Source organism: Passer montanus, unplaced genomic scaffold (assembly GCF_014805655.1).
Source record: "Passer montanus isolate IOZ18808 unplaced genomic scaffold, ASM1480565v1 scaffold106, whole genome shotgun sequence".
Taxonomy (NCBI): domain Eukaryota; kingdom Metazoa; phylum Chordata; class Aves; order Passeriformes; family Passeridae; genus Passer; species Passer montanus.
Window position 1 is genome coordinate 1,860,546 of NW_024357170.1, and position 144,179 is coordinate 2,004,724.

General features: G+C 40.5%; 1 protein-coding gene across 5 annotated transcripts; it reads left to right on the plus strand.

The window, feature by feature from the left end:
* The first annotated feature begins 24,167 nt into the window (after positions 1-24,167).
* SHISAL1 (shisa like 1) lies at positions 24,168-96,380 on the plus strand. 5 transcript variants are annotated; one of them, XR_005628898.1, is made up of 6 exons: positions 24,546-24,810; positions 58,042-58,140; positions 64,030-64,243; positions 70,865-71,164; positions 92,800-93,021; positions 95,105-96,380. XR_005628898.1 is itself a non-coding variant. In XM_039721271.1 (5 exons), exons 2-5 carry the CDS (start codon positions 58,074-58,076, stop codon positions 74,429-74,431), a joined length of 597 nt encoding a protein of 198 aa, XP_039577205.1. In that variant the 5' UTR covers positions 24,168-24,299; positions 58,042-58,073; the 3' UTR covers positions 74,432-74,683. The 5 variants fall into 5 exon arrangements, 4 of the variants coding, with proteins under 4 accessions (XP_039577205.1, XP_039577222.1, XP_039577195.1 ...); XM_039721271.1 differs by lacking the exons at positions 24,546-24,810; positions 92,800-93,021; positions 95,105-96,380 and adding exons at positions 24,168-24,299; positions 74,416-74,683; XM_039721288.1 differs by having other exon boundaries at positions 92,800-96,380.
* Positions 96,381-144,179: the final 47,799 nt, after the last annotated feature.

Here is a 144,179-nt window from a genome sequence, read left to right on the forward strand (position 1 = left end):
CAAACCCATCTATTTTTACATGGGGGCTTCATGTGTCACTCTCTGCATGGTCCTGGCTGCCACACTCCCAGCCTTCATCCAGTCCCACATTTTCCAGAGCATTGTCTTCCCAAAAACTCCTGTCTCCCATTTTCAAGCTAGCAGCTTCTCAGTTCCTACTATTGTTTTTAGTCTCCACCTGGCACTTTTCCCACTGCTTCCAGGCACATACATCTTTTCCTTGTCTTTTCCTTTTGCTATTCAGAGTATTCCTCCTCTTGTTCCTGCAAATCCATCTCCCTCCTGGTACAGGTTCTCCTCCTGAATCCGAGCTGAGCTCCCCTCTCTGCTCCAGTTTCAGCCCTTGCTTTTTTATGCTGTTGTTGCCATCACTTTCAGCAGAAGCAAAGAATTCCTGTGTGATGGCAGTGTAAAATTATACATAGGGTTTTTTTTAAACTGATAAACAAGGTTTATCCCATTCTCTTTGAAGAACTTCTGTTCTATCATATTTGGGAAAGCCTTTTAAATTGTTTCAGAGAGACAAATAAGTACCAATTTTTTTCCCTCCCACATTCCCAAATGCTGCATGATTCCCAGGATCTCAGCTAGAACTTTGCAATTAGGCAATTTTAAACCTTGTCAAAGCTGCAGACAATACGAGGCCAGACAATGCAGCATAGACATAACACAATTAGAGTGAGTGTTCCAGTTATAAAGTAAGACGAGATGTGCATAACAGGGGAAGGAGTGAGTGAGGGCAGAGGGGGAAGTGAAGGGCTCAAATTCCTTCCTCAGCTTCAGCGGTGCTTAAACAATTGTATGGAGCTGCACGCTCCAAGTGGGTTTGAATTTGTCTCATTACTCTCTAGTGTGGAAAACTGTTCCTTCTGTCCTGTTCCTTCCCCAGACAAACACCCCATTTTTCTATTCTGGGCTCAAGCTTATTTCTCTGTTTCCTGTAAAATCATCCTCTTTGTGCAGGCGTGATCCCCGCAGCTCTTAAAATCCAGAGTCATGATGACCTGATGTAATACAGTTCAGCAAACAAACAAAGCAAATGGGATTTGTTCACAGATATTTTTCTCCTAAAGACCATTTTAATTCTTGTGCCTTTTTCTGCTCCTTCAGCTGCCTGACTGCTGGACAGTCCCAGGCAACACTTAACCACTGCCCTATTTCCTTTATTATGTCTCAGGCACTGGAGAAAAAGGACTCTGCCAGCTCAAACTCCATAGTATGTCTGATAAAATTGATATTTATATTTTTGTGCAAAGCTGTCAGGGAGCCACAAAAACATCTCTTATTACAGCATGCTCTGCTACCAGGAACCTTTCATGGGGTGACCTCCTTCCACAAAGAGCCTCAGGGTTTTTCTTCATTAGCAAAGTGTTGTAGGGTCTTCTGGGCCCTGTGCCTGTCCAGGGCTATCTTATCTAATTTTTTAATTTTAATTATTGCTACAAGAGTAAAGGCAGCAATTCAGAGCAGTGTTCAGCACTGGGGAAAGCAGAACACATTCCACTATGCCTGTAATAATTTGGATTTCTTTGGACAATAGACAGGGTGCTAGCCAGAACTGCACCTCTACAAATGTTATTAATGTATTTTTAATATGGTAGGATAGTATATATTGAGAGGCAACAGAAAATACAGAGGTATTTATGCAGAATATTAATTTTTGTACTTAAAATTCCTTCTGCAGCAGCTCAGAGGCAGATGACATTCCCTGTTCACCTCACTGGGAGAACTCAGGGTTTAAATAAGCTTCTCTAACTAGTTAAAATTTCTTGGCACTTTATTACCTTGGTCCTTAATTACATTCATTTCCCTGTGGAAATTCCTTTGACAGAGATTCTCCATTGCATGACTGCTGGAAGATTTCCAACAATTCACATTTTTCGCCATTAATTTCAGACTCAAATATTGACTTGTTTTGGGACTGAAGCAACAATAAGACTGAATTTCTGATTTGTAGAGCTGGATATACTTGTCCTGGGGTATAGTTTATATATTAATTCATGCCCCATTGGGTGACTGAAATGTCTGCTGTCTAGGGGAACTCTCAAAGTTTGTGCTTCAGCAGCAAATTAAAAAGAATAATGTGATGATGGCTTAATGCCTCTGAAGATAATGGAAGTGTCAGAGACTCTTTAGCTCATGATGAGAGAAAACTGGTGAGAGTACAAGACCTGAATGCTGGAATTAAGCACAGGCTGAAACACTGGAGTTTGTAGATGGTGGAAGATAAACCCCCTTTTGTCCATGGAAGCCACATTAATCACTGATTGCATGCAGTGGTGCAAATAAGTTCCAATGGTTGTGGACGTTTTGAACAAATCTAATTGGACTTGGAGGCAAAATGAAGCTCAAAAGCATTTTCAGACTCATGGTGTCTATACTCATGAGTTTCTAACCAGATGCCTGCGAGCACTGCTGAGGAGAGATCCCAGTCTGAAGTCACAGCACAGCACCCCTCCTCCACCCAGGGTTTTCCTCAGCCTCACTCTTCAAAAATAAATCCAAGCACCTCTTCTAAAAACAAGTTTAAGAGTTGCTATGTGGATTCCTGTGACAGGAAATGTCCTCCAGGCTTCCCCTGTTTCAAATTCTTAACTGCCTTCTCATCTGATGATGAAAGTGCTTGTGCTGTGCTACCACAGCTCCTGGCAATTTCTCAATAAGTAGCCCCCCCATGGCAGTGTGCAACTATCCAGCAGGTCCTCCAGTGTTCTCAGAATTGAAAAAAATTCTTCAATTTCCTCAGAAAGCTTTGGATGATGTTAATAATTTACCATGTCTTATTATAGAGGGCTACTGTTCTACCCAAAAGGGCTGTTTAATCAGGCCTTTCAACTATAATCAGATGAGAAATGCCTGCTTTTCCAGCTAATTCCCAGAAATAATGCCTGTCCATAAAGGAGGAATTGAGCCTGACATGAATGTACCCTTTGAAATGATATTGCTATTAGCCAGAGCTTGCTACATATCTGGAAATAGAGGCTGCAATGCCAGATAGAAGAGTGTTTTGCTTTTATTTCTGAAGGACTCCTAAAATTTCTCTATGATAATTTAACTTTTTACTGGGATATATGTGGTAGTTTCTGTGTTATACGTTGAAAGGATGGGGGGGAATAATGTTTGTTGTTTGTTTAGTTTTCATCGGCAAGTTCTTTTCCTCGGTGAAATTTTTGAAGTGCGTCTCTAGCAGAAATATTAAATCCCCAGTGTCTGTTCCTTGCGTGTGTTTCCATTCAGAGGGTCACAGATGCTCAATCACAGGAAACAGTCATGGCAACACAGGAGACAGAGAAAGTTAACAAGGCACAGAAAAGCAGAAGGAAATCTGCACAAGTACAGAACCCGAAAAATGGCAAAAGGACAGATAATCTACATGGACAGGATATATGGACTTCCAGGTATTACTTACCTGTACATCTTGCAACATAATTCTAGCACAGTTGTAGTTTTAGCTGGTTTATGGCTCTGGGATCAGACGGAGCCAGAAAGGAATTTAAACAAGCCCATTGCCATGAATTGTGAACTTTCATACTAAGACTCCTGTCTTGTGCTGTGTTGTTATACTCAGGGTCTGAGGGTTTTTGAGGAGCTCTGACTACAAAATAGGGGACAGGGAATCTCAGATTGTAGGTGAGAGGAAGTGGGAAAATGGGGGAAGGGACTGAGCCTGTGAAAAAGAGGGGATGGACAGGAGCAAAATGGGAGCATCTGAGACTGAAATAAAAGCTAAAGGTAATAAAAAAAACCAAAACTGTAGAGGGGTAGAAATCACAGTACCCCATAGCTCAGTAGCCTTTTTTGTCCTTATTTCCTTTCAGCTCCCCATCAGTGCTTCACTCAGCATCACCTGGTGCCATTTTACAAGAGCAACCTGCTTTGATGAGCCCAGAACATGGATTCAGCAGCCCCTGTGGACTCTGAGAAAGCAGACAGGGTGGGACAGCAGGGTTTTCTTCAGGCATTCCTCTTCTAAAGCAAAATGAGCGCTTCCCTGCAGGGAAACCATCTCTTTGGTGCACTTTAGTGTGGAGATAAGAGTGCACTATCTGCAAACAAATTATCTCTATTGATCTGCCCGGTTAGGTGTGCCTGCCAACATATCATCAACTCCCTGCCACAGCTGGAGAAACCTGAAACCTAATAACACGATTTCAATGCATCCTTCTGGCCACAATCTCATTCGCTCAAGAAGAACCCTGAGGAATTCACTTTTTCTCTCCTGCTGGACCATTTCACATCCCAACTTGCTATACCTATTCCAGGAGATAATAAAGTGTGTGCTTGGAAGGGAGAAGGTTTTTATAGATGTGTTAGTCATGGTCACTGGTTAAGCTTTTATATACAAATGGAGTAGGCAACTGTAAAAACTAAACGGAGTTTGGTGGAAAACAAATAAACAAACAAACAAACCAGTACAAATATTAAAGCTTTTTTTCTGGTTTCTGCAAAGGATGCATTTTGTAACTGAGTTGGAATTGCAGCTGGGCTCAAAAGTTCATTGAGAAACATAGTCTTTCCTGCTTAGCATATCTCCTGGAAAATCTGAGCTGTTTTCTTGCTTGTCTTGGGCCTAAATTTTTAAAAATAATTGTCTTAATACACTGTGTTCCCTAACATAATTTCTTTTTTTAACACAGACTAACTGTGTTCTCTTTTTTTTAAGGAGAATTTGAAAAATGTTCCAATCAGTTCTGGAGGTTTACAGTTCACTGTTGGTTTAGAAGACAGTAACGCACCAAAATTATTTCTATTTTTATCAAATGGGGTAAAAACTTCCTCAGGCAGTGGGGAGAGGTATAGTTTGAGAGGCTGCCTTTATCTGCCCTCTCAGGAACTCTAGCAGTTGCAGAATGACATCTTTTGAAGTCATTCTCCAGTATGTTGTATTTAATAAATTGAAAACAAATTTTAATTTTCAGCTGCCTACAAAGATCTCACCCTTAATCCATCATCAGTGTTCTCCCTTCCATGTCATTCTTCCCTGGTACTGGTGTTTATGAACCTTTTATGTTTTAGCAGCTCCTCTGAGCTGGGCAATTGTGTCCTCTTGAGCCTGGAAAGAGAAAAAGGTGGCACCATTCCCAAAGCCTTTCAGTCACTCTGGAGTTTGCACCAAAGAGTTACCTCTGCACCCTTCAGAGGTTTTGAAGAAGGAAAGGACCATCAAGGCTTCCTGGTGCTGATGGCAGAAGGATCAGGGACAGAACACCACAAAATCAGAAGAAGCAAAGGGAAGGCTAAATGTGCAGCTCAGTAGTGCAGTTCCTCAGCCCAGGAAAGCATGGGTGGCAAGAGTCGACAGAGTTTAAAGAGGGAATTTGGACAATGAGTGTAAGAGAAATACAGTTGCAGGCTGTTAACTACAAAGGATGCTCATGAGCCACAGACTGTCAGACATTGGGAGAATATTGCAGAACTTTCCAAACTTTGCTCCCCAACAGGGAAGTAATTCTGGCTGTTGTTGAAGACCTTTGGTCCGATCCAGGACAGGTGCTCTTACATTCCTGAGCAAGTAACCACCCTAAAACAGACCTGGAGGGTGGGAGGTTTATTTTTGGCTTGGATTCTTTTCTAGAATAGAAGGTCAGAGACCAAAATGGGACAAAGAATGAGGGACTGAAGCTCTTCTTTGAGGTGTTTGGTTTTTCTTCTTATCAAAACTTCAAACACCAAGTGTGCTTGAGTTCTTTAAAGACAGCATGACTTCCTATTTCATCTTGCCTTTTTTTCCTCTCTAATCTAAACTTATCTCTCTACCTAGAGAGTCCCAGGTCCCTTTAAACTAACTTCTAATACTTGGCTGAAGAATTTATATCTGGATCGAGGTCACTTGGAGGGTGCCCTTGCAGTCAGTGAACCTCCAGTGGGTGATTCATTTCTGAGGTGGGCTGCACCTCCCTCAGGAAACATGAATTAACTATGTGGGAAACCTAACCTGACCTTGTTTCTAATTTAAGCACATCAGCTAAATGTCTAAATTGTCAGGGCCTCAAGCTAGTTTGGAACAGAATTTACTACCGTTGTATCTTCTGTCCTTTCAGAGATTTATTATTCTCATTTGTCCTGAAAGTTATCAGCTCTTTCCAATTTCTAATCCATAGAAACCATGGCATAGCTGTTTACATGGGTATAAAATCAAAATATATGATAAATAAAAATAAAAGACAGATGCTTGGGATCCTCCATTTCCAGATACTTTTCATATACAGGAAACATTATCAGGGTTAAAACAGAACAAGTTTAATAGCAGAACAGAGATATTTAATTCCCCTTAAAATCCACAATTTTGCACTTTTCAGCCAACAATGCAGGACCTGCCACAACATGTGGCCAATCCTCATTTTCTAAGTAGGGGAAGAAGGAGCATCAGGATTTTATTTGCCAAACTATTGTTATATCTGTTTCTATTGGAATTCTTGTCTGATTTAGTAATTGAGCTAATTTTGCACACAATTACATGTTGTCATGATGACTTAATTTTGCATTTTCCTAGCAAAAAAAAAGCAGATGCATAAATGAGGTTTTCTGTAAGAAATCTAATGGAATGGGATTCTTAAAAATGAGCACTTAACAATTCTCATTTGTAATACAGAGTATGTCTATGGTTACCTCAGCTTTCCTTCTGGAAGCATGCAAGAACTTACAAAATTATTCTACCGCAGGCAGCAAAACTCTACAAAACATTGCTGTGATTTTTAGTTTTCTCCTCAAGAATTTCATTAGATGAGCAAGAGCAGTTTTCAGTCTTCAGTTTTGGCAGTGTCTACACAAACAATGTGAGAGTTAAATGTCATCTCTCAAGATTTTACAGTTCAGCTTTCATTTGATGAAGGGATGATTCATATATACTTCATGTTTTCAGAGGGGGTTTATCCAAAAGGGATTTCTCTGAGCAAGGCTTTCATGCTTCCTTTGCCTGGAAGGTTCAAGTATCATCATTTTACAGATGAGAAGATTCCTGTCTGAGTATCCTCAAATGTCCACACTGAGGCTCATCCATGTTTCTTCAGTAGTTATTGTCCCTTTCTCTTGAGATGGTCACAAAGCACCAACCAGCACAGGTCTTCCTATAAATACTGGTGGCCACATATCTGTGTTTTAGAATGACCAAAATCAGGGGTTTTACCAGAAGCTGGGAGGATCTTGAAAAATCTCTTTCAGACCTTGGCTGTTCTGAAGGTCCTCTCTCACCAAACTTTGTTCTCTTCTTTACAAACCGTTGTGCTCTGTTGTAAACATGTGGAGAAAATTCTATGGGAAAGAAACCAGTCTTTGGGGAAGGGAAGGGAAGGGAAGGGAAGGGAAGGGAAGGGAAGGGAAGGGAAGGGAAGGGAAGGGGGTTTCCCATTTCCTAAGGTTCTACTGCCATTGTAATACTCAATGATTACGAAACTTTGCACAAGGCATTAAAAATACTGTAAGAAAAATTAATCAGTAGTGTCAAATATTGATTAATCAGACCAGAGTTCTGCTTCTTCCTGGAAAAAGGCTCTTGGTGACTGAAATAGGTCTCATACTGCAGGTCTGGTTTTGTTAGTGAGGTGCATGAGCAAGTTGCTGCATAAGGCATGAGATGCTGCTGAAAAGAGCAGTATCTGCCTCCTTGAAACAGCTTTTCACACACTTTCTGTGTCACTCTATATGTGATATGGCTCAGCTCATTATCATCAACCAAAGACCATAAATAGAGAGCAAAAGTTAGCGTAGAGAGTAAAAGCTTGCTTAAGAAGTAGAGAAACATGTTGTAGTTAAAACTTATTTATACACAGTCTTTGCAGACAGCAGAAATTTCAGATACATTTTGGAGGGAGGGGAGCACACTTCTTGGATGTGCAATCCAAGGACCATTATCTTACCAGATTATTTTCTTGTTAATTAAAATGAAATGTAAGAGTTCAGCTAAATCTCCTTCTTTTTCTTTTTTCCTCATGATCTCTCACTTCTTCTTTCCTCATAAACAGCTGGATTACTTTTATCAAATAAGTATTCTTAAAAACAATGATATCCATTCTATTTGCATGACAGCTAGAAGAAAGATAAATTATCTTTTTCTCATATTTCCATGTAATTTCTCTTTTTGAAAATATTTTTTCTCCCTTTGTGACTTTTTTCCTGGAAATTTAATTGTGCATCAATACTTGAAATCTCTCAAAGAACATAACATTCCAAATAGAAAAGAAAAGAAAAAAGAACTTATTATGATAATTGCCTTCCAAAGATATTTCTTTTTTCTATGAGAATATAAATACAGACCCTTTCATCAGAATATTATAACTCAGATCCTCATATGCCTCTGAGCCTGTCATTATTTATAAAAATAAAGGTGTGTCATTGCTATACACTCCTGATTTCAGCTGCAATTTAAGCACTCCAGGGAGGTACCAGCAGTGCCTAAATCATTAACTCTTTTCTCAATGTGCTGTTTCATTTGGGCTGTTCTTTCCTGTCCTGCAACAGCCTCCAAAATCAGCACCCATGGGGACAGGGGTGATCCTTGGCTCAGCAGCTTCCTCACCCTGGGATCTGGGAAAGGATGGAATAACAAGAGTGGGTTGCCTTTCCTTGCCAGGAAGGATCATCCTGTTAGAAAGGCACAGCAGAGGCCTTTGTGAGGTTCAGTTTCTGATCTTTACATATTTCCTGCAAAATGTGAGAAAATAATTCGCTCTGCCTTGGTTTCAGCACTTCTGACAAAGCAGGTTTTGGTGTTTCCTTCTTTTACTGTCATCTTTTAAAGCACTACTATTATGAGGGATCCTAAACAGGGAGATTAGCTTTATGAGCCCAAAATTTATTCCAGTGGGAGCCTCGTATCAGTGGTGATGTACTGTAGCAGCAATTATGGAAATATTAGTGACTATTCATCAATTGCTTATGTAATTCAAGGTTAGATATGCACCAGGGCTTTACAAACAGATGAAAGTCAGCCATATTTCTAAACAAAGAATGATCTTAGAAAACTGTGACAAAGAATATCTAGAGTGGAATGAATCAGACTCATAAAATTTATTAATTATTTATTTACCAAAACCACATTGTTGGACAGTCAGAATTCTTCACTGATTTGGCTGATGGTTTAAAAATGGGAATGATATTATAAATATAAATATGCTGAATTCAAACAAGATTTTTCAACTTTTGCATTCAAAATCAGTGTGAAGTTGCCAACTTTTTTTTTGTTAATAGAGGGAATTAAAGATAGCACTTATCTTCTGGTCATTCAGTAATAAAAGCATTCAGTAATTCAGAATTATTCCATTTACAACCTGTGCTACTAAAAAAAAAAAAGCTAAGTTAAGCCCAGTGAAAATGTGAGGTAGCAGATATTGAGCTCATCTGGCTTAGAACAGGCAATTAGCAATAAATTTGGCATCTTTTCTTGGTTGGACTGCACAGCTGGCTGGATGTCCATGTAATTTTTTCATAAGCCAAACTACTAAGAAGCTGTCTCTCCAGATTTCCAGAGCTTTAATGCCATGAGTATAAGAGCAAATGTCAAGAACAGAGTCAATTTTCTCAAATAAACAACAGTGTCTCAAGATGTATAAGGAGCTGTGTTACTGTCTACATTTCTGACTCAGTGGAGGCTTTCAACTTTCTTTTTTTCTTTTGTAGCAAAAATGGATTGGATTATCATTTATCATGGCGTCATGTTCCTTATAAATGACAATGTGGTAATATCAGGATATTTTCATGTTCCTATTTTATTTAGTACTTCTCTTTCTGAGTCATTAATTATTTTTGACAGTGCCTGGTGTTTCAGGTCATGGAAGCAAAATTAGCAGACTTGGTTCACTTTTGCCCAAAAGTGAACCATTTCTACTGCCAAACATATCCCACACATTTCAATGGCTCGTACTGATCCTCAGGTAGGACACAGGACTGAAAGCTGGTCAGCAGAAACTGAAGGAAGATTGTAGAGAAGGGAGGAAGGCCAGAGGGATGATTCTCCCAGGACACCTTTCTGGTGTCTGATTTCCAGGCAGGCACAAAGGCGTCATTCTGTGTGCCTTAATGTGCCCCCAGTGCTGTGACAATGACACACCAAAGATGCTCTCTTGGCATAAACCATCCTGTTGCTGACATAGTCTGAGCAACTGTGCACCTGCATATTACGTAAATGAAAGGGAATGAGGTTATTTTGCCTCTGTAAGAGGAAGGGAAGTCACTCCATGCACACTGGAGCATCACCAACCCAACCTACCTTTGTCCCTCTCTCTCCTCACTGAGCGGTGCAACATGGGACAATGAAAATGGAGTTATTTGAAACACTGCCTACCCCTCTTGTGGACTCAAAATCCCCCACATCTCTGTTCCCTCTCCTTTGACTGCCACTGAGGTTTCTGTTTGCCTGCCAAAACTTTTCTCCCAATCTGAACTAGGTTTGACATTTTGGAAAAGCAACTATCTTTTTCCTGATGAAGGAAGGAATTGGAAACTGTAGCAGCTTTTTGTCATGGGTAGTCCAAGGGAACTACAAACTTGAATTTAGCATGAACAACATGGATGTTCTTCAGAGAATGAAAGGTCCAGCACTAGCGATGTCTTTTTGTTGAATTCCCATCTGAGTTTTCATTGTAATGCCAATTTAAGCTACTGCCAAAAGCAAAAGGAATGAGATCAGTAACAAGATTTGCCTCTAGATGAAGCACATGGTGTAAGTCTCTCCTAGAGATAAACACCAGACTCACTGAACTATGAGTATGACTTGTAAAAATAATGATTTTGTATAGCCTCTAGGTCTTCCTGCTGTTTCTACATTAGTAATTGGATCTTTCCAAACTCAAATAGTATTTCAACTGGTGCTGCTCCGAAACAGCTTTGTATGTGTATCTTCTATAAAAAGGAAATAAATGAACCTTAAAAATACATTCTATAATAAGGGAGAGAAAGGTCCTTCTTTCTGGTGTTATTGGAAATGTAGTTAGGAGAACTTATCATGAAGGGAAAACAGGAACATAATTTAGAGGAGACAAAGAACAGAAAAAATCCTACTAATGACTAAATTCAATACAGAATGAAAACATCTATCATAATTTAGTCTGAAATCAAAATACTGATTTCAGATTATGAATGCAGTGAGGGAGTGGGAGAATGGGGGAATCCTACTGCTCCATTTCCACTTGTCAGGAAATGGAGGAACCTGAAATTTGGTTTGGCTTCATGATCTAGGCACTGTCATGCCACATCCCCTAAATACAGCCAGATGCAATCAAAAGTGGCAATGTGGCATGTGCTGCATGCATTGACTTTATGACAGCAGCATAATCTGCTCACTTTACTCTGCAGCTGTGGTCGTGTTATGTCACTCAGACACACAGGTCTAGACATACTAAGACAAAATCTGGTTTCTTGATGCCTTCCGTTTTAAATTTAGAGATCACCAAGCATAAGGTACCAATATTCTATCAACTAAAGGAAAAAAAGTAGCTGGAACCTCCTTTTTTGTCAAAGGAGTAGAGGGAAAATGCAGAAATGGAAAGCAATTCAAGGACATCATTCCAGTTATTTATGCTGGTATCAGGTTGTTTTGAAATGCTAGTCATAAAGCTGAGCAGAAAGCTAAGACTGTTAGGTCTTATTCCCATAATATGAGGTTTCAAAATGATTCAAGAGTACCTTTTCCATCTTTAGCATCTGTACACCATCCAGGGTTCTACAACTTCAGTTCAAGGGACTGAAATCCCAGTGTGGCCTTTGCTCCTTTTCCAGAAAGGTTAACAGTGCTTGCACCAATGGAAAATGCTTCACATTCTCCCTGGAAGAAGCTTGGAAAAACTGTTTTTCCCATGTGGGACTTACCCATTTTTCACCCTTATCAGTGGCCTGTGTGAATTTGTCCTCTGCATATCGGGGAGGTTGTTATTGTTGTTGTTGTTCCTTTTGTACCGTTCCTATGAGCAGCTGGATGCTGGAGAAAAGATATTGCATTCTGGGGTTCAGGGACTTGGATGGGGTTTGTGGACTTATGTTGACATGGTTTATACTTTTCATTCAGACACTCTGTCTTGTTCTTTTTGGAGTGTAATGGACCATAGCAGGATTTTAAGTTAGAGATGCTGAGAGGAGGCCAGGCAGCTGGAAAAATAGGAGAGAGTGCAATTTCATTATAGGATCTTCCTCATGAATTCATTTAATAATTTAAATTGCATGGGTGTCAGATAAGGTTGCTCTCAGTGCCCAGTCAAGGGGAACTTTCTTTGAGAACACACTGGAGTTCTTGCACAATATTCAGATGTTTCTTTCGAAAATTGTGATTGAATAGTTTTCCAGGGAAGTACTTTAAATGTACTGCTCCCTCCTTTCTTTCTCATTCATGGACACAGATCTAGTTAAAAGGCACCTGAAAAACAGAATAAACCCTCACAGCAACTGAAAACATTAGAAAGATATAGACACATATAAACATAAAATCCAGAGGAAGTGACTATCTTTAATAAATTCTTCTAGTATTTGCAATTCAAATGTTATATTGGTGTGTGAGTGCCAGAGAGAGACCTAAAATGAAAATTACTGGGAAGTCACTGTTTTTATTACAAACAGAAATAGCGGTACAAGGTAATCAAACGGCATACACAATGAAAAGCAAATTAGATTTCTGAAACTCTTCCTGTTTCTACTGACTCCCATGTGGCACTTGCAACACGAGCAAGCAAACTTGTTTATTTTATAAGTAGCAGGCCAAAACCTTACACCCTTCCTCTTCCCCTCATGCCAATCTAACATCACAGGTGATGATAAATTTATTTAAGAGCTGCTTTCTCAGCCAGCCTGCAAAGGGATGTTACCTCCCTTCAGCTGCTTCCAGTGAAGAGGGTAAGCTAGAGAAAGGAGGAGGGGTGGTCACAGACAGAATATAATTTTCTGGTTTGATCTGGGTAAGGCGCAAAATCAGGCACAGCCAGCTGCATTTGAAATGTCTGGGCTGCTCTGAAAAGTCAAGAGTGAGCTGCAATTTGGGTAGTTGAAGAAAATAGAGATGAAGTCCACCAGGGATGTTAAAACATAATTATTTTCCTTTATAAAAGATAAGATACTATCACATTTTGACCATAATACCCAATTAGATGGGAGAGAGGTGAGAAATATTGCAGGGTTTATATCTTGGTAGGGATAAATATGTAAATTGATCACCCCAGACAGATTGCCTGGAAGCCACTTCAACTAATGGTTCTCATTTCTTACTATTCTTCAGCAATTCTGTCCTCTAAGTATTTTTGACTTTTTAACATCAGGGAACTTGGCAGTGACTCATATAATCTGTGTTCTACCCTTGCCTCTCCCATCATTTCCCTGGGTGATCCTTGAACAAGTTACTTCATTAATTTTAATTGGATGCTGTCATGAGAAAAGACTTGTCGGGCTGGGCTGCGAGTCCACACTTATTCAATCCTTGTTCACACAAATTCCTGTTAATTCTAGAGGGAATTTTCTCTCTGTGAAGACTGCAAGATTTGCCCTGATTGCATATGCTGAAAAGGTGGCAACAACTGGATATGTGGAGTCTGGTCATGTGCAGGTTTCACAGAATCTGCTATTAAGACTTCTCTTCTTACTTGCCACTTGAACAAATTCAGGCCCTTCCCTGGCTGATTCCAACCACAGCAGGCATTCCTAAGTGAGTCTGTATTTCTACTAGCAGCTGTGCCCTCTCCATTCAAACTTTGAGCAAATCTTGGCTGTGAAAGAAAAAGCACAAAATTATGTGCGGTTATTTTTTAACCTACCATTGTGAAGCAAAAATGAACAGGTAGATAGAGTTCCCATCTCTAAATGAAGACAAGAGCCCAAGAGAAGGTGGCCAGGCTGGCTTCCACTGCAGCAGAAATCCAGCCAAATGAGGTTCTTCTGCAGGGGAGACCAGAGACAGTTTAAACAGCTCTTACAAGATTCTTAAGAATACTGCAAATAAATGGGATGTGGAAACACTAGATTAGAACGTGAGTGTGCTTATTTACATAGCTTTGTAGAGCAAATATTGCTATTATAATGAAAGCGGTGACAGCTTCTGATTAAACAATATCCTTTTAAACACAGGAGTACTAGAAAAATACAGGAGTCAGAGAAATTATTGGAACTGTGTAAAATAAAGACAATAATAATAATAATGACAATGTTAATAATAGCAATAAGTAGTAATAGTAGTCAATAATAATATTAATATTATGTTCTACCTGGACTGTCTGCAATTTCTCCCACTTTAAATTCTGATCCTCAGGAGGCTGGGACAAGGCCCTGACATGTAAGAAAGGAGGAGAGGAAATACTCTTGAGTATTACCTTCAAGAATGTGAAAGTACTAGTGACTCCTTTTTATTTGCTCCTTTTCTTTGCAAATGTTTTTGTCCCAAGAGAATGTCCAGAATTCCTGTGGGAGTGACCAGTAAGGCAGGTAGCATTCCCTGGCTGCCCTGAAAGGGCTTCAGTGTGAGAGTCTGTGCAACAGGATTTGGAAGCCCTGACATGTACATGCCACCAAGCATTTGGGTAAGAGGCAACCATGGTCACTGTCACCACAATAGGCATAAAAGACTTCCAGCCCTCTAATTATGCACATACGTTACACAGGAGCCCTAAGATCCTTCTAACTAGGACAAGACAAGAAGATATGGCCTTGAGTTGTACCAGGGGAGGTTCAGGTTGGACATCAGGAGAAATTTCTTCACTGAAAAGAGAGAAGATTGTCAAGCACTGACAGGAGCTGCCCAGGGAGGTGTTTGGGTCCCCATCCCTGGAGGTGTTCAAGGAATGACTGGACATGGCACTCAGTGCTCTGGGGTGGTTGATGACGTTTGAAAAGACGGCAGGAGGTAAAATCAGAGGAAGCTGAGAAACTCTATTCACATCCTCAGACAACCTGTAACAGTACAGAAATTGTAGGGTAAAAAGTACAGCTGCTGCTTCCTGGATGGAATGTGGCTGGAATGCTCAAAAGCTCTTCCACAATGATTCGCACAGCCACAAACTGCATCCACAGCACCTGCTGAAGGGGCTGCTGTTGGTGTGTGTCCCTGAATAAGTCAGTTCAAGGACCCTCTAATCCAGCAGGAGGGAAAAAGTCCCCAAAATGGGATGGGACTGGTCAGGCACAAAGGGTCTCACCTTTCCTGGGCACTTTTCCTGGGAAGACAAATTAAACACCAAAGATCCAGGAAATATACCCTTTTCAAATGACACAAGGGGGTGATGGTTCAAAGTTGGACCCAATGATCTTTGAGGTCTTTTCTGACTTAAATGATTCTATGATTCCATGAACCACTGGTTTCTCTTTCATCCCTTACAATTCCATGTGTTATTTGTTGAGAAGGAAAAAGAAATACTTTATTCAAGAGAAAGCAAAATTTCCCTAAGAAGCAGCATGCAGAACAGTCTTCTATTTTTATGAAGATTATGGAATTGCAAGCTTGATATTATGACATCAAAAGACTGGGGCCTACTACTTGCAGACATATTGTTTAATGTATTTCATCCTGAAAAGGAATTTCACCAGCCATGGTTCAAAGAACACGATAGGTTTGTCACCATCCTTTAGCAAGGCACAGCAGAACCAGAATACCCTATTAGGTTTGTGTTGAACACCTTCATTTTAGAAGTCTCACGAACAATCCCTTAATTTTCTGTCAATGATTTGTGGTGTCTTAACAAAGTTATGCCACCCCTAAAAAGATATTGTTTTTCCCAGGATAAAGAGTGTCCCAAAAATTTGTGGTTAAGGGACTGAGATACCAAGTAACCTATTTCTGTTTCACTAACAAAAAGGTTTCTGGTATAAATAAATAGGAAGAGAAAGAGAAGCAAGAAGCAAGAAGATTTGTATTGAAGCAGTGTAGCAGGCCCAGGGCCTACAAGGCTTCCTTGGAGGCCAGAAGCCTAAGATAGGAAATGCCAAGTCATGATGACTGGACCTTATGTTATTAATGAGAAGCTTGATGAGGCCAATATTCAAGCAGCAATCAATTTATTAATTAATACGGTAAAGTATGAGCAATACAGCGCTGTGTACAGTGGGGGAAATTTTCCCTCCAACTACACACCAATAGTTGAGGCTTACAGGTATTTATAGGTGTACTCATAAGCTTTCTCAGCAATTTCTATTCCCAATTTTTACGTCACAATTCTATACACTATTGTGATTTAGTTTTTCTCAGGATGTATCCCAGAAAGGAGTATCCCCAGATGGTGGGGTCCAGCTTCTAAAAGAAGAAAGAAGTCTCCCAGCTGGTAAGGTCCAGATTCCAGATTTGGGTCCACCTTTTCATTGCAAGGACTATAAATCTTATAACAGTGATATCTAGCTTCCCTTGGTCGAAACTATCAATCCTTGAGTTGATGTTCATCTTCCTTTCTCAAGCTGCTTTTCAATGTTTTGTTAAGGCGTCGAGATAAGCATGCTTCCTTTTTATATATTCTAAAGCTATAGCTTCAAATATGCTTACTACAAGCAATATTCTAAAATTATACTTCAGAAGGTTATTATTGCAAAACTCTAAGGCTTAGCTAGAAGCAGAAAGTTCTTGTCAAACAGCACCATCCTTAAAGCTTTAATTCAAATACTCCTAAATCAACTTAAGACTTATAAAGGTTAATTGCGAACAAAGGATAGGTTCAAAGGCCTTCTTCCATGCTTTATTTCCTCAGTTATTTATTAGAATTGTCTTTATAACTGTCCCATGTTCAGTTTCCACACATATCACAATCACAAATATACACATTGTCTGTATGTACCTGACACGAAACACAACTTTGTATTTCACACTTAGAAGCCCCTCTCCTGCATCTTCGGACCCTTGCTTATCTCTCTGCAAGCCTATAGGTCACTTTCCCTTGACCCTTACTATTGGACAATTTCCAAAACCCCTGAAAGGTATATAAACCCCTACTTCTGCCCAGTTCACCAGAAGAGCTGTCACTGAGAACCTTTGTGGAAGACCCCAATAAAGAATTCTTCGGAACCTCACACGACCTTCTCCTCTCTCCCCCTGTGTCTGCCTGACACCTAGCAACCTAAAGAGCTGAAATCGCAAATGAGCTGATAATCACTAAGAGCTGATATCACTTGAACTTGGACAGGCTGCCAGCGGCTAGCAGCTGCTTGGGAGCTTGGACAGGCTGTGTTGAGCAGTACTGAGATATCCGGACCAAGGCAGCCCACCAGGCATACCCCGGCTGGAAAGCCACCAATAAAGCAGGACTTCAAAGTGAAGATAACATTTTCTAATACATCTCTGACCCAGACCCTCAAGGATATGGAACAGTGTTACTCTGATGCTTAAATAATTTAATGGGTATGGACAGAGATGGTTTAGCAGGACATGTAAATTTGTGGCCTCCAATCTGCCTATGGTTGGTGTGCCAGTTTTTGCAAAGGAGAAAATACACAAGTGAAGTGTAGGAGGGAGGATACAGTGGTACAGTGAGGGAGGAACGTGCCATCATGGGGGAAGTGGCTGTCCCAGCTCCCATTTCAGGCAGGAGAAAAATCTTCCAGTGGAGTTAAAAATTTCCTTGTCCAGTCCATCAGGAAGAAATCCTAAGCAGGAAGATGGAAGACTGCTCTGGATGTAATCACTTACTAATATAAAGGGGATTTTGATTATAAGCGTTGCCCATACAACAATAAAGGCACATTTACTCTCTGCAAATCCTAGCCCAAGGATAGCAATCTAAAACCTGTGACCACAGAATATTGTGCAAGAGAAACCTATTTCCATTTTGGCTTTATAAGTTATTTTCTCTTGTGTGTCTGTTCTGCACTGACAGAACTCATGGAGCTGAATATAAAGGAAATCATAAGCAACTCTGCAAACTATGCTTCAATCTCTGGATTCCACTGACATTAAAACCCCTTTCACTGAACTTCTGCTGTTCATTCCCACACAGGAGAAAACTCCCTTTGCTTGTATGGCTCAGTGTTACACGGCATGCTTCTCAATTCAAATACTTTCTCTCATTTTTATTCTTTTTTTTTTCCCCTGTGCACACTTCAAGGACTATTTCCAGTAAACTGCTAAGGCATAAACAATGTAAATCTTAATTACAGTATAAAGAGTAGAGAGTTCCAACATCTTGGCCTTTTCCATACAGTGGCATGTTTTGAAACTTTCCATGTTTGAGGTCCTCTCTCTAATAACAAGGATTTATACGATGTGCCTACAAAGAGATTACGCCAATGAATTACACAGAGGATTAGAGAGAAATCTCATTTCATGCGTCCATCAAAATAAAACCTTTTCAGACTCATTGAAAAGCAGCTTTCCTTTCCTTCCCTTCCTCATTGCATCAGATCCTTAAATAGCCTGTAAGAGGACTCAAAGAGACCAGGGAACCCAAAGCTAACGTATATTCCCAGCAAACTTCCAACCAGTCTGTCCTGGAAAGGTCATTTATGCTGACAAACATGAATGTGAGTCAGCCCCATGTGTGTCTCATGTACCACCCTGCAAAAACTCCCCAGTGTGAGCCAGTGGTGACACAGTCGTGGAAAAGTTCCTGATGGTTTCTAGCAAGCAAAACACAACAATACAAATTCCTGCTCATTTGTAGAACCTTAAAATACTTGACAAACAATATGTTCTGCAGCACATCTGGGAGATCAGATATTTTTGTGTTTATGTTGTGGATAGCTAAACCAAAACATGCTCCACTTGTCAAAGACCCAGAAAGGGGGAAAAACAAGATTCCCAAGAACCTTGTGCTGTAAGTACATGAAAGCCCACCCTGCTGGTTTCCTCCCTGCTTTGGTTAATATCTTCCAGTAAAATATAATCATTGCACATCTGCATAGACTTTTTTCTATGTCAAGGATCGCAGACTCCTTCAAAAATTGACACAATTCAGCAATACCAGTCCCTCCCCTGAAGTGCAGCCATATTTGGAATGAAATGTAGTCACTGTTCAACAATCCAACCCTGTGTAATAATCCCTGACAGAAAGTGAACAGTGACAAAATAGAACTTGTGGAAAAACTATTAGCTGATATGTATTTTTACAAAAATGTATACTGTAAATTGTGGAGAACATAAAACTTGCCCCAAAATTTGGTCTTTTTTCTCTTCACACTTCCCATTTGGTTTGCATAAATCTACTTACATTGCAATTGTTCTTCCACCACTTTTTTCTCTTATTGAGGATTCCACATCCAAGTCCAAACACTGCATAGAGCTGCATCTCTTTATTTCATAACTGGAGGCTTTAGCTGGACACCGTGGCCGCAAAGATCTACTTCATTTTGAAGACAGATTTTCTTTCTTTCTTTCTTTCTTTCTTTCTTTCTTTCTTTCTTTCTTTCTTTCTTTCTTTCTTTCTTTCTTTCTTTCTTTCTTTCTTTCTTTCTTTCTTTCTTTCTTTCTTTCTTTCTTTCTTTCTTTCTTTCTTTCTTTCTTTCTTTCTTTCTTGTTATCCAGTCCCATCCAGCTCAGACTCTTGGAACTGATAACTCCTCTTCTGGGTGTAAAATGACTCAGAAGGATGGTTTGTCTTTTTTGCAGAGAACTGTGGAGGCACCTTTGCTTTTAATGTCAGACTGGAAGGCCACTCCAGCTCTCCCCTCTCTCTTTACAAGTGCATGGTAACACAGCCTAACAGCAAAGGTCTGGGAACCTTTTGGGAGCAGTCGCCCATTTTCTCCTTGGCAATCATACAAAGGGAAAGAGCAAAAAGCATCTAAAGGAGAGTGGGGAGAGTGATGGCCTTGCTGTGCTAGGGAGAGACCATCCACACACTGTATACTATTTCTGTGGCAAGTGTGAATGTGTTTTAAATACCGGCTGCTGTAGCAGAACCCACTGTCTACACACAGAAGAAAGCAGTAATTTTGATTTGCTGACACAAAAAGAGCTCCCTTCCCCTCTTGCTCTTCTGAGCAGCAGCTGCTTGGAGTGCATGTGAGGGGGAGAGAGGTGCTGCAGTCTGGCTTGCTTAGGAATCAAGTGGAGGAAAGAGCTTTGTGAATTCATAGTGGGCTGCTCTGCAGGACGAGGAATGAACGTCCTTGCCTCTAGAATAACAGGATTCGTCCCAAACCCACACACTTGTGTGTGTGTTCTGAGGTGGATCTACCAGTACAAGCCCTTACCACCAGCTAGCATGAGGTGGCATCTGCACTGTGTAATGTTGTGACCCACTCTACTTCCCTGAATGCACTCTTGAAAATCTATATGTGTACACCAATTACATAGATAAATGTCCTTACACTATTATAATTAACTATTGTTGTGTCTCTGTTATTTTCCTTCTTTTTTTCCTTTTGGAAATGCCAGCTAATTGAAACAACATCCAAGTATTTATGTTATAGGTAGCCTTTTTCAAATTCACACCTTCAAGAATGTTTATATAGTATATGCCAGGGTTCTTGCTTTTGATCTACTTTTCAATTTTTTTTTTTCTGAATATGAAGCATATATACATTTATATACACATATACAGCCCGGACAGCAGCAGTGAGGCCTGTCCCTGTGTAATATCTTTGACATTTAGCTTTGAAAAACCATCTTTGGCAATCTTCAATGACTATGTGGTAGCCAGGGCCATGTCCAAACCACCTGAGTTTGGACTGCCCTTTTTGCAGTCAGAACTTTGTTAATTCATTCCAGATGCCAACACATCTCATCTGGAAGGATCTAACGCACCTTGTCAGCATGCAAGTCCTTCACAAAAGAAAACCCACTCAGGTTTCCCCTAGGTGATCTTTAAAGATGAGTTATGAAAGATGACTGAAACAATATTTGAAACACTGTCTTACTCATAGTGTTTTCCAAACACTGTGTGGAAACTGTGCATTTCATGTCATAATAGTCCTATAAAAAATATTAAGAATGCCAGAAGATGAATTATCCTTTTCAAAAATAAATCTGATTCTGACACGCTGCACTTCTGTGCATATTATGTATTATCAAGATTTCCTGATGTTGCCAAGGGAAAACTTTATGCTAAACATGAAGTTTTTCATCCTCATACAGAGGATGAAATTGCATGGAATTCCCAGGATGAAACAATAGGGATTTTCATCTTCAGTGACGAATACCTAAGAAATTTGGGGTCAGACCCACAAAGGCTTAGACACATGCTTATCTTCATGTATAACTCATGCTTGCAGGTCATTGCAACATTTGGCCCAACACAGTTGTTTCAGCACAGAATCTGTACTGTAAAGCCTGGGATGTGAACTTGTCTTTGCTTCAGTCAGTGGGATGTTCCCTGGGAGTGAAGTTAGCTTACGTGAGCCAGCAGATCTAGCCTGTAAGGGCTAAAATAGAACACGAGCTGCTCAGATGTTGTGAACTTTAAAATAGTGCCTTTCTGTAACTTCAGAAGAGAGAAAAAAAATCTTTGAATAACAGCTTTATCCCATTTTTCATTATTTTACTATTTACTGTGATATCATCCCAAATAAGGCCCAAATGAGATTTCCATTTAATGCTTCTTTATACCATATTAAGCAAATTATCACTTCTTGGATTCTAACCATCTTTTGTATTTTTATGTAGAGCTTTAACTTTGAAACTTTGAGCAGTACAGGCTTGATTGGGCACACTGCCACACTCAGTGGCATTGAATCCTAACACCAATTCCAGCACTGGTTTGGGCAAGAGGGATCTTCTGTTTGGTGTCACCCTCCACACCGAGACAGGTACTTGAAGTTTACACCATGGCAGAAGTCATGATTTTAAACAGTTTTCATTTGATGAGATAGGAGTGTTAGAGCGGGAAGACTTGTAGATATTTTAGAAAATAGAAAGTGTCTACCAACTAGCTAAAATATAAATTGGTTTCATTTTATATTTACTGCAAAAAAGAATCACACAACATCAAGCAGATGATGATGAGGCTGTTGGGACAAAAGCATTTGGTTGCTGCATCTGGCACTAGCATGGGATGACAGAATCATTGATCGGGATTTAATTTTAATTTCTTGTACTAATTTTCATTTCCCTATTACTGTTTGCTGCGTTTCAGCCCTATGGGTTTAGGATTTGAAGAAAAGCCAATTGAATGCTCAAACCATTAAAAGGCCAGCATTTCTCTCTTTCCTCCAAAATATCGAGCAAAAATAAACACCCTCCATCCTGATCTTTCCCCTCACACGTTTACCCACTGGAAAATGTCTGCTCCTCACAGAATAGGCATGAGTACCACAGAATTGTTTATGTCATATTTAGAGGAGACTCTGGCCATAGCTTTTCCTTTGGTCACTCACAACAAGGAAATGGGTGAGGGTGAGAGTGTGTCACTCTTACAGAAAGGGAACAGAACAAAAGGAGTAGCTGAAGCCTGAATTCCTCACAGGAATGGCTTTGAATCTTTGTGTATGTGTGGGAAGTGCTTCCTTGATACAATCTGCTTGAAAAGAAGGAGGAAAAACAAATGAAGAACAGGGAACAGAAGAGCATTTTGCCCTTGCAGTCTTAAGGTTTAGTAAAACAGAGTAATCGGCAATTGTACAGGACTGTAAGAAGGAAACAAACAGATGAACTGGTGGTCCACCATTTATTTGCTCTGTAATTATTTTATGAAAAAATAACAGCAACCCACCTAGCCATAAGGAGATTTTTTTGGTGTCTGGAAGAGAATTAGTCCCAATGGGATGGTGAAGCCTAGTTTAATACAGCTGTGTGATGAGACATCCCAGTATGAGAAACTGGCACAAGCTGGCAGAGTATTTTCATTTCTGTTTGAAATTGTTGAACTTAACAGTTTTTATCTGCTAATGTGCAGAAAGCCATACTTAGCATTCCTGACTGATCTGAGAAGTACATCTGTGATTGTTCCTTTCCATGTGCAGTACCTGTGCAGAAAGAGCACTCCACCTGCTAGGAAATTTGAAACATGTAGTTCCATACAAGTCTCTGAATTGTGTCAGGGAGAGAGACTAGGGTTAAGAAATTATGCTTTACTATCTCCAGAACATAATTATAGGGAAGCAGTTCAGAACATCCAGATTAGGTTATCAAGCAGCCTAATTTTAACATGGTGCCATTCTCAGACAATAAATAATGTACATGTGGTGGGCATGAGTCATCACTCTTGCAACAGTGTCTGGAGCTCCCTACTTTGCATGATTTATGCATTAAAATGTAAATGAAAAATCTTTTTTTCTTATAATGTGAATTCATGAGAGAGATCACTTATAGACATTACTTAGATTAGCTTAGAACCTCTCTGAGGTCACAACCACCTGTTGGGCTCTGGAGGTGTGATGCAAAAGGAAGGAGAGGGAGAAAGGGAAGCTTTAGCCATCTTCTGAGGGCTGAGCCCTCAAATCAGTGTCTAGCCTCCTCTTCCCATCTCGGAGATGCTTTAGTCTTTGTCTCGGAGCCGCGGGGCTGCTGTTGCAGCAGCGAGGGGCCGCCGGGTGCGCAGGTGAGCTCGAGAATCGCTCCGAGGAGCCAGGAGGGCTCACACCGCGCTGCACGGCCAACCCCTGCCTAGCCTGAGCTGGTTTAGTCTCTAGTGAGACGTGGGACAAACTCTGGGGCTGTTCCCAGGCGGAGGCCGAGGTTCTCCCGGTGCTCCCTCCATCCCTCCCGCCTGCAGCACCGCCCTCCCGGGCCGGGCAGGCCTCTCCCGTAAGGAATTTTCCTAAGGAACCCCACAGCAGGTGGGTGTTCGGCCGCGGTTCCCCGGGCAAGCCCCGCTGGAGGCACCGGAGGACGCGGCGCCCGCGCTCTGATCCCTCCGGTTAAACCGTGCCGGGAGGGGATTGCTTCTTAACAGGCTGCCGGATGGATGCTCGCAGAGTAATTTAAAATCACCGAATCGCTATTTATTAATATAATGCTCTTAAATTGAACGTACACTTAATCCCCAGTGCCCTCGTAAAGACTGGGAGGGGAGGGCGGCGTGCGGGAAGGGGGAAGAGGAGGAAGTGGGGAGCGAGCCCGGGTCTGAGCCGGGCAGAGACCAGCGGCTGGCTGGGAGCCTTGGGGAAGCCCCCGCACTGTCGCCTCCTGGCCCAGCCGCCCGGTCGCTGGTGACAGAGCCCAGTCTTCCCCGGGAAAGCCGATCCTTGCGCACCGCAGAGCGGCACCGCACGGCTCCGCTCCGGCCGCACCCGCGCTGCCAGCGCCCCCTCCCTCATCCATCCTCCCCCCAGCTCAGGAGGACGGGCGGCGGCACCGCAGAGGCGGCCCGGCAGTGCCGCCAGCTCCCGGGCGGCGCATCCCGTCCCTCCTCGGGGAGCCCCGCAGGAGGAGCAGGGCAGGGGGAGCGCCCCGCGTCCCCGCCAGGTTCCACCTCCATCGGCGATGCCGCCAGCGCCGCGTCCACCCCCACGCCGGGAGGGTGCCGCCGGGCTTTGCTGAGGTGAGTGGTCACCTCCGGCCGGCTCTGCCTGTCCCCGAGCCGGGACAGGGCTCCGCGCTGCGATGTCCCCGGCCGAGGCGTGCAGCCCGCTTCGTACAGGACAGGAGCGCTGGGGGCCGGGGAAGTTTCCCTGCGGAACCAGCGCGGCGAGAGGCGGAGCAGCCGCCCCGGAGCTCCAGCTGCCGTAGGGTACGCGTGTGGAAGCAGGGAGGCACCTGGAGAGGCGGCCCAGGTGGAGCGAGAGCAGCTGGTTGGAGCAGGGGTGGGGGGAGGAAGAGAGAAGGTGGAGAAGCGGGCGGGGACAGGAGCCGGGGAAGGAGGTGGCAGCAGTTTCTGTGCATCGGTGCCTCGTCCCCCCGCTCGCCGGCTGAAGCACCCTGCTCTGCTCCCCGAGGTCGGAGGTGCCGGCGCTGCCGTCCCCGGCCACACGTCGGAGCCGCGCTCTCCTTGGTGGATTCGCCGTGCAACTATCGGGAAAAGTGGCTGTGCGCGGGCAGCGGCTTAGCGCAACGTGAGGGCTGGCGTGTCTGTGTGTCTGTCTGTGCGGGGCCGGGCGGGTGGCGGTGGCGGGCTGCGCTGCTCCGTGCGCTGCCGGGGACCGGCGGGCACCGTGCCTGGCTGCAGGAGCGGGGCAGAGCGCTCGGCCCGGCCCGCGTTGTGCTGCGCGGGGGCCGCCGTCGCTCCCCCGCGCAGCGCGGTGGCAGCAGCGCTCGGGAAACTTTGTGTGGTCCCCTTTGTGCGCAGGGAGCTGCGGCGTGTGCACGCTGCGCTGCTGCTCGCCCCGATCTAGCGGCTGCGTGCCTGTCTGGCTGCGTTCGGCATCAATATTTATTTACAGGGCACGGGTATTAATCACTCATGCCGTGGAAAGCTCATTAGCGGCGACTTGTTTCCATGACAACGGGACCCCTCGGAGCCTTGAGGGTTATCTATTTGCCCGATTTTTTTGTCTTTTCATATTCGTACTAGTACCTTGTTTTGTCATCGGGGGAGAAAAATAAGCAAATAAACCCTGCGTGATCCTGTGGACCCTCTTCACTTTTCCTCCAAAACTCCACGATTTCCCCAGACTTAATTAACCATATGTGGATGTGATTGAGCAAGTGTGAGAGTTATACAAGGTTTCTGAGTATTTTTTCTGCTGCATTACTTCGTTTAGCTGTAAAACTCAAACCAAGCCATGGTCTGACTTGTCTCATGTTCAAAGTACTCCTGAGACATATTAGTGCTAAAAACTGTTGATGTTACTTCTCTTTCTGCTTGTGTGTCATTTGGCAGCACAGAATCCTTTGAGGAGCTTCGTGTTGCAGTCTCTGCTACAGCTGAGCTGGGAATCAGTGGTGACTTCCTCTATAACTTTGTCATCCTGCTGTGGTGTGACCTTGACAGGTCTCTAACCTGCCCCACTCTGCTTAACAAAAGGAAATTTCGCTCACTTGCACCTGTGCTCTGACCTAATCAAGCAAAATACTTTCTTTAAGATGGAGTGTTAAAACTGAGTATATGAGTGTATTGTCCTCGGTTACAAGGAGTGAACATATGTTATACATTCATTTTCCCTAATGGTAGAGGTAAAAATCCTCCTTTTAAACTCCAGTCTTTATAAAACATATCATAGTCCTGCCGGTCTTCAAAAGATGTCAATTGTTACCACCCAGCTGAAAACAGTGCTCCTAATGCCATTTTAAAATGCTTTCCTGGGTTAACATCTTCAGAATCGGGTAAAAACTAGGGTCTTCAGCATTCGGAAATTTGTAGGAATATCCACTGTTACAAAGTGTATACCTCCAGTGAGAAGATGCAAGAGTAAGGAAAGAAAATGCTGTGAAACCGAATGACAGTCTTGATCACTTGCCTTAGCATTGCAACCTGAGAGGGACTTAAAAGTTTTTTTTAGAGAAAATGAGCAAACACATGCTTTTAACTTAACTATATGTTGGGTTAAACATCTGAAACTATCCTGCAAATTTTCATCATTTTGCAAGAGATAGTTTAATACACAGTGTTATGTTGAGAAGCATTGGGAGTGTGTAAGGAATGTTTTAGAATACTGAGTTCTGAAACACTGCCTGAGAGACGTTCAGTTGTGACTGTTTCAGATTATAGGAGTAGGAAGTTATAATAGTAGAGGAACTTCTGTATGAAGCACACTTTCTTTCTGCTGTCTTGAAACACTCCTTCTCAGTGAATAAACTGTTATAAAATAACTCTCTTTCGTGTTGTGAGAAAGTCTATCCTCAGCTCAGTCCAGCAAAGTGCTAAAACATCTGCCTCATTCCAAATGCATTAGAGTAGGCAAACCACTTCTTGAAAAAAGTTTCATGCTTTTACTGAAATACCCTAAAAGTATTTTTACTGAAATACCCCTAAGGCCTGTGACCTTGACTTTTGTATTCTGTTTTTTAGCAACTCGGTAGTGAGATGCCTATCTGAAAATATTTCTTGTGATTGGAGGACCATGACCAGCCCCTAGTTACCAGTGAAATAACTTAATGATAATCCCATTAATAGAAAGGAAGAAAAGAACAAAAAATCAAGTTGTCATCTTGTCTCCTTTGGATGTCATTGACTTAAATTTCCTTGCTGAATAATTACATTTTTACTGCTTCGTGCTGTACAGTCGATACAAGTACAGGGAAAGTGGTCTAGGTTTTACTCTGTGCTTTACATCTCTAAAGCTCAGCCTTTTATTATTGGTGGTAGTAAGAGTAACAGATATTCCAGTTCATTTTTCAGACCCTACATGCCACGAGGAGGGGAAAAAAAGTCTTAATTTTATTTTTTAAAACTGATAACAGGCAGCAAGAAAGATAATTTGTAACAAGCCCTTATTACTTTTATAGATAGTTTCAGAACAATAATCACTTAAGGTTGTGAGAAGGCATCTTAGTATGTAAAGCTGTCACTGATAAAGGGATTTTGTTTCAGGGAGTGGGAAAAAATTACATAGATGTGCCGGCTAAGTCTATACATATAATGATATTGGTTTTCATTGTGTTTTACTCAACATTATACCAAAGTAACTTGGATATAATGTACACTGTTTTTTATATACAAAAATGCTTCTTCTGGTGCTCATATTCAAGATCCTGCAAATTGCTCAACCAGCCTATCGCTCAAACTTTGTTGTCATGTGGAAACAGACTTAATGTTCTTTGTTTCTCTGGTGTTGGAAGTTCCACACCTGGACCATTAGTTAGAGGAGGTGGTTGATCTCCTTTCTCGGTAACTGATCTACTACCATTAATCATCATCATTCAGGGTTGCTTATTTGTAGTGTAAAGTTGTCCTATGTGCATATATTGTGCCCAGAGAGATCTCTGGGGAATCAGCAAAATGTTAGTGCAGCACAAAAACAAATGGTAGTCAACATCTTTTGTGTCTCGGGCCTTAGTCACTGGCATCTGTACACCAGTGGGATTGTTGGAGATCAGTGTGAAGATGTTGTGAGGAATTACTTCCAGTGCTAATTCCTTAACATTCATTTTGCTGAATATATTTGAAGGAAACAGATTTCAGAGAAAAAGTTCACAGATCTGTACTCCAAAGACTTGAAAACAAATAATGGCTCATCACTGCTTTTCCTGTTTGCTGTCAGGTTGAATGTACTGGTTTTCTGGATGGAAAAATAGGGCCATTATGAATTTAAAACAGGCATATTGGCAGCAAGGGGCTTGTGAAGGGCAGAGACCAGCACTAAATATCCAAAGTGAATTTTGCGTGTGTGTGTGTTTTGGGTTTTTTCCCCCTGTTTTTAGGAGAAGGTTGGGCAGGTGAGTTTCCAGGTATACTTTTTGAGCTTATAAAATGCATGACCTTATTTGACAGAAGTGAGTAATGGTGTTAGGGAAGTATGAGAGATGTTTCTGTAATTCCAGTAGGGAGCTCAGTTATATTCTTCATAAGCGACTGTGAAGTGTTTATACTTCAAATGGTGGTGTACTTGATTTAGCTATAGGGCTTTTAGTTTGGTCTTCATTTCAGAATCACCCTAATAATCAATACTTCTGATATTCCAGTCTTTTAGATTGAGGCAGGATTGTTTCATATTAAACGTTTGCAGATAACCTGACTTTTAAAGTATATATGGTAGACTAACTTCTGCTTTTCATCAGAATTTAGTGGCTAAACTTAAGGTAAAACAAAGACTGTATTTTTACATACCAGTGGTAATGTAAAACTCTCATGTTTCTGTCATTTTATTATTTTAAAAAATGAACCTTCTTAAACATGAAGATGTAAAAAAGCTCCTTTCTGGCCTTTCATTTGCTCACCATATTTTTAATGAACCATGTATAATAATTTCAAAACGACTTAGGCTTTTGAGGCCCAAGTTTGGAACAACCCAAAGAAATCTGTGTTTCAAAAAATGCATTCTGGAGGGATGCCTCTCCCTCGTCTCTGAGATGCCTGATTATTCACATGCTCAAACTCCCAAGTCATTTTGGAAGTTTTGGACCTGGGTGTATTTTCCACTTGTAAAATAGAGATGTCAGCTCAAATTACTTTGAAATTCAAGTTCCTCCCATACCTGTATTGCTCAGAGTGATGGGTTCAGCAGCACCTCAGCTGTGAGATGCTGCTGCTGCTCTGCCTTTTCTCTTCAGCAGCTGGGACAGGCTGGCAGGGGGAAGGAGGCAGGGAGTGAAATTGGGATTTTCTCTGGGGGTAAGGCAGGGAGAAGCGTCCCCTCTGCATGTACTGCAGCCCTCTTGTTTCTCTTGTGGGAGTCCCTTGATTTGTAGGCTGACCTTTCCACACCATTGAAGCTTAGCAGGCCCTCCCAATTTTCTCACTTTATGCCAAGATGTCTGATGTTGCAGACAGGGAGTCTGTTCCTGCTCTATTTGGAGGCAAGGGCAGAATTCTCACTGATTTCCATAGGAACAAGATGTATTCCTAAACATACTTCAGTAGCTAGAAAGAAACTTCCTAATAAAGAACCAGGCTCGCATAACACAGAACATGAAGCATTGTTCTGAGCTTCACTTCAGAGCTCGTAGCAGGTTTGCAGACCGAGCACTCCAAGCAGCAAATCTCGGGGCATTCCTGGCAGCACTGTCAAGTATTATCCACTCTCATTCTGCCCAGAGAAACAACTGAGGCTTCAGCAGGTTACTGATAAAATCTTATTTATTCTAATGGATGCCATTTGAGCTCCTTAGGTGATATCAAGAGTGAGCAGTGAGTTGTGATATAGTAGCTGTTGCACAAAGGATTTGCTATGTCAAGCAGAAAAGGCAGTGGGATTTCAATTTACCTGAAGAAGCAAAATGCCCTCTCTCTCCAACGCTGATGTGGGAGACTCTTGGAAGTTACTAAGGAAAACTTTGGAATGCAATTCTGCTGCTCTGAGTTGTTGTACTCTAGCCAGACTGGTTCCTAACTAAAACTTTATTTTCTTTTTCTTTATTTGGATGGGTTTTTTGTTTTTTTTTTTAAGGTGGGGATGTTCCAGCCCTCATTTTACTGACATTCCTGTGTTGCTGTTTCACAACAATGAATCCTTTCCAGTTACAGGCTTTTTCTTTAAGAGGGGTTCAAATGAATCACCTAAAGGCTGTTGGAGGCAAGGGTTTCCAAATATATCTCATAGATATCTGTGATTCCTTTCTTTCCCAAATCCATGTATTCCATTAATTTTGCCACTAGAAAGGCATTGTTCTGTCCAAATAGAGCTGTCAGGGTGCAAGGAAGTGGTGGGAAGATAGAGATTAGTACTTTTGCCATTTGTGTTGCATTCCCATATATGAGTCTGCTTTTCCATACAATTTTCAGCTTGTGGTAGTCAGAGTATAATTTTCTCTGGTTATCTCCCATCTTGGACTGGTTTGTTTTTGTGGCGAACATTTGGGGAAATGCATTTTTTTCCTCCTGAGGTGTTTTAACAGCATCAGCATTTGTTAAATTCTTCTTTACTTACTGCCCAATAGTTAGTACACCTATTCAAATTCAAAAAAGCTTTGTCCTGTAAAGCGTGTAGCATGGGTGCTTTCTCCTTATGTCACTTTTCAGATAATTACTATTTTAACATTTGAAAATATAGACAGAAGTGTAGAGAGATGAACTTTTCCAAGGAAATTATATCCACTTCGAACACTTTAACTTGAATGGCAAATGTAAGTGTTCAATATGCATTAAACTCCAGACTTAAATTAGAGTTCTTTGTTCGTGTCTTGTTTCAGTATGACCATCGCATATCATCGGACAGAAAGCTGTCAAGATAATAGACCAACCTTCCTGTCCTCAAGATACAAAACATTTCTATTTCTAAAGGTACAAATATCGCAAAATGCAGAGCTTGAACACAAGGCTGCTTGAATGATTTACTTGAAAGCTGCAGCCCAAAATGTCATAGTCCTGAAGAACTTTTGACCCCAAAGCAGGGAGTTGTCAAGCATGTGTGAATGGAAATGAATGGGAACTGAACAACATCTTCACAGGATGGGTTTCATTTCTATTTTTGTCGTGAAAACAAGACATTACTTCTTTTAACATTCATGTTGTCAGTTAAATTGCCATTAGTGGTAAAGGAGCCCTGACCTGAATGAAACACTCAGGTTCAGTATCTGGCTTCTTGGGCTGGAATGCAGAAGTCATGGCAGAAATCAAGTGAGTGGCTGCTCTCATTACTGAAACTACTTCTCAAAGGCAAGTTCAGTTTAATGCTCATTACCCTTTTTAATTGTGTCAAGTTTTAAGAGTAATTCATTGTGATTCTGCTGTGAAGTGTTGTGATGTGGCAACATTTTGTTGATTAAGATATTGCTGGAAGTTCATTTTTAGAAATACTGTTGGCAAGGATTTAGAAACCTGGGTTCCAGTCAGGAAGAGAACAATCACTGGAGCCAGCTCTGCGAGGGGATTCTAGAGACACGTTGGAGATTTGTTAATTATTATTTTGTGCTGCAGCCCCTCTCATCCCTGTTTGGGCAAGTCCGTGAATTCTTGTGGGAAATTGTGTAAGAGGCTGGCAGAGGGATTGCTGTAGTGCAGGGACATTGGCCAGGGCAGTGGCACTGAACCACGTCCTGTCCCACAGCCCTCCCCGGGCAGGTGGCGAATGGAAAGGATCCCATAGCCTTGGTGCTGTTCTGCTTCTACCCCGTGGTTTTTGACAAGTAGTTCTGCTGGAAGTTCAGCAGGGTGCACAAATCACTGTGCTCACCTCTGCTGCAGAGATCAGGTCCTGTCACTCTTCTTCCCATTTCCCTTCCTCCTTTTCACTGTTCATCTCCCAGCTAGGGTGGGTCAAAGGCAGCTCCCTGAAACTCCAGACGGTTTGTTTACTTCAGAAACACATTTTACATAAGAAACCAGCTCATACTGTATAATGCTGGTGATAATTGCTTTTAGGAGCCTCATACACAGAACTATATTGATAAATTACGAGCTTGTCTTGCAACAATTCACCTTTATTATAGAGTAGAAGGGCACTAGTGAAGAGTTACTGAAGAGTTACTCTAACATTCCTTTAATAGGAAATAACTGTTTTCAAGACAGGTATCCTACTTTTGCAAGTCCATGGCCAAATTCCTGTTTATTTGAATGGGGGCAGGGTCAAGCCCCATGTGCCTAATGGCTGCTATTGTGAAAGTAGACCCTTGCTGAGTCCCCTCTGCTGGAATTGGGATGCACTCCTGGGCAGTAAGCTAAATATAACAATGAGAAATTAATGAGGAAGGGAATTGGCAGCAGTGGTACTACTTTTGCCTTTCTGCTCTTTATCACTGGGGCCATGATCTCATTGCAGCCACAGAGACATGGTGGGAATAGAGTCATGGATGGCTACATTCCTTTTAGGAAAGCCAGGGCAGCAAGGCAAGGTGGTGGAGCTGCTGTTTATAGGAGAGAGCAACTGGAATGTGCTGAGCTCTGCCAAGGAGTGGGTGAAGAAGGAGTCAAGAGCTTATGCGTGTGTGAGGGTGACAGAGCAATTGAACTGGCTTCACAGAGAGGCTGTGCAGTCTCCCCTTCTGGAGACATTCCAAACCCACCTGGATGTAGTCCTGTGGAACTTGCTCCAGGTGATCCTTGAGCAGGGGGGTTAGGCTGGATGATCTCCAGAGGTCCCTGCCAGCCCTAACCACTCCCTGTTTCTGTAATTAGATTTCCACACTTCTGTGTCATGCAGTCCATTAATTCAGTCTTTGTTAGACAGTCTCTTCTTTCTCATAGTAACATGTTAATAGCAGGGAAAGTTCTATCCATCATTATTCATTTCAGCCCTAAGGCCAGAATCTAAAGTTTGCTGCTTTTTTTCTTTTTTCCTTTTTAGAATCTATTGTGCAAGAAAGAAGTTAATAGGGATGTACATGCATACATAGCTCTCATTAAAATTAATTTGCATTACGTGTGTTCATTTTGTGCTTCTCTATTGGTCTGCTCTCTGTGATGAAAGCTGCAAGCAGGTTAATGCTTATGGCAAATTTTGGTTCAGTTTTTAACCTTGATTACTATTTTCTAACTCCACCTAACTTCTCCCTAAACCTTCTGAGTTTGGACTGCACTGGGAAATTTTCAGTAGCATGAACATGAGTTCAAGTGTCTGAGAACTACTAATAATGCAATTTATTCCTTTGTGTTGACTATAAATAACATTGCTCCAAACTTACTGCTGTGATGGAAATGAAATACAGAATAAACATGTTCACAAGATTTCACAGTTTGAAACATTTAAGGCATTATTTTTCGCTTTTGATCACTGAAATTTAATCCAGTAATCTTAAATCAATGGTTATTATAGAGCAACCTTAAAGCCTCAAGGCAGAGCTCCTGCCATGGTTTTCAGGAGCACCCTGTACTGTGTCTGTGTTACAGAAAGTCCCAGTCACAGTTCTTGGTGCCAGTTGTTTTTCAAGGAAAGATAAAAGAGGAGCAATATTCTCAAGGAAGTCAACACTTTTCTTAAGCAGGATGTGTTTTATGTTACTGTCTTTTTTTATAATTAGGCACAGAAGGCAAGCATTGGTTTTGCTACCTCCTGCATATTTCAACAATTAAAAACCCTGTATGAAATAAATAATGTAAATGAAACTGTAGTGTGATCACTCACCATCACAGCTAAGAATTCTCTGTAGCTTCTGAATTTGCTCTGTCTTCCCTATTCTGTGTTGTCAGCCCTGTCTCCTTTTTCGGATGGGCTTAGGCAGGCAAATGGAAATCTTATAATTTGCTTTAGTTACCAAGGCTGGGATTGACTATGTTTTGCAGTTTACTGCTGCCATGGGCTGGCTGCCCAGCAGTTGCCAACAAACTTCCAAAATGAGGCAGGCTTCTATCTCAAAATATTTGTTGGGGTCTTCTTTCTCTTCATGTCTTCAATGGGAAGTGGTGCTGGGGCCAGTAGCAATGGTTTTGTTTGAGGCAGTACTGATCAGAACTTGGAAAATCATTTTCCCGTTTCCTTTGCTTTTTCCTTTCCTTTTCCTTTCTGCCTGGTATGAAGTAACTGTTCTGGTGTTATAGTTTCAAGCATCAAGAACAAACAAATGTTTAATCCATTTAAACATTAATTTCTTTTCCAGTTTTCTTCCAATTCAGCTGCCAAAACAACAAAAAACAATGCAACATGTCAGTTGCATGGCTCTGTTTACGATAGAATCACAATTTTTTAAATCCTCTTTCAGTAAGTGCAAAGAGTATTTTGTGACAAATGCCTCTTGGGTTGTAAGGTGGAATTATCTTGCATGTTGTTTCTGTATCCAAGTTGAGAGCAATCCATCAGAATGATGGTTTTATTCATTTGGGGGAGCAGGAAGAAGGATGTAACCAAAATTGAGTTTTCTAGCTATGAGTAGCAAGGCAGACCCAGTAAAGTGAGCCGTGTGTTCTACTGCTGACAAATGTAATGACAGACCAAAAACAAACACGGTGACCCAGCAAGTACTCATAGCAAGAATTCAAAATTCAGAGCCTGAATTTTGAATTGTTGAAATGACAACAGATGCAATGTCAATCAATTGGAATTGCAATTTTGCTGCCCTTCCTTCCCCTGTGAATGGGAACCAGAATTTCCAACAAGGCTAAGCAGGAAGTCCTTAACATACATAAACCAGCACCTAAACCTGACCTTTGTTCTGTCACAAGAGTGAATGATCTCTGCAAATATAATTCTATGAGTAGTTAGGAGCAGTTATGGCCCATCAGAAGGATGAAATAATGTCTGCAGAACATATTGCTTTTAGACAGAAGTAGTAAAGTGCTATTTAAAATTTAAAAAATAAATTCTTCTGCATGGTGTGGTTTTTTTAGTGGTGTGGTGTGGCAGCTTTTGGTCAAAGCTGAAGGTCACCAGAGCACAAACCCTTCATTGTTTTGCTCCATATAAGGCACACTACAACAAAGTAAAGCTATCAAAACACAAGTGATCAGCAGGATGCAGTAAGGCATAAATATCTGTACAAAATTAGGTTCTTTAAAAAGAAAAGTGAGATCTCATTTCTGTTTCATTGTGACAGCAAAAGGGAATAGATGCTTTCCTAGAAACAATTTAATGACTGGTGTGACTCTTGGATTGGGCACATGACAGAGGAGAAGGATGTTTGGATCAGGTTAAGCATCTTTCTAGCTTGCTACTATTGCCTGGGCTAGGTATTTTATTATCTAAGTATAGGGAAATTGTATTTCTCCAGATATATACCCTCTCAGCTTCTGGCTGGCTGCTTCACAGGTACATTCTGTCTGGCACCAGTCAGTTTGGTGTTTAATAGCTGTTGGTGGGAATTTTTATCCATAGAATTTGCCTAATTGTTCTTGAAAGATAAGCAAGCTTTTGTCATAAAGAGAACAATTAAACTGTATATTGTGTGGGAAAACCACCTCCTTTTGTTGTTTTTCAAAGTGCTGTCTGATAATTCTTGTATTATAAGAAGTGATGCAGGATTGCTGTCTATTCAGTTTGTCAATGCTTCTTGTAAATTTTTGTAGCCTTTTATCAAATTCCTTCCCAGCTGAATCTTCCTAGACTGTTCAAATGCTTTGCATAAAGAAAACATTTTACAGCTCTTACTATCCTTGTCATTCCTGATCCCTTTCCAGCTCTAGAGATGTAGAAAAATCATACCATGATATAATGAGATTTTCTTTCCCCCCTTTTTTTTCCTCATCAGCTTCTGAAATTCTATCTGCTACTGCGTACTAAATCACTATCTGCATAGTACTGATGTGCATAATTTCATTATAGCTTTCCTGTCTCTTTAAGATGAAGTAGCCCACCCAGTGCTGAGAGAATGGGATTTCCTCCCTGGATAACTTTGTATTTACCAGCATGAATTTAATTTACCATTTTATCCCCCCAGTTCCTCAGTGAGTGATGGATCCTGACAGAATGACTTCTGGGTGAAGGCAAGGAAGTGTTCTCCAAACTGTGGATGCTTTGAGGAAGGAGTCAGCTCAGTGTAAGGGAAAGTGTGTCTTGGGATTTGTCATAGTTTTGAGGAATTGGACCTCCTAAATTCTCTAAAATAAGTTTGGTCAAGAAGTTCTCTTAAGCCTGTGCAGTTCTTTGCCTTCTGGCACAGTCTTTGAAGGACTGAATGGGCAAAGCTTGACAGAGTAACAGTGGGAATGTGGAAGCTCTGCTTTGCTAGCTTTCAGCATCAAGGGCGGCAGTGGGACAGGAAAATAGACCTGGAATCACAAAAAAAAAAAAAAAAAAATATAGAGGTTGGTGTTCATTGGAAGTACCTTAACTTCGACACAGCATCTTGACATAGAGGTTGGTCTTCATTGGAAGTACCTTAACTTCGACACAGCATCTTGATGGCTGGATGTCAGCAGTGGTACGTGATCCACTGACAGCAGAGGCATTGATACCCTGCATGCACTCTGATCATCAGGGCTCTGTAGATGTTTGGCTTTTCTCAGGTGGCAGCACTAAACCTCTTTTCCACTATGGCATTGTGCTGTGTTTCTTGTACAGATTTAAAGTTTCTGTGACAGAAATGGCTCTTGGTTTTTGTTCCCTGTGCAGTGTTTTGATCAGCAGTAGGAACTGGGCTCTTTGGTTGTAAGAGAAGGGACCTTCAACATGATCAGATTCCCAGTGTTTATTCAGACTGCTTTAAAACTATGTGTTCTCAGGGATGCAGTTCCTCATATAAAGGATTCTTAAGATGTGTCTCCTCACCAAACAAGAAGAAAAACCTTTGAGGTTGTCAAATCTTCCTTCCCCTTTAAGTCTAAGTTTTATGAATGTGGAAACTAGCCTTGTTTTCAGTGAGCCACCAGATGTCAAGGAATTTTCCCTCCTAGTATCTTTACCTTGGCTAGAGGACAGGTAATCAGCGCCTCTTTGGGAAAGCAAGTTTCAGTTAATGGTGTTGCAGAAGAATCTGGTTGTTGTGGAGTCACAGAGTGTGCTTAGCCAAAGTACTTTTGAAGACTGCTGTCTAGATAATAGTCCTCATGTGAGTTTGTCTCAAGGAGACAGAGCAATCACTGAATATTATAAACAACAAACAAGAGCAACTCAGATCAGATATTGAAGGAAATTTAGTTGTTTTAGCAATAGCCCTTTGTGGTAGCATATTTGTGGTTGCCTGAACAGTCTGAGGTGCCTCCATTTGCAAATGTGGTATTAATGTTGTTTTTATTTTTAGGGAATTTACATTCTTTCTTTGCTTTACTCTGTGAATTCTAGTTCTTTCTGGAGCTGCTCAGACTCATGTTTAGTCATGCTATTTCCTTTAGGTTAAGACTTAAGCTTTACTAGGAATAACCTTTTATATCACCAAAATATCTATGCTTTTCCTTTATTTGCCTTCTTTGCTGGGAAAGTAATCTACAGAATACATTTTTTAATGGCTACCGTAAAGGTATTCTGAGTTTCCAACAGCTTTATACATAATCTTGTGCTGTCTTAAGATACAGGGAATACATGGAGTCATTTATTTCTCCAGGTCTTTCCCCCTCGTTCTCTTTTTACATATTTGATTGGTTCATTTCAGTCAGTATCTAAGTTCTACCTCCTTTTGTGCTATTCATGTGTGCATTCATGCTCTGCTTGTACAGGTTATTCCAACAGCTATATGAGAGAAAAACCTCTGTTCTGTGTCTTAAGGCACAGACTGCTGAGTGCTTGAAGTTTTGAGATCTGTTGTGTTACCACATGAATATTGTCCTTGGACCCTGGGGTAGCAATTTGATATATGCAGGAATGGCCTGGCTAATGAGCAACCAGTTAATCTCAGTGATGGGTAATTCCTCCTCCATTATGTGCTGCACGTTTCTCAGTTCATTTACTGAAGCATTTTATTCTGTATTTTGCCATGGCAAAAGCAAAGAGCTCTTGAACCTCAGTTTAACTCCTTTCTGTGAAGTGCTTTTTCTTTAAGTTTGGAGGTCATTATTTGGCTCACTATGCTGACTTGGGTATGCCAAACACAAATGTAATCAGCAGCCTGTTTAATATCAGGCTGATAGTTTTGCTTATCTTCTCCTAAAACCTTGTACGTAACTCTGAAGCAGAATACTTTTGAATTAATTCTACTGACATGGTTCTCAGCAATGTGTTATGCAAGCTCTGGTTCTTACATGCTCTTATTAAGTGAAGTAATCCTCTTGTAGTCCCTGCATCTTTCCTTCACATGGCAGGATGTTGTGCATGTCAGTTTGCCGGAAGTCCATGGGCAACTTTCAGCATCAGATATCTTGTCTTTTGCTTGTAACAGTTTGGGTTCTTTGCAGTTTGCATAGTTGCTGTCCACTGTGTATAGCTGGGTTTTCTTCACTTGGCACATCCTCATTTCCTCAAGAAAGTACAAGGCTGCATCTTCCAGTGGTCTTCCTGTGTTTCCCTGGTCTCTTGTCAGTGCAGTATTCCTTATTTGTTTTTAATAATGAGGCCAACCTGTAGTTGGCCTCTCTGTCACATTTGACCACAAGACAACTGCTGCCAGAAATAAGGTTTCCTAAAGCTGTCTCACCCTTAGCTGGTGCCCAGTGCTGGTAGATAAGATGTGACTCAGGACTTGGTGTATTCATGCGCAATGGAGTTCTCTTCATCCAGTGCAGTCTGCAGCACACCCTTTGTCTTCCAAATGGAGATGTTCATAGTGATTTGCATGTGGAAAGCCCCTCTCCATTGAACTCACTATAGATCCAGATCAGTGTGCTGTAGGAAGTTTCTAAAGATAGGTGAGAGGTGTCCCAGGAATGTCTGAATATCTGCCTGGGGAGTTCTGCTTAGGGACCCGTAACTCACCCCTTTTCTACAAGAGGCTTTAGTGGACATCAGATTCCTTCTCCTGGTGTAATTTTGGTGTGGTTTGGTTAGCTTTGTTTCTCTTTCTAGAACACCATTCTGTGCTTGATTTTGGAAAGAAAGCACAGGGCACAGGAGTCTGTCCCCCAGAGCTGGGTCCTTCACAGGGCTGTGCCTAGAGATGGGAAAGAGTGACCACATGTGATCAATCCAGCTCCTGATTTAGATAATGTGAGTTTATCCAGAAGTCTTATTCCCACTATCCCTCTCTTATTAGTGTCAATTATTGATAAATACTCAGCCCTGCCTTTTGATGAAGATGATCTTGGAAAGAAAATGAGATAGCAGAGCTCTAGTGCCAGAATACTTGAGTCTTGTATATTCACTGCAGCCTAACTATAGTAAGGCTGACATTTCAAATAAGGCCCTTCACAGGTATGTGCAGCATTGTTTAACTAGTAATTCATTAAATATATTAATAGTTTATCTATTTAAGTTTCTTAAAATCTGTAACTTGTTGCAGTTGATTGGTCATGGTCATTTAACTTTTGGATTCTCTGGAGATAAGAGACTGGGGAGAGGGGATATTTTGGTAAAAATCACACAAAGGTGCCCATTGTGTGGTACCAATGGAACAGATGTGGACTAAAACAAAGCAGACATCAGTTGTTTGGATCTGAGACTCTGGGCAGAAAAACTGGCACTGTTCCAAGTGATCAAGGAATGCTTTCCAAGGCATTTGTAAAGCAATTTAAATTTTTTCTCAGTTATGAAATATTATATGATGATTACTATGGAAATAAAAAATACCACTCCTGTTTTCAGTTACATTCTTCCTTAGCTACATTGAGTCTTCAAATAATTGTAACAGGCTTTGAATTTTCTTTCTGCTTGACTTTTAATTTCAAAGTGCATTTAGGGCAGAAGACTTTTTAACCATGACAGTGTACAAAAATACCTGCCCCATACCTGGTAGTCCAGTTACCAGTAGTAAGTGCTAATGGTTTCTAACTAAGTATGTTTTCCTAAACATGTGAAAGAAATGCTCTTTTGTTACTCAAAGGCAGATACTTGTTCAATTGTACTCCAGCCTGTGTTTTGAATAAATTTGCTTCCTGTGCACATCATCCTTTTCATTTCTGCACCCTTATCGTTGCTAGGCGGCTTTCTCAGTTGTTGATCCATCTTCCCACTCCTCATTTTTATTAATATCCCATCTTTTATTAGAGTCTTGCTTCCATTTATATCGTGTGCCGTGATTCAGCATAGTTAATAGGGGATTTTTACTGAAAGGCAGTAAAAGCGCTCTTGCATTAGCTTTTAAAACATATTGTAGTAGGTTTGAAAATGAGATTTGTTACATTTAATGTCTTGAGACAATGTAGATTAATCCAGGCAGATTGCAGAAAATCCAGCTATTAAGTGGAGAATTGATATGATATTTGAAGTTTTCACTGAACATGAAGTGGATATTGTAGTAATGAAAATCATTGCTTTCCTGATGGTTCAGGACTGCACAAGGTTGTGACTCATCTCTTTTTTCTAAACTTGCCCCTTCTTCAAATACACAAAAAATCCAGAAAACAGGTGAGCTTAATCTTTTCTTATGAGGATTTCTCAAAAAAAACCAAAACAAACCCCAACTAAACCTGTTATATCATATCTCATATATATCCCATATAAAAAATATATAATATATATACCATTAATAATAATGTTTCATATTTATCATATGTATTGAATATGTATCACCTACTGTATTTGCCATAAATTATTATATAATATGATTTTTGTAATCATATTGTCATAAGATGTCATGGATCACATGTCATATGATATGATATGTGTTATGTGATACATGTCACAGGTATAAAATCTTATGTATTGTGTCACATTTCTCACATGTATCGCATCCTTTTCAATCACTTTTGCCCAAACAACTGAGGACAGAGGTAAAGCAGAAAAGTCTAAAATGCCATTTCCATTTTAGTGGGAAGTACAGTGGAGGAAGAAACTTGCAGAGGCAAGTTTTCTGAAATTCAGTTAAATCCGGGAATGTTTCAAAATCTTTGGCATCAGTTGCTGTTTCCAAGTGTTGCTCCGTGAAGCATTCTGCCTTTGTCCAATACAGAATCCTTCTGGGTTGACCAAAAGAACAGTGATAACTTTGCAAAATCCAAAGGGTGAAAGTCAAGCTGCTGTACACAGGGACTCTTTTTAATAAGGCACTCTGAATTTACCTGTCAGTTTTTAAAACCCTTCAGAAATACTTCCAAGAAAAAAGAATATGCAAGAACATGTCTCGTTGCTTAAGATGAATGCCTGAAAATACATTATCTTGAAACACTACAGAAATCTTTCAAGTAATGAAGGAAATCACTTTCACATCACTTGTTCTCCAGAAGTAAAACTTGAGTTTAAGCACAAGTCATACTACTTGAAATTATTGAAAGAGGTCCAAGTCCATTAAGAGAAGGAGGATCTTGGATTTTTTTTTTTCCATTTTGCATTTTGGCTCTTACTCTGCAAAGAACAGAGAGGATTGCATTGATGCTCAAGGATTGCAGTCTTGTGCCAGAGCTGTGCCTGTTCAGGGGAGGAGGGTGTGCCTGCAGTGGTATGTCAGCACTCTGGTAGTTGTTAAATAAATTCGTTACACTGATTAGCACATTTTAGATCCAAGTTGTTGATTGCTTCTGTCCAGTGCTGAGCAGCTGGATAGAATTTTTAGCCAGGGCATGGATGAATAATAAAGTACCACTCCAGGCTGTTGGGTGCTGTCTGCAGACTGGGCTTAAATATATGTATGCACACATTCAACTTGAATCATGTTTGTAACAGTGAAGAAAATACTAACGTTTGCCTCAGTAGTTATTTTTTGTTGTAAAACTGCTAATTTTCCTGATGAAAAGTTGTTCTCTTTAATTATTGGATTATCTTTTCCCAGTAAGAAGCTCTGAAGGATTTAAATAGTCATTTTTTTAGTTATGTTATGGGTAACTTTCGAGTGAATTAAGTTTCTCATAGCACTGAGTCAGTGGGAGAATAAACATATTTATCTTCATACGAATGAGCAATCTGAGCCATATGTTTGCATGGTAGAACAATATGAATTATACAGAATGTGCAAAGAGTTTTTTATTTTCAATAACAAATTTAATTAAAAGCAAAAAATAGCTTTAGTCTGGCTTTTAGTGGTAAAGATAGGTGACATTAATATATATATGGTGCAATATAAATACTTAGTGCTTGTGATTATTTCTTCCCCTTTGGGCACAACAAACTCCAGAATGCTTTTCATGCTCCAAATACAAAAGCAAATTGAAATACAATACAATTGCTTTCCTGACTGGAGAAAAGCTGGATAATCTAGATGCTGGTTATGAGAACAAAATGGAAGTTTCCACTAAAGTGATCCTGGTGGTGCTGGTGTTTGCTCCATGTGAGTAGCCTTAGAGAGTCACTGATGTGCACCTGTTTGGAGGAAAGCTGAACTCAGTTGGCTCTTGTTCCCTTCCATCTCTAAGACAAACAACAAAATAACCACTTTACTCAGGTTTGCTGAGGCAGGCACCACTTTCAAGCACTGGTATGCTCTGAAAACTCTCCTTCTGTGGGAGATCTCCCTTTTTAGTAGCAATGTTTGCTTTCAAAAACATGCTGATCCCTCTCTTCCCACAGAAAGTTTGAAGGGTATCAGACCCATCTGTAGGTGGTCAAACTGATAGGACTGCCCTGAATTTTTAAAATTACTGTTTCGGTTGCAGATGCTTTGTTTGTCCTTCACATGGACATTCTCCTGTGAACTGACTGCCTTACAAAGCTGCAATTGAGACGGTTCAATTGAAACTGCTTGTTTCTACTTCACTGGGCTGATATCCCCACAGTTCTCATCTTAAGGGCATCTCTTTGTCTTGTATTTCAGGCATCCAGTCAGAGACCTTCAAAAGTGAATGCATTGCTGTGAGTTTTGTGGTTTTACCTGTCTGGATGCCAGAAACCCATGCAAGCCTGTCTATCACTGCCTCTCTTAGCTGGACAGAGGAGGGGAAAGGCTCTGGAGGTCAGGTAGGGGCAGGGAGAGATCCCTCCCCCATCACTGACATGGGAAAACTATTGGGGAAGTGGATTGAATTTATGAACAAAGAATAAGATAATGAGAAGTAAAACAAATATTGAAAACACCTGCCCCCCACCACACCCCTCCTTCCCAGGATTAATCCCAATTCCCTCCCTCCAGCACAGGGAGATGGGAATGGGGGTTAAGGGTAGTTCATCATGTCTCATCCCTCTCTTCTCTGTACCCAGTTACAGCTGTGCATGAACTTTTTTTGTTGTTATCGTTCTTTGTTCTGGTTTGCAAGCAAAACCAGTGAGAGACTCCAAGTCAGAAATATAATTTATTAGGAAAAGGGAAAAAAATCCCACAGTAATACAAAAGAAAAACCACTGACAGGGTCGGAATACAACCTGACACCCTGCTAGTTAGGGTGGTGGTAGCAGTCCAGATGAAATGGTCTTGTTGAAGTGATAATCCCATAGAAAAGATCTGGTAGCTCTTGCCCCCTGGAAACCAGTGGATAAGGGCAGCTTGTTCCATCCCAAACCCAGATTATATCCAGGTGGGGATGCTTAGCTCCTCTCCACTGGGTGGAGCAGCTCACAATGGGCTGATATCATTCTGTCAGTCGTGCTGTGGGTCCTTGATTGTCCATTAAACAGAAATGGCTCTCAGAGGGAGTTATCTCTGAGCCATGGGCAAGGCAGTGATGGGCCCATTAACAGGAGATAAAACAAAACAATGCCCCTCCTGGCTTCAACAGCTCTTGAGGATGGGAGTAGAGTACATCTTTATATTGTAACCTAGGACACTCTTAAATCCATTATTTCTTAGGTGTCAGCACCTTCTCTGCTAGGCTTGACCTTGACCAGTGGCAGGTCTGCCTGGAGCTTGGGCTCACAATGGCTCTGCTGGACATGGAGGAGGCTTCTGGGAGCTTCTCACAGAAGCCACCCCTGTAGCCCTCCCTCCACTACGAGAACTTTTCCAGGCAAATCCAATCTCTGTATGGTGGATGCTCACCAAGCTGCTCTATCACTCCTCAGCTGCACAGGGTAGAGAAAATGTGATGGAAAACAACGAGGATGAGATAAAGCAGTTTATTAAAGCAAAAGCCAAGATTGGATTTGCGCAAGCAAAGGGAAAAGTCCAAAGATTTTATTCTCTACTTCCCATCAGCAAGCAATATCCAAGGGAAGCAGGGCTCCGGTGTGGCTCTGGAAGGTAAACATGGTAAGTAATCAGTGCTCCCCCTTTCCTTAGGTTTTGTTTGAATCAATGTCACATGGTCTGGAGTATCCCTTTGATCAGTTTGTGTCAGGGGCCTGGCTATGTCTCCTGGTGGGACTTTGCCCACCCCCAGCCCACTGCTGGGAGAATGTTGGATGCTGTGCCAGCCCTGCCCAGCAGCACCAACCAAGTCACCTTTAATTGTCTTATTTGTCTTCATTCCTAGCCAGTTTTCCTTTCTGCTTGCTTTAAGAAACAATGCCTTCTGGATTTCTTCATGGCTTGCTTCATCTCTTTGAAGATTCCAGGTGTTTTCATGTTAGAGAAACAAATGGGCTCACTCTTTAATATGCAGCAGGGATTCTTAGCACACTGTGATGTTTCAGCTCTGGTTGCTGCCTCTTGACTTCCCTGAGGAAGGTTATCACTTCTCCACATGAATCTTGCTCTCCTCTCTGAGCATATTTTACATCCCTCTTCATTTGAAGAGCCCCTTTTTGACAAGGAGTTAGTTTGGAAGGCAGGCACAGTGCAGATGCCAAGCCTGGTTATTGGCCCTGCTGGGAGGGGTGATGTGGAATTTGGTGCCCACAATGTTGCCGTTTCAAGCTAAAGCCCTGACTAACTGAGAAGTGTTTCCCTAAATGTGATTTTCCTTGAGTTCTTTTTTTAATCAGTGCTGTGCTTCAAGGTGAGTTTTCTTCTTAGATTGAGAGACATTTCTGTAATTTAGAATGGCCTTGCCAGTTACTGTTAATTACCTTGTCATACAAGGAAAATTATTAATTGCATTACTTGATTTGGAAATTCATTGTTCAGAATGGCCTTCAGAAGCTGCTATGCTTACAGCTTACAGGAATGATGAAATTGCAATTTTGTCCTTTGGTTTGGCATTTTCGGTACACAATTGAGGTAAAGACAGCAGCTGGGGAGAAAAAGAAGTTATGTTAGAGAAGCATCGTGTGAGATTTAGCTAGAAATATATCAGGTTAAGAACAAGGCCTCCTTTTAATTGAATTTCTTACTCATGGGATGGTGTTTCTAGCTGATAAGGTTTCTGACCTAGTGTGATGTTCCTTCTCAAAGAAAACACTATGTTTTACCTATGTGTAAATATCAGTCTAATGTAAAATATTTCCTTACTTCTTCAAATTAATTGATATTTCAATATTTTATTTTCTAAGTGCTTCTTTGAAATAAGTATTATGATCCAAGTTTACTTTCCTTATCAAAGACTATTGAGCTTCTCCCATATTTCTCACAGGACAAGTGGCACAAAATTTGTCCCAAAGAGGGAGGATACTGAGAAACTTTTTTGGGAAGTGGGGTGCAAAAGTAGTGGTACAGTGAGGGCAAATCAGTCCTTTTGTAAAGCAAGAATAAGAGAATGTTAATCTGGTCCTGTAGCATTTACTATTTATTTAGAGCTGATCAATAGAAGTCGTTGAAGTAAAAGATGTCCATGCTGACAAGAGCTCTGGAGAAAAGCAGACATTTATATAAGCAATGAAATAATTTATTGCTATGATAATTACATGAAGGTTTTTCAGGAATTAAGTTTTCTTCCATAGCATTTTTAGCCTCATTAGGGGAATATAGAAGAAATTTATGTCTAAGACAAACTTCTCTGCATGCCCACATATCTGGAAGTCAGTTCTGCAGGAAGAAGACTGAGCTGACTTGGTCTTCTAACCTACTGAACAAGAGTACAGCCATCTGATGGTTCTACCAGTCAGCAGAAAACTAGGATGACAAATAAACAAAAGTTCTAGTTATAAGGCATAATTCTGCCAACCAAAAAGCCCTGTTGCAGTACCAGTGATTAGTCTAATGCTTTGAATCATGTGCCCATGGAATATGATGCTATTCTGGCCTTTGAAAATGATGTAAACCACTTTTTGGACAGATTACTTCCTTTAATTGGTACGATTACAATTTTCTAAGCTTATTAGCTGGTCACTATTGTGGCCAGGACAATCAAATTTCTGTACTAGTTCAGAATGGATAAGATGCTAAATAAAAATCAATTATGTCTTTGCATGAAAGACCTTGGATTGGTCAAGTCTTCTTAGGAGGGCTGAGTTTATTTGCTACATTTTGTTGTAACTACAAATACAACCAGATTATGTTCCTGAAGTAGAATTTACTTACAATATATCCAGAAGTTTGTTTGACTTGAGGTTACACTTAGAATCTACAGTAGCTCCAGCAGCTGAGGCACTGACTCCTCAGGAGCCCTTGGAAAAGCCTCTTTTGCCAGTGTTATGGTTCCTGAAAAAGGACAGTAATCCTCAATGGTGATTACATGATAGAAATTATACAAAACCATGCTGTAGTCTGTGCCTACCCTTTTAACTGATGTTGAAGCCCAGATATTAAAACATAAGGATTCTTGGATGAATGGTTTACCCAATATAAGGATTTGTTTGAAGAGGAAAAAAATAGGACAAGGAGAAAAGAAAATGACGTATGAACTTTGTTGAAATACCACCAACCAGAGCAATATGTTTAGTAGTGTAGAAAACAGTTGATTACTGAGGAAGCTGAGGAATGGACTGCTGACTTGGATTTTTAAGAAAATCATAATTCAGAAAAAATTCAAGAATGGAAAGGAGTTTTCAGATCTGATAATTTCTATTCAACGTTTTTGCTGGAGGGAATAAACAATGATTTAAGCAGCTGAAAGAAGTAGAAGATGAGAAGGAATAGAATCAGGTTATCTGGCTACCATTCCCTTACTTGGACAACTCTGTTTCACATTATGCTGTCATTCAGTTTCTGTCTCATTTATATGAGCTAAAAAATAAATATTTCTATAATTTGCTTCTTAAAATAATAGCTGCCTTTACCCCAGAGTTGTCCAGTGATGTCTCTGTGAGTTGTCCTCCCAAGTCAAATAAGGAAGGCAGATCTCAATCCTTCTTCATATCTGGCCTCTTTATGTGGGGAATTCTGGTTTGTTACCTGTAACTGAAATGGGTTGATTTTAAATATAAAAATTCTCTCTGCTCTTCACAGACTCTATTAGATTCAGTTCAGTTATATTGAAGGGCTAAGGATTTCACCATTCAATATATTTTGGATGTAGTTTACTGTGCCAAGACACAAAATTGATTGACTGGCCTATGTGACTCCATCCATACTGATAAGTATATTACAAAGTGAGCATCAAAGACCTTATGGTTGGTGAAAAGAAAATGATTGCAGAATGAGCATCTGTGGCAGCTGCCAAAAGGATGAGATTATTAGACAAGAAGCCAAAAGAAGTATTGTTACAATAGGCCTAACATTTTGGGAACAGACCTCGAAAATGCCTTGAGATACCAGCATTAAAATAACATTCTGCTCATAAAATTTGCAAGCATGTTGGGCCTTCCCTGCCTTGGATGCTGTAATTCCAGCTTTTTTTGTTGTTGAGGTTTTTTTTTAAATAAGTTTTATGTTAAGCTTTATGTGTACCCCATTTAAGGGAAATGGCTAAAACTATCTGTGTTATATGGTTATAAAATTGCTGCTTACTAAATGTAACTAATTTCATGTTGCTAAAATACCCTAAAGAATGGGTCATTAGAAGAATGTGAGAAACTGTTCCCTGTATGAGTAAGGGCTTTTTCATGTCAACTTTCATGAGGTAATGCATGTAATGAAGTATTATTGCAGAGGAAAAGCTAAAATTTCCAGAAACAAAGCATCTGATTTTTAAAATACTTCTTGTTATTTAAAACTCTACATTCTTATTTTGCATCTTTACCTAATTTTGAGCTGTTTTTAACTATCTGAATGCGGAGATTAGATGTGATCCTTCAAAGATATCTAAGCTTGTTATCAGCAAGGATGATTTAAAGTGATGTTGGTATCCCTGTATCCTTTCATCACAATCTTTCATTAAGTTAAGGTGTATATTTAATTATACAGAGGTTTAATTAAATTTTCAGTTCTTTGGGTCAGAGACTTTGTAAGTGCATCTCAAAAATGCAGTGGCTAGCATCTGGCTCCTATCAGAAAGTTGTAATCAACCTGTGACCGCCACATCTCAGTTTTACCAGTCCAGAAGCCATCACTGCGCATGACTTGAGAGTTTACCATTACTAAATTGGGTGCAGGAGAATTCCCAAGCCATGCTCTCTTCTGTACATAAACTTCATGAAAATATTTTAAACATCAAGTGACTTTGTATTCTCATAGGTGAAGTTCTTTTTTCCTACCCCGATTGTTTTCCACATGGTTTTTTAAATCACTGTTTTGTGTTTAAAGCATTAGGTCTACAAACTTGATGTACAGTCCTCAAATCTGTTGTATTCCTCCTTTATGACTGTGACTGCTCTACTGCTCTGAGCATCAGCATCCTTTCTGTAAACTAGAAATAGTGTCATCCCTCGACTTGTCTTTTTTCTTTCTTTTTTCTTTTTCCCCCCCCATTTTCTTGGACTCCAAAATATCTGTGAGAAGGAACAGACTGCATGACTGCAGTATTGCTTGCTGGCAAATAGCTTTGCTGGGTTGAATGCTGTACTTTTATCCTTACTTGCCAAATAGTTGGATTTGAGAGGTTCTCTTAGTCTCTAAGGAAAATGGGAAATGCATGCCACTTTTCACTTTCAGAAGAACTATTTCAGAAAATTCTGGCGAAGTGTTCTCTGTTTGTTGCTGTAGTTGTACGCCTATTAATGGGAAATGTTTCAGATGGAGGCCACTTTTAGGGATGGGGCTGTTTGGAGCCAAAATGTGGTGTTGATTGTAGTAGCTGGAACACCCTGGATTATGCTCTATGTGAGGGATGTAAACCTGCCCACTGAGATGAATATTAAACAACTGTGGCTTCTGTCTGCAGCTGATGCTTCTGGCACATTCCATTTTGCTCAGCTGCACTGCTCAGTGAGGAGAGGGGTGTTTGATGATTGACCTATGGTAGGCCAAGAATCTGAATTTCTGTGGAATTCTGAACAAGCCTTTGGATGCAGTTCCTCTCACACCCACCTCTGTGCACAGCATAAAATCTGCAGACACCCCAAGCCAGGCATAAAATAAGCAGTTTTTACATCTTGTAAAACAGAGGGTGTGAAACAAAGCTTGGGGCCATGTGATGTCACCACCAGCAATACAGCTTTGTTTTACCTGGTTTTTCAGCTCCAAAAATTGCACACTTAAAAAAAGAAGAAAAAGATAAATTGTTGAAAGCCACTTTTCTGTTGCTCTGCATGCTTTATCTCCTTCTGCTTGGCAACCTCCACACCTGCTGTTCTGACTACTAAAAATTGTCCTTTCTTTTGTCCTGCAGGTATTTCTGCTTAAGAGGAGAGGACAAAGGATTCAGTAGCATTTCTCTTGGTTTCTCTGCCTTGTTACTTTCAAAATTAAGCTTTTGTTAACAATCCAGTGTTCTTGGGGTTGAAAATTCAGGGGTTTTAATTAGAATAGCTGTGAGCTAGGATGGTTGCAGTAGTACAGCCATGCATTGCCCTTAAATCCAGCTTTTTAAGATATTTATATGTGCAGCAATGAAAAATGGCATTTTCTCCTGCAGTGTGAGGCTGGTTGTTCAGTCAGAATGAGGCAAAAGAACAGGTGAAAAGGAAGTTACTCCCACCTTCTATTGTGCATTTTTTTCTTTCCTACATTTCCTTTCTTTTCCATGGTTAAGGCTGCCACAGAGTTTCCTTTTTCCTTAGTTGGAGTCTGCTTTAGGAGCAAACTTCATTTGTGATGCTACTGAGAAACATTTCAGTATGTGAAACATTTGCAAATGTTTTAAGAGGAGAGGCAAATTCTTTTGAACTTGCTGATGCTTGTGAGTCCTTTTCATCTTGATTCTCTGATTTCTCAGTTTACTCCAGTGGGTGTTTTTCATCGTTTTCTTTAACAAGAGGGTGAGAAAGATTTGACCAAAATGTTTGCAGGAATTCAGTTATTTTCTTCTTAAGGGACTAGTATCAGGTTTTAAAAATGAAGAAGATCTGCCTTTTGCACATTGAGGTGTTATCCTTAGGAACGGTGGAATAATGCTGTCAAAATACTTGTAGTGCAGATCCATCTATGTCAGATAAGCTACACTTTGTGTTGATATAGTTAAATATCCTCATGAGGGGAAAAAAAAAGTGGGGTTTTTTTGCATTTTGAAATGTTTAATTAGATTGTAAAGAAATGGAGTAGTAATTTGTATTTGTAAAAGGAAACATCCTTTCTAAAGCTGATGGAAAGAGGAAAAAGCATTTATGAGAATTTTGATTGCCTTTGTATTTGATATGATCGGATTAATGCTTTTCTGAGTTTACTTCAATTTTTGTTTAACTTGCTGCTCCTGTTTTTTCACATTTGAACAAAATAACACTTGAAAATGTCTACAGACCCAGAGTGACAGAAGGTTAGAAACCCATCTGATTAAATACAGATGTTGATAATTGATGTTGAAGACTTTGAGAATGAAATAAAATTTAGATGTCCCAGACTTTGCAGTCGAAGGTTTATTTTTCAGAAGAGGCCATTTTGAAAGGAAAACGTGTCAAAAAATGCTCCCAGAGAGACTATAGGTAGTTTTTGCTTTCTGTGTATATACAGCTGACAGTATATTGGGAAAACCAAAAATGTGCTCACATTTTTCACTAGATAAACTGCTGATATATTACTTTTTTCTCAAATGGATATTAAAAATACACTGGCCAGGTTTACTGCCTTTTTTACAGGTACACACATTCACAGTTTTAGAGCTATACTCTAAAGCAGAATGGGGGATTAGTTCTGGGAGTTTTATAAAAACTGGCTGTTATAAAACCCATAATCTTACAATCAAAACTAATTTTATTTCTTAGTAATTTACTTAGAATTACTTGGACAAACTGTTTCACATAAACTAGTAGAAATTGTATTATTAATTTAAGACTTGGTAATATTTTAAATTAAAGAACATTTGCTTTGGTTCTGTACTGAAAGTAACTCAAAAAAACCAAGCAGAAGTTTCCCTAGAGAAGAGCCTTGTGTTTCTTTAAAAACTGAAACTTGATTAACAGTAGATTTGTAATCACTAAAAAATGTATCCTAGCCCTTTGTTAAACTCTCTTAGAATATTATTACACAGTTGTGTATACTTCCTTATCATTTCTGCCTCATGGGAGACCAAGACCATTCATAATTTCAGAGTGAAAATTCAGCTTTCGCAGATTGCTTTGTTTCATGCATAGCTTGATTGTCTCACCCTGGCAGATTTATTAATTCATTAGCAAAGCACTCAGTTGAGCTTCCACAGATTGTAGATGTTGTGTTTTCCAAAATCCCCTCTCAGCTGATTCAGTAGTCCAAGTGTACATCTGAACTGAGTTATTTCACTAAAAAGAAGGGTTCTGGATGACTACAGCAAACCTTTATCAGCTGCCTATGCTCAGGCTGATAAAGTATATGCAAATGAGAAAATACAAATATTTTAATCTCAGTGGCTTCAGAGCATTAGGGAAGGTGTCAGCTCTTGGCTTCAACCTTCCCTGAATGAATCTTGTTTAATGACAAGTGAGAAAGTTGCCAGTAACTTGTAGCTGAAGTTAGTTATCAGTGAATCATCACAACTGCAGTTGTTATTTTTACAAAGCTGACTGTCTCCACAAAGTAATTTAGGTATTTTTCCCCAAAATGAGATCTAATGTATACAGTGTAAGGCCAGTTGTAGGACAGACAACAGTCTAAGATTTTCTGACCTTTATCAGAAACAGATCTAGGAAATTAAACATTTATTCTACCAAATGCAAGTATGTAATAAATCACTTATTTGCACTACAGCTACATTATGGTATTATCTTTAATATCTTTGCTTGTGCTATGGAGACAGTTTAGAATTTGACTGTAAATAAAGAGTTTGTCCTCTCTTCTGGAACTTTCTCATCAGTTAAATTTTGTGATTATAAGGTCTGAATGCACCACTGACTCTCTAAAATTAATTCTCTTGTAATAAAGGGACCCTTTAACTTCTGTATCAGACTCTACTGTGCATTGTGCTTATGGTGGGAACTGCTAAAACCTGATTCCAACTTGGATATTTATGATGTGGCTGTGGGACAGTTCCCAGTGACCAACTAAATGTGTTGGTGAAAAGGGGGAAAAGAGAGCTAAAAGGAGAGGAATTAATGGCTTTAACAGGTGACACCTGTGCCACGTGCAGGTTTCTTGGCCCCATCCTGTTAATAAGAGCTTGAAGTTCACAAGTTGGCCTTCAGGCTGTAGTTCAGAGCTTTATTTTTTAGGATTCATGAATGTTGTCTCTTCATAACTGTTTGGAGAACAACTGTGGTAAATAATAAACATGGGAGGGTGGAATAAAACACAGCAGTCTATATTTTCAATTATAAAATTCATAAAAAAAGGGGGAAGAATTTTGTGGCCTGAGTAGTGTAGTATACATTTGCTCATCTTTAGCAGTTCTAAAGCTCTGACTGCAAAGGCTTTATCTGTAGCTGGGTAGAGACTCACACGTGCTTAACTTCCTGCATATGTGTTTTTAGGGAAGTGGCATTGAGTAATGTTAGTGCTGCATCACAATCCAGAAGGTTTTCTACCAGCAGCTCCTTTTCATAGATTGTTTCAAGTAAGGCAACTGTCAATTGAAATCTAGTATCTGTTTTTCATAAACATTTTGTTGAGGTTGCTGCAGTATGAAACCACATTTTCCTAATAATCAGGTTTTCTTTCATGCCAGTTATATTGCTTCCTTTGTAATAAGCCTGTAATTTCATTGCAATGGCATTCATGAGCACATACTGGATATATTTTTAAGCCCTCTTTAATGTAAGAAGTGAACAGAGCTAGACTAGGAGTTAGGTTTTGATCACAGCCTTTTCTTTTCCATTTAATTTTAAACAGCTTTCTCAACCACTATCATGCTCTGGTCATGCTACTCATCCCCTTAGTGTTGTCACAACGCACCAGCATTGTCTCTCATGTAGTCCTGATGCATTTTTAGCCATGTGGTTTTGTCTGTGTGTAAATGTGCCTCTCTTCATTTTAGAGGGATTTACCTGTGTGTCCTTGCAGTAACTGAGAATTAGCAGAAGCTCTGTGGCTCTCTGCACCTTGGTAATGCTGTGTTTTTATTTCTCCTGGAAGAACTGGCAGCTCTTGGGATGTTTATTAGGATTTTCAGGGCACTAAGAAAATACAAACCACTGAATACAAAATTATGCTGAAGTTAACTTGCACAACCTTGCTATAAAGGATAGAGGCAGATCAAAGAGGGGGCATAAAAGGTGTAACAAGGATGTTTTTAAAGGAAAAATTGCAAGAGGTGTAAGCTGATAGCCTAAGAAAAAGCTGGGATGATAGCACTTCTTGTATGTATTAATTGAAAGATTGATGAAAAGAGGTGAAACTAGTGTGTCTGTAGGTAAATAATTCTCCAGCTTCACTGCTGATAGGGCTTAAAGCAAAGAAGCTGCAAATTTGGCATAGGGAAACCTTTCTAGGGTAGAGAAACACTAGGGATTGACTGAGAAGGTTAGAAAATCACTGGTGGTGGGAATCCTGTGAACTTCTGCTAAGAATGGTTTAGATGGTCTTAATCCTATGGCAGGAAAAAGGAATTAAATGATCTCCTGAATTGCCCTATTTTCTGTTCTAGACAGAGAGAAAGCTTGTGAGGCAGTGCTGATATGTTTAATAAATTCTCTTGCTCTAGCTCCTTTTGTTGTTCCTAATAACCAAAAAAATGCAAAATGTGCATTGTTTTTCAGACATCTTTCTAAACATAACTTTTCCTTTCCTTCAAAGTCAGGAGAAAATAATTCCTTAATCAGAATCTTCCCTTATGAAATGGTTGTTTCTCTTGGCAGCTTTTCTTTGCAGTGATTCACTGATTCCCTTCAAGAAAAGACAGCTAGATAAAACTATGGGGATAACCAAAGCAGTGTAGGTAGGAACAGAGTGAGAGCTAAAATGTCACGGAAAAGTAAAATCTGGCATAATGAGCTCATGCATTTCTATGGTCCCCTTGATCATAACATTACACAGACAGTGGTGCTGTCTTTGGGTCATGCATGGCTGCATCTTCTGCGAGGAAACAAGATTCTGAGTGAGGACCATTTCTTCTGTTCCAGATTAGATGTGTGTCATGGTTTAACCCCAGACTGCAACAAACTGCCATGCAGCTGCTTGCATAATAATAATAATAGTAGTAACAAATAGTGAGAGAGGGGAATAAGGACAAGATGTGGACAAACAGTGAAAAAAAGCCTCTAAAAATGTGATTCTTCAGCCATTTATTTAGTCTGCTTTCTGGGGTAGCTGCAGAGATACTTGTGATTGCCAGCAGAAGGGAAGAGGTGGTATGAGGGTATAAATCTTAAAGGAGGAGGAAAAGGATGGGCATCATCCTTACCTCCACAGTGACCACAAATAAGCTTGGAATGGTGCATTAAAAATGAAAGCTGATGCATTAGACCACCCTTCTAATTGTGGTTTGCTGAACTCTAAGGAAAACAATTACACAGCCTCCAGGCTCTCAAATTCTACTCAAAAAAAAAAACCAAAAAAAAAAAGAAACTACACCTAAATCTTCCTTTCCTCCATCCTTCAGATGTAAGTCTTGCTTTAAAATGCCATCAGTCTTTAATTACAATAATAAATAATAATTTATCTATCTATACCACTGCTAATTACCATGTTTCTGCCCTCCCTGTTCTGTGGCCTGACATCAGGAAATACTGTGTATGATTTAAGCTCTTCCTTGCAGCACATCACCTGTTGTCCTACACATCTCTTCTAGTTGCTGAGTGGATCACTAATACCTCAGAGATGTCATTGTGGTACTGCATGAAATACCATGGCTTTAGCCAGTCAGCAGCATGTAAGAAACTCAAAATAGTCAAGAAGCATTTCCTTACTGCCACAAGCATATACCTAGATGTATGTATTCACTTACACAGATTCTGTCACTCTGCTAGCTCTTGATGTGCAGCTGTCACTGTCTAGTCCCCCACTCTGATCCTCCCAGCTGGCACTCTATAAAATAAAAGCATTGCATGAGTTGGATTAAAATGCCAATTTCATTGTTGCCCATTCTGCTGGATATAATTGAATAATTTTTCCCTCCCTGAAAAGTTTCTAGATTCGTACCTGCAGTGCTGTTTAAGAAATTAGCACTGAGACTCTACTCAGTTGCTAACAGGATTGTACTTTCCAAGACATGCACCTGATTTCCAGACTGAGTTATTCTTTCACAACTGATAAGAAGCTTGTTTTCATCATTTTCACTGTTTGCTCAAGTTGTATGATACTAAAGTGAGATATTTTACAGGCATCTCCTACATTATAACTATCTTTAAGCTACTTTAGTCAACAGCCCCGAGAGAAATAAAATTAACTTTGCCATAAGCCCATAGTAATCACATTAATTATATTTATCTCCCTAATTATTTGTTAATTGGACTGCATATTAACCATGTCATTATTTTTTTCTGGATCGACATCACATTCACAGCTTTTGATTGTCTGGATTGTCTCATTTACTTCTAAAAATGTTCTTACATTTCTTCAGGTCCTCTGAAACTTGCCATTGTTTTCCAACAAACCAAAAAAATTATATATGTGTCCTCCAGCCAGCTCTGCTGAAATAACTAGGTACAAATTACACAGAAATGCAAATATCAAATTGCAAACCTTAGTATCAACTCATTAATGTCTTCCTGAATTATTCCTCATATGGAAATATTTAATAGTCTCAGCTATACCAAACATCTTTGTCATCCCAGATACACAACAGGAGTGCTTATTGATCTCTTTTTAATTAACTGTTATGGAGGCCAAGATTTCCTTTAATAATGAATCACTACCAGAATTCCTGCAGCTTTGGTTTAGTCAGGAAAATATCAAATTCCTTTTATTCCTATCAATATTGGCAATAGTTTGTTTTTCGTAGCTGTTTTTCATCATTAAATGCCTGCATTCTCAACCTCTGGCTTATATATATATATTTTTTTTTTATTTTTTTTTTAACAGCTCCAACTCAAAGTCTGCTTAGTTTTCTAATTAATATGATATTCCCTCTGGAAAAGAAGGGAGGCATTTTTTAAGTATTCATGAGAAATACTCTTACTTAGCATTCCTAGTTTATTGCACTTTTATTTTCTTTTTACAGTGTTAAAGCTTCAAAATTGTTTTCCTCCAGATGAACTGGCTTATTTTAAAGCTAGAAATACAGTGGTTTGGGTGTTAATCATGCTTGCAGCAAACAGTGTAAACTGGTGTGATTTCTTGTACAGAAGTGTAAATATATTATGCATACAATATATTGGTATACACAGATAATGGTAGTAATATTTAGTAAATAGTGATATTTATATATAGTTTTAATAATTGGATCTTCTTGAGGTATAAATTGTGTTGTTCTTTTTTTCTGAATTATCTACTATGTATAATTTGGTCCCTGAGTAAAGACAGCCCTATGAATGGGTTTGTCTGTATTTTAGGTAGAATTGATTTAAACTGTTTTCCTTAATAACCTTTGATATGTACTACTGGGATTTTGTTTTTGTTTATTGTATGTAGGGGTTGAGATTGGGTAGGGTTTATTTGGCTGGTAGAGTCTTGGGTGTTAATTAATTAGGTGGTTTTTGTTAGATGTTGTTTCTAATTTTGAAAGATTTTTACTTAATGTTTTTAAGGTGTTTTTTAATAGTCTAATGTATTTCTTTATTTTGTTTGTAGTTGGTGTATAATAGGGGATATAGTATACTTATTTAATGTCATGTTCCCTAGACCAGGTGCTGGTAAGGTTGTTTTTGAAATGAGTTCTGTTTTTTTATTTAATCTTCTTAGGAGTACTGTTTCTAAAAGACTTGTTTTTCAAGGCCTCGGATGGTGTTTCTGCCCGATTTTGAACTGAAACCACCACAAGAAGTTACACTGATCTTTAGGTTTGTGATCCATGTGCTAAGATAGCTCTTGGTGAATCTGCTTGTGCCACACACAGCATTTTGTGTTAGTGAGGAATCTTTTGCCTCTCAACACTTCGTAGGTAGCACCGTGTCTTCCCTCCAGTGCCCACGTCTGTTACTCAGAATTCAGTTGCTCATGGTGTGTTAATTTTCACCCTCTCCCCCTTTTGTTACATGCAGGTGCAATTGTTTGGGATTTTCATTTGATTCAGTAGGTTGGAGCAGACACCAACTAGTAAACCATGTAGTATTTATAGGATACAGCATATTCATATACAGCTTATTTCATAGGCATTTGGCAAAATGTGTCTCTTGAGGTGTCAGGAGCAGTGTAATTTTTAGAGAAATTGCCATTCCCTTTCTTTTTTCCCCAAGCTGTTCCATTGTAAACACCTTAGAACAATTTTAGCAGCACAGAAGTTGGATTCCCTACACCAACTGCAGCACCCCCTGGGCCATCCTGTCTGTGGCCCCTGTGCACACAGGGTTCATCCACAAAGGCAGAATTGACCTCTTCTGTTGTGCCCTGATGTCATTGTGAGTCCAGGATGCTCTCAGTCAGGAAAACCTCTGAGACCCAGAGTTAGTTGGATTTATCAGTGATGGCAGTGACAAGTGCCACCAGTCCTCTTGGTGGTGATTGATACCTGGGACAGTCCCTGCTGCAGCTGGTGTTGTTGAATCAAGGCTAGGAGAAGAGGACTTTGGACTCACCCTGTCTAGGAAACACCAAGGAGGGCTGCCAGTCAGATCAAACTGCATCATTTGTCACTCCCTGTCCTAGGAAAACAACAAATAATAATCCTATTAAAGGCTCTGATGCTAATGAAAAGACATTTTTTGAAGTGTTTCCAACCATCTCAGTTGCTTGACCCACTTTCTGAGCAACTGCACCCTCTAATGGGGTAAAACAAATTGACTTTCAAAGCAGACAGTTTATTTTTCTACTGTTTATTCCTTTCTGGCCCTTACACATATAATACAACAGCCTGTTCTTGTGACAGTAAAACAAACACAGTTCTGCTGGATGTGGATTACAGGGGACATATGAATATTCAGTAAAAACTTCATATGATTCATCTCTACTCTGGGTTAATGAAAAGTATGTAAACAGCTGTATGTCTCCATGGTGAAATGAGAAAAGAATTTTAATCATAGAAAGGAGAATTTCCCTTTTAAAAAATGGGGGGGAAATTTTTCTAGAAAAAGAACTGATTTTTTTTTCCCCTACTGTGCGAAGCCATCTCATTTTACCAAAGCTTTGTGGGGAGTGAACATTTGAAAAATGAATGGAGATGAAATAGACATTTAATCATGATGTTGTATCTTGCCCAACAGGTAATTCTCTAATGGACCAATGAAAGCCAACGATGACAAGTTGTGGTCAACAGTCCTTGAATGTGCTGATCGTTCTGCTCTCATTACTCTTGTCAGAAGGTAACTTTTGTAATTTATCTTGTACTGATGTGTGCCACAGCAAAAAAATAATCACAATTTAATACTGTGTTCCTACAAAATAAACAAATCTAAATGATTGTTAATTGCCTAATAAATATGTCATAGAATCATAGAATGGTTAAGGCTGGAAGGGACCTTCAGGATCATCCAAGTCCAATATAAATGAAGCCTCTTTGTATTTAAGAACTGGAAACTGGAATGTGAAATGGAATTGAAAATTCACTTTAAGAACAAAGACGGGAAAGTTGAAAGAGTAGCTTTATTACTTTGGATATGCTATTTTTTCAGCTCACCTGAAAGAAAATAGTAATTTCTGTTCCACCATAAAACACATCCATTTTGCTAAATAACTATCCACTCGCAGCAGAGCAAGTCAGGTTCCAGATGTGTGTTTTTCTGTGTGCACACCAGAGAATGTAAAGCGCCTGAAGGACTGAACTTGGAAGCTGTGTAATTTTCCTGAATCTAAAGAATTAACTGGACCAGAGATGTTTCTCCTGATGTGGATGGCTCAGATTATTGTTTGTATTTGTTCATCAGAAGTCATTTATGGCATTAGGGGTTTTTTATAATCATGAGTGAATATTTAAAATAAAATTTTAAAAGGCTGTCAGTCCAAATAGATTTGGTCTTACATGTTTTTAGTTCAGTATCTTTTGTCCTTCGCTCTTGAGACAGTTTTTAATACAAAAAGACATTTTTTTCTGTCATTGCTTCTTATTCTCTTGTAGTACATCACATCCCCAGCCACCAGAGTTAAAATTTTACCAGGCACCATGTTTCTTAAAGTATCCTTGTCCTCCAGTCAAAATTGTTACTACTGAGTTTGTGTCTTTAATACTCATAAAATATTAATTCTCATAATCTCGCCAGTCACTTCAAGCATCTGTTTTGTTGCCCACAGTCTCATTGTTTGCAGTGCTCAAGTTGATTCTTGCTAATGACAGTTCATTATTTAGCTCTGGCACAGCCCTTTTGCTAACAATGTTATAATGTTATCAATTAGACCACTCTTCTGCTCACGTTAAATCACTATTTTCCTTTAGAGCCCTTCCCCGGGAATCCCCATGTATGGAACTTCCTAGTTGTGGAACTGTCCTACTCCTGTGATGGACTGGGATCAGGCACAGGGGCTGGAGCTGCTTCTTTGTCTTCCTCTGGGCTAAAGAAATTTCAAAAATCTACCTCCCTGGTGTAGCAATGAACTTGGTTATCAAGAAGTCTTCAATGAAGTGATCAAACAGGGATCAAACATCACAAAATTGTTCCAGCTGCTCCAGGCTCTTCTGTAAATTTTTAAATTTTTTATACCTTTGCCATTCTTTATGGGAGACTTCTACTAGAGCTGCCTTGAGATGCCACTCCTCCAACTAATTTCCTCAAGTTGATACAAATTACTATGTTGGAGTTGAGTGGGACACTGTGTATGCAAATAGCTGTATTCAGCCACTGGTGTATTCCCTCAAACCATCATTCCCTCAAACCCAGACTTTTTTTCCCCCCCCCGCTCTCTTAGAAGTACTGCCTGTGAAGTGCAATGTTTTTATTTGAAACTAATTACACACAGCTTTTACTTCTTACATAATTTATCTATTATCCTTGATAATTATTGGCTTTGTAAATGTGTTTCTTATAATTTTATTGCTCCTTGGCTTATTGATGTTTTATTATCACATGTTCTATATTAGCATATAGAGTCCAGGCTTAATTTGAAATCATCATGACAGCCAAACTGCTCCTTCCTTGTGGAATTTTGCCACTGCCATCTGTAGGAAAGGGTTTAGGTCATTAGTAACTCACAACACATTTTACAGGAAGAAATTTATTATAATTTTTCAGCCAGACAATGTAATTTTTTTTTTTTTTGTCCAAGACAGATCAGTTTCCATAAAGGAAAACTACTGGCTTTGTGCAGTGAATGATAGGTGGTGTGGGGAAGAAAGGATGCTACTTTCACTGGAACATAAACCTAATTTTTAACCTGAGCTGAAATGAAAATCTAATGGCAAGATTCCCTTTGAGTGCCCTAGATTTACAGACTCCCATCTGTAAGATACTGCTTTACTTCCAGGCTTTTGGTATACTAAGATTAAAAATCTCAGTAATCAGTTTCTGGGTTGAAAATACTGAAACTTGAGGTATTTTATTTCAGTGCTAGCAAGATCACAGTGATGTTTTAGGGGTGCTGAGCACTCACTGGTTTTACTGGGCACACAAGGAAGGTATAATAAAGGGAGGAGCACCATGCAGTCATGCTGGAAGGATGACTTCCGGACCACTAACACTTAGACTGGGTTTGCAAATCTAAATCTTTTCATTTAAAGGATTGAAATACATTTATAAAATCAGTGTTGACAGCAAGGCTTATATTAACAAGCAATAAGATTATTTTCACATTACAACATTTTTTCTTTGAAGTAGGAAATGAGCATCCACACAGCAAGTTAACATGTGGTAAAATGCATGCATATGAATATTTCTGTGGTTCCATATGGAAAGCTGATAAACATCAGCATCCAAAGAGTCTTGGAGTTTTAAAAATTTAGTATCTAAATTAGAAATGTACATTAGGCAGATCTCTAGCTGTGACCAGATAGAGAAGTAACAGTTTGACATTTGCTGGCTGTTTATTTTTTAAGGTAAAGTAGGTAAGTCTTGTGATGATGAAGCATGACACTATTCTCTTGAAATCAGTTGGAACAGAGAGAGGATCATCTGTGGCAGCTGTTCAATAACTGTTTTCAAAAATAGCCTGAGAATTTGCACTCATAACTCCAGACGCAGCTGCACCTTTGCAACAGACAACTTAAGGCCTTACAGGTAAAATGTAATACAATCTGAAATATTTCTATAGAAAGAAGGTCCTTTAAACCTGGGGATTTAAGTGATTTTCAGGGAAAAAAAACTTGGAAGAAAATAAATCCCATTTTGTTTATTGTCTGTCTGATCCACAGAGAAGCAAAGACGGCAACTGGAATTGCAGAGATTACAATAAATTGAAGAAGTGCTTTCTCTGTGTGCTATGTCTGGCTGGGGTGGGGTCAAGGCTTTGTTTTAGGCTGGTGACCAAAGCAGTGCTGGTATCACAGAGCTGTTGTGGTGGTGACAGGCTGGCACTGCTGACCTAAACTGGCCAAGGTAATTTTCATTCCATGGGATGGATGCTCAGCAATGAAATTGGGGTGGAACTTACCCAAAAATTGCTCAGGGACTGGCTGGACATCAGTCTGCTGGTAGTGAGTGATTACTTTAGCATCACTTGTGCTTTAGTTTTTTTTGTTGATGGTGTTGTGGGGTTTTTTTTAAATTTATTATACAGTATTTATCTCAACCCATCAGTTTTCTCTTTGTTTCCTGATTCCCTGGCCCATCTCACTGGGAGGATGAAGTGAGCAAGCAGCTATGTGGTGTTCAGCTGCCCAGGAGGAGTAACCCACCCCACACTGACTGCCCAGCTCAGAATGGCATTCAGTCATCACATCATGCCTTTATTTAATCACAGACACATTTTGCTATTTAAGGATTTGCTTAGGAATGTTTTATTGCAGACATTCCTCCTCCTAGGACCTGATGTTCTCTCATTTCTCCCTTCCTTCTGTAATCATGCTTTTCTCAGTTTTCATTCTCAGAGAAGTTTGGGGATTATTTTCTTTTTAAAACATGTGAAGGAGCCATGTAGTGATCAGGAGACACTTCCAGATGTGCAGTTAAACCAAACACTTGGCAGTGACAAGTAGGCTTAACCTCTGAATGGTAGGGACAGGACCAGAGGACATGGGCACAAACTGCGAACCAGAGGCTCCCTCTGAACATTGATAAATGCTTTTTGTCTCTGTGAGGGGAACTGAGCAATGCCACAGGTTACTTGTGGAGGATGTGGAGTCTCCATCCTTGGCGATACTGAAAAGACATTTGGATACGGTTCTGGGTACCAGGCTGGCCCTGCCCGAGCAGAAGATTTGCATGAGATGACCTCCAGAGGTCCCTTCCAGCTGCAAACATTGAGGTTTTTCACAACATAATCTATCCTGGCACACTTTTATTACTGCTATGTTAATTAAGGACAAGTGTGCAGCAAAGTACTTGTTCAAACAAACCCATTCCCATGCAATTACATGCTGTGTGGATTTTATGACAGAATTTGAACATGCGGATTTGTTACAGGAGTTACAGAGGGTGTTGAAAACCTAAGTCTAAAGAAAGTTTCTTTACTGATGATAGCATCCTCACAGTTGGAACACATATTTGTTTCCCAGATAGGGCAAGAACAGGTAGGTAATTAGTTTTGTCAATATCTGTATTCCTTTAGAAATTACTTTCTTCCAGCACTTTCAGTTCCTGGCTGAATTAATCTACAAAAATAATTTCTTCTTTCATGCAAGTAATGATGCCAGGTATATGCGTGCATACATAAATATCTGGAGTGAGCTTTCTTGACTCTGACCGCAGTACAAGATTACCTTGTCATCAGCCTAGTACTCTGCTTTTTGTTCTAGACTCCCCCATCTTACATACAAATAAAGTGATCTCCACTGTCACAATCCTTAAAATTTGTCTTGAAATTAATATGTTTTATAAAGTTGACAAACAAAAGTGTTAGGAATAGAATTTTTTTTAAAGCCAAGTAAAAAAAAAAGAGGATTAGACAGGTAAGGTGCACAGATGCAATTGTATATCAAGAGGGGCTCTGTGCAGAGGGGTACAGTGCAGTTCAGCTAAATCCATGCAAATCATTATGTGTAACCTCTTGTACTGGTAAACTGCAGAAAACTTATGCACCACATTACAAGAGTTAATTCTGCCAGTCCAAAGTAAATATATAATTTATTAATTGGTGTAACTTTATGAACTGCAGCTGCCCACAGCATTGCTGAGCCTCAGTTCTCCAAAGTACAAACATTTCACTGCTAAGAGTATTCAGACTTGGCTTCCACATTTCACACTCCTCAGAGCTTAAGCCCTTTGGGGTGTCTGTGGGGTACATGTACTCTTAAATGATGCTGTAAGGCCTACCATAACACAAACTGTGAATGTGGAACCAAACATTGACTCCTACAAGTCTTGCATATGGTTGCTTATGACCATTTTGGAAGGGATCTCTACCCTGTCCCCTGCACAATCGAAAAACTCAGAAACTCAGGGAAAGTAAGATGAGAAAAGGCTATCAGTGCATAGCTTCTTTTTTTCCCCAGTAAAAGTGATGGTGAAATCAGTGTGACACAGGACTGCAAAAAAGAAAAATGTTCTCAGAGCTGTAATAAACAGTTTACATGAGAACTTGTTAAAGAAGAAATGTAAGAACTCTGAGGAACACCTGTATTTTATTAGTTCTGTCTATTTGCAAATTCGAAGTTGCTTGGATTTGTTATAGTGTTTGTAATGACTGTTTCTGATAGACTATTCCTTAACAAAGATTGACCTTTAGAGAAGTAGAAAAGAAATCAGGAACAGTAAACCAAGTGCCATCAAACTTTCATTGCAGTTTCAACACAGATTTTTTGTTTTTATTAAGTCGTCCCAGGAGAATCGAGCATGAACATTGTTGGGTGTTATGGATATCCCTGTAACTAGAATAGTAGTATGAAAAAAATTTCCTTAAATAATTTCGTGCTTCTTAACATGGAGGGCATTACTCCCTTCCCTTAAAACAAACAATGGTAATCAGAAATGTAGAAGCAACAAAACTCAAAATACAACAGAAGTCTGAACATTGTTACCTTTAAGTACTAAATGTTAAAACATTGAAAGTTCTGAACTACTGATGTTTTTCAGAATTAACCAACAGTTGTTTAGCCTTGAAAAATGAGAGTTGATAAGATGCAGATAACAGAAGTGACTGACAAAGCCAATGTTGTTTTTGTTTTCCAGTGTTGTCCGCACATTTTCGGGTCTGCGAACCATACACGGACTACAAAGGTCGCTACCACTTCGGTTTTCACTGCCCCCGTCTTTCTGACAATAAATCTTACATCTTTTGCTGTCACCATAACAATACAGTGTTTAAATATTGCTGCAATGAGACAGAATTTCAGACTGTTATGCAGATGAACTTAACAGGGAATGCAGATGGATATATGCATAAGTAAGTAAATGAGTTTTAAAGTACTCTTCACCAAACTGTTCGTGGTCTAATAACAGAGTCTGAGGTGCACTTAATGATGGAAGCAATTAGAATAATTACAGATACAGAAATCCATTACTAAAAGGGATTTTGTTGTTGCAGAGCTCCTAAAAGAAAGAATATTTCACCTTTGCTTTCTTCACTTTGACATGGGCTATAAACATTGCAAGGAGAGTAAAAGTTGCATATAAATGTGGCAAATAAAAAGTTACATATAAAAGTTAGAAAAGTCTTTTCCCTGACCCTAATTTGATCCAAACTATGTTTAAATGTGCATCAGTAAAAATAAACCCCAAAGCTGTTCATAGGTGAGAGAGGAAGTAAGCTGACATTTTCCATATCAACTCAAATGCCCTATTTGGAATCCCTGATGTTTTTGAATCTTAATCTCTTATAACAAATCACTAGCCTTGGGGAACAGAATGTATTTGCTTTTATACCAACATTGTGTGATCTCCTTGCCTGTTACCTGGGATATTTCCATGTTCTGCTGAGGGCTGTCCCCCGGAATAAATGTCAGTAAGTTTTTTATTTATAAAGAAGTAGGAAGTAGCAAATAGATCTTTGTTACTGAATACCTATTTACAGGAACAATATTCCCTTGTGGTCAGTTTCCTGTTTAGTACTGACATTCTGGCCATACTGATCTCCTGTGATTTCCCTTGGTGTAATCCCCAAGATCGAATTCTGATCAATCTGCTTTCCCTGCCATTTTATTCTGGTATTCAGCCCCTGCAGGACAAGGAAGGGGCAGATTAAAGACAGGAGGAATCACAGTGTAGGGATTGCTCTTTATAAGAGGATTTTGATGTTTTCTGTGGTGCCAGTCAATTGGTGTGTTGTATTCACCCCAATGGGAGTGGGTGCAGGGCTTTTAGGAGATGATGGTGCTGGAATACAGATGGTGGCTGGTCTAACTCACCATGTGCAGCTGTGCTCAGCTTGAGGAGTCAGCAAAGCATTGTCTTCCTTAACACCCACTCCTCACACAGACCTGCCCAGAGAAATTTCAGTCTTGCATAGACATAGAAGTTGCATTCTCTAAATTTAATGGCTGTTAGTGTGTCAATCACCTGCAAAGACAGACAAAAATAGACTCTACCCATATAAGATATCTTTAAATCAATGTGGATTGATACTGTTGTGTTACTTCATGTGCAATTACATACTTCAGGTGAAATTTTCTTGTCTTGGCTTTGTAGTGCATCTGGGATCATGAAAACAGATCACACAGAACACAGGGAAGATACTGTATTACCAAGCCCATTAAAGACCATCCACTTTCTCCACCTTTTGTGCAGCCCAGACAATCCAGCAACTTCTGCCTGGAGCTCCCCAAATCTGGCAACATAAATAGTCCCGGCAACCAGGTGGAGTTTATAGCCCCAGTGCTCCCACACAGTGTGTGCTCTACACATGCTAAAAAAAACAGGGTGTGCTGCCCCTTTGTGTACTGGGATGGCCCTGCTCCCTCAGCCCTGGATGTCAGAGAGGTCCTCACAGGACTCTCAGAACAAAAGGGCTCTGAAGGTAGTCACAGACAGAACCAGAATCTGCTGCACACTTAGAGTGGTAAAATGAGCCTCAAGAATGGGCTTGTGAGGCTGTTGCCCCCATGCTTTTCCAGGTCTTTGTCCTGCACACAGCAAATTTGTTTTATTTCTTGCCGTGCTGTTCTGTAAACCCTGCATCACTACTGCTGACCACCCTGTCTCTCAGAGGTCAGGATGTAACCATGAAAGGCAGTTCTGACAAGCACTAAGCCAATGCTTCAGGCTTTTCCCAGTGTCTCAGCAGCTCCTCTGTGTAGTCATGGCCAGAAGTTACTCAGGTAAGGCTCTTCTGCCCTTCCTTTCATCAGCAACCTGGAATGTAGAGGGCAACCAGCCTTTCCAAGGCAGAGGAACAGGTCCAGGCTGATTGCAAAAGATGCCCTGGGACACAGAGCATTTCTCTGCCTCCAGTGCTGTTTGCCCACTCACATCTGCACATGTGCACACATCCCTGGAGAAATAAATCCAGGGGTTTTCATATCACAGGGCTGTTGTGTATGCAAGCGGTTTGGGAAAAAAAGTGAGTTTGGTACTCTGTGAACTACAGCATTCATTTTGATAAAAATATTTAGAGCAAAAGGTATTATATTAGTTTTCATGTAGAGCTATTTTTTAAAAGTCACCTTGTTCAATTGTGATGGAGAAAGAGGTACGTGTGTAGTTTTTGTTGGTTAGATTTGTGGTTGAGAACTACCTGCAGACTATTTACCATCCAATCCAGGACTTCTTAGGGGCATCAGCTGTGCGTGAACTTTTGCAAAGGTATGTGACATCCTACTGAATACAGTAAAAAGCCTCTGGAGTTGTAGCATAGAGAAGTGCAGGAATTGGTGTTGCCTTGTTCCTGAAACATCACTTATGATAAATCTGTCAGTAGCAGGAAAATGAAGAGATTATACTTCCTACGTAAAACTCCACCCATGGAGTAAGACAGACAGGAGAGATCTCCTCACCCTGAGCTGAGTTATATTGGTAGAAAACTCCCTGGTATTTTTAGAAGGAGCAGAAAGAAGAGAACTGTATGTGCGTACATTAAAAACATTGCACAAAGCTTCTTAAGTAATACTCTGACTTTATCTGTCATACACAATAATTTGGATTCTAATGCTTCCAGGCTTCAGTTTACAGTGACAAAGTCAGCTCTTTGTTTAGATCTAATTTCACACACCACTGAAAAAAAATCTGATGAAACCTATTGTACTGTGGCAAGGGAGAATAATTTAAGATATGGGAAAAGCAATGAACTTAAAAAAAATGGATTATAGTTTTCAGGGAAGAGTGATTCAACATTATTGCTTTGTTTATTTCAATTATATTATTTGGTTTATTTTTCCCCTTAGCCATTCTTGTGATTACCAAAACAAATTTTTTGTTTTATAATACAGTTGAGGGAAAAAGTTAATGAAGTGACTTGTGACTTCTTTAATATGGAACAGCTCAAAAGGCACATTTGTCTTCACCAGTCCCACAATGCAACTATAGCCACTTTAGTTTACATTTTCCCGTTACTGTAACACAATATTTATATGTTTTTTTTATAAGAGGAAAATATGGGAATATTGTATCTTTGCAATCATGCAAATTAATCCGTCTATAATATTTTTGAATGTGAATAATTCATTTGATATTAAATATAGAAATAAAAATTATGTCCAGCAGACAGGAAAAGCTCTGTAATCCAAAGTATTTTCCCTTAGAACCATCTAAGAAATTGTTTAGCTGTTCTCAAAAATAGTATTCATTTGAACCTAGTTTGTCTAGTTTTCATAGTCTGGTTTTTCTGTTCTGCCTATTTTGGTGGATTATCAGTAGCACTGCTATGATAGGGGTCCTTAATCTGCTACTGGAGCAATGGTCTGGTAGTCTATATCCATGGTTTTGCTTATCTCTTAGTCTGGTTTGTCTGAGTGGAATGGCTTTTGCACACCTAATTACAACGTTGTCACCTGAAGCAGTGTGAGAACAGAATAGCACCATCTTTCTCCAAGTACTAAGTGTCCCCTGCAGAAATGGTATTTGCTTAAATAGCACTCAGTCATATTTACAAGAAAGAAAGAAAAAAAAAATCATCAATCCCACTACCAGCTGTTGCAAAAATATGTAATTTGGCAGGGAAGACCTCTCAGGTACAGCAGAAACAGATTTCTCAGGAAAACCCAGGATTGGACAAAGGCTTGGAGATAATTATAAAAGAAAAATGGGGAAGGAAATCTCATTTAAAGCATAGATGCAAAAGCTGCACTGGTTTCCTTACACCAAGGCTGTAACCTTGCATTTCCTAGGAACTGCCCCTTTTAAGTAGAACAGAACTATTTCTGTGACCATCTGCCCGCATTTAAATCCTGCACTGTGTAATTCAGCCTGCAGTTGTTCAAATTTGTTGGTTTTTTCAAACCTGAATTCCCAAATGAGTTATTTTTTGTTCAGGTGCTACACTACTAGAAGAAAAGAAAATCTACTAAAAAGATATAGGCTAGTCATAACCAACTTGTTATCTGTCTCAAAAAGTGAATTAATGAGATGGGTGCAACTTGATACACCCTGTAGTGGAACAAACCCTATAATTTGAATCTCAGCAAATTTAGAATCTGTCCACACTTCAGTTTTAGTAAAAATTAAACTTCTGTGTGAAAGAACAGGAAAACCAGATTGCAAGAATAAACTGACAGTTAATTCATTCAGGCCAGTGAAATGAGAGCCTAGAAGTCCTAGAAGTTTTTGGATTCTGAGTTCTCTTCTGTGTTTCTGGCCTTACTGTAATTCCGTGTAAATAAGATTATTTCTTTTCTAATGAGGACATCTTCTTGATATACAGGGCAGTTTTAATTTTTATTAGTAGCCATCAGAAAACATACCATTTTCTACCACATTAATAGTTGGAGAAACAGAAGATATCAATGTATGGAATATCCTTCTGCATACTAAACATGCTACTTACTATTTTTACTTGTGATTTTTCACAAGGCCCTTTTGATAGTGCTGCTGTCCCATTGTATGTTAATTAATATAAAGTAGTCTTTCACTTTTTGTGCTTGTGAGAAACAGATTTTTTTAGAAGGAGCAGATGAATAGCTTACATATTGGCATGATTATCATAGTGCTGCTTTAAATTGGAAACATTCAAAATAGCTCTAATTTTGGTGGATGAAATTTTAGGTACTTAAATGGATTTAAGTACCTAAAATACAAAAAAAAATATTTTGAGTTAACTAGAAGGAATGTTTTTGCATCTCAAGTTGTTGCCAAAACAAATATGTTTTCTTATTGTGGGTCAAATGCAGCTCACCTGTATGCAAAATGGATCCTATTGGCAATAATGATGAGCAAGAATGGGATTTGTCCAAAGGGAATTTCTTCCTGACTTTTTCAGCCTTTGCTTGCCTTTTATTTATGTTAACAGAAAATAGAAGCATTTACCTCAATAGGACTAATCTACTGGAAGTCAAGAACAGCCTGGATTAACCAGATTCTGTTTTACTTTCAAGGGTCTGAACTGCAGATTTTAATGCATTATTAAGATCTACTCTCTGTTGTGTGAAGTTAGTCTTGCATGTGTAAGTCTTTAGCAGAGGCAAAGACTCCGGAGTTAAGGGTTTTCAGAACATTAAACTTTGCCTACATCTAATCCTTCTGGAAATGTTCTGATTTCTATTTTTTTTTTTTTTTTTTTAAAACTCTAGGCTTGTGTAGTCCTAAAGTTATGCAGGAAGGGAGCCATTAACAGCTTGGACCTTCCTCTTGTTACTTAGTTATTTAAAATGGAACCTCATTTAATCTAAGGGCATTATAGCTGTGTAGTGGAAAAATCATTCTCTGAAGAGAAGAATCAGTCTCTTGAGGTGCTGACAGACAGCAACACAGACAGTAAAATTCTGATTTCTTGTTTCAAATCCTGATTTTTTAAAAGTATAAAATGGAAGAGTCATACAATAGTTTAAATAGAAATGAAAGTTCAAAGAAGAGACTTGAAAACTTTTGATCCAGAAAGGCTGGAGGACATGTTTTTAAAATACCGAAATATCCTTCTGGTTTGCACGTATAATATATCTTCTCATCCTTTTTTTTCTTCTTGCAGCATTTCCATTTTGATCAATGTCTTAAAAAAATATTATTTCCTCCAAGTTTCTCTGACTGCCTGTGAAAGGAGAGCATGGTTGAGTGTGTGTTCAGTTTTGAGTTCAGCTCCATGCAGATGTGGGTTGCCCACCTATGACTTGGATATAATTTTTCTGAGACTGACTTCCTAATGACATTTTTTACTAACATCCCTTCAGCTTCCTCTTGGTTTTACGGTCTACAGTACATGTACTTCCACATTAGCTCATGGGTCTAGATCAGCCTTTCTTTTGCTTTCTAACTAACAATCTCATTTTTATACATTTCTTTCCATCTCAGTTCTGATCTCATTCTCCCCACTCACACAGTTTCCAATCCAAACTGCATTTACACCTGACAGTCATTTTTCTTTTAATAATACTTCATCTTCAGCAGGGCATTAGCACTTCTTCCCCTTTTTGATCTCCACATTTTTGACCCCTTACACTTCTTCCTTCTGTTTCTCTTCCCTTTCTTTTAATACCATTAGTCATCTGTCACAGCTTTACAGCTCTCTGCACCATATAATTGCCATGGCCTTTATCTATATATACACATTATAAATACACCAACACATACATGTCAATGTTGTACTTATTTTCCTTCCTGTGAAGTGCATTGTCTAACATGATTTTGCCAATGTTCTTCCTACCTAAAATTTATTACCAGCCATATTAAGAGGTCTTTAGCAGTCACTCTGGAAAGCCTAAGGACAAAAATTTTTGTAAGACAGGTGACTTTAGTTTCCAAACACCATGCTTATAGCAGTATTCATATTGAAAAAATAGCTAATTTTTAAAGATATGTGCTTTGGAACAATATTTTGTTTTAGCCATCTCTAAATAATTAATGCAGCAAACAACCCTGATGAACTAACACAGTGACCACTACTGAGAGATAACTTTCTTTGTTGTACCTTTTCTTCCTTTCACAGCAACTACAGTGCACTGTTGGGAGTGTGGATCTATGGCTTTTTTGTGGTGATCTTACTGATACTGGACCTTTTATATTACTCTTCAATGAACTATGATATTTGCAAATTTTACCTGGCCCGCTGGGGAATCCATGGAAAGTGGATGACACCGGGACAGAGCCGATGGATTAACCCTGCTCAGGACCCAAGACAGACACAGCCTCAGCCAGAGACACAGCCTCGAACATCACAGACAGTACACACCTTAAAAGGAGATGCTTTAAACCCACCCCTGGTGTCTTTTCAGAGTACATCTGCCTGGTAAGTAAGCTAAGCCATACTGAGATATATTCTTTTGCTGTTTTGAAGTGTGAACAATCCCCTGTGTTTGGAAGTGCCTGTGAATTCAGGCTGAACAGCACCACTTCTAGCACATAATTATTTATATAATGACCTGTCTTATTGAATTACTGCTTAGGAGTAATATCTTACTCTGAAATATATTAAGTCATCTTTTAATCCTTTTCTTGGAGAAACAGATGCTGCCATCTTTCAGTGCTGAGCAGTTTTACTACTGTGTCATGCAGACAAACTACAAATCTGCATCAACTATAAAAGTAGTTTTAATCTGATCCCAAAGACTAATTGCTATGTGTATCTGTTGCTCTGGTTTTAAAAGACTCTATAAATAGTGATGTTGGGATAGCTTCAACGTGAGATGTCACAAATCCTCTCTATTTGTGGCGTGAGACACAGAAGCAACATAAAAGCCAGGTTAGTTTTTTATATGCATAGCCAAAAAAGCTTTGCTTGATCTCATTTGACAGAGTGACACAAGTAGGCTACTGTAAGGTTAAATGCTATGAAACCAAGACAAAACCTCCAACAAAACCCTCAGACCAAAAGGGAGGCAGATCTATGGGAGCAAGCAGAACTTGCAGTATAAATAGAAAAAACTAAACATAGCCACAGGGCAAAATGACGTTGAATTATTTTGGACTGGTTTTGCAAGGAAAATGATAGCAAAGGGAGAGAGCTGAGTGAAACATTTCTCTGAAAACGGTGTCAAGAAAGGCAAGGACTTTTTTTCTTACCAAGAAAGCATTAGTACTTGGAAGGATGCAGAGAGAGTACCGAGTCACCACTGTATTTTAGAAGAGTTCCAGAAGGCTGAGGGTTGAGTTTTGGCAAAATAAAGCGATCTAAGAATGTGCAGGATGAAAAAGATGACGACAGTTCCTGGAGCTGTGGAGCCCATGAAGCCCCAGCAGTGATGTCAGTCTGAAACGTTCAGGTATCGCTGGGTTGCAGATGGGATGGTAACAGTGATGGTCCTATGATTTTATCGTTTGCCCCTTAATTTTAAGTGTAAATAGAGAGCAAATAGAGCTAAAGATTTGTTGCAATAAGGAAAGAAGTGATGGTTAATTCGGTGATAAAGGAGGTTGCTTGGCACTGGAGCCAGTCCTGGATGTATCCAGTGCAGATCAAACTGAAGGCCCCTTACAGCAGTGCTTGCTCAAACAGAAGAGTCTGAGGCTGCTACTTAAGAGAGAAAATTGCTTGTGCTTTGTTGTGAGCATTCTCCTTTTCACTTCCTCTTTCCTTTTTCCTTGCTCTTTTTTGCACATTGATTTTACATTCTCCAGTTAAAATTACCATGTATGTTAAGAACAACATTTGTAGTACAGTAATGGTATCCTGGTTTAATATGTGTGTGTAAATGTACAAAAATTATGGCATCTGCAAATTTATGTACTATTAGTTTGCTCTAACATTATAAATTGAAACCATTCAATATTCTTGAAGGCTTGATTCCTGGTCACCTCTCATGACTGACTCCTCTTCTGTTTCTTTACTTTTCCCAAAGTGTTAAGCGGGCCATGTACATTAGGATCAGGTGAGCACATCCCATATGCTCCTTGTCCTGTTGGCAGGAGATGAGCATTGATAAGCCACTCCAGTAACACTCATTTCTTCCCCAGTGCTCCCCTCAGCTCCCACAAAATTGTTCTTTTCCCCTAGTCCTTTCCTTGCTCAGTGGAAGAAATAAGTAGATGCTTCCTTATCAAAACCCTATTTATCCCTTGTATTTCAGCATGTAAAACACTACACTAGCTTCTATATTTTCATTCTTGTAACCTGAAACTTTTGGAACTTGGAGCCTCTGAACCAAGAGCACAGATGATTCAGTCTGAGTTGGATACAGAAAAAATAGCAATAGGCACTGGTGATCAGAGGCAAGATGTTTAGCATGCAAAAGAGGATTCTGAGTAAACAGCTCCCTCAGAAAATGACAGATTTGTGTACTACAGCAATTGCTAAAACAGTGGGGAGTGGGTTGCCTGGCTATTTATTTCTCTGTTAGATAATCTGCAGGTTATATAGATGAAAATATGATAATTTTGCCCTACAGAAATTAAGCTTACTTTCAGAGTCTGATTTTCTTCTGCAGTCCATATTTGATGAATGACCTCAGGACACTTTCTTCTCAAAATGTAACCATACTATCACTGAAGAAGTGAACACTTACTGGATTTGTGATTTCCATCCCATTTTTAAAATCACTGAGTCTATTAAAAGACCTGTTTTAAATTTTCTACCTGAATTTCCATTATTCTAGATTATGACACCTGCTTTGGTAGCACACCAGGTTTCCAGTCTAAAAAAATCAACTTTTCAGTTTATGTTGCCATTTTAATGTGTCCTAAATTTATCCCAGCTTTTCTGTCTGCAGGGAAAACAAGCATTTTTCTTTAGCACCTCACAAACACACTATGTGTGTGTGTGTGTGTGTGATATCATACCATAAGAACAGTTACTGTGTACAGATGAGCATTTTGAAAATGCAGAATAGACCTTTGAATCTTCACAGGTATGGATTTACCCCCAGGTATAAAAAAACTTAAATACCGTTAAAAACATTTTCCAGTTTTCAAGTTTTTGTGATGACAGATGTTGTTGAAGTTGTTAACTTCCTGTACTACATTCATCTGAGCACTGCTAAAAATATGCCCATTCTAGAAGACACTACATGATGATAATAGGAAAGTGATTCTTGCAAATCCCTCAAGTACTGCAGAGAACTGACATTGTAAGGAGCTGTCCCAAGAAGGATGTTGGGATTAACCTATAGCTTGTAAAGTAGTTTTCAGAACTTCCTGGATTAAAAAAAATGATGTAAGTGGTTTTTATTTCAGCATTTTTTTCGTTGCCCTAGTTTAAGTGTTATGAATTGGCAATGAATTGGGTGTGTCAGAGGGAAAAATCAAGCAAGTTATTGTATAGAGTGGGTAGAACCATCCCTATGGTGTTTAAACATTTGTCACAGTGGATCACTTTGTTGTTTACTTGAGACAAAGAGAACCATGTATAGCCATAATATTATTATAAGTAAAGAGGTCTGGAATCCATTCGGGAAGCTGCTGGCTGCTCTTGCAGTGTTGTGCCAGGATAGGAAGGAAAATCATTAATCTCAGGAGCATCCAACCCCATTTGGTCTAACAAATGGGTTTGCTTCATCCTGTAGTATGTGGATTTTGCAGCCCAACTAATGCTGATTTCTTCTTTAGTATGAAAACCACCTGAGGGCTGCCCAAGGCCTGTGTGGGCAGCAAGTCATGGTGGATGCACTTTCTGCAACCCACAGCACAGCCAGCAGTGCCTGAACTCACACAGCCGTGCTTTCTCTCACGGTGATCCTTCAGAACATGATCTGGACCCTCTACACTTCCTGGCCCGAGAGAGAACCTGCAGTGTGGTTATGTGGGCAAGCTTTTACACCTGGAGATGGAACTGCAACAAGCAGCAGGCAAATTATTTCTACTGCTTGGCAAAGTAAAAGCCAGGGAGGCAATAAAATGGAATATTGTCAGTTGGGGAATCAAAATCCTGACTGCTGAAACAACTTGTTCTCACAACTGTGGGAATATTGTTAATTAATAGTAATTAAAACAGTCAGGCTAAAGAGGAAGATCACATTAAGAAGTGTGGACCAGGGCAGCCTGGCAGAATTTCTCCAGCTCCTCTGTGGCTGTGGTGTGTTCTGGATGTGAGAGGGAGACTTGATCCCTCAGCCTTGATCTGCTGATGCTAAACTCCTCCTCAACTCCATCAAGGATGCAATTCACAGGGAATAAATACTGTCCTGAAGTCCAACATTTGATTCTGTGTTCTTTGCCTTTCTGCATGACAGCAGGCAGAGGCACTATCTGTGATCACACACGTGCTCTGTGACTCTCAGTTTAAGAAACCTGCTGCTTGGCTAGAATCAGGAAAGGAGCAGCCCAGGAGGGTTAGCCCCTGTTATTTCCTTCATACAGCTGGAATGTATTAGGCAAAGGCAAGTCTATTTTACTTTCCCTTATTAAATGCTAGAATCTGCTTTTGCTGTGAATTCCTCTGGGGCACTTTGTCTTTCGGACAACAAACATAATAGTTTCCAGCCTGCTACTGTTCACCTGCTACTTGACACCTCTTCAGATGACTACCAGAGCACTAGAGAGAATAAAGCCTATAAAAAATACTGGCAGAGTTTAGGAGCCAGCAGGTAACTGAGCATGTCCTCAGCAACTGTACAAAACTACATGACTGTTTTGCTGGTGGCTAAAAACACCATGTGAAAGAATTTGCTTTGATAGCAGATTTTGAAACAGGAGGTAGGCTATCACTGCAGTGCTTCCTTCAGTGACTTGTAGGAGCTGCAATCTTGCCTCTGTTATGGGACATTGGTGCTGCAGTGTGTCACTGTGCACACAGTGCACCAAAATCATGAGCCATTGTGGTGACAGACGAGTTTGTGCAGAGGCTGCTCTTGATGCCGTTATTTACAGTAAACAAGGGAAAATGCTGCCTCCATCCATTTTAGGTAAATAATATCTCAGCTTCACATTTGCAGAATTACTGAACAGCAATAGGATGATGCTGTTTTAAAGATACAGAATTCTGCACCATAGGGCCAAGCATAGCTTTTATTTACAGCCCCTACCTAGACTTTTATGTTAGACTAAATATGGCAAGTCAGAGCACGAGTAATTTAGGTTTTTTTAAAAAGAAGAAAAAGAATTAATACTTACATTTTGCTTTTTTGAAAGAACTTCTGGGAATTGACATCACATAGAAAATCTGTCTGGTTACAAAGATTAGGTAAGTATGTAAGCCTACATCTACCATTATCTGTGGGCCTCCAACGCCTTTGGAATATATTGGGTTAGAATAACAGATAATGCTGAATGTATTTTCTTCTAAATATTCTTACCTTGCTTGCTGGGAACTGCCTTACTGTTAAAACAGAAATTAGCTCTACCACAGCCCAAACCAGCACATCAGGGCAGGAAGTCAACAGCACAAACACACAGTGGGCTTGTTTGCTTGCCTCGATACATCATGCAAAAAATTGGGAGATTTTGGTTCTATCATTTACATTTAAATAATTCAAGTTACTGAGTGCCTGCTTCCTTTCTTCCTTGTGTTTAGAAATTCACTGTTAGCATGTGACAAGCCAATATGCAAGGTTTTTGTCCAGTTCAGTCTAAATCTTTGTGTATCTATGTATGCACAAACTGCATCTTTTGTTGATACATATGTAGTACACATTGTTCATTTCGTGCTACATTCTCATTTTCCTCTGGGTCTGTAAATTATAGACCCCATATTGATTTCTCTACATTCATAACTTCATAAATTCATGGCCTGTGGGCTGATTGATATTCCCTATTTCAGCTGTTTGTCAGCCTTTTCATTGAGTTGGGACTGTTGCTTTCATCAGCTTCAAGAAAATATTTCTTTTAAAGGGACTGTACAGTTGAAGCAGTTTAACTTAAATATGATGATGAACTGTGAGAAGATAGTCATTAGTAACTCACTCAAAAGTGAGTGGTTAAAAGGTTATCCGAGTACTATTGCTGAATGAACTCTTCATGCTGAGAAATGAAATCTAGTAAAATTACTAAAAACCAGAGCTGAACATCTTCCATTTAAATTTTCTCATCTATTCTGGATAGATTTTTGTGCAGTGAGATCACTACCTCATCCCCATCATACAGATATGGAATGACACTACTGAAGTAGCAGATAGCAGCATAAAATTTATGTGAAATCAGAACACTCCAGTTAAGGCCACAATTTTACTGCATAATGTCACAACACCGTAGCATCACAAAGGAAGGAGTTTGACATTCCAAACCGTATCAGCAAATTCCACCTCCTCTGTCACAATAGGAACCAGTAGACTTTAAAAGACTGTACAAATATTACAGAAGTCCTACCCTTGGCATCCTCTTAGGTGCTAGATGCTCAATAGTAATTGAGTAATGTTTTACACATTTTAAATATGCATAGAAAAATAAAATAACATCCTCACTTGAGTTGTGAAGTATGACAGAGAAACTTTAGCACCAGCCAAATATATTTCCAGGGATAGAAAGAATAAAAGGAGAGATGTTGAGGAGCTGGAGTTAATGATTTAAACAGACAATCCTTACTTTATGCAAAGTGGCAACAGGATTTCTAAGTAGGAGACTATAATGGATTGACCCTGGCACAATGCCAGTGCCCCCATGAAAGGTATATTTCCAAAATGGTTACTGTGAGATGTGACCCGGAAACAGAACAAAGCAGGCTCCAACTTAGAAATGGAGGGGAAACTTTATTAATCTACAACATAGAGACAAAAGGGAAAAAAAAGGAAAAAAACACACACAAGAATCCACAGAGACTTAGTGCAATTCATTGTTCTGAAAGAAAGTACTTTTCAAAAATTAAAAAGAAAAAATATATAGACAGGGTATTGCCCATCTTCAGTAGTTTATACTGCAGAGAGCTATTAAAATGCCTGCAGAACAACTATCTGTGTACACTTGGTGCTTTTAACAGAAGTGAGAAGGAAGAAGAACAAACAAGGTAAGAGTGTCTGAGGTAAGATGCCACTGCTTTCACCTTGGAAAAGGAGCTCCCAGTGTATATTTTGGATGTCAAAAAACAAGTTACTCCCTAGCAACTCCCTAGTAACTCCCTAGATTCAAGGAGTACTGAAGAGCCTGTGCTGACCTATTTATTGTTTTCAGAGTTAGTATTAAGCAAAAAGCCATATGTAATAAATAATCCTTCTATGGGGTAGCAGAAGATCTTTTAAGTAAGCTAAAATTTCTGTGTGAAATGATGGCATATTATGGGATACCAGACATTAATGGAATAATCAGAAACTTACATGATAATGCTGAAGGCGGGACCATAAACGGTAACAATGTCAGACAATTGTTTTCAGTGAGAGCTGAGGTCAGGAATCTACCACATCATTACTTTTATTGTTCCTGTCCCCTGATGAGATCATAATGAAAACAACCACAGTAGTTATTTCATCAGAGAAGTGCTAAAACATGTCTGTGGGACCTTGTTTTTATGTGTCACTGAACAGTTAAAAAAAAGAACTTAAAAGGAAATAACCAGAAATTAGACACAGATTTTCATTATTAGCAAGGTAACAGATATATCTTGGCTGTTTAAGACTCAAAAGCAAAATAGATCAAGAAGCACTGAAATCTGTGTCATTATATTCTTCACTGAGACATGAAAGAGTGCTGATGTCAATCAGCAAACAATTTTCAGGCACTTGAAAGCTTTTGGGGAAGTTACGTGATCAACACTGTCATAAATAAATATGCACAGACACCTGCAATTCACTGCAGGAAAAAAACATACCTCTGAGGAGTTTGAAATCCACATAGAAAGTTTCTTGGATATTTGCAATGCTGAGGGGATAAAACCAGCTTAAGACATGAAATGGCAGGAATATGACATGTCACTGAAACACAGTTAGAAACACTGCTAATATTAGTCCCACCTCAGGTGACAACATGATCCCAAAACAGAACAAGTGAGGCACATTCCTTCAAACAACTTGGAGATGAGTTTAATCAGAACACTATGTAGCCTGCACACAGAAGCAGCAGAGGAATAATTGTTTGGAACGTGGCACCCATCATAATATATAGGAACATAAAAAAGATGTGTAAAAAGTGGTTATGTGTGTGGTTATCACTTCACTTCCCAATAGGGTTACCTGTTTCCTGGTGTTTCTGTATAGTGGGCCTTTACTTAGGCTCTAGAGAACCTCAGAGGCAGAATGACTTGGGAGACAGAGCTATTGACAGTAAATGTTAAAGGCAGAGATGGAAAGGTGTCTGCACACTGGCTCTACACCAGAAGAATGACTGTGGGGCTCAAATCTGGAAGGGAGCTAGCTCCACCCACAATTTTCCTTCTGGAAGAACTGGTGCTCTGGTACATCAGGAAGGAGTTTATGCACAAAGGAGTTGTCCTAGTTATAGGAATTGTGTGTATTAACGAGCTGATCACATCTCTGAGCTGGGCTCTGCTGAGCACACACCACACAGGCTGCCTCCTGTCTGCTGGAAATCACTGCTGGCTGTCACATGGAAAAGGAACTGCAGTGAGCTTCATCAGGAATTACGGTAAATTAATTAAACAGTCATTAACTATATTCTGCATTGATTAATGTTACAGATCTTGGTCACTCACACAGAGGATGGAGGCAAAGTAATTTTCAATTACAATCACAGTCTTTGGAAAATGGTGAGTCACAGGGAGCTGCTGAAGCCAGCACTGTTACCTGCTCATTCCCAGCACAGCTTCATCAAAAATGTTCTGAAGAAATTGTGAGTGGAAGGCAGCCAGAGATCAGCCTTGCACTCACCAAAAACCTCCCAAACTTCTCTCACGCTGTTGAAGTTAACAGCAGCCAGAAGAACACCTGCCTGATTTGCATTTTAAGGCATTTTAAAGAAAATTGCATGATGGACTGAGAGTTGACTCAATTTATTTTTTAAAATTTTCACTGAAACGTCTTAGAGCATAACAAAAATAGGCATCCCAATTAAAAAGAGCCCCAGTGTTTGCATGAACAACAAAAAGAAGACAAAAATGGGGATGCGTTTTTGTGGGAATTGTGGGATGATGGCCAAACAAGCAAATTTGGAATTGTGGAGTTCATAGAGAGGTGATGACAATTAGAAATAGGCAACTGTTGTCTCATGAGTGGTATGAGATTGCTAGAGGGAAAGACCTCCTTCCCTAGGGCCTGCAGCAGGAAAAATCCTAGTGACAGATGGGAAAGCATTCAGGAAGAACTGCAGAACTTACCTAAATTCTGAAAAGTTTGTCAGACTATGGAGTTGAAGAAGCTCAAGGCTAAAAGAACATTAAAAGGTAATTTGAGCTCAGTCTGTAAATTCTTCATGGCCAGGAGATTTCAGATAGTAGAGGACTGTACAAGGAGAAAAAAATATCCAATATCTGGAAGGTCTAATTATACAAATCCTTACTGGTGATAAAGAGCATGATTAAACTTAGTTTAGCTATCTAAAAGTCCTGTATCTACTAGTTATCCTCACTAACACATTGAAAGAGGCATTTCCAGGGGGTTACTAATTTCACCTAAGATGGATGAAATTGCTTGGAAGCCTGGCTTGATTTTTTTTTTTTTTTATATTATGCTGGAAGATGAGTTTATAGAAGTCGTTTATTCAGTTGAAATTTGCCAATGGGATTAATCTCCTCCAAATGTGCATTTCTTTTAAAGTTGGCAGTTGATCAAGGAAATGTCTTGAGATGCAGCAGAACACCCATTACTTGTGATTTTAAAATTGGCAAGGAAGCTTGTGGAACGTAAGCAACAGTGGGAAGAATGGGAACTTAGGTCTGCACAGCTGGCCAAACTGAGGATCCTAAGAGAACAAAAATCTTCAAAAATCTGATTTACCTAGGGAATGGGTGAGGCTGCAGTCCCAGAAGATGCACACCAACATCAGTTTTCTTAGAATCATTAGGCTGGAAAAGACCCTTAAGGTCATTGAGTCCAATCATTCTACCAGCACTGTAAACCCATCCACACAGCTTTGAAATCCTTCCAGGGATGGAGACTTCACCACTGCCCTGGGTAGCCTCTGCCAGCTTGGCAGCTCTTTCAGTGAAGAAATTTCTCCAATATCCAAGAATCCAATATCCTTGAGGCTGCTTCCTCTTACCCTATTGCTTGTTACCTGGAAGAAGAAATTGACCCCTACCTGTTTTCAGTCTCTTTCCAGATAGTGATAAAGAGCAACAAGGTCTCCCCAGAGCCTCTTTTACTCCAGTCTGAGCCCCTCCAGCTCCCTCAGTCCCTCCTGCTGCTCCAGCCCTTCAATGTCTGTATTGTGAAGGCCAGAACTGGACACAAGATACAAGTTGTGGCCTCAGCAGTGCCAGCCCAGGGGACAGTCACTGTCCTGGCCCTGCTGCCACACCATGGCTGGCACAGCTCAGGTGCCATTGGCCTCCTGCACCCCTGGGCTCCTGTCCAGTGCTGTCCCCAGCACCTCCAGGGCCTTTCCCAGCTTTCCAGCCCCTGTGTCCCAGCCTGGAGCTGCAGGGGGTTGGTGTGACCCAAGTATCACATTTTCCTAGCATGGCAAGCTCATCATGCCCACTGAGCAGTCAGAAAACACAAACCAACAGCTGCACATCAAAACTCACATGATGCTTTTCTCCAGTTGTATCATCCTCTGCCGTCCAAGACTGCAGGGGACAAACATGTGGCCATCTTCTTCCCTACCTCTTCCAATAAATGCCTGATTATGCAGCTGCTGCATAATAGCTGCTGATGTCAGTGGAACTGTGCAGTGATTGCATAATCACTTCAGAGAATGGGAATCTCTGGGCAAAGCCTCATCCCAGCACCACCTGCCCAGTCCTTATCTCTCAGGTTCTGTGGGCTCAGAGAGCCAGTGGTGGTAGCAGCACTGAAGAGGTGAAAATTATTTTAGTACGTAACAGGCTTCTGACTTTTCATGTGAAAGCACTGTGAGATTATAGCGGACAAGAGAGCATCCAGCAATGGGCTCTGTTACAGTGTGTGCATGTAAAAGCTGTTGTGGAATTAATTATCCTGAATTCTTACAGCCTTTCTGCTTCTCCTCTAATGTTAAGGTGCACACGTGATAGCTGCAGTTATCACTGGGCAGCTCTAAGAAGCTTAAATTTCTGAATTTCTGTCATAAAAAGTGAGCATATAATAGATCCACAATATGAAATGTGCACACAGATGAAAAAAAAAAAAAAAAAAAAAAAAAAAAAAGAAGTAAATAATGAAAAGATGAAAAGTAACCCAGAACAAAATGAGAATAACCCACCAACTGGCAGTCATAATGGTACACAACAAAAAAATAAAAAAATTTCCACGCTTTGTAAATTATCATTCAAACCATGCCATACCAAGTGGAATTCCTCAGTCCTGTGACACCAACCAAGCACTGGTTTTCTTTCTCTGTGATTCAAGAAATGCTGCTCCACAGGGATCATACACTGCCACTGAGCCATGCACAAAGTTCCTGTTGCAGCCAAAGGACATTTGATGCCCCTGCACACCCATATCTAGATGCAGCTGTGAGAGAATTTAAAAATAATAAACCAGTCACAGTTCCAGCACTGGCATCAAAATATGTTTCTGTGTAAAACCAGCCATACAGTTCAGATAACCACAGAAGAAAAATTGTTTTCTTGCCTTTTGCACTCTGCTAAAATTGCCCAGGGTCTTTGGTCTCTTCTCTTTCCACATCACAGCACACCTCAATTTCTCCTACCACTTTTTTACATGGGAAAGGTGGGGAGGAAATAGGAAGAAGCATTTCTGCATAAAATTGCCTTTCTAACATTGCTTCCAGTGTGTAGTGCTGTAACCAATGATGGTGTTGTGGGTATTGTCCTTCTCCTCCTAACTGCAAAGAAATTAAGTTAAAAGTTATTTATTGCTTAGATGGTTATGTGCAAGGAAACATACACTGGATCTATAATAGGAAGCCAAACAGGAACTTAAAAAATTAAATTTCAAAAGCTTTATTACTTCTATTGATTTTAGCTGTTGATACTTTTGTTAATGTTAAAAAGCAGTTCTGTGTTGTTTATTTAAGTATCTTCAGAAATGTATTTTAAAAGAAATAGTTTAAATTTTCCTGCTGCTGGAAAAGCCACACAAATTCAGTTGTGAAAAGAAAAACATACACAGAAAGAACAGTTGCAAAAAACATGACTGGTTTCATCCTACAATGAAAGCTCTCAACACAGTAATTACTACATTTTTTCTCTTGAGCTCTGACTCAGAAGACTAGCCCTCTTAATACTGAAAAGTGAGAGCAGAAAATAAAGCTCTTGGTAAAAGTAATAACTATTTAAAAAAATACTTTTTCTCACATGTCATTAATATGCATTTTATTACCAGAAATAACAGAATCTCCTGTATTGTACGGAGGTAACTAAAAAAGCTAATTTAACTTGGACTAAATATGCAGATCTGAGCAAAACCATAGGTTTTGTGCTCAAAAACTCAAGTGCTGAAACAGATTACTCCCTCCTAAATAGATGGTTGTGCAGCTGGAGCAATTTGAACCTCTGGCAAAGCAGAGGGAAGCAGCACGTGCATCTTGTCCCAGAAGATTTTTCATGTTCAGGAGAGAGAAATGGAAATGGAAGAAAGAAAGGGGAAGTAGCTTCCTCAGCCAAATGAAGTGCAGAGGCTGAGGAGCAGTTCCAGCACCCAGAGGGGCTCCCTGGTTGTTGGAGGCCAGCACAGGAATTGGGCACCTTCTTCCTCCTCCACTGTTCTGCCCCCTTTCTATGCAGCACTCACCCTCCTAGCAGGGGAGCAAGAGCCTGGAGTATTTCCTAGTGATCCAGCTGGGATCCAGTTCAAGCAATATACTCATTTGATCTGCTTTGTAAACCAGCATTGCCACATTCTTTCAAACAGAATCTGGGACAAACTCTTGTCCTGCTTCTAACATGAAATCTCAATAGCTTTCAGTTTTCTTGACTTCTGTGGGCCTTGGAAGAAGTCAGCTCCTCAAAGCTCTGTAAATGGTACCAGAACATTCCAATCTAATGTTTGTCTGACCCCTTTTCCCTTGCAGCATGTTTCAGCAGTTCAATTTCCATGCAAGTGGTTGGGTCTTAGCCTCTGCTGGACATCATGACATGCTAGACAGCAATTTTAAGAATTTTGCTGATGCCAACATGTTAGGGCAAAAAGAGCAGGATATTCACCTGATGTAGGCTGGCTTGAGCTGCTGTTTAGGTCAGTGGATTATTCTTGAATTTACACAGAAACAAAGCTACACCTATATAAAAAAATGTCAGAGATTATATACAGGAACTGTGGGCCAGATAGATACATAAATAAACACATGTATTCCTTACATCTGGCCACATTTCTTCTCTACTCACTAAAGTTTCTGTTCAATTAATGCCAAGGTACAAACCATATTGTCCTGTATAACTGAGCTGCATATACCCTCAGATGTAACTTGCAAAAACCTGTTACAACACTTAGAACTGACCATCCCCATAGGTAAAGATAGATACTGTGAGCTGTACTGAGTATAGCTTTCACAGACAGCCTTTTAAATTGTCCTTCATTTATATATAAATAGATTAAAAAAATTAAAAGTTACCAGACTGCTCTATAAGTGCTCTTCTTTCTGAATCAAGCAATACTGTTGAACCAAAGTTTTGGTGCTTGTGGTTTTTAAAAATCCCTGTCAGTATTTTCAGTGCATTAGGAGACTGTGTAAGTGGGGAAAGGTAGTCCCCTAGTAAGCTACATCATAAATCACATGCCAAGTTTTACTGTTTTTTTTTTTTTAAACCTCACTTTCTAGAGGATCTGTTCAATTCAAATTGTCAGTCAGCATGAAAGGAGGTTTTTTTCTCCTATCATGTAACTGAATTTTAACACAGAAAGGCACGCTTTTATAAAGTCTCCTGTACCCTCCACTGTGCTCTCCTGGATCTAAGATGAATGGTTTGGCACTGCTGTATAAGAGCTCAGCACACATGAAGAATATTTGAGTGTCTGAGAGATGTCAGAGCCACTCTCTAGGAACAGATTTTGAAAGCTGGTGGCATCAGCTTTTGGGAAATTGGGATGAGCTGAAATCAGAGATTTCAGTCCTTACCACTGATGCAGAAATAGTTCAAGTTCACAGATTTTTTAAAGAGCTTTTACAGCAGTACCAAGAACAAACTGAGGATCAAGCCCTGCTCCAGAGAGTGCCCATCTATTACCCCACCCACAGGAACATGCAGCATCGCTTGGCATGTCATGAGCCTCAGGGATTCACCTTTCCTACCACTGAGTTTGTGGGGGGGGGCACAAATCTAGAACTGCACATGCAGCTGTGGGATAAGAATTTGCTTCCCTTTCCAGAGGTAGCTGTATGTGAGGAAATACCTACAGGCCTTGGGTTTTCCATCAGAATCTTTTAGGATGTTACTGGTATGTTATACGTGTTCATCAAATCTGGTTGTGTATATACTTGAGGAAAGTTTTCTAACTAGAACAGGGAGATTACCAAAATCCTTTCACTTAGTGGTACTGGATTGTAAAACAGTTTCATATATTTACATATTAATTTGTATATTTGCACGAGGCAGTGTGAGAGTGAAGATGGTGTTAAGAGAAATCTGTACTACTGCTGCACATTTTTATAGTTCGGTTTTTGGGGCCAGTGGGGCTTCTGATTTCCTAAGTTAGGCTTGGGACTCTGAGGTTCCTGCACTATCACTTTCTTTTGGAGCATGTCTGAGGAGGAATAGAGTAGCTCTGCAGGTGCAGAGCAGCTCTGCAGAGTTGCTTTCTGTTGACAGTAAAGGACCCTGAGGTGACTCGCTAGAAATTAACTCATTTTACCATTCTGATGTCTGCATTTAAGTGGGATTAAGCATAATTGGAATATCTCTGCCATTAAGTTATACTACACATAGCAATAAGTCTCCTTTCCAAAGCAACACACTCGGACCTTAAAGAAGCAGACAAAAAATACTCTCTTGCCTCTAGCAATAGTTCTGTTTTTAAATATCTTCCTCTATGACAGGAGTGCAATTAAAGCTATTTGGTCACTCCAGTTACTTGAAAAAGATGTGAAAATGAGCACAGTCTCAAGTGGAATAAAAAGTCTAGAGTTCCTCATATGATACCCACATTCAGCTTGGCATTATGATGCCTTGGGGTCTTGAAAAATCTTGAAAGCAGCTCAAACTGTTTACACAGCAAAACCAGGGTTGGGGGTTTTTTTGAATCATACAAAGAAATTTTGGTTCAGGTGTATCAGCTTTTTCAGGACTGCCAGATATTAACAGGAAAATTGATCAACAATCAACCAGATGAATTTCAGCCTCAGGCCACACATCTGTTTCAGGCAGCCTGGTAGTGACACAAGGGTTTCAAAAATATCTGGAGAATTAGTAAGTCAAACTAATTTTCAGTTTTACTTGTAATGGGCCATCCACTCTTTTAAGACATTTTGGAAGGCCTGGGGTGTTTTGAATATTTTTCTGAAGTAACCTTAAGAGGAGGAGGAAAACATTTCAGATCATGAAAAGTCAGACTGCAGCTCTTCAGTGAGGAAAAACATAGCTTTTCAGTGATCATCTTTCAGTTTATGTGCTCAAACCTTCATCTGTTCCTCCATTCAAAACTTGTAAATCAAACTTTGAATGTTTCATATTTCCATTTAAAATAAAAACAAACCTCAGAAATTCTCCTGGAGGTTTTTACTTTCCAGAACAGTGTTCAGGAGTATCAACCAATTCAGGAACTACCAAATGAAAAACACTGCTACTAATTGAAAAATACTTGACTTTCAGGAGCATAGGATTACTTCAGAAACCATTATTTACAATAAGTAATGTTTATTTATGTTAGCAACCCAATTGGTTTCACATCACTACTCTTTGCAAGTGAGTATTGTAAAATATGGCCATTAGTAAATAAAGAAAGAAAATTGTATCCTGTGTGGTTTCATTCCTCTCCCACCCAACCCAGCTGATGGGACAAAAAATATATTTAATTTGTACAATTATAGATATTCCAGAGACTCTACAGGAAACCAGTTTTCCCTCTAAGCTTTGCTGTGTTGGCCAAGCAGCCATATTAATGACAGAAGTTAAGCCAGCTGCTGTTTTAACACCCGCAGTTCAGCGGAAAGAGCTGGACGAGGCCAGTCCTTGCCTGCTGCAGCTCTCCAGGCTCATTGCAAGTGCCAAACCTCCTCCTGCATCCATTTGTAGGACAGGCCTCGGATCCAAGCAGATCCTAAGCCTCACTTCCCAAAAGACCAGCCAAATCTTTGGTGGTATGACCATAGTGCTGTAACAAAGCCAGTTCCTGACTGGTTGCAATTTGTTTCGCAGCTCTCTGGCTTCCAAATCACAGCACTGCCCTAGACACAAGTCCAAACCAGTGAGTCTACCAGTGTGAAGTCCAAACACATTCTATAGGCAAAGTGTTCCTCTGAAAACCATCTCTGAACTCAATATTAGCAGCAAAAAGTCACAGAATCAAATTTAAAAGTAAAGAGGCAAAGAAAGCCCCTCCACTGGTGTGCTATCCCAATCTCATGGGTGAGTGCACACCAGTTGGGGGTACACAGCTGTTGGTAATTAGGTGGTCTTAGTATTTTTTTCAGATTTATCTGGAAAATAAGCAGCAGTGGAGTTTAAATCTTCCAAGTCCCTGTCTGTCCCTCTGACACAGAGAGCAGCCCTGCACCTCCCCTAACCCACCAACCTTCCTCTGCAGGACAGCAGCACGACCTGGCCAGCAGGCACCTGGCTGGTATCTGCCAGCAGCTCTCTCTGCCCAAGCCAGCCTGTCCCTTGGGAACATGAGAGCTTCCCAAAGTGTTTCAAGTTCCTCCAAAACCAGGGAGCAGCTCTCAGAAGTGATGTGATGCCATGTGCAGTTCAGTTCAGGCTCCCCTGAGCCCTTATGGGAGTTGCACAAGCTTAGACTGGTTCTGTAAGAGGTGAGATTACTAAGAAATGTGGTTGTAGGAAATGGAAAGATAGAAACTTACACAGATACTGAAGGGTTTGATTTATAGCCTTGGAAGAAGCTTGGATTGATGTAAAAAAAAAAAGTACACAGACATAAAGCAGAAAAATTATAAATTTATGTTTCTCTAGTTATAAGTAAGAATATACCTTAAGTAAGAAAGAAATGGTATTGGGTAAGATGGTGAAGGGCTTTATAGTGTAGTAATGTAATTGTACAGAGTAAGCTAAGAGTTTAGATGTTATCATACTAGTATATGTGTGTACGTGTAATAATAGCCCATTGGATAAAAGTATCTGCAATGCAGCAGAATTAAGTAAAGGTGATAAGTAACAAAAACAAAATAAACTTTTTGGCAATTTTCTATTGGATTAGAATGTTATATATTGCCTTGTAACAAAAAAATTTGTGACTACCTTGAGCTATGGCTAACTTCTTATCCCTCTAAAATCTCATGGCCTTTGAGGCTGATGTTTATCTGAGTAGTCAATCTTTTTTAGCCCAACAGGAGTCCCATCCCTTCAAGTAAGGCATCAATAATAATAGTGGTGAGCAATTTAAAAAGCAGACTTACAAGAACTCATAACAAACTATTCAGATGGAAACTTCTTTAAAACAGCTTCACAAGCTGTTTTTTTTTCTAGTAAGCCTTTCTAGTAAACCATTGTAAACAGTCAGTGCTGGGACGTCTGAGACAGCTGTCAGCAATCACCTTTTTACACATGATGCCCTTGGCGATAATTAGCTTCCATTACACAGACAAGTGATTCAGCTGTGAAAGAGCAGTGGAAGTAAGCACATGCCTGGTTCCTACCTGCATTTCCTAGGTGTAACGGAGAACAGCCTGACAGGTGACATTCACACCATGTGTCTGAGCTCACAGACACTGTGCTAATGTTAGCTCATTGCAGTGTGAGCAAACAAACTGCTGTAAGCACAATGCAAGGGAAATGTAAATAATCCAAATGCTTTCTTCCCACCTGCAAAGCAACATTGTTTAACTGTGGTGATTCAGGCATGTATTGCACATTTATTCCATTTAAACCTTAACACCATTCTGAGGTATCTGCTTTCGAACATATTTTGACATTTCTCTCAATTTTTGCAGAATTATCAGCTACGGTAGGAACAGCACTTGAGTTGAAATTTCAGGCTGTTTTTCAAGTTGAACATGTCCAGTGCCTGACTTGTGTAAACTCTTAAGCACCAGATGTCTGTCTTCCCTGAGCCAGTTATTATTTAGAAATATTAGCAGAAGTTGTCAGTGATGGTGGTCTTTTTTAGCAGTGGCTGTGACAAAATTGATTTTCCACCACTTAAGGTCCTCCTCCTATCTGAACCTCATGCAGGTACTAGGATGCATTTCACAGCTAGACCAGAGGAGAATTTGTGATCCATCAAAAGTGAGGCAATGCCTGGGGATGAAAATAGAGGCAAATCCAATGCTCCTTTATGGCAAGAAGGCAGCACCTAGGGCCACTGCTTAATGCTGAGTTGTTCCTTGTCAGTTAAAAAAATCCTGAACATTCAATCTCTTTGGTATTGAGCCAACCTGAAGCAAATTTTTCTTGTTGTTGAACTTTCCTCTGCATTGGAAAAACCTGAATCATTCAGCTACTTTGATGTTCTCCCACGGAAAAAAAAAAGATGAGGAGCCCCACATAAAAAGTCTGAGACTTTCCACTTTCTTTCATGCAAACAAGATGGCCAAATTGAGATTGAATGAGCAGCATTCACTCTGGAATTTTGTAACTTTCAAGAATTAGTATTGGTAACCCAAGCAACCTTTCAGTATATACTTTGGATATAATGTTGCATGCTGCTCTGTATAACATAGCCATAGGAGTCTACGGATGCCAAATGATCAACATTATTTCCCTGCTCTTTGGCAGACTCCACAGGCAGAGGGATTAGATTATATTCTATTTCTTTCTGGTTTGAAATATATTTAGACAACTGAATGGCTTTTCATTTAGTGCTTGTCCTGCAATTAATTTCTCATGTCCTCGCTTTCAATCTGGTGAGGCTTTTACAAAGTCTTGTGCATTGTGCTTTGTCCTCCCTCATCCTTCCATTTCTGGGCAAGGAGGGCACATTCCTATTTCCTGTAACAATAGGTGTAGCTACCAAAGGCTTCCTGTTGCGGAAAGCTGTTTGTTAGCCTGCCATCCCAGCTCTGCCTGTGCCCAGAGAGAGCATAAGATTTTCTCCCAGTCCCTGAGAGGGGCTGGAAGGCAGATGCAGATCACAGCAGGCCTGCTCAGATCAGTGTAGTGCCATTATATTCCAGAGCAAAACCTGAACAATTGCAGAGACTGGTTGCATTTGTGTGAACTGTCATGTAAGTCATGGATCCAGGGTGTATCTGAGGCCTGAAGGGACTGTGGTGATCCATGGCACTTTTATGTCAACACCAACTTAACTAGAGGCCTTGTAATGGTGAATGTGGCAACTGTTTATCTCATTTGTTAGAAAAATGGCAGAAATCTCTGGAAAATCTTGCCTCCAGAGGCTCTGAATCATTCCTTCATTACTAACAGATGGCATTTCATTCCAGCAGAACTGAGCCACCAAGCAATTGCTGCTGTCAAAGAGGAGGCAATCTTTTAGTTGGCTGCTGCCTTGTCAAGCAATGAAAATCAAGAATCACAGAATGACTTGAGTTACAAGAGAACTTAGAGCTTATCTAGTTCCACCCCCTGCATGGGCACGGACACCTTCCACTAGACCAGACTGCTCCACACCCCATCCAACCTGGCCTTGGACACTTCCAGGGATGGGGCAGCCACAGCTTCTTTGGGCAACCTGTGCCAGGGCCTCACCACCCTCATAGTAAAGAATTCTTCCCAATATCTGATCTGAAGCTCCCCCCTGCTGATGTGGCCTGCCTGGGTGCTGTTCATTGAGCAGCCTGGGATGCTGTACAGTGACAATAACATCTGCCAGGGAAAAGGAGCAACCTGAGCTACCTCCAGAGCACAGGCTTCAGCTCTAAGTGCATTAAAACCCTGTAGAAGTGGCCAGAAGTTACAAACACAGGGTTTCTGTTGGCAAGCACGCTGTATTGGAGGACTGGAATATAACACTCTTGCACATTGAAATTAGCATTCATATCCCTTAGGAAAATGCAGGTATTTTTATGGGATCCTGCTATTGCAAAATGATGTGAAGCAGTACCTCTCAACCTTACTGGTCCAGCCCCCAGTTAATCAATCAATCAATCAATCAATCACACACCCCACTCCATTTTTTTGTAGGGGAAGAGGAGCTTTTAGCTTAGCAACTGTCCCATCAGGGTTTGGTTTCAGGGAGAAGCTGAAAGCAGGGATTTGGCCCAGACTCATCCAGCTTGGAAAATGCAGGCTGAATACTCCCAATGTGCTGTAAGAGGCTTCCAGAGCTGAGTGGGGTCTGGCTCTGCTCTCCACATCCTCCCACTCATTCTCCCATAGCTTTAGACAGAGGAGAAGAATTGGCAGGAAATCTAAGCTATGCACAGGAGTGGTATTATAGCTTCTGTGCTGCAGACAAATATTAATGAACTTTGCTATGGTCTTTGGGTCCAGGAACTCCAGTAACTCTTGCTTTGGTGACACTCTTGATTTTACCTTAACCTGAAGAAGGACCTGGCCAGCAGCAACTTGGGGACACTCAGGTAGAGGAAAAGAGTGACTGGCTGATAGGTCTGATATGTTTAAAATTGTACTCTGTCCTGGGACACACAAATGCCTGCTTTATCTGCTTGATCTCTAAACATTTATTTAAAAGCAAAGATAGATAAATAAAAGACACTGTATCCTGTCAAACAATCTAGTGATTTAAATTATGTAGATAGAAGATTAGTAAAGCATTTCACAGGAGGGGAAGCACATGTGGGAATCTACAAAAGAGTGAGATGAAACAACTGAAGCTGCTGTGAAGGACAGAGGTGTCTGCAAGCCATGATATGCACTCATAGTCTGCAGTTTCTTTCTCCCCAGTTTGTTTTTTTTGTTAATTAGTTATACCTAAGTCTCCTGAGACTCTCTTCTAGATATTAACAACTCATTTTAAACGTCATCTGTGTGCAGACCTTACAAGAGCCAGGTTTGCATGTTGTGTTAATATGCATTTCAACCTATATCAAAAAAGGACAGTGACAGAACAAAACAATTTTTTTTTTCTAACATGAAAAAGGCTGTGTAGACTATTTGGTTATTAGAAAGGAATTAGCTGTCAAACCTTGGCAGGTCTCATGTGACTGAGTTTTGGGTAAAGGCTTAAACCCTCAGAGTGGTAAGAAAATCTCGTATTTCTGTCTGGAGGTCCTCCCTGGCTGAAAGTACTATGAAAAATGCCTCAATCTGAATTAAGGTAACACTGTTGTGCTATGGCTCAGGTGGCTGCATACCCAACCTTGCAGTGCCCAGCATCTTGCACTTGTTACCTGCTTGAGCAAACAGATGTATTTCTTTAATTTGTTACTATGATTAGTGACCTTAGTCTGCCTCAAAACATTCCCTAGCTGGACCTTCAGCCCGTCCCCCTGCACTCTGCCATAATTGTCTGTGGATGGATCCCACAGCCAGTTGCACACTCTGCACAAGATTTAAAGCAGCAGATTTAAAGCAGCTGTAATGTCCAGAAAGTGCTGCAAGCAAAAAGCTTAGTAATACTTCTGTAAGGAAAACACATAAATATATCATTTTACCCATGTATATGTGTGGAAATAGAAGCACATTTTCTCATCATAGGAAAGGAATAGGGATCAGAGTAAGCAGCCAGGACCAGTTTAATATGAACAGGGAGAAACCAGCTTAGCCTCCCACTCTGGCTATGCAGAATCAAACAAGAGAAGGAGAATGCAGCCATCCATAGCACACACAAGGTCATACCAGACCAAAGAGAGCTAACAAAGGGAGGTAGAAGCCTCTTAACACCTCCTTTTTCTTCCTCATGCTTTTCCTTCTTCTTTCTTGCCTCCCCAAATTAAATCTGCATCTCGGAATACTACAAGGTTTTCTTTACAGGAAATACATTTGTGTTGGGCATTCCTGAAACATTATGGAAACAATTTGTGCTTTATGTCTTCCAGAAAATTATATTGATGTGCCTCAAAATGGGAGAGGTAAGACCAGACTTCAAGGAGCAGCTTTCAAGAAAATCAACTAAATTACAAGAGGTGAAAAAATTATGGATAAGCAGGAGAGAGAAAGACTACAAGAGGAAGACTGAGCAAGTCACCTGAAGACAGACACCATTCAAACAACTTCTACAGGCAAATTATATAGAAAGAGTCTCCAGGAGAAAGTAGTCTGTAAGCAATATTTTAATTCTAGACTGACACTATTATCTCTGAAAGGAAGCATCATATTTGTGAAACTGCTCAGTAGGAAGAAAATCACATTGCTCTGGCAAATCCACGCAAAGGTGGAAAACGAACTCAAGACAAACCTTTGGTAGATAACTTTTCTTTGCCTCCCCATCCATCAATTGCCATTTGAGCCTAATCTCAGCCTAAGTGTCAGAATCCTGAATGTGAGTTTTTCCAAAGTTCTCTGGTGAACATTTTGTAACAATAGGGTAGATGCTGGTAATCCACATCACTGTTAATCATATTGTCCTATGCATTGCAAAGGTAAGCAAAGCCCTTTCATTGAGTCAGACTGCAGGGCAATTTCAACCATAAAGCACATTTTTAGATCACTGGCAATGACTCTGCTAAGATTATCCAAGCCCTTCTTAAATTCAGGTTCTTGAAGAGGGCAGGTTTATTAGGATGCAACACTATTCCATTCCCATACTCCTTGAAGCTAAAAGAGAAAGAAAAAACCCCAGCAAACTGTATATTCAAAAGCAATAATACCATTGTCCCTCTGCTTTCCAAGACAATAGTCAAATTTCCTCAGCCACTGCCTGGCTGCAGAGTTTACCCCACACAAATCTCAGAATCCATTTGTAAGCCAGAAAGGCAATGACTTTGCCACAGAAGTATGTGGAGCACTTGATCACTGTGTTGCACTAGGTTGACTTAACTTTCCACAGGGCAGGGATGTTTTAAAATCATACAGTACCAATTACATGAGCAAATCCTGTGAAATTCAGTTATTTAAGATATTTGCATGGAGAACCTCTCAGTGACAAGCAAACAGAGGAGTTCATCTGGAAATCATAACACAAAGCCATGATAATGCCAGTTTAATCCTTCATGTCTAATATTTTGTCCTGCAAATCTCAGTAACTTTAAAATAACCTTACATTTTACCAATTAACCACAACATGAGGAACACATTGTTAATGAATAATCAAGTGTTCCTTTTGTATCTCTTTGGCTGAATGAATTTTAGTTTTCTGTTGAACTCAAAGGGGACACTCTTCTCAGTGATTTGAGTTAGTTCATAGCTACTGGAGTTCAGGATGGTAGGTGACTAAAACCATGAAGGAATAAATAGTGTTGGAGGACCCAACAAGGCTGGACACTACAGGAGTGGAAGACCAGTCTTCAAATAAAGACCAGTCTGAGTAGTATGCCAACATACACATGGCCCTTTGCTTTGTAAACCAACAACTAAACATGCCAGGTATCACTGAGTAAGGGCAGGCAGTGCCTAAAAGAACAAATTCACAGGTGGGAGTGCCACCCTGCAGGCATGAAACTCCATCCTGTCCCAGGACTCTCACTCATCACACTCCCCCAACTTGTAGAGACCTAAGGGAGCTGCCACAGTGCAGATGGGGTGTTACACCTTAGGAACTCTCCAAGAAAAGCAAAGCAAACTGAGTAGCTGGAGGTGATGCCATCCATGCCAACATCATGTTCTTCCACACTTCGTCATTGGCTCCAAGATCCATAACCCCTGCAGACACCCAAAAAAGTATCCACAGTAACCAGTGTGGCACTCTGCAGTAACTGCTTTTACCTTCTCCCAGCACCTACTTTCATTGTGAGGTGATGACTGCCACAGAGAGCTTTGGAAAAAGCTTATGTTCATAAAGGAATTTGTATTAGATACTGGTTTGTGTGACTTACTGTATTTTGTAAGGGTTTTTTTCCCTTTGGGAATTGTGCGTTATTAATGAGCAGTTTTATGCTTTACTTCTAGTACATGTATACCTTGTAATGGATGTGCTTTTTGTTTATTTGTTTTCTTTTATTCTCTATACAGAGCCAGTAAATACAAGGTAGATACTCTCTGGCTGAAATTCTGATTTTGCCTACCAATTAATTTATGGATAAATCCATGTCGTAGCTGGTGAACAATTTTTCATCAATTGTGTTATAATCACCTGATAGTCTCTCTAATTTAGCAGAATGAAAGATACTGGATAAGACTAATGCTAGTTTGGGCCTTAAATTAAAGGGAAATAGTGCACTACATATTTTCCTACCATCATTTCAGCCCTTCTTCCTTGCTGTTGGGACACTGGAGAAGAATACTGGCTACACAAACAGTCACCTGAACACCTCATCCACCTCTGTAGCTGTGCTCTGACATCCCCCTGCATTTACTTGATCAAAACTATGGTGGACCAGATAAACTGCAGTGAATTTTTCAGTTATTTCTGCAGAGAGACTGGTTCAAATGCAATTCTTCTCTAAAAGAAATTATCTGGACTAAAATAATTGTATTTTTCTCTATGTTCATTCCAATATGTATGGAAAAATAAGGGATCTTAAATTAACACTTAAAAAAGTGCATACTTTATACCTCCCAGGTGATAATGGCAGCTGTCTATCTCAGTGGCTGTTAGAGACCTTCCTGCTCCAGAAGCCCTTCCCCTGCCCAAATAATTTCCTCTCTCCTGTTTCACTGAAAACTGTGTCCAACTTGCTGTGTATAATGTAGGACATAAAAAGATAAGTTATAAAGCTTGTGCAGGACTCAGTGTTGTAATTTAACCATCTTTCGTGCCTGGTTATGAATTTTACAAAAAACAGAGTGAAAATAATCTGGCCTCAATGTATAATTCAGCATATTGTAGCAGCTATTTTAGACACCTGTTTTTTTATAGTTTTACTACAGCTGTAATTTCTGTATGAGCACTGTCCACTTGAAGAAGTGGTGAAGTTAACATGTCAAAATGATTTTTTAAAGTCAGTTCTATTCCACCACCTGTGACTGTGTATGAAAAGTAAAGCAACAAAAACAAAACCTCAGCCACTTCTGGGAAGAAACACCTTTTCTCAGCTTGAAAAGTTCTCTTCTGTAAGACAGGCATTTCTTCTAGTCCTTCTTTTACAAAAGTAGTAAATTACTAAGGAGATAATATATATACAGTACAATAGTCTATTTTGATAGTCAGCAGACTATTTTAGGCTAATTAAGCTAACTAGACATTGTAGGGTTGCAGTGATTATCTTTATTAATACATTTATGATAATACTGTTTCCATAACACTTGGTGTTTGAAATCAACATGTGCCAGTGTCCAGTGATTTGCTAATCTAGTTTCTGTTCTAATCCTGTCCTATTTTTTGCAGCATTCTCTGACTTCATATTTGAATCATGTTGTCTTTCTAAAGTGATTGCCAAGCAAACCAAAAATGTGTTTTACACTGCTATTGCACTGCTCTTGTCTTTATATACAGTAGTTTTTATAAAGATGTCCTTAGGTTTTAATAAATGAGTGTAATGCAAACTAATCTCTGTAATAAAACTTGCTTTAGTGTTTCAAAGCTGTCTGGAATAGCTGTAGAGATACAAGCTTCTGAGTATTTCAATAGCTTCAAAATTCGTGGCTTCCTTTCCCTCTGCGGGAAAACCCCAGATGCCAGAACCCCATAGTCTGTACAAGGGTAAAATGAAGAGGTTGTATTTAACCCAAAGAATGGACTTAGAGATGGGGGGAAGGGGCCCCAAAAAGCCAAATCACACCACAAAAAAACCACTAAGGCCATTGCATTAACCAATATGTGTTCCATTTAGTCTGCTTCACATTTCCAGCAGTTGCTGATACCAGATATTTAAGAGGGAATTGTGGGACACTGAAGATAAATTGATAAGAAATAGACACAATCTTTCCACTACTTGAGGCAAGCTGAGAAGGCCAAACTGCAACTGAGCAGAAAGAAAGCAACATTTTGACTTTCACACATAAAGTACTCTGTCCCACATGGCTCACCTCTCCTGCTGAGTCAAACACAGTTGAGTTTGTTCTGTACAAAAAGGCAGGATCAACAATTCTCAGGGAAAAGAGATTTAATGTGGTCTTTGCTTCCAGGCTGAAGGATTTTAGCAGTTTTCCCAGAAAGTTCTAGATTTTCTAAGCACTCTCTCAAGTCTCTTTGTCACCTGTTGTTTGTCCCATCACTGCTAATGTTCCCAAAATACTGAGAGCTTTGAGCTGAAATTTCAACTCTCCCGTTAGGAAAAGGGAGTATTTTTGAACAACATCACCTCTTGGGACAGATTGCTTCCTTTTACAGAAAGAGTTCTTACTCTGTCCTGCTGCCCCCAAGCTTTAGTTTTCCTCAGCTCTTTTCCTGTCCAGCACTTGCTGTCCTCCTTGGCCCATCCCAAATCCTTGATATCCGACTGAAGTCCTGGCATTTATACACAGCAAGTACCTTTTCCCATTAGAAATTATCCTTTCAGCATCAGATCACTAGCCTCACACTAGAGACTGCTGTGGGCATATACCTAAACCCTCAAAAATAGATTTTAAAGCCCAGTTTTAAAGGAAGGATGAGAAATCCTTTGTAATGTCACCTACTTCATGTGCTAGAGTGCATTTCTGGAGCTTCTATAACAAAGCACATGAGCTCTAAAGTAGAAAAGGATCATTTTCATTAAAGCAACACTTCAGTAATTCTTAGGGATTTTGCAACTGTAAGAGACTACAATTGCACTCCACTGTGCTAAAATTTATGGAAGGTATTCCAGAAAGAAAGAGGACAAAAAGCAGCTTTAAAAATACATAACTGTGTGAAATTACAAATAATTGCAACACAGTCCCCTTTTCAAACTGCACCTGCAATTGTGAAAACAGTTAAATATATGAGACAAAGGACGTAAATCAATGGATTTGGTACGTTATAGCTCCCTCACCAAGTTTCAACAATTTTTATTATGTGCTTCTAGTAATTGAGAAAGGGTTATATTCAGTACATTATGTTCACCAGGAACAGCTTTTATATACCAAGGAGCAAATTAAATACCTCTGGAATTTCCATGGGAGATGTTAAAATGCTGATATTGACTTACAGACTGCCATTACCACCAAGTCAAAAACAAACAGGAGATCACAGCCAGTTCCTTTAAACTGTTTATTCTTACTAGAAAGCAGAGACTTCATTGACTTGCTGGTTGCTCACACATACAGAAGGGAAAGGAGAGAAAAGAGAGCTAAGATTTGATTTTTATTTTCAAGAAAACACAACCCTGTCACTCACCCAAGCTATTCCAAACAATAAATTTAATTTGGAAAATGAAAAAAAAAACATTACTGGGGGGGGTGGGTAACCATACCAATACATTAGGTATGAGTAGCTACTGCTGCTGCTTTGCTGTAGTGAGAATTAGCAGTGACAATTGGGTTTAAATCCTTAGCATTGACAACACACAAACAAAAAAAGCTTGATCTAGGTAACATTTGAGAATACTATCCCCTTAGCCAGCTGCAGAGATTTAATTTAAGGCATTGTTGTGAATTACATGGGTTTTGTTTGTTTTGACTGCCTCATAGTTACTGCTTTAAAATGCTGTAGGGCTACTGAAAACAGTTGAAACCTTTTAAACATCTGAAAAGTTGTGTTCCATTTTACCTCAAGGCTTTTGCTCCCCAGCATAAGACCTATCTCCTCTACTCTCCAGTATTTGCTGTCCTGAGAATTAAGAATATTGCATCATTACTACTATTACTATGCAGTATCAAACTTCCCTGCAAAGTCACCTTCCTCAAGCATGCCTGACTTTTGTTGGAAGAATTTATGTTGCAAAATGCTGCTGTGATGGGTGGGAGCACAGTAGAAAGTGTTACCTTCAGTGAGCTAGTGATAGCTGGGGTTCACTGTATAAACTACATTATGATTTTAAGCACACAGTACACCTCCTATTTCCCTGAGTGAATGTGCTCCCAGCAGCCACCAGAAAAAGCCAGTTGGGAATTTATCTAGCAAGGAGACACAGCATCCTTGTGCTGGATCTGCTATCATTATGCAGATAGAGAAGCTCAAAGACATTTCACAACCTCTCCCTCTTATTTTTGCTAGCTGCATGGATGTTTGTTAAAGAAATCATCTCCAGCTAATAAAAAATCTTAAAAGCCCCAAACCATAAGGAAAGAAACCATGCAATACTGTGATTCTCAACAGATTTTTGTTTTTTATACTACCCACAAACATGCCACATAAATAAAAGGCACTGCTTAAGCCCCAGATGCATTTTTATGGAGTTTCTAGGCTGTAGCTCAGTGGCACAGGATGTGACTTCTGTTTGCGCTCTGCACTCGTCATTCCTCCTTTCACATCTTCTCCCCACACTGCCCATAAACAAGCACTCTAAGCACATCAGTCAATGCTTCTGCACTACTGGAGGTGCTCCCACCCTCCCTGAGACCCAGCCATGCCTCACAGCCCTCACCAAGCAAAGACTTCTCTGCAAGGACCAACAGCTTCACCTTCTAAGGCATTGCCCCTCCCAGTCTGTGCAGGGAGCTCTCTGCTTACCCAAGGCATCTCTCACTGCTGCCTTTGGCTGGGGTCCTTCTCCTCTGCCTCAGGTCCTTCAGCATTACACCGACAAAAGGGGAACAACAAACATTCGGAAAAAGTGCCCAGAAGTGGAATTGATTCAGGACAGAAGTAAAACAGGAATACTTGGACTACTTGAACATACTTTCAACTTCTCCTCCCAATCTCCAGTGTTCAGACAACAGTAAAGCAGGCCATAGGAGAACCACTGGTATTAAGAAATCTCCTTTCTTCTCAGCTGTAGGATTGTAGGCACTAAGACTTCAGCAGCCTTTTGGAGAGACACACATTCCTTGCTGGCAGGAATGGACAATTTGGGCAAATGCAAATCCAGTTTTCTGGTTTACTTCTCCTTCACAACACTTAAAGAAAGAATATTTTAGCGGGACTGTGCTCTTTCCTATCCAGCTACAAAATGCCATTCCCTGCTGCAGCCCAAACCTGTGTAGTCACTAGAGGCTCCCAAATGCAATTCTAACACCAGCCCACGTTGGAAGTCCAGTGTTCTCCGGACCAAGCCTTGTTCCTGAAAGAAACTCTGTCAGAGCTATGTAAAACTTGCAACCTGATGATATGGGCAGATTGTTGCATGGCCACTTCCCAAGGTTTGACCCAAGGTCTCTTGTGCTATCCTCTCCTCAAGGGTAAAAATCCCTGGAACACTGCCCTTCCCTTTGCCACATCTCCCCATGTTGCAGGAGTGGTTCACCAATCCCAGCACTCCCTGTCTCACTCCATCACCAGGCAATGAGGCAGTTCCCTCTGTTTTTCAGGGAGCCAGAAACATCTGAACGCCCTAAGGGAAGGAAGCAGTTTTTAAAAACACTTTTAAGTGTGAGCTTTGCATCTGAATCAAACCCACACTCTGCTGCCCCAGTACTACCCAGTCTGCACCACAGGGTTGGACTTTGGCTTTGCTGCTGAGGTGAATTGAGGACACAAACTTCTGGGAGCTGGCAAGCAGCAAATAAATTTGGAGCAGAGTAGGTAAAAAATAGCAGGGTCCGAAGAAGGCCAAGATGTGTGCCTGGTTACTGTGAACCCCTAAGCCAGAGGGAACCCCAGCCCCCTGTTTGTACATACCCAAGCAGCAGCCTCATACCTCAGCCAGGCTCTATTCCCAGGCAAAGTCAAACATCCAGAGATCACCTTGGATCAAAGGGAGCCGCCACTTGCCCAGGGCATGTGAGCACATACCAAGGATGTGTCTGCAAGCATGAAGAATGGTCTGGCCCAGACCCAGAAAGTTTCAGCCTGCTTGGCTGAGAGACTCTGGCTGTCCTCCTCTTTGCAATGGCCCAGCTTGAGCCACTGGCTTGGCCATCCCCTTCAAGCCTGTCTAAATTACATCATTAATTCCTCAAGTGCTGCTACAGGAAAATGAGCACTACAAATGGTACTCATGGAAAGTCACACAGAAGACTTCATAACAAACAGGAAAACATAAAACTGGGTGGCAGGGGGACTCTACAAAAACATGAAGCTTTTGCCAAAGCAACTGCAGGATGTTTTTAGGGTTTTTTTCCCCATTTTAGCCAAAAGTTTCTCATTCAAGAAAACCTACCTTGGCATACCCAAAGCCACTGTTTCAGCTGAACTATCATGGGTTTCCATATGCTCTGTAGCTCCAGGGTACGGATCAGAGAGGTTGAGTGGGATAAGTTTGGTTGCAGCCAGGTCTTAGCAGTTCATTATCACACCTGGAGCTTGTAAGGCATTCAGGGAAGAGGGCATGAAGCAAAAGGTTGGACTATTTCTCACCATAGACTTTATCAATGAGAGGACACCAAGAAAATTGCCCTGCCTGCAGAATATTGCACAGTCTTCCCTTCAAGCCCTTGTGGTAGGGACTTATTGGGTGTAAATACAAGGAGTTTCTTCTGATCTCCACATCAAGACACATACATAACAGAACAGCAAATTCAAGTCCTCAGGGAAAGCTTTGTGAAAACTGCTGTGGCTGATGCATTCCCAGCAACTGCCGCTTTAATTCTCTCTTGTTGGAAAAGAAAGGAGCTCAGCAACAGGCTGGTAATTAATTCTGCAACAATACTCAATAAGGAAAAGTTTGGTTTTAATAAACAGAGCAGAACTGGTGATTTAACTCAAACATATTCAGTTATAAGGACATCTCAAAAATATTTATATTAGAAGCAAGAACAAAGCAGTAACAACCACACTCTACAGGAAGTATTTATTGCTGTCTAGTGATTAATAAACCCCAGGAAATATTAAAATGGATGGTCTAAATTTTTCTTCCCTGTTTCTCATAAACTGAAACACACAAAGGAAATAAATGCCTATGGTGAAACCAAAGCCAAAATTTTGCTGTGAACTTACGTTATTACAAGAATGTCTTGAGATGCCCCTCCCCAAAGAGCTCAAGTGATTTCTTATAATGGTGATAGAGGAACAATGGGGAAGACTTCTAAAACAGTGGATACTTATCCAGTTTTCATAAATTGTCTGTCAAGCAGAGAAAGATTTCCTCCCCTGCCAGTCTCTGTGGCCACAGCTCCAGCAGAAAGCAGTGGGAGCCCAGACACAAGCAGCCTCAGTTAGCACCAGCAGTTAGTCCCTACCAAAACATGCTAAAGAATGTGCTAAAATTCAATTGCAATATTTCTCCCCAAAACATTTAGCTCAACAGGAAATACAATGTCATACTGTCAGTAAAAGTTTTAATTTCTTTTCATTATCCTTTGTATTTCAATAAAATGTTGGAAAACAAGCTACAGAATACCCCTGGATGTTCATCTTGGAATTCTTCTTTTACCTAAAATATCCTCTCTCCAAATCTGCCTGTCAATATGTTCTGAGGAATCAACGGGTCATCGAGAATGTGCCAAACATATGTTACGACCTTAACGCCAGACCACAGCTGGAGGTCGTGTGGGTTTTTGGCTGCCAGAAGCTTTCTCGAGCCCTTGGGCTTCACAGTTCAGCTCTCACCATCTCTGGTCCTGTTGTGGTCTAGCCCCAACCAGCAACCAAACACCACGGAGTCAATCCCACCACTGGGATCAGCGAGAGAATAGGAAGGATAAAAGCCAGGATACTTGTGGGTGGAAATAAAGGCAGTTTAATAGGGAAAGCAAAAGCCACTCACAAAAGCAAAGCAAAACAAGGAGTTAATTCCGGGCTTCCCATAGGCAGGCAGGTGTTCAGCACCTCCAGGAAAGCAGGGCCCAGTCCTGTAGAATGACTTGGGAAGACAAACACCATCCCCCCAAATGTCCCTGCCCTTCCTCCCTCTTCCTCCCCCTTAACATACTGAGCGTGATGTCACGGGGTCTGGAGCACCCTTGGGTCAGTCAGGGTCACCTGTCCTGGCTGTGTCTCCTCCCAAACTCCCAGGCACACACAGCCCCTCCCCAGCGTGACCTTTGCATGGCAGGAAAGGCCTTGGCCCTGTGCAATTCCTGCTCAGCAATAACAACAACACCTCTGTGTAATCATCCCTGTGTGCAGCAGAGATCCAAACCACAGCCCCATTTCCCCCCCACCAGGGAAGGAAACTAACTCCAGCACAGGTCCCTAAAAACAGGCATATGTCCAAGTCTGACATCGCAATGAAACAACCTGGAAACCTTTATGAAGTTTTCAAGTGCTCTGATGAAGATTACAAGAAAAAGACAGAGAACATATGGATTTGCAGTCAGACACTGGTTTAAAAACAAACAGAAATATTTCAGTAATTTAAATATGTTTGTCCAGACCTCTCTCCCGCACACTATGGATACAAATCTGTCCCTTGAACCACATCAGGAAGTTTTGAAAGGAGTCATTAAGTCACCTCTGTATTTGATGTGCCCTTTTTGAGTGTCAGCTTCCTTTCCACAGGCAAAATCCCCCAAGCCCAGCTATGACATTCTTGTGCTGCATCCATCAGTCACTGCAGACACAGCACTGCACCACAGCAGCTGAAAGATGGAGTCATCAGCTGGCATGCGAAAACTGCTTTTTCTAGACAGCTGGGATTGTGGTAGCAGCCTCCTCTGCAACGAGGCTGTCTGAAGTGTAGAAATCACAAATATATGAAAGAGGAAGTGGAAACATTCAGGATCAAAGCAATGGGCGGAGGGGGTTTGTTTGCTTTTAAGTTCAGAGTTGGGGGTGTCCTTGGGGTTTTGCTTTGTTTTGCTTTGGTTTTTGAGCAGCATAGGGATGTGGTTCAAAGGCAAAAGAGTTGGCAAAAGTCCCAAGTGCCAGGAGAGGGGGAGGTCGGAACACGTGGCAGTCATGGCAGAGCTGCAAACTCCCTCGTGCCCATGAATTTTACTCAAACAAGTTATTCACCTGTCCCACACAGGGCTCTGCTTATTGTTAGCCCTGGCTCTGCTGCAAGTTTCAGTGCCAGAGTCAGCAGAGTGAAATGCCCAAAGGATTTGTGCCCAAAGTAGATCCTTTGCGGCAGAGGAGCTACTGGCACACCTGCACAACACCATGAGAGAAGAAGACTGTTCTGAGTCCAAGGTTTTTTATACACTTTACTCTTCCTGTTTTCAGTTTCTGCCTCAAAAATAAAACTCTGACTCTATTTCTTGATCTTTAGGTGCTGGATGCTCAGTAGTTACACCTCATACCTCTATAAGGGCTTTGGCTGTGCTCCAGGACCAAACAGTAATAGATGGAAACTACAGGACACCACAAGAACATTGGCTGGCACCAAACTATATAAACATCCCCCACTCCTTGATTTTAGTCTTATGTCTAATGAATTCCCAGCAAATTTGCCATAAACAGATAAAATCCCTAAGAAATCAGAGCTATCAATGGTAGTCCAGGAGAGAGACAGGAAGGATTTGGGCAATATATTTCATCAATTCAACAGAAATAGAGGTGTACTGAAGTTACTCTCATGATACTTATAAAGGCAAGTCTGAAAAAAGACAGGAGGAGATAATTTTGCAATTCTTAGTGTGAATCCCCAAAATAAAGAGCTTTATTCTTTGAAATAAAAAACAATCATTTATTCCAGATGTGTTCACATCCTTTTTGCCTTCCACAGTTAATCTGCTGAAAAGCTTTTAGCTAAGATTAATGTATATCCAGCTGTCTCTGTATTTTTCTATTTTATCTAAAAATTAACAGACAGAAAACAAACAAACATATATTGGCAATAACATATTAGCAAGAAAAGGAACATTCAAATTCAAACACAATTCCCACAATGTTGCCTTTCACTCTGGAAGAATAAAGCAAATTGAATTTGTTTTCTAAAGGGGAAAAAAATTAAGATGGGGTGAAAACAGGTACTCTGCTAATTTATAGCATTGCTCAGAAGACAAGAAGATTAAAGGGTTTAAGAGCTGGGAGTATAAAGTTGTTGGTTGCCTGCATGGTAGTGTGGAGATACTGCCAGTGGGGAAACTGGGGCTACCAATGCCACAATGGTTTTACCTCATACCAGCAAACACCTTAAAACCTTCTGCAGGAGAACACAATCTTCACTTTAATGTGCTCAATCACCCCTTGTTGCCCCAGCCAATTCCTATTGTCCTGCATAGGATGTTAATTAGGCAACAGTTTTCCCTCACCTAGCTGTTAAGATCCAGTTATTAAATTTTTTAGAAATGCCTTTGCCTGAATTAGTGCAAATGAGACCATATGCCAAAGTCAATAGTATGGATTTTATTTAACAGTAAACCTGAGAGAGAGAAATAGAAAATAATGGGGTGAGAGAGAGATAGTAACAGGGACAAATTAAGCAGAAAATATCACCACTCTGTGGATCCCAACAGTATCCCATTGATCCTCTCCATCTTGTCTTCTTAGTGGTGAGGGTCCCCCCCCCCAAAAAAATAGAGTTCATGGATTAATATACATTTGGGTCAGGTGGGAACACCCAGATACCTCCCCTGGGGGGTCAGGTTTGACACTGTCTTGCAAGACCGTGGATCTGTTGCATCACTTTGCATCATGCGCAAGGTCTCAGGAACAGGTCTGGGGGGTCCTTTGGGGGTCTTTGATGGATTATGACCCCCTTAGCAGCTAGTTCTGCTAAAGAAGTTCTTCACCAAAACACCACAGAACAAATTTTAAAAAAAAACATCATGGAACTGCACCTGTCAAAGCTGAGAAGTTCAGCATGAACATCTGCAACCAGAGCAGAGAGAAAAAGCTGACCAAGACTGCATCAATGAGCATACCTTGATCTGGCCTCAACATGCCAGTTTTCAAGGTATCTTTCAAGTCCTGCTGGATTCCTTGATACACTGTCAAATACAGCCTGTGTGTATTTGGCTTAATATTTTTTTACTTGTAGCTTTCCATTTACTTAGTCATCATATGGAATTTATTCAGGGCGAAGTTGCTGTTCTTTCACAGCTGACATTATAAGTATCACCCTTCCTTACAAAAAAAACCAAAACAACCTGTGCTTTTTAAAGCACCTTTATTGTTTCTCTATGTTTAATTAATCACCAACAACAGGCCCTGTGATGTTTTTCTTTCTGAGATTATGAAGGACTCGTTTCCAACTCTTTGGAAAAAACACAACCAGAGGCAAGGTTAACTTTCCAGAGGAGCATGACAGAATAGTGGAGAAAGTCTGTGGTGTGGTGGGAGGTTAAATAAAGGCTGTGCAGAAATGCTGGCCAGCCTGAGTATTAGGGATAAGGTCAGGCCCATACGAACCAAAGAAAATTCAACTCTTTAACTGAGTTTTTTTCAGAGAAAAATACTGCTTCAATTCTACCAAAATTGGAAGGAAAAAATCTTGTTAAAATGAAGCTGGACCTCATTCTATCACAAATGTTTCAGAAAGACACATTCCAAAATGGATTTTTAAAAAAAAAACTCGAATGTTTCAGGCTGTATGTACCACATTAAATTTTCCTCTAGAGCTTAAAATGGAAATAAAATAGATTCTTGCACACAGTCTGTGCAAATACTGAACTTGGTGTGAGGAGCAGGAGCTCTCCCCAGATCTCAGCTTTTTTCAGAGTAAGCCAAGCTGTTCTCTGATCAGGACTGCAAGTGGATATATAACTTTAGATATTACTCAAGTCCTCAAGATCCACAGAAAATGTGCACCTGTTGCAGCAAAAGGGAAGTTTAATTGGAGCTGAAGAAGCTCTAGTTTTCAGGCTGGGTGTTCCTCATGTCAGTAGCTAATGCAAGAACCAGGATGGATGAGTGCTTTCCACCACCTTCCTTTGTGAGGGCGTAAAAAGATCAGTCTTAAATGTTATTACACACAAAACTTTTACTAGTGTTTTTTCTAAATAAATATTGATTTTTTCCGACTTACAAGGAAAATTCTTCAGGATTACTAATTCTAAAGAAGTGTAAAGGCTGACAAGGAACAGAAAATTCAAACTTTATAGAAGCTGTGGAAATATTCCCCTCATGTGTAAAAACAGTTATAAGAGGAACCCTAAAATATGAATCTGTTTACTTTTGGGGGGGGCTGGTGGTGTTTTCCTGTGAAAGTACAAACCTTGCCAAGTCCAAAGCAACCAGCCCTAAGGAACACTTGAAAAATGGCACACAAGGAGGGAAACATTCCCAAATGTGCCAGGACACCGCAATATCCAAGCACCTCCAAATGGTCTGGTAAAGGTACCAGGGCTAAGTGATAACAGATGTGTTTTAGACTGTACCAAAATATCCAATTTAAAAAGAGACAACAACAGAGTGAAGGACTTTAATATGTAAATGTCTTGGACAAAATAACATGTCAACATAGTCAAAACTAGTAATGACATGATATTGTTTGAATTTCAATGCAGGTACAGTGCACGTGGAAAGCAGTAAGTCACCTTTAAGTAGCATTTCCCTTCTATAGGGAAATAAGAACCAAAAAGCAAATACAAAAAGCCCTTTCTCACAGACACCCAGGTTGAAAAGAGGCTCAGATATTGGTGCTATTCCTGGATCACTGCTACAATACCACTTCTACCTCCTCCTTTTCTGCTCATTAATAGTTGCTGTTGCTTTTTCTCGAGTGCAGCAATTCAGCAACATCTGATGTGTATCCAAAAACCTGAGGGTTTAAGATGGATTAATCACTGAATGTCCTCTCAGTAATGCCAAAGTCTGGCCAAGTATCAGTAGACCACTAAAAAAATGGGTATTCATGATCTTCTAGCCTTCCTCAAGACACTGCTCCCAAATCTGTCAAGGCTCTTCTACTTCTGAAGTGCTGTAAAATTTATCCTGAGGAAGGATTCCAAGCTGATGGTTCATCTTTTCTTACTTCCAGAAATCTGAGCTGATGGGTTGTGTTTTTAACCAGTTCTAGTTGTGTAAAGTCGCACTTTGTAAATTGGCATGTTCTATTCTCCCCTCATGTTAGTAGTGGTTCTACCCAGTTGCCTCCTCCCTTGAATCCCTGTCAGTTTCTTTATCTCCTCCCCGGCTGCCCCAACAACCATTGCATCCCTTTGTTCTGTCCCTCCCCGGTGCCCTGTCTGTCACTCGGCGACACAGCCCCTTTCATCCAGAAGCTTCTCTCTAGGGCGGCGAGTGATTGGCTCAGGGGCTGGGGCCTCTCCCTAGGTTACCTCTGACTGTTTGAGCAATGTTGCCTGTATCCCTTTACCCACTCCCCCCATGGTCCTCTGTTGGTTGGAGGGGAGGCTCCACCTTTGTACCCACCTCCCTTTATAAGCTGCTGGTACCACCGCCCTCCCCCCCCCCATTGATCTTTGCCTTCTGGTTTCCCTCTACTTTCGACTTTCCTGCTCCTCAATAAACCCAGTTTATTCCAGAAGACAGAGTCCGTCTTTTCATCGTTCCTGCCACAGCTAGCCCAGGGTCTGAGAAGGCATCCTTGCCTTAGGCGCGCTCCCTGCCACACGCAAAGCAGGCAGAATGTCCCCAGCAGCTCGTGTGCTATCGAGCTTGCCAGGACTGCCCTGAACAAGGGCTTTTGGACACACACGGCTGCACCAAGCCTACTCTGAAGCTGTGGGATTTCTATTGCAGCACCCTCCCCTGCAACCAGCCTACTCCTCACAACATCTTCTAGTAATTTTATCTTGGCAGGTTTTCTGCAAGGAAGCAGACTGCAAGAAGTAGACTCGTTCTCCCAAAACACATGCATGTAAAAAAATAGTTGGGGTCTTTTGAGTTCAAAAAATACTCCTCAGCTGGTTTCTTTTACATGGAAAACTCAATAACTGGCTCCTCTGAAAAGCCAGAGCGCAGATGTTGAGATATTGCTTCAAAAATCCAGCTTCTGCTGTTTCTCAGCCTTGGGTGCACATGTTACCTCATGGCAACACACACACACACAGCTGAGGCTACAGCAGCTTCACAGGTCAAACTAAACACAATAAACTGAAATTTAATATATATTGCATGAGATACTCGCCTTTTCTTCAAAGGAAACTCTATTTAACAGACGTCCTCCTTTTTTATTTATGACAGCATCTGTCTCATTTTATCAGGTTTTTCTTCCAGCAACAGAGCCTTCTGTGGCTTACTTGCACAGTTAAAACAACAAATCATGAAAATGAGATGCTGGCAAGCAAGGACGGGATTGAGACTGTCCACATGGGCAGAGCTGGTAGGGTATGGTTCCACCATGTCCCACTAAGGGCTTACTGGTGCCATGAAAGTACACCGGAATTACTTTGGGTGGGAAGCAGCAGCCCAGATCAATGGGATTCCCAAAACCTGGGAGAGATGCAGAGATGTTCTGCACTGTGCTGCCGTCCAACATGCTTCCTGTGGCTTCAGGATTTCTATTTGCGGCAGACTCATTATCATGGCCACCTTCTTAGCTTCTTGATCTTGTTATACCAGATTGCTGAATTAAAGGAGAATTTCATGTCCCCATTGTAGGCTGTTTGCTTTCTTCTGTTTCCACTGTAACACAGAGCCTGACAAACTTGTGTGCCCAAACGGCCACAGACAAAACCCCCTGCTTTGTCCCCCTGTACATCCACTATGCATGCCCAGATTATCTGGAACATTAATGAGTTCTCAGCTCAGGACTTGCTGAAATAGCATAACTTTGTGAGGGCTATGGAGGAATTTATTAAATACAGCTCAAAGTCAAACACACTTCTGCCCATACTTTACAAAATCTTAATGTAGGTATAGTACATGTGAAAAACAGCATATCACCTTTAAATAGCATTTCACTTCCAAAGGGAAATAAATACAAGAACAAAAAAAGCAAACAAACAAACAAAAAAAAAGCCCTTTCTTGCAAACAGTTTCCCACCACTGTATAGAAAGTGAAATGGAACAGATAAAGCCAGTTCCTTGGACTGAAATACTTCTCATGCAGCAGACAAGTTGAAGTGTAAATGCAGGCAGTTCCAGAGGCGCAGTGCTGGCAGAAACCTTGGTGGGTCACCTCATCTACCCCCAGGGCACACAACAGGACCAGAGCCAGCCCAACAGACTGGCCTGACCCTCACAGACCAAACCCCACCCAGGGAGAAGCCTCCATCTCCCAAGGACAGGTGCTCCTGTGGTCCCCCAGCCCAGCACACACTGCCCAGGGGTGTTCTTTAGAGCCTGTGAGATTCTTCAGAACGTCGTTTACCACTGCCCAGCTTTGTACCTGGGATAACAAAGGATGGTTAACTGATTCCTTTTTATACAACATCACTCTGCTGATCCCCCTGCCAGCTGGGGATGATACAATCCCACTGCCTGACACTTCACCATCAAGGAACTGGTTGTGTTTTCACTCAGGATGTTCACAGAGCTTATGCAGAAAAAGAGAGCAATAGTCTACATATATTAGATATTGCATATGTAACATTGGCTCTTTATGTAGTCTCAATAAACAGCTTTTAAACATCACTGAGCGGCCACCAACCAGGACTCATCTTTCAAGAAGTGAAATCCTACCAGATCCCATCTTTCCATGCCACTCAATCCCTGTGCCCAGGTGCAGAGAATTCACCCACCCATCCATATCTATCAACCAGTCACCAAACAGGAAACAGGAGGAAAACATTCAGCATAGGGGATGGAAGTTTCCCCCAGCAGACACCAAAAAACATCTGTGCCAAGCTGAGTAATCAATGGAATGGTTGAGAAATGTCATCCCATACTGGTTTTGTCTAGAAGTATAAATTCACATTAAAGAGGAGCCTCAATTCAAATGCCCTGCTATTTTCAGAAAACCGGTTTGTGTCTGCAGGTGGCTGATGCTGTCTCTGCCAACCCACTCTTCCCGACAGCTCTCCACTCTTCGCATCCCCACTGTGCTGCCCAGACCTGGTGCTGTCCATCAATTCTTGTTACAGGGTAGGAGATGCCTCTTGAAAGTCACTATCACAGAGAAAAGAGACAGCCACAAAGCAGAAACATATATGAGAATCGGCAAGCTATACACAATTTTTCTCAAAGGTGCAAAACTAGGAAGCTGGGAATAAGTTACTTGAAAGCTAAGTTTAACCTGAAGTTTGAAGACAAAAAAGGGTCAAACGCCAGTGAGAAAATTTCTTGAAGGCTTCCCATAAGAGCACTTGGTCACAGTCTGGTGCCTCCTTGGGGCCACCTGCAGCTGCAATGACGGTCAGTGTTTTCCCAATGTTGTGTTACAAAATATCGTCACACAAGATTCCCAGCAGCCATGGAGCATCAGACAGCTGTAGAGGCAAAGAAACACAGCAGGGGACAGAAATTCATAACAGACACAGGGTGATTGCTCCATTTCAATGAGCTGACCAAAACAAAGACTCTTTGATAGAATGAAATTACTGATGTCACTAACAGAGAAAAAATACAATTGATAGGAAGGGAAGTCCTCTCCAGACAGGACAACAGTGGTCTTGAGGTTAAAAGAAAGGGGAAGGCAAAAAAAGAGGTTTAAAATTCTAAAGATCAATGTGTTCAGTATACTTACATATTCAGCTGGGAAGGCTTTGTAGCTCTGTGTCCTGGAATTCATCTTTATTGGAAAAATTATAAAAGGGACGTTTTACAGCTAAAAGATGGGATCTAAATCAGCAATGCAGCCAGCCACAGATGCAAAAAATAGGAAAACAATGGAACATCAGTGTATTTTGGTTTACCTGCCACAGCAGCTTGGAGGAAGAGATGTCTCTGTAGCTTCTTGGCCCCCGGGGTTTCACAAAGGGTACATTTAAGCTTTTTGCCCTGACCTCTAATTTAAAAGAAAATCTATACTGCAGCCTCCAGCCTTCCAGAGGTCCTGATAGAAAAAAGGCCACTGAGTTTGCCAGTCTTCCCTAGGATTTGCTCCTGACAGCTTGGAAACTACAGGTTTTTGTGCCTGGTTTGCACTACAGCACAAGGAGCCAAGTGCAAGGGTCATGCTCTGCAGATGGTGCCAGATAGATGCCAGACAAACTCTTCATTTTACTGTCCAGGACAGCCACTAAGCTTTTGCTTCCTGGTAAAACTTGCAAAGCATCCAAGAAGAGCAATTTACCAGCTAGAGGGATGTGGTTTTCCAGTGAAAAATCAGGTTTTAACTTTGCTTATTCTCCTCACGTAGCACAACTGGCAGAAGTAACAGAGCGAGATCAAAAGGAAAAGAACCTACATGAGAAAAGATGAAGTATGAAATAATGCTGGTAACAGACAAGCTGCAATTCATGATCAAAGGAATGCATCTGGCCCCAGCTATATAAATAAAGAAGTATCTTCCCCCATTTCTGAAAGGAAAAATTCATTGTTTGCCCTCATATGAAGCAATCCTTTCAAGTGTAGATACACTTAGGTAGCTGAAAGGAAAAAATGTAACAGCATCTCAAATTTTGCCTATTTTGCTTTATTTATCATAAAAGAGGGTTCTCCTGGGACCTCACTGGTTTCCCATTCATGTTATGTATAATCCACAAAATAAATAATCAAACCCCAGAGCATTTTCCATTCTACCTAAACAAGGTGAGTGTCAAAACAAGGTCTCCTGACCATTACCAGCTCAAAGCAAAGAGTCCTCAGCAGCCAGATCAGCACTGCATGCCCCACACATTTCCCCTCCACAGTTACAGAGTGGATTTATGAGACAGATGTGTCCCACCACCATTTTCCAGGGAAGGCAGAACCCACCTCCTGGGGCTTCCTGGTCCCTTGAATTCAGCTGGAGCAAGAGGCTCAGAGAGGGTTTGATGAGGAAATGGTGGAAGCACATGGAAAGGAATGGTTTTCCACCCATATAAACTGACCTCAAAGCCTGAGAAAGGAAAAGTGCCTCAAGCCTCTCATCCTCTGATACATGATCAGCTCTGCATTGAGAAAGCTGGTTTCAGGTCTGCTGCTTATGCTCAGGTGAGAAAAAGAGATCCCCCCACTGGAGTCCTGCAGCACCTCCACCTAGGAATGGACTTTTGGGCCCCAGGGAAAAGGAAATCTTTTCACTGCTAAAAAAAGAGAGAAAAATGTGATGTTTTACTATTCAGACAAAGGCAAATTAAAAGGAATTAAAATACCTAGAAATTTTCACTTCAGCTTTCACAGTCTCAAACACCATTTGCCTGTCATTTTATTTATTAAGGCCACACAATGCTGTGGAGACTGCCATGCCAAAGACCAGGAAGCAGCAGAGTTTCTGTGACACATGATGATTTTCCTCTCTCCCTCTACCCCATGCCAGCAATGGGTCCAGGCCCATCTCGCCACTTCAGGAGGGGTTGATGCCAGAAGCTGCACCAGCACTGCCTTCCTCGTTGCATGTAGATGTCATGTGCAGAGTCAGAAGAATGTTACAGCATTTCCTGCTGAAATGGATGGCCTCCCAGCACACCTGAGCAGGGAGATTTTGCACAGAGAAATGCATCAGCTTGACATCAGCAATGACTGATGGGCACTCTGCAAAGCTGAACAGTCAAAGCCTTTGTGTTCTAATGAGATGGACCAATCCTTGCAAGACCTGGGCTCATACTTTTGTTTTACCAGCAACCCAATATGCAGAAGACTTTCAAAATCCAAGAGAAAAGGTGGAAGATTTTAGATTCTATTTTGGTTTTCAGTGTCAGCTTTGAAATACACAGAACGTTCTTGTGGAACAGAAATTTCCATGCAATTTGATGTTTGCATGCCAAGAGTTTTTGTTGTGATTGTTCCTCAACAGAAGGTGAATGTTAGGAAACACATTAAAGGGAAATGTACCAGAACCATTGGAATTAGATCATCTGTTCCTGCTGACAATGGCCAAGGCATCACCACAGAAACCTGAACTTCTTCATGCTGCACCTTCAGAGAGAAAACAGCTCCTCTGACAATCTCTGCTGTGCTAGCAGATCAAACAGTTCATTTTAGCTCTTCTTCCCTCATATATTATCTCTTACCCATTTAAAGAAACCACTCTGAGGCATCTGCTAGTTTTTGAGTTGTACTTGTCTTCAAGGGAGCTCCCACCTCCATACAAGCCCCTTGCTAATTATTGTCATATCAATCATTGCAGCATAAGTTTGGACTGGATATGTTTTCATGCGCACTTTCTTTATGTACCTGATAATAACTGGCAAGCAACAAATTACTCCTGGTACCCAGGCTGGTGGTTCTGCTCAGGTTTGGGGTTTGTTTCCTATGGCAAACTACAGTTATTGCTGTAGGATAGTATTCTAAAAAAATCATTTCACACTTGATAGGATTGAAGAAAAAATACTCTTCAAGCTCAGGCAGAGAGAAGACATTGTGAGATGGGACAGGGTTTATGCTGGAGAAAGGACAATATGGAGGCAGAAGGTGGGAAATGGAATAAAGAAAAAATAGAGCCCCCATTTTTTCCTTTTTGTATGCTGAGATACAAGACACTCATTTTTCCTTTAACAATAAATGTTTGTACTTCACAGCATGTCCTTCTGCTAATGAACATTTTTAAACTAAACACTCTGATTTATTGAAAAGGTTCTTGTTCTTATCTAGGTTTTTCAAAACAGAGAATACCACCAAAAATAGGTATCTAGAGAAAGGAGTCCCTCAGTGCTTGATTATTGAGGCCCTTCTGTTAGAACATTTGCACACTTCAATAATTCCCTCCCAACTCATCTAAAATATTGATAAGATACATTATTTTAAAAATTATCCTAGACACAACTTTCTTTGTTTCATTCAACACGAGTTTAATGTGCTTTCACTAAGAAGCAGCAAAAGAGAATGATTTTTATTCATGGTCTGGTCTCTTTATCTGCTTCTGTTAAAAGTCCATGAATGTCAATGTTGGTTCCACTGGTTTTAAGAAAAAAAATCAACCAAACAAACAAGAACCAAAAGAAAATAAAGCTTCACAGAAACCCCAAACAAAAACTGAGCCACTTTTTATTGCTGACAGCAATCTGAGCAGAGCTGCAGCCCCCACCCAGCAGGCAATTTGACCCATGCAACAAACTCTGAGGGACCCAAGACAGGTATCCTTCTGAAATGCCACAATTCCTCTTAACCTGGGATTTGGCAGCATTATAGCATTCCTCAGTTTTATATCTGCCATATCTGCCTGCCTGCTCTAAGACATTGGAGATACAAGATTATAATACAATATTATAATCCTTGTTGCAAAACTAAACTCTTTGAAACTTCCTGCACTAAAATAGTCCGACCTCAATTAGTAATTTATTTGCCCAATGAAGGAACAATATTTGCTTACAGTGCAAGTTTGGGGGTTGATTTTTTTGCGCCTGGAATGTCTAAAGAAGTATCCATAAAATTGCAAAATGTAAGCCATATCCTGGCAGGCTAATTTTAGAAAACTAGATTATCAAGTTTTAACATTAAATCTAAAGCTGGAGCAGCACAGGATTAGGCAGAGACACAACAATGTCACAATTTAAAAGTTTATTAACTATTTACCCTTTAAAGTAAAATTGTACTTTTGCAATCTCTCCATTCAAAGAGTTTGGAGAAATACTCATGCACACAGTCTAACAGCTGAATCATTTCCTTTTGCTGTGTGTCCCATTTGCTTTTTCTGTATTATTCACTACCACAGAGACACAGTGACTTAACATTAATTTAATTTACATATATTAAATGTGCTTAGAGCATTTGCACAGCTTGACTAGAACTATGGGACCAGCTTTCCAAGTTCAGATAAAATTTCCAAATTCATGGCAAAGCCCACAGGATGCAGTTATTTTGCTAAGCTGGCTGTGGGACAGAGTCATTTCTTAACTGCTCAAATTTAACTATTCATGGAGAGTTAATTACTTCTGTTCTGCGTATCAGCAACAGCTGACAAGCCTTATGCATTAGCATCTTTTTCCTTTGTCAGACCCTTGCTCTGCATCTGTGTCTCCCTCAAAGCTTTTCAGAAAGTTTCTGTATTGATCAGTAGAGTTTTCCTTTTGAAAGTTATACAGTTGGATGATTATAAAAAAGATCATCATGTTTTGAGAGCAGAGAGAATCTGAACTTTCACAGTCACGTTTTTGCTGTTTGCAAAAGTCCTCTGTTTAAGTCTAGGTCTATAATGCTAAGTATTCCAGATCCCATTCCTTGTCTCCTGGCACCACTAGGAGAGGAGGTAGAGTTGGGAAGGAGGGAGGGGTGGGGAAAAGGTGTTTCTAAGGTTTTATTTTATTTCTCATTATTCTGCTCCGATTGTGTTGGTGTAACAAATTCAATTAACATCTCTACTTCAAGCCTGTTTTGCCTGAGACAGTATTTGTTGAGAGATCTCTTTCCAGTTCTTATCTCAAATCATGAGCCCTTGGTTGTATTTCCTTTCCCCTGCCCAGCTGTTGAGGGCAGTGAGAGGGGGCTTTGGTAGGTGCTGGAATCCAGCCAGGGCCATACCACCACACCACAATAGCACCCCCAGTGCCTGGCAGCCAACAGCAATCTTTAGTAGAAGGTTAAATCCACCAATCTATAAGGAACGGATGTTAGGGGTTTTGCCAGGGTCCTGAGTGTCTATAATAGTAGGAACATGTTTCATTTAATGCACAGAAAAACATAGACTAGCCCCAGTCCATTTTGGTACAGAAAGCCAGAAGGGAATTGGTGTAGTTTTTGCCAGTCTCACCTGAGGAAACTGGTTTTGGTCTCCAAATGAGGTGATGTGTTTCACTCTGAGTCAGTGTGAGTAGGACACACGAGCACCATTATCTCCTGGGTTAAGTTATAGCCCAAAGAAAAATTAATTCCTTTTTAGTTTCAGCAAGCAACCAGCTGGAGCCCAATGCATGGATTAGTACAACATAAATATGATGCAAACAGTACACCAGTTTGCTTCTGCAGCTCCTCAAAAATACTTACCCATGATGCATGGGTAATACATGATACTGCATGCATGCACAAGTTCTATTTTCTATTTATATGGATTATTCTGTATTTTCTGTATTCTGTAATTTCTTGTATAAATTTGTGAAGTTCTATCATAGATTTCAAGTCCTTTTCCTCAGCAATTTGCAGGGTTGTGTGTTGTGTCCCCCAGCTCCCTTGAACTTCATCTTTGAGATGGCTGGAAACTTCTACTCTGCAAATTGGTGGTGTATGAATCAAAGCAGTTCATTCTGTGCCAGTAGTCCCCCTTCAATTGTTACTATTTTAATTCAGCAGCCCGTAGTAATCTTAAAATTCCAGATGGGTGGTGGCCAGCCTCTGTCACCTCTGCCAGTAAAGAAAACTGGAACAAGCAGCAGAATCCCAAGTACAGCCACTCCCTAAACTAAAGCACATCAAAACCACTTGGTCAGGGGGATCAAAACAAAGTGGTACAAGTACCATAAGAGGCAAGCACAGCTATAACACTCTGTATGACTCATTGACTGACTACTGCAAATAGCAGAAATTTAACCAATAGCCTACTAAGGAGCCAAAAGCCTTAAAAGTCAGCTGCAAATGTTTAAAAAAAAAAAAAAAGAAAATAAAAAGTCAAATTCAAAATTCCTATAATAATCCCAGAAACTGAAATACCCTGTGTTCTCAACACAGTTTCAGCAGAAATCTAAAATAAAGCCCCATACTAGCTACTATGAAGAATAACTTTATCCTAGAAAAAAAAACAGCACACTCCTGAAGGAGGATGCCAACATTTCCCCATTCCCTGTATCTTTTTTCAGTAGAATCAACTACATCAACCTCTGGTGAGCCAATACACTCAGATGCACCATTCTATCATCTTTTTAAATGAAACTATTCATAAAGCAAGCAAGAAACTCCCCCGTTGTGCTGTGTACTTATCAGAGAGGTTCAGTAAATTCCAAACATTCTCTTATGGCTGGCTTAAGAAGCAAACCTTTGAGGCTGTGAATTTGCCCAGAGGAAGGGCTGCAAAGGCAGGGATACACAGCTGGTTGTGAACTGCTCCTGCCACGACAGAGAAACTTGGCAAGGGGAGACAAGCTCTTAACTCACTTTAGGAAAAGGGTATGCATGTGAAAAGGGAAGAATGGCATATATTAAAAGGAAACTGTGAGAGTGAATAGGAAAGGCACAAGAGCTGGCAGACAAGCACCAAGAGGATTTGCTAATTAGCCAACAGCTGCTGCCAAGGTGAGTGGCAGGGGAAGCATGGCGCCCCTGAATTGTCACCATCGCCTCAGCAGAGCTTACTTCTCCCAAACTTATTCTCTTCGTCTCCCCTCCATCAAGAGAGTCCTGAGGAACTGCAAAGCACAAAGCCTGGCAGCCAGGCAAGCCTGCCACTGAAGCACTGACAGCTCAGAGATGACATCTCCCATGAAAGCTTGGGAGACTTTCATTCCAGCATGAAGCTGGGCTCAGTTTTTGGTTGCCTATATGGGCACCATCCTTCAGTCAAGCCAGCCTGAAGCCTGGCATACCTTCTCCTTCACTAAGTCTTTCTCTCTATTCAAGCTTTGTTTTTTTGGGTTTTTTTCTTCATGTCAAGCTGGATATGCAGGAGAAACCTCAAATGAGAAATCTCTTTTATTAAACTGTTTTAATAAAAATTACTGTGTCACGTGTCATCTGTGTTTGTCTACTGAAAACAAACAGTGGAAGAATTAAATTGATGTTCTATAATGCTAGTTTGTGCTAAATAATACTTCATGGTAAAGGTGTGACTTAAAAAGTGATTGGAAAATCTAGTGCTAAAGCAACTGACCAAGTTTTGTGTGAGGACCAGTTAAAAATGAGGAAATGAATGTATGATTTCAAATATATTTATAAAATTATTTCATCTGTACTTTAGGGCATACTTGGGATGAAGAACACTCTTGAAATCTGAAATTACTCTCTACTAAAATCATTAGTCTTATTAGAATTTTATCTAAGCATTTTTTAGGTAAGAGTTATCACTAAAGCAAAATAGATCTAATTTCCCTTTTCAAAGCCCAGTCCCTGGTTGATTTGCACTCCAGATTTTGCAGCATTGTGCTAATTCATGAGAAAAATAGAGAGATAAAAACACTAGAAACAAAAGGAAAACCAGTTTTGTTTCACTGTGTTAGGAGCGGGAAAGACAAGGAATTAACAGGAGAAATAGGAAAGGCAGGGCAAAGAGAGAACAACAATTTCCCCTGGCTCCCTGCTTTTCAATGGCTATGAACAGCCCCTCCTGTCTATCCAAAAACACTGCAGAGAGATTCCTGGGTCCTACAGTGTAGCCATGATATTTTATGAAAAATCCTCTGCTAGGATTTTTCCCATCCTGAGGAGCTGAGAGCCTCAGGGGCTCTGTTCTTTTAATCTAGTTTTAAGGTAGTATATTATATAACATAATAAATCAGCCTTCTGAGCAAAATGGAGTCGAGCCTTGTGTCCTCACACATGGGTGGTTCGCCACAACACCACAGGACATCAGCTGTGCAAAGATGAGGCATGAACACACAGTGAGTGACTGTCTGTGTCTTCATGGACTCAAACAGCCTCCGTGTCCACTCCGCTTCCCAGGCTGCAGGGCTGCATCCTAGGCCCCTAGAGAACAGCTCTGGACTTTCTGGCAACCCTCTTCTTCACCTGCCCTAAATTTAAGCAGGAACTTAGAGCAGAGCCTGCTAGATTACCACTCAATCCCTTTGCAGAAGAGAAAAACCATTTAAAAACCATTGATCACCACCACCTGCAGGAGAGGATTGCAGGTGGGTTTTTTTAAACAAAATAATGGCTCTGTTTCCCACTGAGTGGTATTATTCTTCTGTCTCCGGGGAATGTGTGCACAAAACAAAAAGCACCCCAATTTCACTGTACAATTTCCACCTCATTTATGACGCCATCCCCCCTCTTACTTCTGTGATGAGACTCCTTCCTTCCTCAGTGATTCCAAAATTGCTACTACTTCTCTGATACCAGACTCTTTTCCTCTTCTATGATGCCACACTCCCTTGAACATCCAGGATGGCAGAAACCCTCAGAACTCTGTGGGGACAGAATCCTTTCTCCCTTCCTCAACAATGCCAGACTGCCTCTATCCTCTTTGATTACCTCCACCCTCTATGAAGCCATATTCCATCTTTCCTCTGTGATGTGAGATTGCCTCCAAGCTCTGTGATTCCAGACTCCTTTCTTCTGCTATGGTGCTGCATTCCCTCCATCATTTGTGATTGCAGAACTCCCTCCTTTTTGATACCAGATTACATCCACCCTCTGTGATATCAGACTCCATCTATTTCCAAAACTATGAGAAAGCTAAATGTTGTTCATCCTCATTCAGAAGGCTTGGATAAAGTTGAGGATTAATTTTAGCTAAGTAATACCCCATGGCTAAGTCCTTGTGGACGTGCAGAGAACCAGGAAAGAATGATATAAAAGCATCGTGTTGTCAGGGAAGGGACAAAATTACTTCCATAGTTTCTCTCTGTAACTCCTGTAATTATCTTGTAATGAAAATAATCTCCAGGATGTCTGAGTCAATGACAGCTTTTTCAGATCAGTTTTGTCATGTAAAATATTTATCAGACATATTTTGTCCTATTCTTCCCCATCTGTCTGGTGACAAAAAAGGTCACCAATGTGCAAGTTTAATGCAGCTCTAGTGACAGCAATTAGATTATGAACTTTATTCACAAACAAGTAGGATGTTGGTGGGTACAAAAATTAATCTGTTGGAGATCTGAGCACTGACTTTCAGGAAGTTATTACACAGCTAAGCACCACTTTATAAAGTCTTCTGCTCCCTATAACCCCACTCAACAGTACCAGCACCAGGACTGGAGGCTGAGGCTGAGTATCCGAACAGCATTAAAAGGTGTCCCTGCAGAGCCCTTGGCACAGGGACTGTTAGGAGGAAAGCATGACAATACATTTCCCAGGACAGGGAAGAAGCTGGGACAGCACCTTCACAGCTTCAAAATGAGAACAGCCTGCAGGTATTGTCTGGTGGGCAACACCAAATGGTCTATGGGGGCCCAAGAATTAACTTCCTCAGCTTTGCTTCTTAAGCTTTCAAGTTCAGCTATGCCTTGTGAACAGCAACAAAAGACTTTTGGCTTCTTTTCAACACAATAACTTCTCTATGGTAGCATCTGGATTTTATCACAGCACTGCACCTTGCCACCTTGGATCCTACAGCTCTTCAGACTTCACCTCTGGGCCAATCGTTTTACTCAGGGAGGCCCTGTCAGAGCATTTCTGTGCTGGGCAGCAGCATTTTTTTTTTTAGCATCTGTCTAGTGAAACTGGAGAAAACTTTCTGTCAGGATTACACAGCCATTCTGTGTGAGGCAGCATTAGTCTGCTGCTCAGTGTCAAAGCAACAAATGGCAGTGTCTCTCCTGAGGGCCACAGCCAAGCATAATCTATTTTGTCACTCCTCTAACCCTTCCCAAGCACTGTGGGTTTGTAATTTATCCTTTTATCCTTCCTTTAGGTGTCCCAATAGACAGTTGCTTTTCTTTCCTCATAGGGCTGTCTCTTCTCAGCAGCCCCAGCCTTTGTGTAAGTTCTCTTTACTGCAGAGAGCAGCTACTCCATTCCCTTTCCTTTCTCCTGTCTTGGCTCTCCAGGTGGTGACATCTCCTGCACCTTATTTTGGTCACTACACAAGTAGGTAAACTTTCCTGCAGAAATATTTCTTTTCCAGTTAAAGCAAGTACTCTTCTACTTGAATGTGCTGGATGTACTTAGTTTCTTTTTAAAGATACACTTTAGCACAACCTTTGTAGAAGAAAGGGAAAGAGATCAATAAATAAAATGAATAAATCATAAAGGCATCTTTTCCACAGTAAAAGGGATGAAGGGGAAAGGGTACCAAGGAGGCCACGCGGTTATTTGTGCACTTCTAAAACATTCCAGAAACAGGCACCAAAATTGGGGAACACTGTATTGTAGGATGCAGAGGAACACTGTATTGTAGGATGCAGAGGTCAGGAACACTGCTCAAAGGCTCAGCCCCTGGCCTCATAGGAGTATATTGAAATTTTAATATCTTAGAATAAAGAGAGGTCAAACAAGAAAACTCTTGTTGCTGGGAAAACTGCACATGTTAAAATATGCTCCAAGAAGACACAGAACATAACTATTAGGAGGTAGAAAACCTAGAGCTTTGCTTCTCAAATAAGATCTTTTAGCCAGCTGGAGCACATCAGCATCATACAACTAATTACTGTTTTGGGAATAGCAGTGTAATGCAATTAGCATTAATTTGGAAATGACTCAGCATGACCATGCATAAAGGATTAATGAATCACTCCTACAGAGTCTCTGGCTATAAGTAGTCCAGTCACAAGTGTGAGAAGCAGGGCAGCATGGCTAACACTGAGATACAAATTTAGCTGTATTTGAAGCTACCTGACAAAGTCAGTGTCAGTCTGAAGAGACAAAGGCATTTAGGAATGGACAATAAAGTCAACTGAAAATGACAGAAGATCACTTGGATGAAATTAACTTGTACACAGGCTGAAATCAAGGGCATGCTGGCAGAGGACCTGTCAAAGACTGGGATTCAGTCAGGCACAGGCAGAAAACAGCAGTTCTCACAATGAAGAGATACTGGCTGTGATCTGGAGAACAAATGGGTCCACCATTTACCTAAGGAAGAGGACCAATGTGAGGGAAAAATGTGACTCTCAGAGTAATATTTTACCATTTTTCTACAATTCTTTAGATTCTGATGGACAAATCTTCAGAGCAAAGACCTTCAGAGCAGATCCTTCCAACACCTACCAAAGAAAAAGAAGTGCATTTTGAAGTTGCAGAACAGACCATTTCGCCACATAACTTGTGCAAAGCTTTCTGCAAACACACCAGCAAACCTGGTTTTCTTCTACAACCTGGTTGATTGAGGGAAGCTGGTTGATGTAATCTTTTTGGATCTCAGCAAAGCTTTCAGTACTGCCTCTCCCAGGAGGATCTTTCTGGACAAACTTTCCTGCCCACAGCTGGATAAACACATCCTGTGATGCGTGAGCAGCTGGCTCAGGAATCAGGCACACAGGGTGACAGTGCCTGGGGTGACACTGGGCTGGCAGCAGTCACTGGTGGGGTCCTACATGGCTCCATCCTCAGCCCTGTGCTCTTAAACATCCTCATTAATGATGTGAAGGAATATTAAGTAATTTTGCCAATGACACCAAACTGGGAGGAGTTGTTCAGAGGTGGAAAACCTAGAGCTTTGTTCCTCAAATAAGATCTTTTAGCCAGCTGGCAACTTTGTAGCCTCAAGGGCAGAGAGGCCCTGCAGAGAGCCCTGGACAAATGATGCGGCTGGGCAGCTCCCACCCTGTGAGGTTCCACAGGGATTTCTGCCCCTGGGATGGGGCACCCTTGGCTGAATGGACAGACCGGGAATGAGAGGCTGCACTGCAGAGCAGCTGCAGGAAGGGACCTGGGGGTTCCAGGCTGTGGCCAGCTGGACATGGGCCAGCAGTGCCCTAGCAGCCAGGAGGGACAGCCCTGTCCTGGGGCACCAGGCCAAGCATGGCCAGCCAGGCCAGGGAGGGGATTGTCCCACCCTGCTCTGGGCTGGGGCAGCCTCACCTCGAGTGCCAGGGCAGTTTTGGGTGCCACAATATAAAAATCATAACACATTCAGTTGTTGGAGAGTGTCCAGAGGAGGCCAGAAAGATGGGGCAGGGTTTGAAGGGCAGCCTTATGATGAGTGGCTGAGGGCACTTGGTCTGTTCAGCTGGAGAAGAGAAGACTTGAGGCCAGAGCTCACTGTGCTCTTCAACACCCTTGTGAGGGAAAGCATTGATCTCTTCACCCTCCTGACCAGGGACAGGACATGAAGGAATGGCTGGAGCTGTGTCAGGGAAGGGTTAGGGTGGAGTTTAGGAAATTTTCTTCCCCCAAAGGGTGGTGGGGCACTGAACAGGATCCCCAGGAATGGTCATGGCCCCAAGACTGGCAGAGCTCCAGAAGAGTTCAGACAGTGCTCTCAGGCACAGAGTATCTCTGCAGGGTCACAATTTGAACTTGATAATCCTGGCAGGTGCCTTCCAACTCAGCATATTCTATGATTCTATGAAATTTGGCCCATGATACTGGATGTTGAACATTTTTCTCTATTGCAGACATGTAAGTGACCTTGGAAATTTGTTTATGCTCACCCACATTTTTTCCCTTATATGTTCTATATTTGAATAAATTACTCCCCTCAGTGACTATCTCACATGGTGTATTTTCCAACAAAAAAGGCCAGCAAATGCTTTGACCCTTTCCAATCATGGAAACCAGGCAGGGGTGGAACAGGACGCCTTGGACTGCACAGCTGCAGCACATCCCAGGCTAGCATAAAAATGTAGACGATTACAAATAAGGAAGTGGCCACCTTCGCCCAAGCAGGATTCAGTCATGGAGTGGTTAAATTTAACCACTGTTACCTTGTTCCAACATCCTGCCATGAGCAGGGGCACCTTCCACTATCCCAGGCTGCTCTAAGCCCTGTCCAGCTTAGCCTTGAACAGTTCTATAAAACATGAATATTGCCCCATAAACCAAAGTTACCAGAAAAATAGGTCTGTACTCTTGAATGGTCCAGATTCTGAGTCTCACTCTATTTGGTTCAGTTAAAGGTCAAAATTAACATATTTATCTTAAAAACAAGGTCACTTTAAATTCCTAATATCTGAAAAAACTCAGATCTATCAGAAAGCAAAGATAAATTTAATCACCACTGTAAAACAAACAGCCAGTTGTATTCTAGTTCTGACATCCTAAAAAATATAAAGCCTTAACATTTTATTCTGGTTGTATTAGACCTTTCTAAACACTCTGTTATGGCACTTGTAGGATTTAGTATTTCCTAAGTATGGAAAATTAAGGCTTTAAAAAAAATACAAGAAAAGCCAGTCCTCAGAAAAAAAGCACACAGGGTTAATCTTTAACTGTAGGAATCCATGAGAAACCAGATGCTGAAATCAGGTGGATGCAAATAGAAATGATGCAAAACTGCTCACATTCAACAGACCCATACAGAGGTTTTCAGAAAGAGTCAGCATTTCTAAATCCTGGCCTGCAATCACCAGAGGAGAAAAAAAACCAAAAAATCCCTCTGGTACAGGCAGCAGTGAGAGGGAATTGTTTTGTTCAAGACAGAAAAATTAAGATCCTGTCCTCATATGGTAGTTAAGATCCCCTGGCAACCTTCTTAAAACAGGACTGTCCAGCTTTCTGCTTTGCCTCTAATTTGACTATTTCCTCCCTCCACTGCCCCTTGGGAATCACTTCATACAATTTCAGTTTGGAAAGCCACCTTTGCTCCATGTCTTTATTTTCCTGTAGCATTTCAGCATATTGGCATGTATCACATCTCCTTGATTCCAGATATTCAGGTGCCGCACATGCAGGTGGGCAAAATGCACTCAAAAAATATCATGACATAAGGAGTCATAACCAGGTTCAGGCTCATTTCTCCAACAGCAAAAAAAGGATCAATTTGTCACATTGCTTTGATTTTGAAAAGCACATTTTTCAAAGGGCATTTCTATTTATGCCTCCTAATTATAAGCACTATTATTGGGCACAAACAAGACAGTTCAACAGCCAGCTAAATGGTCTGCACACAGAGTTGCTTATAGATGCAGAGTTCACGTGGGGAAAGCGTATTCACCATACTCATGATTCCTCTTTGAAAATGTCAAGTTACTGCCCTAAAGCTGCAGAGACAAAGCTCAGCCAGTGCACAGCACCAGCTCTGAAAATGAGCCCATGAGGACTTTTTGAGTCAACAACTCTGTTCACATTAACAATTCCCAACTTAAAACCACAAGTCACAAAATAAAGACAAGGTTTTACAATGCAATGCTTTTAGTTCAGAACATCCTAATACATGAGTAAGGAGGTTCCCCTTCCCAGACATGCCCTTCCTTTGTAAAATTCAGTTGAAAATGCTTGAAAAGCTGTAGTACCTTTACTCTATAAAGCATCATTTCCCCCATAATTATTTATCATTCTACTCCTGAATTGTAAGGGATAGGTTCTTCATGAGAATTTATAGTATGCCATTGTTCTCCCCAAAGTTCTGGCAATTTATAACAGCAGAAAACTTAGCCATTCACAAATGCAGAATTAGAAAAAGAGTTACTGAAAATCCCTCCAAATTCAAGGCCTAGGAAATCATACTTGCATGACAAAATATTAGAAGAGGGTAGCTCTGTTTCCTAGCCATCTTGTGAATTTCCCTATTATCCTACAAAATATTTCTACAACAGAATTACTGTGGTGAGTGAGCCAACAGCTGTAATGATGGAAATTAGATGGAATTTGTTACGTCACAGAACCCTGACACCCTTTAGGTTATGAAAAATGCAGAACAGCACAGTCAGATGCAGTTAGCCTAGACTTCCCTGGAAGGAACTCAATGCTGTGAGGTGGGAAAAAACATTCTGAGTGCAAGTAAGGAGTCAGAAGGCACGAATTCCACGCCTCCCTCATGTGGCTGGGAGTCATGCTTGGTGCTCAGCAGCACTGGTGGAACCCGCACACGACCCATGGGCAGCCCTGGGTTTCTCACACGGAAGAAGTGCCAGCAGTAGTGAGCAAAGGTATAGAGGAAGGGCTGAAGTGTTTGAGTAAGTCTGGGAGGCGTGTAGTTACACAGAAACAAGGTATCTGTAGCTTTTGGTAGTTGTGCAAAGGGTGTTTGCCAATTGAAAAGCTGAAAGATTTACTGGGGGCAATAGCACTGGCATGAGATTCCTCCTGCTAAGGAGAAAAAGTAATAAAACAGGTGCTAGAAATGCAAATGCCATTTAATTAAAATCAAGAGCTCTGGGCACTATTTAGAATTACTTGCACAGGTTCCTTCAGACCAAATATCCAGCTTAACATAAGTGTGTATATTCAGCCTCTAACAATTTCATATTGTTTTATAATAGAAACCTTTTTGTACTTCTTTCTTTTTGAAGAATAAGCCATACTCTCATAAGATGAAAGTATTGAAAACCATTTCAAAGTTGAATAACATGAAACTCTTAAGTGACCCCTGTGATGATCTATTGCCCCTCCTTGAGAGATCATTTCTCAGCAGCCTCATGCTGATCCACCTTTTGGATACTACTGCCTGCCCAAAGCTAACTAAAAGGTCATTCTTGATCTCTAAGAATGCAATTTAAAATTTAGCTCTGGAAATAACCTTTCATCTTTAATGATGTGTTATAATCCCCCTGCAAAATACTAATAATTTGTAAGCCTTGTGGAGGTAATTGTGTTTACCCAAACCCATAGTCTGAAGTATTGAAGTGCTGAAGTTTAGATATCAGTGGCCAGGTCCCTGTGCAAGAACATTCATTTTAATTGAATATATTGACTTCTTTCCTCTCCACACATCTTCCCCTGTCATTTAGAGCCAAGGAAAGTAAAAGCTGTATCTGCTGGCCTTCCTCCCCCTTCCAGCTTTATTTTTGTCTTCTTTCAGAAAAGGTCTCCTGTGAAGGACCACATCAAATTAGTGTGGCAGAAAACAACAGCTTCAGGCAAATTCAAAGAGTAGAAAGACTGTGAATTTGCCATACCAATTACATATATACTTGCACACTGAAAATTAAGACATTCAGGATACCCAGTTGTCATGAAAACAGATGTAATTCTTGGCTGCTCTAATCGTGGTCAGCATCTCAGAAGAAAAACAGTGCAACTGAGCAGTGAACAAAGGGGTTGGATCCCAGACATCTCTCATGTGATAGAGTAAACCTGCATCCTCATGTAGCTCTCTTTGTATATCTGATGTCTTTCCTAAATGCCATGTCTTAGAATTGCATTCCTTCAAATGGAAAAAAAAAAGGCATCTCATATTTCCCTCTATTATTTCCCAAAAAGAAAAATTAGAATAATGTACATGTTCAAAAGCTCAGAGGAAGAATCAAGAGTTCCTGATATTTCTTAAACATTCAACATTTTCTAATTGCTGAGGGTTGAAAAATCACATTTATTTCACTCCTTTCTACCTCATGTTCAGACAAGCAACAGTTATCCAAAAACATACTGAACACACCAGTTGGTTGGGTTTTTTTTAATATAAAACAATAAATTACAGAAGGTTACATAGAACAAGAAAAGAGTTCACTGTGGTCACATCATCAAGAACCAAAATAACATGACATGAATGAACAGAAATTAGTTATAGGCACTTGCTACTATTTCTACAGTGTTACACCATCATAGATGAGATTAAATAATGTCATGGTGGGGAGGGGGGGGGACATAGCTTCCTCTAATCTCTCCTGTCAAATTACATTCATGTTAAGAAAGGAATTAAACGATCTCCTTTTACATTTTCAGGAAGATAAAGGCAGCCAGATCACCCCACACTGGGGGTAGGGAGGCTAGATGGGATTCTGGTCTAACACCCATATCCTTTGAAAGTTAATGCAGGGAAATCAGAGGTGACAGTCTGGGGTATCCTGGCAGAATTTTGGATGCCCACAGGAGAAGGCAGAGATGCATTTCCTACAGAAGAGTCCTTTCTGTCCCAGCTGAGTAGCCCAAGGCTGTGCATACTCAGGGTCCCTAACTTAGCTGAGATCCCACCTGTGGAGCTTTCCAGGCTGTGGGCACAGGTTGTCAGCACCTGACAGATATTTCCACAAATTCTGTGTTTGGAAAGTGAAGCCAAATCTGTCTGAATAACCAGAATCCCCAATACATGGTCTAATCCATCAAAACATCTTCCCATTCACAGAAAATGAAGATTATGAAACCCAAACTTTTCCTGAAGTTTTGGGTTGTTTCCCTCCAAGCTTATCAGAACAGTTATTCAAATACTGGAGAATCACCATTAGGATTTCCTTTGCCCACAATTTTATTTTATTTTTTTTTAAAAACAGGCTCCTGTAAACAGCACTGTAAGACGAAATCTAGGTCGTTAGATTTTGAGGACATAATTGCCAATCTTGGCCTTAATTATCACAGATCACTTCACTTCTGGCAAGGATATGACCACCCACACCTTCAAGCACATTTGTTCTTTTCTACCAAACTTATATGAAAATTTTGCTAATATCAATCAGAACTGAGGGCAGGAAAGAAAGGCCACCACCCAACTGCACCTCAAGGCACAGTTCAGTGCAGGATTTTCCACTTCTCTTTTTACCTTACTACATAAAATCTCATCACACTGAGTAGTTGCTTCAATATGGTCAACATTCACCACTGAAATTTTCATTAGTTGAAATTCATTCTCATCAATAAAAACACAAATGGCCTCTTCTGTACCAAACTGTTATAACCATCTTCACCACACACTTTGCAGGCACTTAACAGAACACAAAATCTGGGCTCCTGTGAGGTGCAATGGTGAACTAAACGCTGTCATTTGTTTATCAGCAGGATTACAATGAGTTTGATTCAAGGGGTGGTGTCAATGGGGATTTCTGAGATCTTTTACATGAGAGCAGCATCTCTAAAAGCTCACAGTAATTCCTGTAAATGAATTCACCAGCATCTACTCTGTCACTGTTAATGAAGAATCATTTGCTCCCTTAGGCTCCCAAATAGGAAATTTTACTACATTTCATGAAATATCCTTAAAAATGGTAGTTGTGATGCAACAGGTTTGCCAGTTTGCAAAAAATCTCTGTCACTGTCACTCCCTTTGTAAATGCTATTGGAGAGGATGATGGAGGCAGGCTTCCTTCCCTACCTGCTCAGGTGGACAGGCTGCCCCATGGGGCTGGTGCAGAAGGTGTCAAGTGGGGCATGAAAGCTCAGTGATTTCCCCTTTCCTGGCCTTTTCTGCACATGCACTGTTTTTTTTGGAGATGTCTGGCAATGAAGCAAGGCCTCACAATACCAGCACTGGAATCAGATTGACACAGCACTAATGAACCACTTGGAATGACCATTATTCTTACAGAACTAATGAGAATTAGAGTGGAAAACTCTGACTGAGCAATTCATACATTGATATATTTATACAAATGAGATGTACCTACCTATCTTGTCTGCTTCTACCAGCTGCTTTTGGTAAAGCTAGAACAGAAAGAAGATTGCCTTAGAGAGAGAAATGATATGCAAAATAATTAATCCTCTTTCTCTTTACTTGTTTACAAAGTATGTTGACACAAAAAAAGCTCTCTCTCCCTTTTTCGTATGTTCATACATGCTCTCATTCTTCTTTCCCCATCTAAAATATTAATTTAGTCCACAGCATGCGGGTACAAAACATTAGACTAACATCCATCAGAGGTTATAAAAAAAGCTACTGATCAGCTCAAATTATCTCTGCTGGTATTCAAATTAGCATCAGAGTAAAAAATGTGTGTTAGTCTGAAATGGCTGGTCCTGCAAAGCATGAATGGCTGAAAGGTCACCACCTAAATTGCCTCTGTGCCTTGTAGCACATCAGCAACAGTCAGGATGTCATCCACTCCCCAGGAGACAATGTTTAATCAAATTTGAAGAGCGAAGGACTGGACTTCAGAAGAGTTTTCTTTTTCATCAAACCCCAAATATTATTCATCTTTACAATAAAGAACATTATAATGAAAAAAGCCATGCACAGGCTAATATTTTATTAGGGGCAAAAGTATTTCAGCAAAATTTCCTCATCACAAAGACAGGGATAGAGGAGAATTTAATTACAATACATATTGAAAATGTGTTAGCTTTACAATTGTCTCACCTTCTTTCACAGTTCTCCATTAGGTATAACAAAACAGCTCACAGACCAGGTACTCTGATTAGAACAGCAGTTTGTGAATATAATATAAGCTGTTGAACATACTGCAAGCAGCAAAGCTTTCAAAAAATATCTCTTTGTCTGCAAGACAAATTACCTCTCCCCACAATTGCACTGATACACTGAGTGCTGGGCTGCTGAATATAATGTGGCACATAGGGCTTTGCTAGTTTTCTTTGTGTTAAATATTTCCACACACAGACCCTTCACTCTCACCAACCACTGCTGTGGCGCATCACATTCTGGCAGCTCCTTGCAGGTTGCAGTATATGACTGATCCTTTAAGTCACTGATTAATATTTCTCCTCTCAGAGACCTTTCAAAATGGCTGATTAGCATTTTTAGAGGAATTTTGGGAAACACTCCATTGCCTGGTTATTTTATGGCAATTTTTTCCCCTCCACAAGCACAAGTCCCTTCTACAAATTCTAGAAATTGAAAGAATTTAAAAGGTGGGAAAATAGTTTCCAATCTAGCAGGTCAGAATGTCATATTCATTTGATTTTAAATAACATCGATAATCTAGTAGAAACAACAGCAAATGTAAGAGTCATAGAAATTAATGTGGTAGTTGTGGGATGATTTGAACCAAATTTGGAGAAAGTGCATTGCAACAAAAATTATCGGTTTAAGAATTTGTTTCATGTATTGTTTTACACCTTGAGTGAATTTTAAAAAATCACAAAAACCTGCTTTTCTTTACCACTTTGTATTAAAAAACCTTAGCTTTTTTTCTTGAATATTAATTTAATTCAAAGGGTTGCTGTGTTTTAACCAAAGACAATAAAAAGTATTAAGCCACATTAGGTTTTATGAAGTCAGAGACAAAGCTTATTAAAGATTAAATTCTGCTGGCAATCCATCATGCTGCCTTGAAGGTAATTTTGAATTGATGTATTAGGCTTTGGGAATGCATCTTTCTACCCAAATCACACACTGTCACTCTTCAGCTCCCATTAGAAGAGGTTACTAACATGTTCCCCTGATTACACAAGGAACCAGCTGCCTTGACACATCTTGAAATACCTCTCAGTTGTACTGGGAATGGAATTGCTTTAGAATCCATTACTTGGGAAGCATTCAGCTCTTTCACTGCAAAACAGGATTGACTGCACACTGTTTAAGACAGCACCTAAACAGATAAAAGAGAAAGCTGGGGAAAGATAAGATCAGAAACTCAACCAGAAAAAAAGGTAAAAAAAAAAAAAAAAGGTAGAATGTGTAATTTGCCTGAGTTCAGAAGGAATGAAAAGCAGAACTGGGAATTGCAAGCCGAAAGCAGATCTTCTGGTCTTAATTTTGAAAATATCTGTATCCAGCACTATCTTTCCCAAATGAGAATTGATAAAAAAGCAGCTGTTTGATTTTGTCTTCCTTCTAAAGAATATCTCGCTGTAAACAAGATGATAAAGCAAGGCAGGGTCTAATCAGGACTGAGACAAGGTCTGGCAGGACTATCAGTCTTGATGTTCCAAGAGATTTTCAAGGACTCAATGGGAGGCATTTTCTCCCCAGTCCAAGAGTCTGTCTGAAAATTAGCTTTGCCCAGAAGTTGTGGTAATTGGATAAAGTAAGCCCCTATGGGAGCTGTAAGAAGTGTTCGAGCAGGTGGCAGGGAAAAATTCAGCTTTATATGTAAATGGACTTCAAAAACCATGCTAATTTTCACCCTCATCCTTCCCCAAAAAAAGTTAAGGGGAAAAAAAAACCCCAAAAATGGCTGATGATAATTCAAAGTTAGGTTAAAAAACAGCCACCCAAATCCATGGAGAGGATGTCCACAATCTTAAGGCAATCTGATTTTTGATGAGTTTAGAGACATTCAACATAATAGCAAAGAGCCTCATGACAACAGAAGTCCTTATCTCCATTTATGCTCCAGCAGAATTGCAAAATCAGTAATGCTCTGATGGTACTACAACAAAACTACATCTGCCAATCCTTACCCAGGCTGTGTCTGAATAAGCCAAAGTGCAGCCTGTCTCCGTGGGCACTGAAACCACTGTGTAACTCAGAGCCTTCCCAGCTGTAAGCACCCACTGCAGCTCCTGCAAACAGCCTGTGCAGTTACCCTGCTCTGGTGTCCGGACACTATTTCAAATCCTCCTGTCCTTCCACCAGAGCCTGTTTTTCCCAGGAGGACTGTATAGTCAGATCTTATTCTCATGGCATCCTCTTCTTTTTATTTTAACCACATAAAACACATTGCTGACTTTTTCCCAAGCATATTTAGAATAATTTCCAAGTGTGACTCTAGTTGTTTCTCTTTCCCACATCACGATCTTTGATGATACTTGCCAGACTAAACACACCTCCTAATCTGCAAGCTAAGGAGTTTCAGCAAGTGAAGGGCCACTGGTTCTCTGCAGTTTTCGATCCAAAAGATCTGAATTCTGTTAACTGAGTTTCAAATTAACCATAACAGGTCAGAAAGACTTTGCCATGGAAATGCAGATAACAAAGAGCTCAGAGATTCACTGACAAGAAGATATTTTGAGGTAATAGATTAATGGGCTCAGGTATTTACAAAAGAAAGACAGGGTACCCAGCTTCAAGAGACACTTTCTTCCTTTGAAAAAAATCTCAGATCTACTTCTAAATACAACCACTGACAGCAGCAGTAGCCTGGTACAGCACCATGTTTGACATTTACTTTTCCATTGCTAAATAGTGATGAATGGGTACAGAGCAACTGCGGTGAGTGGCTCTATACCATGGTCAATTTGAAAAAATAAAAAAAGCAAAGGGTAACCAAGAGTTAAGAAAAAAAAGAATATTTAAAAGTGCTTTTGATATGAGGCGGAAGGAAGAAGCATCCCCAGAGAAGCAGAGGGAAAAGCAGCACAGTTAAAACTGAAGCAGAGACTGAATATTGCACTGCAACCACTGTTTCATTTTCTGATCACATGACAAAATTACAAACTGCTGTCAAGGAAAATAAATTTGATTTTTTGTGAAGAGATAATAGGAACCAGGACAAACCAGGCAGGTTATAAAAACACTGGGCCGCTACAGACTTTAGCCCAGTGGAAGGCTTGACTTGGTACCCTGGGCTGGAGGTCAGAAATAGGTCCTTATCCCAGCTCAAATGTCCCTTGAGGGATGACATACATTAAACCTCAGCTCTTTGTTTCATTTTGGTTATTATTAAGCTAACTCTTTGGAGTTCAGTGGTATTTGTCACTCCACAGGCAGCACACCTCCAGTACAGAGCCAGAACATAATGACGTCGTTGTCACATAAAAGCGATGAAATCCAAAGACAATAGGACATAAAAAATGCAGCAGATGGCTTCGTGACTAGAAGAAAATCCTAGAAACACTTACTGAAGTGCAAAAAGAGTTGCTGCAGAAGAGCCATGGGAGAAGGCCACAAAGGCTGTAGGTGTTATCACAGCACATCCTGTCTCCACAGTGAGCTGTAGCATATGAACAGGACAGGGCAGAAGACAGAAGGGAGTGGGAGGACTGTCAACACCAGCAGATACAGTCTGCATAACATGCAGCCTGATACACTTGAATATTCACCTCTCCCTGTCAGGGGAAATGCCAGACATGCTCTCAGAATAAATTCTCATAAGCCTTCTTGACCTAGGTAAGCATTTCATGCAAACTACCCACGTTGTTGTACGGTGGGTACAAAATTCTTATACTATTTCCTCTTTTCCAGATACATAGGCATAGTCCTTAATCAGATTTCCTTTGTTGAAAGGTGTTGCCAAACTTCTCATAATTAAAAAAAAATTCAATTATTTTCCATCTTCTAATCTTCTTACAAAACAAAATTAAAATGGCATGAGAAAACAAAGTATAACAAATGCACTGCAGAATATATGTATTAGTAATCTTCAGTTAGGTAGGGGAAAAAAGACAGGTAGATCACATAGTCTATATATTTGTGCTGTAAGTTACAGCACTCTACAGAGCAATCCAAGCACACTTTAAAGGAGTTTGGTCTTGCAAACCTCCACCAAGCTGGTGCAAAGGATGGGGTAATTCCCCTGCCTGCAGCAGAAGTGGAACCAGTTTGCTTTGAAATGCCCCTCCATTCAGGGCATGAGGAGATAAACTGCCTTAGCTGCCAGTGGTCTGAGTTGACACCAGGGTAAATTCAGTAGTGGCAGGATCTTTTCCTTTTGCTTCTGGTGTGAACAATTATACATAAACAATTGTGTGAGGGGTGAGATAATCCACTGAGTTAGAGAGGTTGAGAATCCTCATCAGAGTTGAGAAGGAGTTTCCTTGCTGCTCACAAGGAGAGGGGAAAGTTTTCTCCCAGCTCAGCACCAACAAGAGCCTCCTAACCCAGCTGTCCATGACAGTTTGTCATCTCTGGGTTCCATTGCATAGGACAAACACACTCAATGTATTTTCAAAAACAAGAGGTCACTCACAGTGCTTCCAGAGCATTAATGTTAAATAAAATAGTCTTTAACCCAAGGACTAGACCTTTTTCCTGTCAGGACTGTGGAAAGGCCCTGTGGGAGTGGAGGGTTTGTGCTCCCTCTCATCTCCAAGAGGTTGGGTGGTTACCAGGATTTGGCCTATCTTGGTCACAATGACAACAGCCCAGAGGAGGCACCCAGCCCATGTGAGGGCACATGCACGTCAGACCATGCTTCGCCCACACACTCACACAAAACCTGTTTTGGGCTTAATTACTGAGGGTTTCATGTTTCTTACAGAAAATCTGTGAAATTGCTTTCCCAGTAGCTTTAAAATCTCTGTGTTGCTTAGGAGGGCTCATGGCATATTCAGACATCCTTGTTATACTTTAACCAGTGCAACCACATAAGAAAAATGTCCTATTTAAACTCAAAAATGGCCATAACCTGAAGGTACAGCTCAGAAAAAAGAAAAAAAAAATTAGTGCTGAAACCATCATTAAGAATAGCCTATTAGCTAATGTTGTAAAATAGTGGCATTGCATTTAGGCTGTCTTATTAAGGATGAAAAAATACAGAAGTCAGATAAAAATGTAATGGAAGTCATAGATTTAGAAAGCTTAGCTGTGCAGAAAGTCCTAATAGCTCTAGTCCCTACATCATCTCCTTGTGAAGGAGGAAAAACTGACACATAGTGACACTCTGCATTCAAAAAAAAGACCTAAACAGTCCTAACAGACAAGAATTTAGGTCACCGATTAGAGAAAAAATACAGGAAGGGTCAGGCTGTCAAGTTCAGTAAAAAATCCTTTTGTAGAGACCAGATGGTCTCCTGTACTAGTGAATTTGGAAAGGCTGATTGGTGCACCACTACAAACTGAATACCAGAGGTCTTGACAAGCATTTGAGCATCTTCTACCTTTCCTAGTTATTATAATTTTAAAGTTCATGTCTCTAGCTCAGAGAAGCCAAGAGCTGTTCTTTATTTCTTGTCTTCACCCTCTCCCTCCATCTTTTTAATATATTTTTTTTTCTAACTAGGTACAACTAGTTTTAATACCATGATCAGATGTTTACTCCTTCAAGGGGAGGTCCCCGTCTAAAATAAGGTATTCAAATGCTGAAATTTGAATTGACACAGAATACCAGTCTGTGGAGTCCTCCCATATATAGGAGATTTGGTGGATTGCACTTTAGGTTATTAAATCTGCCTGACTGTTGGACAAGATGGTTTGGTTTAAAAATTAGCACACAACCTTCAGCATCTTGCACATTTCAATGTCTTCCCCTCGCCCTAAAATCAGTTTACTTTCCATACTGAGCATGTGGAAATTCCCCCTCATCACTCCCATAATTCTTGGGAATTATTACAGTATTGGAGTACAATGGCATGTAGAAATCACAGCTTCAATCAGGGCCTCGGTGCAGCAATCACAGTAATCCACAAAGTTAAAAATATTCCATGCTATAGTCTAAATATAGGAAAGCAGGAAAGCATAAATAAATGATTTAATTTTGTAGCCAGGGAAGCAAAGCTCCAGGACATTCAGAACCAGGTGCCTGGAGCAACTTAACATCAAGAGTCTTCAAACAAGACTCAGTGCTATGTGACAAAACATCCAAAAAACGACAGTTCAATTTTCAGACATTTCTGCCCCACCTGAACCGAAGCTACTCAGAGAGTCCCTGAGCTGATCACCACATTATGCACCTTTTCTCTTCCTCTGACCCGTTCAGTAGAGTAACCTCAGAGTGGTTTCCCCAATATTTGTCACATAGCTGCTATCATTGCAAAGAGGAATAGATCCCATCTTCTGCTATGGTCACCAGTGGCCCAGAAGAAATTAGGAGAAGAAATAATAAAATAAAACTAATCTTACCTTAAATCTTTTTTCTTCTGCTACTGCTTTCTCATTTTCAACAAGTCAACTCATCCAGGTTTTCCTAACAGTGCTTTGATCTTCAAACCAGTATAACATCTGTGCTTATTTCCATTTCTATCTCTATTTAACCAGGCAGAGAGAGATATTTGACATTAATGTTTTGTTTAAGTCCTGTAGGTCTCAGTGCCTTTGGAAGGTGTTAGATGGCGATAGGAGCTTAATATTTTTTTCCTTCTTAATGATATGAAGTTGATAAAAGATGATGACTGGTAAATAAACACATGACAAAAATTCCTCCTCTTTTTATCAGTGGTAGTGATGATACCAGACTCACCTTATTAAATGGCTTTCCCTCATGAACAAATTCATTTAATGCAGAGCACTGGAGAGTGAACTTCTGGACTGCTTTAGGAATGTGACAAAAACAATAACGCTCTTTAGCACAGACAGGGTGAGGGGACAGACATGACATTGCTTTGCTACTTAGAACTTTGAAAAGCTTTTACTGAGAAATCATTGGGATTCCATGATAGCACATGTTCTTTGAAGGATGGTTTTATGAATTTCAGATGTTATTTCAGTATTTGGCCATGCCTTTGGCCCTCTAGCAAAACACAATACTAACTTGGCTAGTAACACATCTCAGAATACAGTAATTTAGACATTGCTTGAGAGAGAGAGTTAAACAGCTACATTCCCTAAGTATATTATTTACTCCTGGCTCACTCTGTCACAGGCCTGAAAGGAAAATCCAGCATTTTACCTGCATTTCTTCTCCAAAGTGCAGTATTCACACGTGGAGCTGAGACAATGTGAAAATGCTGGGAGTGTTTCAAGAATCATCAAGGCTGTTGTTATCAGGCAATGGTATAAATAATTTTGTAGCTCTACAACCTTTGTCTCAAGAACAGCTTTTCCTCCACTATCCTTAAACGAGGTTTACTTCAAAATGTTATTTTTCTGGCAGTTGGATACCTTGGACTTGTCAGCCAGGCCACAGACACCCGTTGCTTTTTGCTTTACTGCTCTGTCAGTGCAAACAGCTCTTTTCCTTCCTGATGCCTGCTATTCTTCCATCCCCACACAAAGAAATGCTCTCAGCTTTGTGCCACAGGCAATTCCATTAATGCACTCTTACTTTCCCTGGTTATACCACTAAAGGAAATGCTAAATAACAACAGAATCAACAAATGAAGCCCAACTGGCATACTTTCTTTCAAAAGCCCTTCTTGCTTCCCCACTCCTGTTCTCTCTAGGACAACACCAGAGAAACACACCCACATTGCCTTCCCCCTTGCACCTGACCACCAATATTTAAGACCTCTTTGCACTCTGGGGGTTCTTCCCCAGCAATGAAGTTACACAACATTGCTCAGTTTTACACAAGGATTTTGAGCAGTCACTGACTCCACTGAACAATTTTGCCAATGGACTGTAATGGCTTTGGAAAGGAATCTACATCTTTTCCCAAGTGCAAACCATTCCTTAGAGATAAATAGTTTTGTGAACCATGAAAATCAGAGGGTTGGGTAATTTGTGCTGATCAGACACACAATCAGTTGATTAGCTGCAATAAGTTTGGAGTTTCAGTTCTTAATTCTTCAGCCACCTGTTCTCAGGGATCTTTCAACACTTCCCATAAGAAAGTTCCTCAAATAAATACTTTAGGTGATATCATCAAATTTTGTGTAAATATCTTCATTCAGGAATTAAGATCTGTACTGTATCACTTGTTACAAATACAGGAGAAAGAGGAAAATGAGAAAAGCCATGTCTAAGAGTCCTTGGACACAGGAAATCTTCTTGGAGGAACTGCAGTGCAGTGAACCCTGCAGCAGCAGTTGATGCTCCTGTGTGCACTGAGTAGAAAATGTTCAACAAAATACTCTTTTAATCAGTAATTTTTCATCCCTTGCCCTTGACTGGTTATTAAAAACCAAAGAATTGCATTAAAAAAATTGCCCAGATGCTTTTTTTTTTTGCCATGATTTGCATTCAGAAACAAGCAGTGATCTAGATTTGATTGGACTTTCCTTATCATGGCCTGTCTCTCCAGTGAAAACAATACCTGATTTCTGGGGGCAAAGTTTCAGAGCTACAGCAGAGAAGTAAAAGCGTGAAAAGGCAGAGAAGCAGTAGAAGGTTGACATTCTTTACCCTCTTCTTCCAGTACTTGAAATTAAGTGTCATTAATTCAAACTCTGCATGGATCTGCAGCTTACTGCCTTCCAGTTCGTCACCCAGTATGACAGCACTGGACCCTTTAACTTATCACTCACTCTCAGAAAATTTAAAAGGTGGCTTGAAAGAAAGAAGAAATATAAAAAGAGTAGTGGGGAAAGGGGAATATTCTACTCTCAACATTACCCCTAGTTTAAGAGGAGACAGCACAAAGCTCCTGCTGTTTGCAATCAACAGAAGTAGATTTTTTAAAGTTCTCTGGGGACATGGCTGGACGTTTCATTCTCAGAGGCAGAAAAGCAGGTGCATGGTGATGTGTAGTAGTCATGGGTATTAAGGGAATCTAGAGGCACACAGACTGTACTCACACCAAATGTTTAGGTACCAATATAAAAATCATTCATTTATATGATTTTGCTTTGTGTCCTGGTAAATTCAGTTTGGTAGAGGGTGAGCTCTGCATCTCACAGGTGTGAGATGTCACCAATTTCCTGTCTGGACACAACTTGCTTCACATACCTCACTATATTCCCCAAAACAGCCCTCAGTCATTTCCTTTTTCACCTGGAAAAATTAGGACTGCTCTGATGCTCACAGCAAGTCTCCATGGAGCACCCTATTTTCAGCTGTGGTTACATAAAGATGAGGACAAAAATAATTTTGGAGGGCAGGGTGATGAAGTGTTTCCTGAAGGAGATTCCAGTAATTTATTTTGTTTTCACCGAAATGATCCCATGGACAAGTTTACCACACAGCTCAAGTGCTTAATCATAAAAACACACGTGCACCAGAAAGCCTCCTTCATGTGAGAACCACCAGCTGTTAAGAGACCCTTGATATCATATACATCTGAAAACAGAGCAGCTCAGGGACAAAAAAAAAAGTGTTCCAGCAATAGTGAGAGCCCTGTCTCACTGCTCAAGCAAGCAAGCACGTGCCAGAGAACTATCATGGAGCTGGCACTGTGTTATTCCCCTCACAGGGACTCTGTGCTTGGAGATGTGGAAGTGCTGCTGCCACATAACATGTTCAGTTGTGCCAGATTTAATATGGGTTATGCACTAGGTGTCCCCTGCAACAAGCATTGTCCTAAATCATGCACAAACCCTGCAATAATTTTAAATATTGTAACATGTTAATGTGTTATCCAAAACACATCTCAAAATACTGACTCCTCACAGTAAATGATGGGCACACTCAAAAATATCCACGTTTATGACACCTTCAGGACTTTGAAATAGCTGTGATATTTGCACAGAAAAGAAACAAAGGAATACACAGTTTTACAAGGGTCTGTGATTTGACCCAAAAAGAAATTATGTACTGTGAGAGAAACACTTTCTAGGAACTGCCAAGGGCTTCTGTATGAAATAGTGATGAGTCCCAGTTCTTTCTTTCAGTGCCCCATCAGGCTACACAGCAGTGCAGTGGCAGGAGCTCCTTAGTGCCATGGTGCCAGGCATGGCTGTGTGCAGTGGCTTTTGCCAGTGGAAGGCAGAGGAACACCTCACACTTAACACTCCCATTCATGCTCCTGACTGGGAGGAAAAAGCATCCATCTCCCCTCCAATACCACATATATACTCCAGACACAAATCAAGCTCTGGAGGCGGGTAGAAACCCTCTTTGGATTCCCCTCACCTTCAGTTCTCCAAGTCCTGGAACAAAGCCTTGAAAGAAGCAGACAGTTCCTAATGCTACAACAGCATAAAATTGAATATAGTGGTTTGTGAAATGCTTTTAGGTGTCTGAGGGCATCATCCAGCCAATGATGAACTACCACCAACAACCCAGACATCCTCCTGCCTATTTGACCTTCCATTAGGAAGGAAAGTAGGAAAGGGATGTAGAAATACAACTCTTTTCTGACTTCCTGCCAGCAAAATGTATGAGGGTGTTTCAAATTAATTTTTTGGAAAAGATTTCCCTAGAAGTGTTGTGGGAGGACTTCAAGGGAGATGAGTGATACCCTTGAATTCATTTCAGGAAAACCATATGCTAAATTGTAGGAATTAATTTTCCCAGCTAATATTTTGACATTTCTACAATATGGTCAAAATTAAAACGATAATCACTGTATTTGGCCTGTTTATCCTGTATTCTGTCTGAATGTATAGTGGTGGGGGGAATGCAGATATATCCATTAGTGCAGATTTACATGAGATTAAATTATTAGTTCTGTAGAAGCCATGAGACACAGCTTAGAGTCTTCTTAAACTTCTGAGGAGGAACACATACCCCCTGGCAGCATCCAGAGCTCAACAGAGGGAGCAAATCTTAACAGGGAGGCTCTGTTCCAAACCCCTGGGTATTTCACTCTCTTGTGCAGAATATCACCATCACTTCACATCACATCACTTTACCAAAGATAAAATATTTTGGTCAAAATCAAACCTCTCCCTATAACAAGTTAGAGGGTTTGTGTTTTTTTTGTTTGTTTGGGTTTTTTTTGTTTGTTTTGTTTTTGTTTTTTTTTTTTTATGTGTTTGTGCATCCATAAACCTTCAGCTCTGACCAGACAGATGATGCAAAGGCTCAAGGCCAGGGTTGAGGCTGGCACTCTCACTGGTCTTCATACAGGATTGTTTCAAATTATGGCTCTATTTACCCTACTTGATTTATTAATTCAGCAGGTATCAGCTCTGCTAAGGGTATACTCAGCCTTACTCAAACAAATAGTACAGGATTCCAGTGGTGTACGTAGAAATAAGATCACAGATCAGAAGTTAAAAAATCATAACATGACAAAACTGCCAAAAATAATTCCATAAACACTGATCCTGTCCCTTCAGAAGCTGACAGAAACACTGACATATATACCAAATCTAATTCAAACATTACAGAAAAAAATATCTCAGTAACTTACCCTAATTTGAGAGAAGCCACTTGCTTTCTCCAGAGGGCTGCTGAAATGGCAATTTTTGGACTTTACATCCTACAAGCCTGAATGGCACCAGGTGCTATCTATTGTTTCCTTCTCAGAAATCTGTGTATTAAATTACCACTTTCTCTTAGGAAGCCCTCAGATCTGGCTGCCCAGGTTCACTCTGGATTTTTCTTTGTTGGACATATTTTAAAACTTATTTTAAAAACACCAACATACAGCACTGAGGCCCATCCTCACATCATGCAAAATAGCAAGCCTGTCTCTGACCATCAAAACCTGTTTTCTCTCTAGTCTGCCCAGTAGTCCAGATTTTGAGTGTCACTGCTGGCTAAAGGTTGTGACCTGATGCCCACTCAATTTGTTTTTAGAGACTGTACTACTCATAAAACTAAATCTACCCTATATCCACTGATCATTAGACTGCAACTAAAACTCATAAATATATCATGTAACTCATTTTCTTCAATTGGTTTGGTCCCTCAGGGCCCAAAGAAACAAGCAGCAGTAAAAAAACGAGTTTCCATTACTGACATGAGAAGGCACAGTTCTGACAATACAACATCCATTGACGAAGGGAATGTAATGTATCGCCATGCAGCCTGTAGGACTTACAAACACTGACTGAACTTAAAGAAGAAACAGAAATTTAATTCCACAAGTACTGAATTGTAACTCCTGATTGGCAGCCAGCTGTGGCTTAGTCCAGATTAACAGGCAGTATGACAGTGCTCACATCCAGCCTCAGGTAAAACCAAAGCCGAAAAGGTTTGTCTAATAGGTGACTAAAGGAAATGTGCATGTTGAGAGTTTTCATTCTTTGGGTTTTTTGCAAGCAACTTCAAGATGTTACTACTAAAAATATTATACTCTTTGCTCTTGAATTCAGAGGTTACACACATTTTCAGCCATCACCCCATACCCTCTCCTACCATACAAACAGATGCAGCAAACCATTTTTCAGGTAAAACATACACTGAGAAACAGTGGGTAGTTCAGATCATCACAGCACATTGCAAATGAGATTCTAAACTGGCAACTACAACCAAACTACCCCTATGAGGGAATAAACATTGGTGAAGCATATTTCTAAAATTTCTGGCAGCAGCACATCTTATGAATGGGAAATATTTCCTTCTTCAGCAGATCATATAGCAAAATCTAGTACAGAAATTACTATAGGCAGGGTAATAAAACATAATTTTTTCATTCCATAAAGTTAAAATTAAGTATTAAATCTAGGTCATGTAAAAAAAGAATTAAGTTCACTATCACTTCTGATTCAGTGTTTCAGGTAGATACTCGTGGATTGTTCACTGCTGAAAACCATTTTCATTAAAAAATTGCCTTAAATATGTTCCATATTTCCCTGAGCTAACACTTCCCACCTTAATGGTAGTCTTACATCTAATGCATAAAAGAAGTACCAGGAGATATTCTTCTCCTTCATTGCCCCTAAGTGTGACTTTTAGAAAAGAGCCATTTTAAAAGCAGTACTACCCACAGACAGCTGGGTTGAAGGAGGCCTTTAAACTTGGTCAGAGCCTTTTAAAAGTCATTACTTTGAATTACAGAAGAGCTGGCACATTTTAGCTCAGCATCTTCATGCTTTGAGTTCTGCCAGAATTCCTGAGCTCTGATGTGTACACACTCTGATCTGTGCTGCAACTCTGCCGTGTCAAACCCCACCAAACCAGTGCAATGTCCCAGTCCAAGGTGGGTTGAGGGGCAGAGCACCCTGTGCTCCCTGGGGTGTTATTTATTCTGGGGAGGTGCAGCCCCATCCCCAAGCCCAGCAGCTCCTGACACCAAAGGAGGCCAGGTAGGGATGAGGAGTGCAGGGACAAACCTAGCCAGGTGGCTGCACACAGGTTTTGTGTGAGAGGTGTTGAATCAGCAGGAGCAGAGGCCAAGGAAATACAAAGATCCATCATGGAATCCTGTCAGCTCCAGAGGTGAGGAGAAATGCTGTGTAGCAGACATCCAGCATCCAAAGCAAGCAGGGGCAAGGAGGGGCTTACCCACTGCCAGCACCCACATAATTCTGGCCCCAGTGTAGAAAAATGCTCAGGACAAAATATCAGAGCTGAGGAAAACACACTAACATCTAAAGCATTCTGTTTTCTCTTATGACATGCAGGATATGCATCAGCTAACTCTTATTTATTTGTTTTAAAACTGATAGCATAAGGAAGCAGATGCTGCTAACCTCAGCTGGGTTGAGTTGTCCTTATGCCTATGTAGTCCCAATGAAATTAATTATTATTTTCAAAGAGCAAGACACTTTTTTACAAAGCAAAGTTAGAATAAAGAACTGGGGAATTTTCAAACTTTGCATATGTGGACTCACTTTATCTGCCATGACATTAAAAGCAAATAAATGGTTTAACAGTGAGAGTAATAAGAAAATGTCTTTGCCACAGCAACATAACCAGAGAATGAAGGAGGTGACTGCTGACACTTCGTAAATGCATTACAAGGTCAAAAGTGCCTGGTGGAAGAAATACTGCACTGTGACAGTAAAAGAAGTAAATCTCTTTAACAATTC

Excerpts from the sequence above, each read along its gene's own strand:
- SHISAL1 (XM_039721271.1), top strand. The coding sequence starts at position 58,074 with ATGACAAGTTGTGGTCAACAGTCCTTGAATGTGCTGATCGTTCTGCTC. Across the intron at positions 58,141-64,029 it reads CTCATTACTCTTGTCAGAAG|TGTTGTCCGCACATTTTCGG; the intron begins GTAACTTTTGTA and ends TTTGTTTTCCAG. Across the intron at positions 64,244-70,864 it reads GCAGATGGATATATGCATAA|CAACTACAGTGCACTGTTGG; the intron begins GTAAGTAAATGA and ends TTCCTTTCACAG.